The sequence below is a fragment of the Gavia stellata genome, chromosome 3 (assembly GCF_030936135.1).
Source record: "Gavia stellata isolate bGavSte3 chromosome 3, bGavSte3.hap2, whole genome shotgun sequence".
Taxonomy (NCBI): domain Eukaryota; kingdom Metazoa; phylum Chordata; class Aves; order Gaviiformes; family Gaviidae; genus Gavia; species Gavia stellata.
Window position 1 is genome coordinate 23,734,488 of NC_082596.1, and position 139,777 is coordinate 23,874,264.

The 139,777-nt window shown below is 45.3% G+C and overlaps 1 protein-coding gene across 1 annotated transcript; it reads left to right on the plus strand.

Moving 5' to 3' along the window:
* The first annotated feature begins 71,956 nt into the window (after window positions 1–71,956).
* YWHAZ (tyrosine 3-monooxygenase/tryptophan 5-monooxygenase activation protein zeta) lies at window positions 71,957–100,330 on the plus strand. Its single transcript, XM_059836112.1, has 6 exons — window positions 71,957–71,996; window positions 74,544–74,847; window positions 91,742–91,865; window positions 95,653–95,816; window positions 95,908–96,003; window positions 99,272–100,330. Exons 2-6 carry the CDS (start codon window positions 74,554–74,556, stop codon window positions 99,329–99,331), a joined length of 738 nt encoding a protein of 245 aa, XP_059692095.1. The 5' UTR covers window positions 71,957–71,996; window positions 74,544–74,553; the 3' UTR covers window positions 99,332–100,330.
* Window positions 100,331–139,777: the final 39,447 nt, after the last annotated feature.

Consider the following 139,777-nt stretch of genomic DNA (forward strand, 5'->3'; position numbering starts at 1 on the left):
AGAGCTCCTTTTTCTCTCTGCACAGAAACAGAGGGGAAAATAATTTACATTTGTGACTAGATTTCACTTGCTGTATTTTGAATTTAGAAAGTAAATTTAGATTGTTTGTGATTTTAGAAAAAATTGCTTAACCCTTAGATACATTTTCTAAAAGGCGCCTACTGCTGCTATTAGCTCTTACCAGATCAATTCTAAAAGATAATATTTTTCTTAATGAGGTCTAAGAAATACTGTTTATTAAGGACCATGTTAAGAAAGGTTAAGAAATAGTACACAGCTGCTTTTTGCTGCTGCAGTAAATCATTCAAAGAATTTGCTGTTATGCATCTGCAAGCATGAGCTGTTACGCAGCTGAAAGAATGTGACACTGTTTGGATCATAACTGCTACTAGCGAATGAGGACAACTTTTCAGCTTCTGGACTGCCTTCTAAATGGACAAAGCATGCCTGTATTTTTCTCAAGTAATAATTGAATACTACATCACTGAAGTCAGTAGGAACTTAAGTTTGTCATTTGCTAAATATTCAAGTGCATATGCAGAAAAGCTGCTATCTTGAACACCTTTGTAAAATCTATAAATCACGTATGTTACTAGAATCGGTTCAACTGACCTCTATCAATCAGAAGACAGTTCTGCATGTCTAGGACATGCACTACTCTGTCCTGGAAAACATACACAGTGCGTACCAAGACAGACTTCACAAACTGTAGTTGATAAAGTCATAAGATGTTTTTGGACTACAGTCACTGTCAATCCTCAAAATTTCTCCTGCTATTTTATCATAAGCCTTTTAACTGGAAACACTGACAATATGGCAATGACTCTGTGGAACTCACAGACACTAGTGCCCCATGGACAGAGATTTGGAAACCACTCTCAGACACTTCTGAAATTAATTGTCTCGCTTGCTTGCTCTGCGGCTCCAGGCATTTTCTCAGGACTCAAACATCTCTGTGTCACCCTCCCTTCCCCAGTTGGGGTGGGTGAATGGGTAGGAGCACAATCATGTAACAATAAAATTTTCCAGTGTAAAACTAACTGCTAATGCTGCCTTGATTGCATTGTCTATTTTTAGTCGGTGGTGACCGGACTTCACCTTTCACTCCTATGAAGGGATAGACGCAACCTGGCATTTGCAGAGGTGCTTTCTGGGGCTGCTACTCCCGGACACCAGCCTGCTTTCCTCTTGAAATGAGGTTCATGGAGCCACACAAGTGGTATAACTTGTCGTATCTAGCTGGCCCTAGGCTCAAACTTTTAAACTCTTTGGCTGAAGACAGCCAGATTTGCAGAAAGGGTGGGTATCTTAAAGGCAATCCTGTTGCTGTAAGCTTTGTGAGAATAGGCAGCTGGGCAGAGGAAAGGCTCTTTGTGTCATTACGGGGGAGCACGGTGGGTTAGAGCTGCAAAATAACCTCCTGCGATGCTGGACACCAGAGAAACACTCGAGAAATGCCCAAACCACAAGACAAATTTCCATTGGTGCTTGTATTTCTTTAGTCAGGAAGGAGAATTCAGGCTAAATCACCTGATGCTGAGTGCCTGCACCGAACTTGCTGAGTGTCAGAGCTTTGGCCATGGGTCTGTGGGCAGCAGACCTGTTTTTAGCACTTGCTGCCTGGGATGAGGTGGTCCTTCTGCCACCCTCTTCCCGTCCCTGCTCCCAGCTGTGTGCCCCAGCATCACCCACATTGGGTGCTTTTGGGCACTTTCATGAGCTCAGTCAACCCAGCAGCCCGACAGAAAACGAACCCTTTGACTTTTGCCGGGCAAGTGAGCAAAGTCGGCCCCTGAAAGAGTCTGAGAAACCATGGTGCCCGTGTGGGGGAACTTGTGGCTGGGAGCAGGGAAGTGGCAGGGAGTCTGTATTTCTGTACGAGATCAGCAAAGACAGTTTTCCCTTAGCTGTCCTGTGTGAGAGAAGGAGGAGAGGGAGAGGTGGGATCCCAATTAGAGACTGTAAGAACAATTCACTGTGCGTTTGCTTACATGAAATGTTTGCTTTTGAGCACTTGAGGCTGGCTGAGAATTGATTGATTGCTAATGATGGTCAAAGTCCATTTAAAGGCAGTAAACTAATAATGTCTCAAAGAGATTGTACTTTATATGGCACCCATGACAGAGATTTTGCAAGTACCGACACGCCATCCCTCTAACTAATGTGGTAATGAATGTGCTAAGTCCTTGGCTGATTTTTTTCCTCTCCCATGCCTCCTTGTTGTGGGTATGTCTATACCAGACCTCCACATGCTGTGTTGATACCCAGATACTCATCTCACCACATACTCGAACAGGCTTGTATATAATTGGTGTCTCGGGAAGAGAAAGACTGGATGGAAACTTAAACAGAGCTGATGCTGGGACTTCGTTGTCAGCAGGGATGTTTATGAGCTGCTTTTGACCAGAATTTGACTCCAGCAGATCACATGCTGTAGGGCTGACAGGGGGAGAAAGGAAGTCCTTCCGCTTCCAGGGAGCTCCACAGGAGGACGTGAACAGGAAAGCTCAACAAAGCAGTCACCGTTTGAAAGGAGAGTAGAACAGAGGAATGGGAACATTGAAAAGTGGCACCAAAAAACCAAAGGTCAGCCATGAACTCAACAGCCAAAAAGAGTGCTGTTTCCCGGAATGTCTTTGCAGATGGCTCTGGCTCTCAGGCAGGTATAAGCACTACCAAGAGCTCGTTGGCTTAGTTGCTAAAACTGATTACGAGAAAGTATTGAAATGTTATTTCTGCTGAAGGTTAGTTGTCCAGCTTCTTAAAACAAGTAAAGCTGTTAGTGTCCCCCTGGAGAGTGAATGGAAGCAGATTATAATGAAACAGATGGTGTGGAATTTAATTTAAAATCAAGATTCTTCATTATTGAGACTGGTCTGTCTCAAGCCATGCTTCAGGCAAATTGGTATGCAGAGACATTAAAGAAATAATCCCAATGGTTACCCTTGGTTCAACTTCTTAGTTGCCAGATTTCAGAGTGCTAGACACATCACTTATTTTTGAGATAGGCATCTCTTGCTTTTCCTAAGCTGTAGTAAACCCCACCTGTTTTAAGAGGTGGATCCCAATCTGTGGATTCATATTGTGTAGGAACAGCCCTTCTTTTAATTTAGGAAGGTACATCAAAACCAACATTAATATTTATATTCTTTTTGTCTTCCAATGGCTACCGTTTTCTAGTCTGTCCATTCTTACGGCAGACTTTTCCTCATCCCTATTTCCAGCCAGCTTTCTAGGAGAGCTGTATAAGTCTTTCCTCTTCAAAAACATGAGTCAGCTACCACTTTTACTAGCAGTAACTCCTCAATTTGCCTCTTTACTGTGGAATAAATCTCAGCCCCTTCTCTCTGACATTTCCACGTGAATGTCTAGCCAAAAGCTGTAGCTCCATACTGCTGACAGAAAACTCTTACCTTCTGCCAACAGCTCTTCACCCCTTACTGCTTTCTCCATTGCTACCGCTATCTTGTCTTTCCCTTTGGGCTGTACGTGAGCCCTTGGCTTGATTTGGGTCTCCATCTAGATCCCCTTGTCCAAGTTAGGAGTCTTGCTGCTTCTTATGAATGCTTATTTGCAGGTCTTTGACATCTCCTCTGTGCAGCATCTCTTCCTCTAGCGTATAGCCTTCACATACACTGTATGGCCCTGCTCATTGCTTAGAGAATGGCCATCCAGAGAGCTGCCCAAAAGATCATTCTCCTTGTCTGTTGCTTTTCCATGTTCACCTCCTCTTTATACCACTTTCACTCTCTCTAGACCTCACCGCCTTCCTTCAAAACCCTGCTTTACTAGGATATGTCCCAGAAGACAGTAGCAGCTGCCAGGCTGCTCCTGCTGTCCTCCGGTTACTGTCCTTGCTATTTCCTAGCACCTCCCCATCTGCCCATACCCCATTGCTGCCTTCGCAGCATCCACCGGCGGGGTCTCAGACAGCACCTGGCACAGCTGCCTCCTGCTCCACAGCCAGGGCTCTTTGGCACTTCCCAAATGCACGCTGGTCACAGCCACACTGTCCTTTCTCTCAGGTGACACTGACAAGCCTTTCCCTGCAGAATAGGTATCTTGCTTTGACAGAAGCTGTCACAGCTGCTAGATGCTGAAACAACTCTTTCTCTGCCTCTGTTTTCTTCACTGGATAAACAGTTCATGGGCAGCTGAGGGGCTGTCTTGCTCCTTCGCCGAGTTAATTGTTTACTGTGCAAGGTCTTTGCTTTTTAGACTTTAATTTAAATCCTTTAATTAGGATTTACTGCCTTGGCCCTTAGCATCCAAATTCATGCAAAGGCATCTTTTTAAGACCACATTTCTCTCTGCCATGCCTCCTTCTCCTGTTCTGTCCTCCATCACACACGTGGCCTTATTTAGTGACAGGGAACTGGACAGTCAGAGACGTAAGGGCAAGGCTTGGGACCAAACAGGGCGGAGAGCAGGACTGCACATCCACAGTCCCCCACCCGATGCCCTCTGCTCTCTACCTGCCATGCGATCTTCAGCACAGCCGTAGCCAAGTAGGTTTTTTACTGCACCGTGAATGTTCCGCTGGTAAAGCGTTGCCCCAGAGAGGAGGGCTTGGGAGCAGCCCTGACCTGCTCTCCCCACACTTAAAGCCACTGTGGTACTGAGCAGCCCTCTTTCTGAAGTGAGAAACCAGACAGCTCCTTAAAAACCTTGTGTGTGTTTCACCGCTATGTACTTAACATAGTTAGTTCCCAGGTCAAGGCTTAGCGCTCTGCGTTTTACCCGCAGTGAACACCTGGCAGATCACCTTTGCTGAATTTCCGGCACCTCCTACCCAACCTGTTTGCTTCTCCCCCTTTCTCGTGCTTCATCATCTCATTTATATTTCATTTAGTGTCCTTCTGTTTGGAAAGACAAGTCTTATGTGAGAGGACATGAACCCCCAGCACACCTGCCCTCCTCCTCGGCGCAGTGCAAAGTGAGAGCAGGCAGCACGAAATCCACGTGAGAGATCCCACCTACCCAGCTCCAGTGCTGAACAAATCAGAGGAGCAGGACTTGCTGGGTCCAGCCCTTAGGTTTTGGCCATCAGGGCAAGAAGCTGGTCTTTGTTTTGCAGCCATTACCTTTATCTTTAGAGTCATCACTCAGCCACCTCTCGGGATCATTTAATGTGCCTTAGACCTCTATAACTGTTATCATAACAGGAAAAATTTCCAAAGTGTTGCTTGCATGTATGTTCTGCTGTGTCCTGTATTTTCCAAAGCACAGTTTCTTTTTGGGCACTAACAGCTGGGTCCTGCACTTGCTCAAATTGACTGTGGCTCTGCATAAATACTATTCATGTATGTCTCGGTAAAGGGCAATGAATTCTCAAAAAAATACCCTACGTGCTGATTCAATTTCAGCTGGAGCAGGATTAGCCCAAAATTTCAAACTTCCTTTGCAGGTGGCATTTCCTCCTGCACATAAATATTCCCTTAAAAACAAATTACAAGCTGTTTATAATCACAATTTATAAAGCTATATTTTCAGCCTTAATCTCTTGCCGTTTCGGACAGAACTACAGGGATACTCCTTCAAGCAGCTACCAGTGTATTCCCCTTCCATGCTGATTTAAAATAGCAAAACAATAACCCTTTCAGTAATGAAAACACCCACAAAAATCAGAACAAAAAGCTTCCCATTTAAATCTGTGTTAAACTAATTCATGGGAGTGACACGATTAAAATCTTTGGGCCAAATCCTCCTTGTCCTCTTCATGTAAGCGGTGCTTTTGAGAGCAAAGGGATGAGTGAGAACAGCATTTAGTCCATACATTAATAATGTATATCTTTTGACTGACAGGGAATGGGCTGGCAGAACAAATGAAAGCGTCCTGGGGTAAGAGGAAGAAAGCGTCAGCTTGCTGCTACAAACTGCACAGGCATAAAAGTACATTTTGTTCCACTATTAAATAAGGAGATTTGGGATATAATACTGTCTCCTTCTGCAGCCCTTCCATTTTCTGCTCATGGCAAAGAGGATCAAACTGTCCGCAGCTGTAATTGTTCCGTCCAGCGCTCACACGCCCGGGAGAATTAATCATGATCTGCAAAATCTACTCCTCTTAGCTGCAAAGCAGCATGCTTTTGTACAGTAAACATCTACTGACCTTTGAGTCCAAGTACACCAAAGACTGACCTCTGTGTCCCAGCACTGCGACCTGTAAAGCTGGCGGCTTCATGGCTGGGATAGCTCACGGTGGACATCCAGAGCCTCCTTATTTCACCTGGCTTTTTCCTCGTCAGAAGGACATTACTGTCTTTCTTTTAATTAAGTCATTGGGGAATGGAAATACTGATCCATGGAGACAAGAGCTGCAATCCTACGTGAGCAGCCCCAAACCCCGTGGCTGCGAGGTGGGCAGGACGTGCCGGGTGCGTGCCTCCGGTCAGCGACGCGGGGTGCTGCTGCCCATGAGCGGACGGTGCCGGCATCCAGCCTTCGTGGCCGGGCGAGGAAACGTCCTCTGTGGCCTCCTTACAGGACCACCCTGGGGGAGCGGTGACAGCATTCATCTCTACGTCATGTCTTGGAGGGGTTTAATGTTCATTTGAGTTGGATTTACTGCTTTCCTTCATTTGTGGGTTGTTTATTTTTTTTTGCATGAGGAATTCTAGACAGGCATTATCTGGTGAATTCAATAATCTGAGGAAAACAAAGCAAATTCCAGGAACAAATTACCTCAAATTTTGCACAGTGTAATAACGCTGCTCTTCTACCATCCTTCCAGCCATTTCATAGTGATTGTTGTAGTTAAAATAAATTGATAATGTTCCTGTCTAGCTTCTGCCAAGCAACTCATTCCTATTTGTTACTCTGGATGATTTTTGAAATCTTATTGTACCTGTTACTTTTCGTGCCTCCAGAGCAAAGCCGGGAACTCCCGCACCAGTGCTGAAGGCAGTCAGGGAGGGTGAGTCAGCTTTTCACTTCCAATTGTAAAATTAAGGCTCAGCAACCAACGAAGAGCTGCTAATCAGGGCAAGCACCTTGTCTTTTCCTTGTTCTTGAGCACCTAATTTCTACCGTGATATAATTATTACACTAAAATATATTAAAAGAAGCTTGTTTGGATGTTTCACAGCCTGAAGGTAGGATGATGCCCTCACGCCTGGACTCCTCTTCTGCAGAGAAGCTGAGCAGACCTGCGCGCAACTGCATTTCTTCCCTGGCTTGCACCCACACATGGTCATTGCTGGGACACGTGCCCAAGGCCGGCTCGCAGGAATGCCTGCAGCCGTCAAGCCCCGTGAGTGGATTGGGGCTTCCACAGCTGGGCAAGCCCAGTGTTGAGACCCAAGAGGATGAGCGAGGACAGCAACATGTGCGGGGTAGAATGGGAGGTCCCAGCGGTGAGGTGGGCACTGTGAGGTGGTGAAAAAATGATACTCTGGGTGGTTATGGTTGAGCATGTAATATTGGGGAAGTATGTAACATTAGGAAAGTGATCATGCCACTGTACTTGGCGCTGGTGAGGCCGCACCTCGAATCCTGTGTTCAGTTTTGGGTCCCTCACTACAAGAAGGACATTGAGGTGCTGGAGTGTGTCCAGAGAAGGAAGACGAAGCTGGTGAGGGGTCCGGAGCACAAGTCTTATGAGGAGCGGCTGAGGGAACTGGGGTTGTTCAGTCTGGAGAAGAGGAGGCTGAGGGGAGACCTTATCGCTCTCTACAATTACCTGAAAGGGGGTTGTGGGGAGGTGGGTGTTGGTGTCTTCTCCCAAGTGATGAGTGACAGGACAAGAGGAAATGGCCTCAGGTTGTGCCAGGGGAGGTTTAGTCTGGTTATTAGGAAAAATTTCTTTACTGAGAGAGTGGTGAAGCATTGGAACAGGCTGCCCAGGGAGGTGGTGGAGTCACCATCCCTGGAGGTGTTCAAGGAACGTCTGGATGTGGCGTTGTGGGACATGGTTTAGTGGGAATGGTGGTGTTTGGTTGATGGTTGGACTTGATAATCTTACAGGTCTTTTCCAACCTTAATGATTCTGTGATTCTGTCATTGTAAATTCTTTATAACATGTAAAGAACCGCTAAGAAACATAAAAATGTGTAATCATCATGGGCATTAGTTTCCATCCTGCCATTTGAAAGCTTTCTTCTTTGGTGGTTGAAAAGCAAAGTGCCTGCGTTGAGCTCCTCTTCTGGGCAAACGAGAAAAGATACATCCCCAAAAGGCTCTGCTTCCCACCCGAGGTGGGGCTAGGGAGGGTGGGGGAGATGTCTCCTCATGGGGCTTTGGTCCGGTATTGCTTTTGACAATTAGTTTAGAAAAGACTTGACTTCTAGAAAATCAATGTACGTGAGGGCAGTCCCGCTCCTGAAGTTTGAATGGTTTTACAGCATGACCCAAACTCCTGGTCTTCATATATAGGCAAGTAAATTGTAGTTTAAAAATATGATTAATTTTAAAATATTATTTATCTTTCTGCAGTTTTGGGGTTTTTTTAAGACTTTTAAAATCCTAATCAGCTGTCTGGCTGAAGCTTCTGCAAAGCTTTTGTGCCACCCGAGCTGCTGTTCAGCAGAAGCAGGGAGACACTGCAGCTCAGCTCTGCAATCCCAGTGGGAGGCTGAAATCCAGGGTAGGTGACACCAGCAAGCTACTGGTGACCAGTGTGTGTCCCGGCCATCCTCAGGACAGTGCTGCCTGTTGCTTGGCCATGTGGAATAGTGTCTGGCCACGCAGTCCTTAGCCTGAGGTTTGAGGAGCCTGAGGCTGGTTGGCAGGAGGTGGGGAATGGCTGAGATATAGTGAAAAAAGTGGAGAGGGGACAAAACACCAGGGAAAACTGGGATGGCAGGTGAGGACAGGGGGTGACTGACCTACAGGAGAGCAGGGAAATGGGGACAGGTTGAATGACAAGAGACTGGCGTGAGTGGGGGGTTGAAGGAAACAAGGTGCCACTGGGGGATGGGTGGGAGCAGGTCCCGGCACCCCCCGGGGATGTCCCCTCCTGAGCACGAGATGGAGCCCCGGAGTCCTCTGCCATGAGCGAGCCGCTGTGGAACGGCAGTGGGGAGGTGCTGGGGCCACAGGCTGGGTGCTCCATCCACACCTGCACGTGGCCCCAACCAGCACTGGGGGGCTTACCGGGTTGGTTGTTTGGGGGTGGAGGGGTTAAGTCCACGTAGAAAACACTGTGGGAGGGTAGCAACACCAAACACCCGTGGCTGGGAAATGCTTACCACCTACACAAACCTAAATTCAGCCTCTGGAAACCAGTTACTGTGCTACAGTCTCTAACGGTAGCCCCAGAGGCATCCTTCCCAGCAATGCGGGGCCCCGGCACCCTTCCTATGCTCTGACAGCAAGAGAAGATGCGATCCCCTACTCCTAGTTTTGGGCTGTGGACACAAGTCCTCTAGCTCAAAGGAGGAGACAAACCCATTCTTTCATCGTTCATCTTTTCTTCATTAGAACCTGGTTTAAGTTCGAGCCTCGCAAGGTCAGGAGCAAAGATGAGGATGTCTAAAGGATGAGAGTAGGAGGCTGCAGATCCCAGAAGGAGGGAAAGTCTCATGCGTTTTCTTGCCTGATTCAGGATAGACTATAATGTCAAGCCCCTGCAAACTTCATATGTTGTGTTGGGCCCAGAAACGCTACTGGAGCTGTCAGTCTGGAGGCATTCAGCCCTGGAAAGTTCTGAAGCCTTGTATTTACCCTGAAAGCACACTGTTCAACACCCAAGAGTGGCTGTCAGAGAGCGGGAGATGTGTGGAGGCTTTCTTGACCAAACCAGGGTGGGAATGTGCTGTCAGTAGGGCTGTGAGAGCAGCCGCTGGTCCTACAATTTCTGCTTTCTAGCTCAAAAGCTTTTGCTGGCCTCCACTGCGCAGCAGGTGGTGAATGACTTGCTCTCCGCTCAGATGTGGTACCACCAGGATGTCATCGGTTGCTGGTCCATCAACAGGGGAAGGCACAAAGTCCCTCTGCAGATGCCGGTGCTTCTCCCTGCCCTGCTCACCGGTCGGCGGCAGAGCTCCTGCCAGCTTGGCAATGGTTAGTGCCTAATCCAGGCTTATGCCCACAAGGGATTTAAACCAGGGGAGCTCCCCTGAATCAGAGAGCCCATTTGCTGGTACCCATGTTACTGGTATAAAAATCAGGAAGGTCACAAGCTTCTCTTCCTGCAGAGCTTTTGGTAATGGACCAGTAGCAATGATCGTCAGGTGCTGTGTGTAAAGCGTATTTTTTTCAGCACAGGGCTAGTGTTGATTTGTGATGAGCTCCTTGCATATTACTCCAAGGCAGAAAAACCAGATTTGGCCATAAGGTGTGACGCACTGCTGGAGCCTGTGAAAAATCAAACCAGAAGCTTCTAGAGAGTTGCAAGATGCCTGAAAATGAGACTTTAAAATTTTATATTTGGGTATTTGACGTTATGAATCGGTTCATAATTCCCATGCTAGCAGCCCCACTGCCTTGGGCTCGCGTAGTTCGTATGCTCTATCTAACAATTCGAGGTAGCAAATAAGTGAGCTTGTGTCCTGGCCCCTGGCAGACCAACCCCTAAATGTTCATGTTGGGACCGAGGGCTGGTGCCTGCTTCCATGCTTCAGATCCTGCCAGGTTCTCCGAGCAAATTTACAGAGGTATAAATCCCACTGACCCTCCCGGGGGCTGGGAGCAAGGTCTGGCCTGTGCGACACGGCACTTTCAGGGTGAGCCGGGACCAGCACAGCCCGGCCAGGCACAGCTGTGAAACTGGGAAGCCCCCAGCACCATCGGCTGCTCGCACAGCAGAGAGCTTGAGTGGAAGCCGGTGGATGCCTCCGGGCTCCAAAGGATGTCCTCTTCTCACCAGGCACACAGGGCTCGGCAGGAGAGACAGATTGACCAGCTGGTCCTTCCGAACCGAGAGGAGAATTGTAGCCTCCTCTGGGAGATGGTAACCGTCCAAAAAAGAGGAATGTGGGTTTGATCAAAAAATCATGGCTTGACACCCCTTCCCTTATAACTCTGCTCCTTTACCTAGCCAAAGGAGCAGGAGAGGTGATGCTCTCTCCAAGGGCTCCTGTGGGCTGCACTGCTCCTCACAGTCACCCGAGACCTCCCATGGGAGCTGGCTGCTTGCCGTGCTTTGGGGGGGGCGGACGTTGTGCTCCCCAGACAACAGTCGGGAGGGGGGGATGTCGCGCTCGCGGCTGATTCACCGGCTGGCTCAGCTGAGTTCATTTGTTCCTGGTTTAATGTTTGTTTTTAGCGATACTGGATGTATTATACTCTGGAAAGATTAATTATCAGGGTGCCGAGAGCTTTGGGCTCTTTACTACTAACCAAAGCTAAATAAATAGAGAGTTCCTTTTCTGGACCTTACAACTCTAAGATCTGGCCAAATTCCCCAAGCGTTGCTGTGCTACAGTCAGCAGCGTTACGCTGGCCGGCGTTTTGGCATCCTTCCTTATCCTTCCTTCTTCCCAGCTCCCTCCTCTGCTTTGAAAACCCTCACGGCCCGACTCCCTCAGGCAAACTTGCCTTTTCGCCCATAACCTGCTCAGGTTTTTCTCTCTCTCCTCTCTTCTTCACACAGCTCCTGGGCCAGGGATCCTCCCTGAGCCACCCCAGCCCTCTCCTGTGCCATGCTGCCTTTCCCCCTTTCCCTCCATCCCTCGGGTGCCCAGGAAATCCCCCTTAATTAAGGCATGTCCAAATCCCTCCTCCTCTGACAACCATGGAGGACCTTACCTATCTTGTAAAGCACAGAGGCAAATCCTCGGGGCAAACCCTGGTGCTGGTTTTGGCTGGGACAGAGTTAATTTTCTTCAGAGTAGCTAATATGGGGCCATGTTTTGGATTTGTGCTGAAAACAATGTTGATAATACAGGGATGTTTTAGTTACTGCTGAGCAGTGCTCACACAGAGTCAAGGCCTTTTCTACTTCTCACCCCACCCCACCAGTCAGTGGGCTGGGGGTGCACAAGAAGTTGGGAGGGGACACAGCCGGGACAGCTGACCCCGACTGACCAAAGGGATATTCCATACCATATGACATCATGCTCAGTATATAAACTAGGGGGAAAGCTGGCCAGGGGACCGCTGCTTGGGCTGGGCATCGGTTGGAAAGTGGTGAGCAATTGTTTTCATTTGCATCACTTGTCTTTCTTGTTTGGTTGTTGTTATGGTTGTTATTTTCCTTTTCATTACAATTTTTATTATCATTATTATTATTATTATTTTATTTTATTTCATTTCACTTATTAAACTGTTCTTACCTCAACCCACGAGCTTTCTCACTTTTACTTTTCCGATTCTCTCCCCCATCCCACTGGGGCAGGGGCGGAGTGAGCGCGCGGCTGCGTGGTGCTTAGTTGCCAGCTGGGCTTAAACCACGACACTGCAAAAACCCACCTCTGTGAACCGGTGTCCGTGGCACACAGCAGCCTTTAGGAATAAAAGGCAGCATTTTGGCTGGCACCCCATGGTATTCCCCACCTTAGTGTGGGGCTGGGGCTTCTGCACCGCATGATGTGCTGGAAGGCAATGGGATTCGCGGCATCAGCATTAAACAGGGTTTTGATTAAAACATCCCTGTTTTATGGTGAAAACTCTGCTGGATGCTGCGATTTGCACCGTGGTGAGCGTGGACTGGATGCTGCAAATAAGCTTAAGCTATGTACATATTTCAGAATCAAGGCAATAAGGAGGAGGAGGCTGAAATCATCCCTCTATCCTTTGCCTTCATGCCGGAGAGCTTTCACATGGTGGCGTGCCGCTCTGGAGCTCATGTAGCAGTTGCTGCTGGAGCATCGGGGCAGGATCCCGGGATGCCAGTCTCTCCGCTGTGGTGGAGGAACCTCACCATGGATGCTCCTCTCCATGCAAAAAGAACAAAAACCCACTGAAATCTACCTTCCTGTGGCATTCCTGGGTCATGGCCAACCTAGTGTGGTACTGGCAGAGCAACCAGTAATACATAATGCTGCATGAATAGCTACCAAAAGACCAAGAAAAAAACAGTAGTGTTTGGCTAGATGTGTCAGAAGTGACACAGCCAGAGCTGATCCTGCCTTGCAGCAGCCTGATAAGCTGTAAGTTATTTCCAAGACTCTTCCAGCCCTGTTTTCTGTGGTTTCCATGAGTCAGTCCCTCCTGTAATTGTCCCATCTGCAGTCTGAGGCTCTGCCCACGGCTGGGGCTCATCCTCCTGCATGGCCAGCTCCTCAGAGAGCAGCTCCTCTGGCTTAACAGGGCTGGAAGGTGCTGGCAGGAGGTCCTGTCCTGCTGGAAGGTCCTAAGGGCAATCCTGGGTCTATCGCTGGCCTCCCGGAGCACAAATCCAGGCTCAGGGGAATGTACAGCGCATCTTTTCCTGCTAAATGTATTCCCAGGGGGGGTCAGCAGCAGTTTAGCGCACACTCCCTTAATAAGTGTCTGCAGAAGGAAATGCAGCTTCGGGCGAAAGGGCAGCATCAGCTTGTCACAGTCACAGGCTTTGATTAGCAGGCGAGGATAATGGTACTGGGCTGCTGTGTAAGCAGATGCTGAGGCAGAGCATCTTTCACCTCTGCAGCGAGGGTATGGGCTGCGATCCAGCCATTCCCTTGGCCAGCTGAGCCCATGGATTACTCAGAGAGCAGTGGCCCCAGCCCAAAAGCAGCCCGGATTGCTGCGGAGAGGCAGTGTGAGCCAGCGTTCGCAGCAAACGGCGACCAGCAGCACGCTCCAGAAAAGCAGCTTCATTCTCTTTGCATCCTGCGCTCAGAGAAGCCGAAAACACCTCTGCACCATGTGTTTGACAGCCAGGGCGTCACTTCTGAAGGCTGCCAAGCTGATAACATCAGCAAAACCCAAATAACCCCTGTTAGTTAGAGCTAGGCTCCCAACCCAAGTGCTGCTGAGACGCTTGCTGTTCTGACTCACAGAGTTTATCACAGGGTCTCTTCTCTAGCCCTGCGTTTCTGCAGAGCAAATACCTGCTCCTCACTCTCCCATCTCTTTACCTACCATATCTAATCCGTATTTTTCTAACAAGATTATTTTCATGTTGTCAAAAGTCTCTGGCTTAGGAAGGGCTGTATATCTACTGTAGCAGTTGTTCCTAACCTCACTTACTGGAGCTGCTTGTATAGCATACCCAGGGTTTCGGCAATATTAAGGCTTGTAAAAATTTGTTTTGCCACTGAGCTTTCGTAGCAGTAATTAGTTTAAAGAAACCAAAGGTGTATGAAGTGGCCCCATGAGATTAGAGGCAACTTGGCTTGGGCTATTGCCACAGCCTTTTGCAAACAGCTCCCCAGAGCATCTCTTCCAACAAGGCGCAAGGCCAGAAGACGGGGACTCCTCCAGACCTGCTTAACTGTCAGGTTTCACCATCCCCCTTGCTGCCCAGGATGATGTCTCTGATCAGAAGATGCCTCTTTCCTACAGAACAGTTGAGCGACATGCAGGCCATGGTGCTGGACAGCTGTGTGTCTCAGGAAACGATAAGCCGAGTTTTATAACCCATATTCAATAAGTGCCTTTACGTAAGGTGAGGTTGGTCACTCTGGGTCAGGCCACCTGGGCACGGGAGCTGCCTGCAGCAGAGCCCACGTGCTGATGGGAGCAGGGCGCACCCAGGAGGTATTTGCCCCAGAGCTCCTCCAATTTCCAGCCGCTCAGAGCTAAACCAGGTGAATAAGACAAGCCGCTGTTGGCTGACAAAGTCATTTTCTTTTCCATGTGCAAATTTCCCCTGATCTGTGCACAGTTGTTATTGTGCAAAAAATAGAGCAAGATAGTTATTAACTCTCAAAGGAAGGAAACTAGAAAAGCAAGCAGGAGCAGGGCACCCTCATTAACTCCTTCGGCTGAAAGTGGGGCACTCACCTGCGGCAGCGGCAGCCTCTGCCTGAGCTGTGGGGCTGGCGTGGGGGGGCAGCTCACCCACCACCCATGGGCAGCGGGTGGGCAAGGGGGGCTGAGTGCCCCACCAAGATGACAAGTCACAGCCCTGCTGCAATCCTGAAACGTGAGGGACCCTGAGGGGTTGTGGCCCAGCTGACAGTCCCATGAGGAGCCACGGAGGGCAAGTCCTGGGTCTTAGAGACAGGCAGGGATGGATGTCTAAAACCCCGTGATCACCCTGGCGCTGGAGGACGCGGTGCTTTCATCAAGTGCTTGAATAACCTCTTCTTACAGCTGAGCAAGAATAAGGGGATTTTAATGCAAAGATGGCCTCTGTTTTGCGCAGCCCCTCCATGCCACTGCCCACTGGCGAGGCGGCACCGAGTGTCCCCCTCCGCTTCTGGGGCAGGCTGAGCTGCGGCGGCTGCTGCCGCACTGCCGGCTGCAGAGCTTCGCTTGCCATTAACCAGCAACGGCGCTGCTGGCAAAGCACACTTTGGGGGCGTGTTACCAAAGATACACGCTTGGGCTGTAAGGCACAAGGCGGTTCTGCTGTTCCCTGAGACACCTTCAACACCCCGTGGCCGTCTGTCTGTTCCCTTGTCCCCCCCATAGAGCACACGCCAGGGCTAAATCAAGGCCAGGTACTCTCAGCTGGCTTCGTCTGACTTTCCCTATTTCCAACACAGTTACATATTATGAATATCCTAAAAGCCTTTTCTATCCTTGTTTCACATTGAGATTTGACAGGATGGTACTGCTGGAGAGCTGCAGCCCACACTTGAGCCAGCTCAGCTCAGAATTTGGAAATCGATACGGGGTCAAATTTTGTACAGGTCCGTTAGCAATTGCTCTGTTGGATTCTGTGATAGAAACAAGGCTGTGCACTCAGCTGGTGAGTCCTTTCTTTGTTTTGTGCTGGTTTTCCAGGATCAAAGTTATTGGTGGCTGCATTTACTCTTTTGCCTGATAATGGCAAATTGTTTAGCATATTTTATATATTCTGGGCTCAGCTTTAGCCTTTGGTGACAGGCAGCCCTTCCTGGAGAAGCAGCAGCCTTTGAGCAGCCCAGTGCGATGCATCACTGCAGTCTGAGATGGGACGCAGAGGAGAGCGCTCTGCTGAGCCGGAACAGCAAGAGAAGCCGTAACAGGAAAAATAATTAAGCTATAGCACAGTTCCTGGTTATTACCTGAGCAATATTTGGCTGGGGTACTGGAGCTACCATGTCTACCTCTGTTGAAAGAGCCACAGGAATTTTAGTTGTATGGAAATTGCCCATCACGTAAAAACCAGGAAAGCTCCGCTGGGGTATCACAAGGGAGTGGAAAAATGACTTTTAAACCAGCAGAAGGTAACGGAGCATCATATCCTCGTTTTCTGGTTTGCTGAGCCATCCCAGGGAAGAAATGGCTCAAAGACTCACGGGAGGGGCTTTAACCCCCTGCAGACCTCGGGAGTGGAGCCCAGAGACACTCAGTGCTGTCTGGTGGGGTGCAGGTCTCTAGCCGTGGGCACTGCAGCACAGGGAGACGCAGGAGGCGGGGACGTGGCTCAAGATGTGCTGGAAAGAGACATGGAAGCACCGCTCCGCTTTTACGTAGGATTTTGTGGCTTTCCCTGGCTTTAGCTACATCCACACAAACGTTTAAAGGGATTTGTGTTTACAGCTGCCAGGCGAGCAGAATACCACGTTGGGACCCCTCGAAATTCATCCCTTAGCTAAAGTACCTGGAAATCTTGCTCCTGGCCGCTGTCCCCCAGGCTACAAAGACAGCGCTGCTGGTGGCAGGGCCAGGGGCTAGCGGGGGCATGGGCTGGGGTTCATCAGCATCACGCCCCTGCCAAAAAATACAGCCTAAGAGCTTGCAGGGCTGAGGCTGCGGCACCCGCATGCGCCAGGGAAGCCATACATTTGTTTACTGCAAATGTCGCCATAGAAACTCCTTCTCCGGGGCTGAAGATGTGGTTGTAAGCTGCGGTGGATGCTTTCTGCCCCCAGCACACCTCCACGAGCAGCCTCTGTAGTTTTCATGGCAAAATTGTTTGGCAGGAAATAATTCAGACTAATGTATCCCCCTGTGCTCCTGAAATTGTGTGGAATTTAAAATGCTAAATTAACTAAATAATTTTAAACACGCAAGCACTGTAATTACAAAGGGAGGTAAAGTATAAAGCCTGCCTGTTCCGATGTTTTCAGGCTATAATTCTTGAAACCATCTAGTAAAACGGAGCGAGCTAAGAAGCAGAGAAACTGCACCAACAAAAAGCTGTTCCAGACTCTAAAATGGTGCTGCAAACGCTCAGGAGTTTCGGAGCACTGGGCTCCTCCAAAGCCGGAGGTAAACTCAGAAACAGCTGGAAGGCTTCAGTGCAAAGGGCGCAGCTCTGCCTCCGCCGGCCAGCCCCGCTCACAGGTGGATGGAGCAGCCGGGGCCCTGCAGCATCACCGCCACCCCAGCTGGGAGGTGGGGGTCCCAGGTGGCCAAGTGGGTTTGCCTTGCAGCAGCAAGCCTCCATCACACGCACCCTTGGAGGCTTTCCAAAAGGCACGGCACAGGCAAAGGCCAAAAGAAAAGTTGAGCGTGAGAGAGAGAGTGCCCATGTCCTACATGTCTGCAACTTAAATGCTTGAATTCCCAACCAGTCCTCGGGCAAACACAGTGTCCCACGCTACCAGAAAGGTCCCACTTGCTGGTGTGAGTGTGATAAAAGTGCCTTGCTGCCTCTTGGCCTGTGATTGACCCAACCGACAGGCAAGAGGATACATAAAGCAAAGGAAAACAGATGAAAATATCTAGAGAAGCAAAGCTGGTGACTGAACTGAGAAGTAGCTTTTGGCCAAGGGGCTGCACTGGGAAAGGGAAGATGAAATATAGGAAAGCAGGAAATTCAGTGATCAAGGCATGACCTTGGGCGTCAGAGGGTGTTAGAGGCTGTAATGTCACGAGGGGATGATGAGAGAGAAAATGTGAAAGCCGAGGGTGGGAGAGGGAGCCAGCCAGCATCCCAGATATTTAAGAAGCAGTAGGAGAAGGCACAGTCCATTTCTGCTTTGTACTAACTCCTTTAAAAGGAAAGAAAAATAATTATGGCCCTACAACAAAGCTTCTTTCTTCCCTGCCGTCCCAGGGGCAGGACAAGCCCTGGGGACAGGCAGGGTCCCCAGGGCAAGGGGCAAAGCCAAGGAAGCACATAACCCTATTCCCTGGGTTACATGGCCAGGTAGCTGCCGTGGCTCTCCATCCTCACCCTTTGCAGGGGCTTGCGTCTGAGAAACTGCTTTCCTGTTTTAGACCATTGCATTTCACTGTATGGAGAGAGAAAAAGCGGGAGCTTGTAATGCAATAGCCCATAATAGTGCTGCGGTCTTATACCAGGCTGCACTTGCATGATAGCTTTAAAGAAGCTACCACGTGGCAGCCCTGAAGTGACCCTTTAATTCTGCCTCCCTCTGTTTAATTACTTTTTTTTTTTATCTCTGGATTGTACCTGCTCTGAAGTCTCAGCTGCCATCCTCTCCCCTTCCAATCCTCCTCTGCCTGCTCCCCGCCTGCCCCCCGGTGCCATCTCTCCCGGAGCTGGGATTTCACCGTGCCACGCGTGCCTCCAGACCTCCCTGGGGAGCCAGAGCCACCCAGCGGGAGAGGTCACACAAACACAAGTGTTCAGTTAAAAATGAAGCAATAAATAATAACAATAACAAGTTTTGGCCTTGCACCAGTGCCTGCCGTAGATCACGAGCTTGTCTTTGCCACATCCTGGAGCGGGAGCTGGCCCAGGTCCTTCCCACCAAGCAGCATCTCCGGCTGAGCCTGACAGCCTTTCCACGGCGGTGGCAGTGCACAAGCCCCATCCTTCCACCCCAGCCGTTACCTCCGATGGACAAATCCTGCCTGCAAGTCCCTGGACTTGTTGCTGGCAGGCTGTGGACAGGAGGGAAGGGAAGAGGGTGAGAGCCGGGGAGAGGATTCTCCCTGCAGCCCCGCAGAGTGGCTTCACCGCCCTTGCTGCCACCACCCCCCACAGCAGCACCTGGGCCCCAAATGCCCCTTGCCCGAGGGGACAGCAGCCCCTCCAGTGCTGTGTCGGTGTGGGGATGCCAGGGGGAGGGAGCTGCAGCCCAGGCCCCTGCCAATTTTGGGGGAACAGCTAAAGTGACACCCCCTCTGCCAGCGTCAAGTCACTCCTTGCTCCTCGTGGTGCTGGGAGCGCTGCCGGCACAGCGGGGCCGGGTGCCACCCCTCGGGCACCAGTGACAAAGGTGGATTTTGCGGGACGTGTTGGGGCAATGGCAGACGCCACTGTGAGCAGCTCAGCGGTGTAGCACAGCCAGCCACCCCGTGTCCCCGTGTCCCCGGCAGCTGCCAGCCTGGGGCAGGGGAGATGGATGTGGCCGCTTTTATTTTGGTTCCTTGCAGTTCTCCTGCTTTTGGCTTTAGCCATGAACAACATGGGCCTACAGGGCAGAAATTAAGCCTAGGTGGGATTCATCTTCATCTGCTGTAGGTTATGTACCACCGGGCTTTCCCAGGCAGGTCCCTGGGGATGTCTAAGCGTGAGTCTGTGCACCCCAGGAGGTGCCACCCCTGCCCCTCCCCAGCTTTCCCGTGGGTCTCGCTAGGGCCAGCCCTGGCAGAGCTGCACCCCGGGACAAGTGTCCCCTCTTTGTGAGCCACATGGATGTTGACAGCATTACACATACCCTGTATTGCAAATATACTTATTTGTGGGCCCAGCCTCCCTCTCATCAGGTACTAATGAGGTTTTTGTATACAGCCGCAGTGCTTTGTGTGGCAGATGGTGTTGGGTTAGATTTGGATTATTCCTGTTCTGCTGGTTTGTCTCTCAAATGTGCTAACTCATGTATGACTTGGTTTGCTTATTGCAGGAGTCCCATCAAAGACCCTTTCAAAATACACCTGCCTGAATGTTTTCTGGGAGCTGCAGCTTTGTCTAAAATGGAGAGCAATGCCTTTTGCTAGGCCTGAAAATAATTATTCAGCCCAACTGCTCCTTGACTGATGAGGCACTTGGAAAATACTGATTTTCATTTCTGCCTAAATTAAACAGTTTTTATTGCACCTTGTGATTCCCTTGCCTGGAAATCAGTGTTATGGGTGGGCCACCAGCGCGGTGCCCACCACCAGGACCAGGGCAGTCAGTGCATGTCCACTCCCTTTGCTAGCAAACAGCACATGGGCAGAACACACAACTCTAGGTCCTATAGAAACACACTGTGACCTCTTGGTTTTGAGTTCAATACACATGCTAGGGAATTCTGACTCTTCTTTCTCTCTTCTCTTTAAAACCAAAAGAAAACATCATTCTGTAGCAGCCTGCTTGAAGTGTGGCTGAATGGTCCTTCAACGCAACCTTGCTTTGCTGCCTGATAGAAAACACCCAGAGCAGTCGACGAAGCTGTCCTGTCCACAATGGCATTGTGGCTGCTCCTCAGTTGTCTTCATCTCCAAATTCCATGGCACTTAAGCCTGGCATTGGAGAAAGCTGCGGAGGAGGCGCTGGGCTGCAACGGAGTGGGAGTGCAAAGGGTAGGAAACCCCCATGGTACCGGGCTGTCGGACAGCACGCTTGCTGTGGGTCCAGCTGCGCCGTGCCACAGGCTGCACCACAAAGGACGGGTTCCCACAAGCAGCTGGCTATAGCTGGCAGTGTTTTCCCAATCTAGCAAACAATGAGGATATTTGAACTATAAGCCCTGTTTTTCAGGGCCTATTAAAACTGTGCTGTAAACTGATGGGTACCCTTCAGGACCTGGGAACCCGTATAGACATGTCCTCCTCTGAAAGAGCTGTTTCTGTTGGAAGCCCATACTTATCCTTCCCTGAAGTATCCTTTGCTTTTTATTTTGCTTCCGGAGCGTATACTGATGGTTAAATACATGAGAGATTCAGAGCTTTGGCTTCTAAATGGTGCTATTCAAACAGCCTCAGCATGATGTGCAAGACATGGGTGCAGATTCTTGGGAGATCTAAGTCCCTCCAAAAATGCTTTAAATAGGCTGTCCCTCACCATCCTCTTTCCCTCCCTGTGTCCTCTAGTAATGATCTGTCTTGTACAAATACTAGCCTTGCTCTCCAGGCTCCCGGGCCTGTGTCTCTCTGCTGAGATGGCAGAAATGATGGGCAGGTCTTGTGCAGGTCCCTGGGAAGCCAGAGCACCGGTTTATTAAAATCCAAGCAACCAGACTCCCTGCAAATCATCGTTACTCCAAGATGCTAATGCCTGTACTAGGTTTGAAGTGGGGACCCAAGTACCCAAGGCCTCGGGACCACTGCTGATCTCTCAAGCTCACCCCCTCCCCTTTCCTCCATCCACCTCTCATTTAAAAGCCCCATTTTGTGTCCTGCCACCATAGCTAACAGTCACTTAAGGGTAAGCATCGATTCATTATCATTCATTCCAGGTTGGTCACTCTTAGAGGGAGGACAAACTTCTGCATCAGGAGATAGCTTGCTGCTTGGGTCACATGCCTTGCAAGGCAACTTCTCTTCTGTGGAAGGAACCAGAAAGTCACCTGAGACTGCTTGACTTTGATTGTGTAAGTCACCTCTACTTTAAAACCAAGCAAATAGGCCCATTTAAAATTAAACTTTTCCTAAAGACATTCATAAAGCAGCCTGTAGCTGGAATAAAGCAAGGTACAGATGCTCCAGGGCACTACAAAGTCTCCCTGGTCACTGTATTTGTATTATAATTGTTCCACCCAACTATTAGAAGTTTTGCAGGCTGAGTTGCAAGATAAGAGGTGCTCTTGATTGCGTGTGGAGGTGAACTTCAGACACACACCAAGCAATATCTCCACGGGAATTCTACAGCCTACACAGCAACAGCCTCTGCCTCCCACACAAGAGCCAGCCTGCTCCCCCAAACACTTCCTGCACCGGCACAGCCGCAAAAACCAGCAGGCAAATTCTGGAACAGGCCTGCAGGCTGCCCGTGCTGTACACTACAACATGGCTAGAGAGAGTCCGAACATGTAAAGCCATAAAATACTATTGTGAAAATAATCTGCTGGCCCCAAACTTAATCAAAGCTGAACCCGATTCACAGGGCTGCATTAGCCAGCCTGTGCAGATTAAATATATCGCATCACACTGCAGGCTCCACAGGAAAAAGTCAGGGGGCAATTTTCTTTAGTCCTACACAGGCGAAGTCAGAAGGACCTGCAGTAAAAGCAGCTGATTTGCTCCAGCATAAGTAAAACCAGCCTTGTACGTCCCATAGCTTGAGCATTAGGCAATATTTCAATGCTCAGAGGTTTTTTTCCGTTCATGGGAGAAATCAAGGCGTGGAGTTGGGTAGCTGTGATGCAGCGCTGTTTGCAGTGGCTGCTGGCACCGCTGCATCCCTGGCCATCACAGGAGCCCGCAGGAGAGAGCTGCTTCACTCAGCAGCACTGAGCAAGAGTCTCTGTGCCCCAGCTCCCTCAGTTCCTGTGGACCACTGCTCCTGCCTGCTTGTTCATCTTCTCTGCCTTGCCTTTCCAGTAGCAGCCTCTCCTGCTCCCCCAGTGGCATCCAATGCCCTCCCCAATGTATTAAAGAAAATCCCATGGACCATATGGCTCTGTTTCTCCACATTAGACTGAGTGTTGAGAAAAGCCTGTATTATCTTGCTATATGACATGGTATTTAATTGCTGTCCATCTAAGCTGAATAAAGGTGTCCTGTAGAGCTGCCAGCTTCAGCTCCAGCAGCGATGGCTACAACATATTGCTGTGGTGCAAACATGGACCAAAGGCTGAAGTCCTTATCCAGGTACAACCAGGGCTTTGATCCCAGCAGGAATTTTGCCCAAGTATCTACTAAGAGTTTCACTGATCATTCCCAGCAAAGCTCTGCAGGTATTTCACATCGCAATAAACCTAAATTGAAAACACAGGTAAAATTCAAACATTGAGACTGAAGAGAAAATGGAACTGGGAAGGGAAATGCAAAAGAGGGCAGACAGTAATAAGTGCAGGCAGCTGTTGTCGTGATGAATCCCACATGCCTGTAATGGTCTTAAGGTCATTGCCTGTTCGTGCTTTAATATAACAGGGGAGACAAGAGGAGGCTGAGCTTGAGGGGGTCTGGAGGAGGTTATGTTTTCTACTCCTGATCTACCTGGGAACACAGACAAAACTTCTTATTCAAACGATGAGAAATAACTTCACCCCAGTTGATTATGGAAAACTGTATCTCACCCTATGCCAAGGCCAGGCTAGCACAGTGTGTTACAAAACATCTGGCTACTGACCCAGACACTCCAGGAATTGAACTTGCCAATGTTCTGGAAAGCCAGATTGTGGGAAGCTCACACCCAGTCTTGAGAGACATGTATAAGACTCTGGGCTTGAACTTTCATATTTCGTTTCACTATTATCCAGACTGTTGCTGCAAGTAGATTACTTGTGCTTGTGACTGGCCACCATCCAGCAACTCTGGGGCACTATGAATGGGGACACAGGGCCATTAAAGTGATATTGCTAATTACAGCTCGTGGTTAATGCCCTGGCCTCAGAGTTACTTGTTTTAAACAACTGCTGAGTGCAAAAATTACAGCTCTGGCTATGAGAGGTCCATGAAGCCATACGTATCTCCTGTAAGAATCAGCTATGGAATTCAGAAAAGGTGGTTTTAAAGCAGCACAGTCGATCCAGGAGCCTTAGAGCTTCGTATCATTCTAGGAGCAGCTTCTGAGATAGACCAGGCCACTCTGGGGGAATCTCTGCCCTTTTCATGACCTTCCACTTGCTCTTGAGGCTCATTTAAAGAAAAAAGTATGGGAAAGCACCTTATGGTTGCAAAGATACCTTTAAAAAGCAGTGTGAACAAACACAGGGGTGCACATGTGGCAAATATTGGCTTGCATACCAGTGACCTGCCCAGTTGCCCTAATGCTGATCAACACTGTGTCCCTAGTTAATTATTTTTCCACCCTATTAGCAGGTAAGGAGGACAAGTGTTTTGACCTTGCTGTAAGTGGTATTTTGTTTCTCTCCTACAGCTTGATAGAGCTTGGGTCAATGCGATTCAAGTGTTGCTATCCAGGTCTGACTGTGGAGCTGGGGGACAGGATGCCGGGTGGCATGGAGCCGGAGCTGGTGCCCCAAAGCACAGCCTGGTGGCCACCCCAACACCCAGAGCCAGGGGTGCCCTAGGACATGACAGGAGCTGAGCTGCTGCAGCAACCTGCCTTACATTAGCAGTCACACTTCAGACTCTGGTTGGCAGCTGTGAGGAATAAAATCACTTAATTTTCCAGTGAAAGCGCCGATGCTGGTGATATCAGGAGCTAGGGTTAGCAATGCTGTACGCACGCATGTGTATACGTATGCATATTTACCACCAGCCTTCTCTTTTTTACAGTGTTATCCCACCTGTACAGCAAGGGAGAACTGCATGGGACATGCATGCCTGACCACCAGGCAAGCTAACCTGAGCCTCCAAGGTGTTAACCATAGCTTGACAACTCCCTTGAGGTTAATTCCCTCCCTTAATTCTGTATAGTCCCAATGGGGTTTGTTTTATAAAATAAAATTAAATGTTTTTCTTATTAAACTACAGATCTTGGATGCAGTAACTCTGCGCTTATTTTCTTCTTTTGTCTGTAACAATTCTGCTACTTAATGCTTCCAGCCTTCTTTCTCCCTCTCTGTTCCCTAGTGACTCATCTAGGCAGGTATTTTCTAACCATCCCATGCAGCCTCCTAAGAGACAATGTTCTTTCCAGGTACCAGCTGAAAAGTGCAACTGCTCAGAATAGAGCAGAAATGGTAAAGCAATATGTCAGTCTGGAATGAGTAATTCGGTTCTTTGCATAGCAGGGGTTGTTTTTGTTACAAGAAAAAAAGGAGGAAAAGAGCTTAAAGGCAGGATACCTTCACAGCAAGCTATACATTCCTCCATTTAATTCACTCTTCAGGTGGAGTCTCAAGCAGCTCTTAGTCTTCAATGCTCTACAATGGTAAAACAGTAAGTATCCTTAACTCCTGCGTCATTCTGCCTGCCATTAACATCCCAGGAATATTATTTTAAGGAGACAGGTTCTTCCTGGAAAGAAAAAAAAAAAACTTACAAAATTTGAAATTACATTTCCACATGGTTAAGACAACATTTGAGGTCATCTCCTCAAAGGATCACACAGATGAAGAGTACAACCTTCTGCCTTTACACATCATACTAGAAGAGGAACTCAAGTGCTTTGTTTTCTGGTGTTCTGGTCCCAGCGTGAGCACTGCCTCTCAGTGCCACCCACAGCACCAGGCACAGGGAGGACTCCTGCAGACTTCATCTTAGTTTTGAAGGTTTTTTCTGTAGGACAACATAATTCAAAGTAGCCTGATCCCAATTATTTCATAGCACATGCTAACCTAGAACAGGAAGGCCAGGCCAGCCTCAAGTCCAGACTTGCTTATCTCTGCTCAAGTGGAAATAAAAATTACTACTAAGCCATGAGGTTTTCTTGCACGGGTAAATTCTGATGGTGAACAACCACCAGTGATGAGGACCCAGCCAAAGATTGACCTCACACTTCTGATTTATGGCACATAAATCAAGATGACTTACATGATGAAAGCACTTGTATTATTTGCCTGACTGTGTGGTGCTGTCTTGCTTATTTTATTTCTTTATTATGGGGAAAGATTGTAAAGGCTCCCAAAGCAGAGAAAATTACATCTCTTATTTCCTGCTGGCATTCAGAATGAAGGAGATTTTCTCATAGTTTTTAGATTACAGTGTCTAAACCCTGAATTAAGACTACCCAAGGATGTTTCCAGTGTGGTAAAGGAAGGGTCTGCAAAAGGGATAATCCTACCTCACCTAGCCGTCTTGGTGGAGTTCAACACGTTTGCTCTGGAGGCGCCTGACAGCTGGATCCAGTCCATCCAGTTGTGGCCTGTCTTAAATACTCGGCAAGTTCCCCGCCTCGTTCACCATCCTGATAAACATCACGATTTCTGGGAGAAATTACTTCAGCTCTCTGAAGATGCAGGGGAGCCATGAAAAACTTGAATAAGGCTCTTACTTTCTTCAGAGCTCTGAAGAGGGGGAATGTTTCCAGCTCCCTGACTAGCAGCTCCGTTGCTGAGATGAGATTTGGCAGTTTCCTCTCCTCTTTCTGATGAGAGGCAGCCAAGGAGGAACCAGTCTGCTTCTGCTCGTGCACTGGAGATGCATTCACACACTCGCACATACACACACACGCACATTTGCACGCTCAGGCACGGCTTCCCTTCTCCCAGCTCCTCCTGGCAACTTCTCCATAAGTGGCAAACAAATAAAGCGAACAACTGCTGCTACTGTAGCTAAAATAAGGCAAGAGCATGGAGAGGGAAGGAGCAGCAAGAACAGAAGCATCGAAGGCACAGCAAACCTATGAAATCAGGCCAGGCGAGGGGATGGAGTGGGGCTAACCCAGTCAGATTAATCACTGCGGCTCCCAGCGCAGCAGCGTGCCCGTGCCAGGGGCTCAGTGGACATGCCAGAGGAAGATAAAAAACCTCACCCTGGAACAGGACAGTCCTGAGAGGGACATTAGGTTTGCAACGCCTGGCCACCACCACCACAACACGTCCAATTTTCAGCCATGTTACCCCAAAGCCAACCCACCAGTGATGCTTTCTGTGCAGCTCCTTGTCGGCCAGCCCCACGGTCACCTCCGCGCCACAGCCCGGCTCTGTCGGGTGGCCAAGGCCCCGCTGGGGTCAGCGTGACTTCCAGGTTTCCCATGGCTAGCACCCATCTACCAGTTCTGTGACTGCCTGTTCCCACACAGATGGAGAAACCAATTGGCTTAAATAGGACCACATGCCTCAGTGAGCCTCAGGCTTTCTGCATGAGTATGTTTCACCTAGAAATGGGTTGTGGCAGCTATTTTAGGTCAGAAGGAGCTTGATGTCAGAGCGCAGGCAGCGCTGGTGGCTCAGCCAGGCCAAGAACGGGGCACTAAGGGTGACACAAGGTAGGACAGTCCGCAGCCCCTGCGCAAGAGCTGAGCAGGGCCCTCGATTGTAGCCAGGGGCAGCCAAGGGACCAGGTCCTCAAAGTCTAAAGCTTCAGCCACCAAATCATAGTCATGTGTCTCGGGAACTTCAAATATGGCAAATTCAACTTCTGGCTCCGGCTGAGCAGCTGGACAGCCATCTTTGGTGCTCCTCACTGGGGAATGAGCAGCCAAGACAGCAGGGTCAGAATGACGACATGCAGCAATGACATCTGGGTCAGCCCAGCGTAGATGCCTTCAGAAGCAATCCACCTCCATTTCTTTCACAGGCAGGACTAATCAAGGAAACACAAAAGACACAGTTGGAAGGGACCTCAGGAGGTCTTTTGTCCAGCCACCTGTTCGAGCAGAACTGCCACTAAGTCTAGACCAGGTCAGCTATGGCTTTGCCTGGGCAAGTCCTGAAAACCTCCAAGGACAGACACTCCACAGCCTTGCTGGGTAAATCCTTCCAGTGCTGCACATCCTCCTCATTATTTTTTTCTTAAAGTCCAGCCCAAACCTCCCAGGCTACAGCTTGTGGCCATTGCCCCTTCTTTTACCTTCTGCCATTACAAAAAGAGTTCATCTCCCCTGCTGTTGTAACTGCCCTTCCAGTAGTTGTAGGTTACTATTACTTCCCCCATATGTCCTCTTAAAAACAAGCCCATATCCCTCAATCCCAGGCCCCTAACCATCTTAGTAACCCTCCACTGGCTCTTCTCCAGTTTCTCAATATCATTCTGGAACTGAAACAGTATTCCAGGAGTGTCTCACCAGTGCAGAGTAAAAGGAACAATAACTCCCTCTGATCTCCTGGCTCCATTCCTCCTACTTCAGTCCAGTATGCAGTTTGCATTATTTGCAATGAGAGCACACCATTGGCTTATATTCTTCTTCATCTTCACGAATGTCTGAACTTCTTTCTGAACTTCTCTTTGTTACTAGCATACTTCTCCCTACCCTTTATGTCCCTAGCTAGTTTTACCTCCAAAAGGACTCTGACCTTCCTGATTTAGTTCCTAGATCCCCAAGCAGTTCTTTTACACTTTTCATTTGCTGTCTGTCCTTGTTCGCACTTCTTCTTTGCACTCCCTTTTGGCAGTTTGGTTCATAGAGAAGCACCTTCCTTAGGCTAACAGGCCTTCTCCTGTAATTCCTGGTCTGACTGCCCAACACGACAGTTTGTTCCTCAGCTCTCAGTGTTTTCTTTAAAAATTAGCCAGCTTCTGGGCACCCTTTTTCCCTTGTGGTAGCTTCCAAGGCAACTCTTCCTAGCAATTCCCTAAACAAGCCCAAATCTGCTCTCCTGAAGTAGAGAGTCCTGATTCTGCAGCTTGCCTGCCCAGTCTTCCTCCAGACCCTGAACCCAGTTACCTCAGGATGAGGAGGTAGCCCCATGGTCTCAGCTGTCAGCTCACACACCATTAATGAGATTTCTTTCCTATTACCATTACTCATGGTGTTTAGATGCAGACCTGCATTAATGTTCGGCATTTCAGTGCCAAGAGAAGGGGTGCCTTTCTGGGCACTTCTCAATACACACTCACAAGTGGTTGTATAATGCTTTACGTCATCAGCGTACCAAACAAAGCCTAAGCAATCAGAGGTGTAACACTAGCAACTACTACAAAACGTTAAAGATTGGGCAAGAAAACACACTATCATTACAAAGGGTTTGAAAAAAGGTGCTTCAACACTCCTCACCAGGGTACCTGGTAGGGTCAGGGCCTGGGCACAACAGCAGCTCTGCTCTCCCCCAAGTGTGAAGGGGAAATAAAGTCCCAGCATATTTTTCTCACTTGACTTCCCTGCCCCAGAAAGAAGAAACGTTTATATGACAGCGTGGGCAGTTTTGCACCTTTTCTTTTGCTACCTGATTGTCACATTCAGTCCTTGAGGACCTCACTCTGATGGTTTCTCCTATCAGAGGGCTCCTGCTGGCAGAGGCTGCTGAGGGATACTCTGACTCAGAAGCCAGGTCCTGCATGGTCTCCTCTGCCTGATTTTTGAGTCAGCCCTGCACACCCTCCTCAGCCTTCTCCTTGCAAAGTGGAACAGAGCAGCGACTATGTACAACTCCAGTATCCTCCCATAGGGCTGCATCATCTTTGCTGCCTTCCCTGCCAGGGATTGCTGTTGCTGTAACTGCTTCCACCTGCTTTTATGCCAGAGTAAATCAGGGCCATAATTAACCTATTTTCTATTATGTAACTAGCTACACCCATGAATGAGAAATAAGCTGGGTTTTACCCAGACCTCCTGCTTAAGAGCTTGGCCTCAAACTGCTCTCACAGATCTCCAGGAAGAGTGCTTTTGGTGGTGCCACGCTCCAGAAGGCAGCTCCTGTCCCTGGCTCACAAGGTGCTGCTGCTGGAGACCCAAGCTACAGTTAGTAAACCCAACTCTGCAAGCTTTTGCAATCAACTGACCTAAATATCTACTGGCATTTGCTAAGGCAGGTGACTAAACCCGAGGGACTGCAGCCGACAACTCTTCACCCTAGAGACTAATAGTTGGGGACAGCATGTGTGGAAGCCCATGAGTCTTCCCCACGGACATCCACTGCAGCATAAATGGAAAGAGAGGAGAGGTGATGAGAGGTGTCAGAAAGACAGGCAGCCTTCTGCCTCCTGGGGAAAAGGTATCTGCTGGGAGGATGGCATTGCCTAGGGCAAGGGGAGGCAGCTTCTTTCAAGAAACCTTCCAAATGGCAGCAAGCAGGCTGGCCCCGTGAACCTGCCTCAAGGTGGGGAGGAACGTGCCTGAGCACCAGGCACAGCCATGTCCACTTTTCTTTTCATGCTTGTTAGACCAGTGGGTGCTTCATTTCACCATATAGAATGGGAGTTTGGGAGCACTGACTGTCCCTCACCAAAAGAGCTGATAGCCCAGTCAGCAAGGGGTCCTTGTAGGAACTGGGGATTCAGATCTCCTCCAAAAGGGGCTTGCACCCTGTTGGAAAAGGATTGGAGAGACACCCCTTCCCTTCTGAAAGGTATAGTACCTCCTCTTGTCTAGGTTTGGAAGAAAGGTTTTGGCACCTAACTTCAAGGGCAAAAGGGATCTAAGGGCAGCGAATCCTGAGTGCAGGCTCATCTCTCCCTGTGTGAGAGTCCTAAATCTTGATGACGGGCAGGATTCATTCCCAAGAGCTGTCTCGCACGTCTCCGGCTGGCCACCTTTGAGGGGTGCCTGCTCAGCACGCTTGTTCTGGGGATCCTGCTTGGGGGACCCTCCTTCCCTGCATGCCTCTGGGTGGTCTATAGTGCGTATGTTAGAGTCCTGTAAGAGGCAGTGCTCCGTGTTGATACGTTAGAGAGTCCTATAAGAGGCAGAGTGCTCAGCGTTGGCTGCAGCTGATGTTGGAGCTCCACGGCCTGGCACTGAGACTCTCCGTAGCTTCCCAGCTGGAGGGGTGGATGGAGTGAAGGGGCTGTTGGTGCTGCACCTTCAGCCAAGTGAGCACAGCCTGCCTCCAGCCAGACAAAGTAAATGCTGTTCCACTCAGCCTGCTGGGGTCCACTCCCCGTGCCCCACACAACCCTCACACAACACGTGGCCTGCTCAGAGGGTCGATGCTCCATGCTGGGCCCCTCAGAGGCAATCGCCCCAGCGCAGAAGCTGCTGTGCAGGCTGTGCCAGCACCGAAGAAGGTGAGCAGGAAAAACAGAGAATTGTAAAGAAGCGCTGTGAGTTCAGGATGTGGGATTTCAGCTTTTCCACCCAACTCCAGAATGGCAGCAGGGTGTTCATGATATTATGTGCCTCATTCACATTTCCTCCGTGTTTTTGACAGGGAGGTATGAACATCATATTTATCAACAATACTTGTTCACTATGCTGGAGTTATGTGAGCATGTTCAGTGTATAGCTCTGGGGACTCCATGTTTTCCATGCAGGACACCAAGCTCAGACCAGCTCAGATTTGTCAGGAAAGATGCCACATCCCTTTTTGCAGTCGTCATTCAGCTGAGCCTGCACCAACACCTCGAGGCCTTGAGCTGGGGTTCTGCATTGCTGCCAGGACTGCAGGGACCCCGTTTTCTCCTCCTTCGGAAGCAGCTTTTCAAGCCTGCTGACCACCTGGGGACTGAAATTTCACCATTTTTTCTCATGCTAATCCTGATGTCGGTACTGAATTTCAGCTGGATGATCAGCAGTCCTTCTGGAGTTCCACCGGCACAGCTCACTTTCACTCCCGAGCTGAGTCCTAGTACTGCTGGGATGCAAGAAGAGACTTGTGTCCCTTGGCTCTCAGCTAGGTTTCTGGAGATGTAGTTTTCCTTCCTATCTTTGCTGCACAACATTAAGCAAATGCTCTGCAGTCAGGTTTTTCAAGCACCCAGCATTCACTGGCAGAGCTTGGTCTTCAAGGCATGCAGGTCTTGCTAATGCACGATGATGGAGGGGCAGATTTTAGTAGGAGATTTTAGAATTTTTCTTTTTTGCCAGCCAGAGAACTGTTGTCTCAGAGCTAGGTCTCTGCTCTGCCCAAATGAAAATTACACTCTTCCGTCCCTGAGCTTGGCTTTCTTTACGTCTCAGTTCTCCATCAGTGAAGCTCCACTGCAAATTCTTCATTGGGGTATTTGTAAGAGAAAAACATGGGGTTTTGAGGCAGTGAGCCTTGTGAAGTAGTGTTAGGCAATGTCTTGGGCACTGGAACCGGAGAGTTGCTTCTGTTAAACTGCTTGAATGCTCCCTGGCATACAAAAAAATTTCCAGGTGTAGTTCAGGACCACCAGGGACCTTTCCTGACAATGTGCTCTGGTTTGGAGGCTGAGAGAGTTCAATGGGCGGGAGGTGGGTTGGCCTCAGTGCCTGAGGTTGGTTCAAAGCATCTCTGATGTACCCATATAAATGTCACCCCAGATTCTACAGTACAGGAGAACGAGAGAATTTAAAATGCGTAATATAAACACTGCTATTTGAGAGGCTGGTATTTTAATTTGTTTCACAAACGAGCAAAGAAGTCATACGGTTAATCCTGTACATAAACATGCACACATCACACTCAGAATATGAAATAGTACTGAGTCAAAAATACAAGTTTAGACTTTGTTGGTTTGACTCTCGGGCTTTCCTGAATGTAATTGTTATTTGTAAGAGTTCTCAAACACTTCAGAAAAAAAACGTTTTTATGCTGCTTGTCTGCAAATGTTCATTTTGACAAGTTGCTGTCTGTTACTGGTATTGGACTAGTCACACAGTGTATATTATGTTCCCTAACTGGATGACAAGCTTGTAAAACAGAAGAATAGAAGTGACAGATACTAGCATGATTTCTAGTTATTTTTTATAGTTCCTGATTTCATGGACACTGGAAGCTGTATGAATATCATGAACAGGATATTAGGAATGAGGAAGTTATTGGAAAACATGCCAACAGTGGCTAACCTTGTCAGAAAATGAAAGGCTTAATGATGAATCAGGTAGCTTCCCTTCATACAATTAGCGTTCAGTTGCTGAGATGTACAAGGGAAGGTTTATAGGAAATAATGGATAGGACACAGTAAGGTTTGAAATGTGAAAGACTGTGTCTCCTGGCACATCAGAGAAAATGTTTCACAGACGTTTCACTCGTATTTAAACACAGGGGAGAAAAAAGGGAAATAGCCTTAAAGCTCAAAACAACAACCTAGCAGCCCAGATGCTAATAATCTTCTTGCCCTCTCAAGATGTTCTCCACACTACTCTTTTTCCACTCTAATGAATTCAACATAGTTTCAAGCTAGAACAACAATCACACAGAAGCATCTTGTTCTCAGGAACTTCTACCTAACATGTACACAGCAAGCACCTGGTGTCCTAATTAATTCTCGCACAGAACTGCAATAACTAACCATCTGATTCCTGGATTACAGCTCAGTGCAAATTACTAGTCTAACAAACAAACATGCTATCCATCAACCAAACAAGCTATTTAAATTAACTGTAAGAATACAAACAGCTCAGAATTTTAACTGCTTTTTAAAAATATGTTTCTGAATAAAAATTGTGATTAGAATATTAATTTTTAGCTAAAAGGATTATAATTTCTTCCAAAGAGAAACTGCAATATGGGGTATGTGGCTTTGGTAGCACTCTTAGCCACAAGAGGAGGCACAAGAGGAGCCAAGAAATTCAGCAGGGTATTTAAAAGATGGTAGGATATTCCTCTGGAGTGTCCTTTGCAGTTATTCCCCAGACTCAGTTCTTCTCTGCTCAAGACTTCATGTTCTAACCTGGCACAATTATGGAAAGGGATTTTGAAGGTGAAACATGACCTTCAAGTCAACGTAGGAGTGTGTCCAAGTTGAGAAGTGGATGCTAAAGGAAAATGTTCATTTTAGTCCCCTTTCCCTTAAAGCTCCTTAAAAAGAAAATAGGCCTCCTTAAGAGGCTTTGGACTATGGCATCAGCACAAAGTGATGTGAACCTCCAGTTGGTATCAGTTGTTCCAAAAGGTATAATGTTGTGCACAAGCCCTTATAACCTATATGGTAGCAATGTATTTGGCCTGAATTAGGGGATCAGAATAAGAAAACTAGTACCACAGTTGAAAGACAATATCCATATTATCCACACAGAATAAGAAGCATTCTTCTTATCATCTGTGCAACCAGGTTTCCTGGAACTCAGACTTTATGCCTTTTGGTGGTTTATGGGAGATGAAGGTCAGGTAAGAATATCCACAGATGTCAAAAAGGTATTCAAATAAGTAAATTTGTGACCATAGTGGTGAAGAGCTTTGAAGAACCTAAACCAATCTAGCTGAAGGGCAACACAAAGCACAGGAAATGCAATGCAGATAAATGCAAGAAAGTACCTGCTAAACAATCACTGCCTGCTACACATTCCAGAGTCCTAAATGAACCCATTGACTCTGTAAAGACATGTGGATATAATGCTAGCTTTAGGCAGGGGCTGTAGCACAGAAATGAAAAGAGAAAGTCTGCATAGAAACAGAACACAGTTCACATACCACATCTCCCCTGCCAGAACCACTGAGTGTGATGGGAACCAAGATGAAGAAAGCACCAGGGGCCCAGCAACAAGGCCACCCTCCCTCTACTTGGCAGACATCAGCAATTTAGAATGGACTTATGAGGCCCCAGTAAAGAGCAGGTCTCTCCTGTAAATGCTTTCAGTTCAACAAACACTTCCACAGGCAGCTCTCAAAGATGAACAGCACAGGCTTAACGAAGTGAAGGGATTCAAATTTGTATATAAATTGTGAACAGAAGTCAAATGGAAAAAGAGGTTCCCCAAGGAACTGTTTCAGCCTCAGTACTATCATTAAATTGAAATCTCATTAATCACTATGCCAACCATCCAGGTTTAAAGGCAGAATGACCCATTTCTGATGGGGGTAGTAACTGAGGGACTGCAAGTGTCATGCCCTTTCTGCAAAGGAAAGACAGAAAGGCCTGAAAAGTACAAAATTTGCTTAAGTTAAGGTGGTTCTGGACCTTGTTTCAGCAACCAGTGCTACCTTTATCATCAGCTCACAAAAATTTGCTTAAGTTAATGTGGTTCTGGACCTCGTTTCAGCAACCAGTGCTACCTTTATCATCAGCTCACACACTCAACAGGGAAGGAAGAGATGCTATTCCTCCCTTGCCACCACCACAGACAAGGTGGAGTCAAACATCCATCAGCTGAGGCAGAATTCACCTTAACACCAATCACGGAGAAGCTGGGCAGCTGCTGTGTGTTGGCTGTCTCCATCTCCTCCGCAATCAATGGCGAGAGATAGGCACTCTCATGGATGACTCACCACCTCCTAAGCGAGGTGTCTAGAGTAGGTGGGATGACTCATCCTTGGGGTGGTCCTCTCCATGAATGTTCACAGGATCCTTAGATCATAGCTTAAATTATATGCCTGCCTTTCAGATGGGAGGCAAAATGAATTCCTGTCTTGCATGGCAAGACATTACTTTCTCTGTTTTCTTGCACATACTTAAGACCTAGGACTTTTGGAGGAATGCACAACCTTGTCTGAGACCTGATGCATTTAGTTAAGGCCTTATGTATGCAGGAGGCTAAAACTATAAAATAGTTTTCAAAACTTTACACAATTTGTGATCCAATTATATTACATCTCAGGCCCTTTCTTCCGTGTGGTGGCAGTACCATAAAGGCCAGTGTGAGAGTAAGATCCACATTCTGGCAGGTGACCAGCATAGGCAGTACTACACTGGTTGTCATGTTCTAACCAGCAATGCAGAACATTTTATCACTAAGGTGGTAAAACATACGGGACATTAAACACAGAACATTTTGACATCCTGTTCTGTGTTTGCCATCTTCCCATGAACCCATAGCATCGTTAGCAGACATGCTGAGGAGTGGATTGTCAGAAAGTCTGTAGTCTTATTTAAGAGCTCATTATGTGAAGACTGAAATTGAATAAATTAGAATATCTTAATAAGTAGCCATAGTGTAAGGATTTTGTTTTTCTTGTAATATTAGAACCAAGGAAAAAGTTCTTACCGTGGGTCAGATGCAGAGAGAAAACCAGTAATTATCTGGAACCTGCACCAATTCCTCAGTATGCCTGGGCGCCTGTCAGGCAGGTGTCTCCTCTCTGCTGGGAGACTGACTGAACTGCCTGCACAGGACCCAGAAAACAAAAAGCAGGACTCAGAAACAGTATTAGGATTTCCTTGCAGGGAAATCCAGAGATCTGCCAGTGGGCCATCTGGGATGCCACCTTTACCCTCTGATTTTTGTCAACACATCTCTGGATTAAAAGTGTAAAGTCCTCCTGAAGGCAACGAAAGTTTGACTTCATTGTTTACAGAGTCAGGCCACAAGGACGGATCCAAAAGCTTTGCTTTGCATCCTGATGCGCTTTTGTTGATATCTTCCCTAAACGGATGAACATCTTCCTGTCTGTCAGACTGCAGTTATGTTAAATGCTTTAAAACCATGTCTTATAATGAACATCACCGAGAGTGTCACCTCTGTACAGCAGATGGCTGCAGAACATGAGCGCCCTGAGAAATCCAGGGGACAGTCCTGAGCTGCGCTTTTACATTATCTGCCTTCAGCTGACCCTGGAAAACCCAATACATCACTTTGAGACTGAGGGTGCTAAGCCTCCACCAGCATAACACCCTAGCAGAGGTCCTGCCTTCTTGAGATGTAAAGTTTGGAAGCGTGATTTCACTTATACCTACATACAGTAGCCATTTTACACCTGTAAGAATACCTTTTGCTCCTCTCATGACTAGCTGTTTTTTTCTTGGCACAATTCGAAATGACACCTTTCTGGGCATCTTGGAAATCTAAAGGAGTGGATAAAATTGCCTGTCTTTCAGTAGAGGAACACAAAATGAGCACTGTATTTCAAAACTGGTTAATAATGTTCATGGAGGGCTTGATTCCACCACGGTTAGTCATGCTGAGTAGTTTCTTATTCCACAAGTAGCCTATTCATCTCAATTAGATTAGTCACAGCACAAGGAGAGCAGAATTGGACTCTGAATAATTTCAATTAATTTTCTGCTGTAAAAAAGCATTATTAATTAATACTTCCTCTGTTTCCTCAGCATTTGGCAAATATGTTTTAACTATGCATAAATATTACTCATTTTATACATTTTCTTCCCATAAAACATATCTTGATGGTTTGTCAAGTTCCACTTAGCTTTTTAATACAGTTTTTGTCTAAGCATAATTCACTGCATAACCTAAACAGAAGTGTCCGCCCAGAGCAGACATAGCTTTACTCTGCTAAAGTTTAGAGTACTTGCTATTAGGGCCACATTTTTAATGTACAGAATTAGGAGAGTTATATGACTGATCTAATGAAATTACTAACATTTAATATTATCTTTTCTATGTAGGGAAGTGCTTAGTCCTTTAATATTATTTTAGCTACGTAGCAAAGTGCTGACTTCTGCGTTTACTCCTCGTGGTTGAACACAATGCAATTTTGCAATTGGTAAATCAAAACTCTCCTCCACTCTTTCATGCTGTGTTGGTTCTACTTTTTTGTAGGATAAGATGTCCTCTTCTGATAACTACAGCGTTGGTAAATACATTGCAGAGTATCAGTATGCATGTATCTCTAAATACAGGTGAGGGGGACCTTATGGAGCATCTAAGGCATACCTATGGCCTCAGGATCGAGCTGATGACTTTGCTCCAAAGCATAACTGAAGGAAGGAGCTGTGCTTCTAGAAAGAGGTGCTACAGCTAGGTGAATTCCATCCATCGGAGGGTAGTACTTCCCCTGCACCCAGGCAGGAGGGCAGGGAGCATTGGCCTCCAAAAGCAGGGGTGGGAGGTTGTTCCTGAGTTTAGCCCTGCTGGTCCCATGTGCTAAGGACTCAGTTTCTGTATCAGTGCTGATCACAAGCAAGGCTCAATGAAAGGTTCAGCGTAAGCTTCCAGAGGGAAATGGAGGGACATTCATCTGCTGCCGACAGCACTAGAGGGAGATTGAAGAGGCCAGGGCAGCCAGGTGAACTTTGGGTTTGAGGTTCACCAGCTCCAGTCTGACAGAGACGTTCCTGAACCGTTTCTACAGACAGAACTGTTCTGCAACTCGGTACCACAGGGAAGGGGAGGGGGTACTGTTTGTTTGCCTGACCTGCTGCCGGATAAATGCCAGTACTTACTGGCACTTAGACAGGTTTCCATCAGAAGTACAAAAATTAGCTGACGAAAATATCTGGCTAGCTCTGCCCAGGGGAGGCTTCTGCGAGAGCCTCTGGAAACATCTGAACAACATGTTCCATCTGCTGGCCCCCGTATCCACAGTGTTTGTAGGTGGCATTTGATGAGGTCCAAGTCTGTGCTCATGTCTAAGAGCTTGTCTTTGACGCGCTACAAGTGAGCTATAAAGGTTAGAGGAAAATCTGAAAAAGCGAGCATCTGTATCTGGTTTCGCTGGATGCTTAGACATTTCTCTTTTTTACTTCTCCTGTGAAACTGATACCTGCCAGAAGTTTCACTCTGTCATCTTACATAACTACACCAATTCTCTCCCCTGTATCACTGCTCCTGACAGATACATAGTTGTCTCCTCCCGTACAAGCAGCTGATCTCTATGAGGCTAACCTGAAAATTAAGGAACCAGATCGAGAACAACAAAGCAGACAGATGCCTCACTTCCATTAATTTCTATAGGTATTAGGCTGTGTTATAGATCAGGACCTTAGTCATTCTGAGCACAGAACGCAAGCAAAAGAAAAAGTCATGTTATGAATGCAAAAGAGGTACGTTTGTTTCATGATGCTGCACTGGGTTATACAGATGACATTACAGAGGAGTAGCTTTGGGGAAAATAATGTTTGTCAACAGCCTTCAATACTGAAAATTTAAAATCCATGAGCAGAGAAACTAAAGAGATGATCAGACCTCTTCAACCAGTCATCCAGAATGCAGCATTAATTTGCTGCTCTACCAAACCCTGAAATGCCATCCTTAATAGATAGGAACTGATTTGCTAAGTTCAGTGTTATTTGCCCCTGGGATTTATAGGGATAACAGCAAGATCAGACAGAATTAACACTTTATCCTATAATATCTCATTTCTATGACAGCATCAGAAAACACTTTACAAATAGCAGTGATCCTTCACCAATGCACAGTACGCCAAGTACACTATCATCTCAGAAGAACGGACGAAGCACCACAGTGGCTTTCCTCCTTAGAAAATTTAATAATAGGGGAGAAGCAAGGACAACTTTCTACGATTGCTTTGCTTCATGGACATTTCTTTTAGAGCATTCCTTGTAAAATATTTAAAAATAAGTAGTGCACATAGGTAATATTTTTCCTTACCATAGAGAAGATGTTCCCATCAGACCAGTAATGGCATATTACAGCAGCAATACTGGTTTCCATAACCTCAAAAGCTACATTTTCTAGTTGCTGCCACTGAACAGCTGGTCTGATTTGTTTCACATAACAAAGACAGTATAAATTAAGTTGCCATGTGAATCAAGAATGAATCCCACACACAGAGAGATATGCAATACCTTTTATTTAGCTTTGTGCACTAGAAGTGTTCACATTACTGAAACCTACCATCCTGCAGCGAGGGAAAGATACATATTGTGCCATTTCTTTGAACACCAAAGACATTCCTTCAAGCTTTGATTTTAAGAGTAGGTGAATCCGTATAAAATACATATTTTTATTTTTACAGTTTTAAAGAAAATTTCTGCAGTGTGGCTGTGTTTTTCTTCAACAGTTTAGGTCTTTTATCCTATTTGGCATTCACACAAGTGCAGCTATATACAGGGGTTAATGAAGATCCAGTTTGCTGATGGTACCCCAGGGAGCTGTGTTTTATCGTAGTGATGGAACTTTAACAGATATCTCACTTACCTGTCAACCTGGAGGTGTAAGACTGAGGTTTTCTATATTCTCTCTTCACTCCTACAAGTACTGCCTTTAAAAGAAATTGTTTCTGGCAGTGGTCAGCTGGCATTTCTGAATTACCTAGTTCCCTCTTGAGGGATGATTCCTAAAATCACTTAATTCAAAGGCCTTACTTCTTTAAAAACACTTTGGAGGAAAAAAAAAGAATACCAAATTCAGTGTTGTGTTTTTCTGGCCAGCTCTTCTGTGCTGGCTCAGAAATACCATACTTTCAGAGAAAGTTAATTTTTGGTATATCCAATCAAGTAAGGGTTAGTGCCTGTCATTTGGGAAAAAATATCAAATAGGCAGCTTCAAAGAGTCATCCCACCACCTTGCTCCTTGCCCATTTTTGCTTTAGAAATATTGGCCTTCGCCTGCCCTTCCAACTCCCAGCAAGGGGAGGCAACTGGGAACCTCGCAACAAGGACAAATTCAGCCTGGTTGGGCCACCTTCTCCTTTCTCTTCTTTGAGCAAAACCCATTCTGAACCCATCGGAGGGACAGGCCCTTTTCCTCAGACATTTAAGCGTATCTCTACATCATTTCCTCTTCTGGAATAGTGCCATCATGCTTCCCTTTTTGGAAGAGGATTCTCAGTGTGCAAAGGCCCTACCAATGTGCAGCCCTCAGTGAAGGATGTGCTGATGGCTGTACTTTTTGAGCAACAGCACCACTGCAGTCCTGCCCACAGCCACATCCTGATGCACGGGTGCCCCAGCACCCTGCAGGATCTTGGGGAGCTTTCATGGGGTGAAAATGCTCTCTAAATCCTGCTTATCTAGCAAGAAAATTTGCAAAGAAGGAGCCCTCTGCCCCCTCATCTTGCACAGACGGTCTGACTCACTGGACTCAGGATTCCCATCTGGATGTCTCTTTGAAAGGCGGGTGCAAGCCAAGGAGTTTGTCTATTCTTAGCCCTATCTGTTATAAAGATAGTTTTCTCCATAAAAATCTACTTTTGTTCAGCCAACTCAGAGAACACCTGCCTCTAAGCAAACACAGCAGCCGTAGCAGTGTGAATCCTGTTCCCTGCTCATTTTAATGAGGTGTTAATATCAGAGCCTGCTAGAGATTATAGAAGTGCTAACATTGCTAAGCAAAACCGCGAAAGAAACAAAAATAAACCGAAGTCAAATAATTTGAACCCTGTCACCATGCGGTGCCAGTTGCAGGAATGTGAACTGCATGTTGAGGCAGAAAAACCTTCTTACGTCTCCTGTGCTCCAGAAATGACACCACTTGTTTGCCAGCTTCTCTGACCAGCATCTTACCACTTTCTCCCATGCTGCCTGAGGACATGGCGTGTCCTAGCTGACGTGATCCATAAAATGACAGCACTCTCCCGTTCTTTGCACCCCTGCACCCCTCCCGCTTGCACTCCCAATTCCTGCAAGAGATTGACACATGGCAGCAAAGCAACAGCAAAGAGGAAAGCCAGAGGGGGCAGTGTATATTTAAAAACAACCGCACAGGCTCTTAAACCATCTGGAACAAAATTGTGCAATAACTGGCTTGTGCACTCATGTGATCTTATCGCTGTGAGCCAGGGTTTTCAGAGGGAACTGAAAGGAGTGAAACACCCACTAGATTCTGCTTCAGATCGTCTGAAAAGCTCAGCTGTTTCCTTCACCCTCCTCTCTTCACATTTTACATTTGCTTATCGTGGTATTTCTCCCTGGGAGCTCCTGGGAGCCCAGGCTCATTGCCAGATTTGTTTGTACACAGTCCCAGGGTAGGTTTGGGTTGCTGGCCAGTTTCCCTCATGTCCTGGCTTTCCCTGCAGCTTGGAGCTGGGGCAGCCCCGGTCATCTTCCAGCAAAAGACTGGTATGGCCAGGCAGGGTCAACCAAGTGTGGGGTGGGATTGTACCCAGCTGTAAATGGCTCTGCAGGCTGCCACCCTAACAAGGGCTAGGGGTGCATGGAGGACCTTGAAAGGTGGTGTCTTGGGATAGACAAGATGTGGAGCCTGAAAGGCCTGAAGAGAATGAGGAAAGAGAAATCTTCCTCACCAAACAGTTAAGACAAAAGAAAAAGAGTCTGTAAAAAATCGGAAGAAATCATAGCAAAGCTATGAAAACTATGCTAAGCCACATGGAAAACAAGGAGGTGATTGGTGACAGCCAACATGGCTTCACTAAGGGCAAATCATGCCTGACAAATTTGGTGGCCTTCTATGACGGGGTTACAGAGTTGGTGGATATGGGAAGAGCAACTGACATCATCTAACTGGACTTGTGCAAAGCATTTGACACTGTCCCACATGACATCCTTGTTAAATTGAAGAGACATGAATTTGACAGATGGACCACCTGGTGGATAAGGCTGGATGGTCGCACTCAAAGAGTTGCGGTCAGCGGCTCGATGTCCAAGTGGAGACCAGTGATGAGTGGTGTTCCTCAGGGGTCAGTATTGGGGCTGGCACTGTTTAACATCTTTCTCAGTGACACGGACAGTGGGATTGAGTGCACCCTCAGCAAGTCTGCTGACGACACCAAGCTGTGTGGTGCAGTCAACACGCTGGAGGGAAGGGATGCCATCCAGAGGGAACTCGACAGGCTTGAGAGGTGGGCCCCTGCAAACCTCATGAAGTTCAACAGGGCCAAGTGCAAGGTCCTGCACATGGGTCGGGGCAATCCCAAGCACAAATACAGGCTGGGCGGAGAATGGATTGAGAGCAGCCCTGAGGAGAAGGACTTGGGCATGTTGGTTGATGAGAAGCTCAACATGAACTGGCAGTGCGTGCTTGCAGCCCAGAAAGCCAACCGTATCCTGGGCTGCGTCAAAAGAAGCGTGACCAGCAGGTCGACGGAGGTGATCCTCCCCCTCTACTCTGCTCTCGTGAGACCCCACCTGGAGTACTGCGTCCAGCTCTGGGGCCCCCAACATAAGAAGGGCATGGACCTGTTGGAGTGAGTCCAGAGGAGGGCCACGAAGAGGACCAGAGGGCCAGAGCACCTCTCCTGTGAAGACAGGCTGAGAGAGTTGGGGTTGTTCAGCCTGGAGAAGAGAAGGCACCGAGGAGACTTTAGAGCAGCCTTCCAGTACCTGAAGGGGGCCTACAAGGAAGCTGGAGAGTGACTTCTTACAAGGGCATGTAGTGATAGGACAAGGGGGAATGGCTTTAAGCTGAAAGAGGGTAGATTTAGATTAGATAGAAAGAAGAAGTTCTTCCCCATGAGGGTAGTGAGGCACTGGAACAGGTTGCCCAGAGAAGTTGTGGATGCCCCAACCCTGGAAGTGTTCAAGGCCAGGTTGGATGGGGCTTGGAGCAACCTGGCCTAGCGGAACGTGTCCCTGCCCATGGCAGGGGGGTTGGAACTAGATGGTCTTTAAGGTCATTTCCAACCCAAACCATTCTATGATTCTATGAAAGCATACTAGTTTGTTGGGTCGTTCCTGTGCTGTGTTTATGAAGAACATTCAGGGTCATTGAGTTTCTGGTCTCTTGGCTGTCCATGACAAATACCTGAGCCTTTTCCTTTCCCACAGATATACCTTGCAGCTTACCCAACCTTCAGATGGGATCTCTGGTTGCAGCACTCTGTGTATCAGCCAGGATTGCACTATGGAGCTCACTGTGTTTGCTGCTCACATGTGCTTCCTGTGGAGGCTATGACCAGTCAAGGATGCAGGGAGACATGAGTGACACAGCGAGAAGAAGGCTGGGGTGTTGGGACAGCAGCTCCAAAGCAAAAGCACTGGACTCCTCTGATAGTCAGTGGAGAGAAATCAACATGTCCAGAACCTGATTCCTCTCATCCTCGTGCAGATGTCCCAAAGAGATTGGACAAAACACCTTTTAAGTTTCTCTCTGGCTACAAAGGGAGCCCAGTTGCCTAACTGAGACAAGAGACATGGTAAGCACTGAAGTCAGGTGAAATCAATCCCATCATATCTTTGGAAACCATGGCAATTTCACACAAGGCCTTGACATATGGCACTTATTTGTGGAGTCAATTATGTGTGGAGACACTTGCGTGTGTAACATTATACCAATGTGCATGAGAAAGTATCATCCTTAAGTTTATATAAAACATACCCTTAATCCTACAGTCAGATAGCTGTAACACCCTAGAGCCTTTTAGTACTTAAAACTGTGTAAAATACTAGAGTGACCTTAAATAGTCACCAGGTTAATGCCCAGAACTAGTTTGAGACCAGACTGACCTCAGAGCTGCTGAGCCTCACATTGGCAGAGTGTGTGACACTGCGCCTCATCTAGAAGTCACGCATGTGCCACAATTGTTTTTTTCTTTTTAGTACAAACTGCCCTTGATTAGTCATCGACCTGGTTTAGAATTTGCACCGCTACCACTCAAGCTGTGAGTGGAGTACCTATTTAAATATAATAGGCTCTGCGATCATTTTAAAACTGTCCTAGATCTAAGCCCATGGGGGGCTATAACTAATTTGATAGAAACTGTAGCTTCTAAATAGAACCACCTGAGACCTCTCCAGAGTTTGGCTATGGGGTTCACTGTTCCAGCACCACATCTCAGCTGAGGTCCCCTGACTGCTTCGCAGCCCTTCTCAGCAAACTGAGGCCAATCTAGGGGTGCAGCAGGACCGAGTTTCCTGATGGGTATCCTTTCCCAATTATGAAGCAGATCATGGGAGGGGGGAATTATGGTTTCAACTCCCAAAACCATTGAAAGGCTGCATTTTTGCACAGTTTTGAGTCAAAACCATATGCAGCTCCACGGTTTTGGCTGTGTTTTGCCTTGGGTTTTTTCCAGCTAACTGCAATAGTCACTGATCCAAAAGGTAGGAGTAACTAAAGTCACCGTATGTTTTAAACCTTCCATACTGGAATGTTTCGTGCAGTATGCAAGTCTTGTTTTTAATGTCAGAAGCACCTCCCACCTCAGCTTTTCACTTCTTCAGCTTTCACTAAGTACCTCTGCGAACTCAGGACTAAATATCTGCCTTTTATCAGGACGCACAACACTGTCAAGCAAATAGGTGTGCGTACCTGAGGCGCATTTGTTTGCATCAGCAGGTGCTACCTTTTTGCCTTAGCTAGTATTCCTGCAGCCTCCAGACCAGAACATCACAAGTGCTGGCTCTATATAAATATGCACAAAACTTTGGCTGATGGTGTATGGCACTTAGGTGTTACTGAACTAAAAGCATCAGCCTTCAGATACCATAGCTGAGATTCCCTTGCCCACCTCTGATACGTGCTATTGCCCCAGGCTTTTTTTTCAAATTTCACCTCTTTCAAATTTCATCCCTTCCCTCTTTGAAAAATGTTTTAATGGAAGCTTCAAGTGAGAGTGTTATACCTGCTGTATTTGCCTCCAAAATCACTTTGCTGCTTCTGTATTGCAGTATAAGTGCCATGAAACCACGATGAAAGGGACAGTAAAGCAAGTGTTAGTGGTACTGATTTCTAGGATCATCTTAATTCATCATAGACAATAGTACAACATGCATTCTGAATCCAGTGCTACACAACTGACCAAATATTCCGGTGTAGGTAAGGTTCACCTGTAAAAATGTAATAAATATCAAGTGCAACTTATTTGCTAACTAGCTTTCTTGCATCAAATGAAAGCAAAGGTTCCTCAAATGTTTATTATGCCTCCTCCACACCAGCACAATCAGTATTGCAAAGTCTGCGATATTCATAATGAACTCCACATCCTCCTAGATCCCAGTCATTAGAAATGTATTGTGCCCTTTCTTGTCTGGGGCACAGGAATAATGTTCAAATCTTGAACGTGCAAAGGGAGTCTTTCCCCCAGGATTTCAGCGAGGGAGGGACGTGTTTCACTTTGCATGCAGACAGGGTTAATTTTTTCTTCTTCCTGCATTCTTTCGCACAGCCATCTCCTGGGGAAGTGTCATGTTACCTCACCTCTCAATCCTAGGTTTCTAAATTGGACCTGGATTTGAATTTCCCTGGCATTAGAGAGGAGTGGCATTCAGTGTTCTGGTTCGGATCTATCTTACAATGGTAGGTGGGACCTTCACATGAAGGGAGTTTGATTTGCTTATTCTGGTTCCAGCCCACCTCATTTTGCACAAATCCTGGTGTCTAGTCTCCCCCCTTTTGTGAAGATACTGGGACAGATCACTGCTTTAAAGAGGAAATAAAGCATTCCCTTCCCATGGGAGAATTCCTGAAGACAGAAAGACAGGGTTATTAGCACTGCAGCCTTGTCCTGGCTCGTCTACACACGAAAGTTATTCTAGAATAAACTAGGGGTTGAATGTAAAGCAGGATAGGCATTCCACAACTGCTGCATGTGTTGCTGAGAAGCCCGCAGAAGCAATGGGTCAAGGTAGCTGCGTGTTGATTCATTGGGACTGCCCTGTGTCTTCTTTAGCTATATCCACTAGAAAGAAAACAGGGAAGGATTTTGAGGACTTTGTATGCAGGATAATACATAGAAAATCAGCAGTAAACTATTGCAGAATAGTCAGAATTAAATAAAGAATTCTTATTTTCATGGCTTCATAAAATGCAATCAATGAGATATCTCCAGGACTTCTTTTCTTTACCTTTCATGTCCTTGGCTCAGAGTCAGATGAGAGAGCAAGGAGAAGGTGCATGAAAAGGTGGCTTCACACCATTTTATTCCCCCCTGGGTCTCACACCAAACAGAGCGCAGTCCTCCCTGCATCCCCTTTAGCTGCATGCACCATGCCCAGCTTCCAGCATGGCGTCTGGGAAGCTCACAGGTGCTCTTCACCACCTGAAAGGCACACCATGGTACAGGATAGTTCAAAGGAGCAGGTTCCCAGTCTGGAAACCTCCACTTCAATTTCCACACCAGCACAGATGCAGTCTGATGACAAACACTACCTGGCATCAGCTTAGCCAGATTTCACCCAAGTATTCTACATTAACCCTAAGCACCAGGGGTATGAAGAAAGGTTATTATCTCTGGTCTTTTATTGAAAATTCATATCTACCATTTCCTTGTACACCCTGGCAGTATACCTTTGGCTTCATTTTCCCTCCTCTGCCTCCATCCCTCCCTGTCGTCCACTGCAGGACAGAGGCAAGGCAGTCAAACTGATACAAACCCTACCTTGATGGCATTGGCTGCCCACCTTTTTCCAGTGCCATGTGTATCTTCTGCAGTGGTGGCATCAGATCTTATCTGAAACTAGATTCTGGTGACAGTTACACTGTCTAGACTGTTAGACACTCACTAATACACCTAGTCTGACGATGATAGCACCCAAGCGTAATGATCATGCTCTTTATTAGACTCCTGTTTGCTTACTTTGGATAAAATTATCCTCAGCGCTCATGTCACCCTTCTGCTGCATGTTCACGGAGTTCCCCACGGAAGTGACACCTGCTGACATTGCCTGGCATTAAACCGATGCTGTAGGTGCCAAATGTGCCTTAGGGGCAGGAACACGTGAGGGGCAGAGGTGACGGGAATAGTGGGTGGATTTGTTACGGCCTCTGCATGTTCCCACCATGTAAACAAAAAGCCAGCCTCCCCGCAGCATCGCGGCAGACGTTGTATGGGCGGGTGGCAAGGGTGACTTGGATTTGCCACTGTCACTTGTTCTATGGATGCTGTAGTTTTCCCCAGCTACCTATGCCCAGGATTTGCTAGAAAACTCCATATACTTCCATAGGGAGAGGGCAACACCAGTAATACCTCACAAGAGATGAAAGGAGAAGGAAGAAGCATCCGTCTAGCATTCTAACTGATTTTCTTTGCGTGCATGACAGCAATTTGAAAACAGTCGCTTTACTTCTTGCTCCCACACATATGACGAGTTGCAAGGGACAGGTCCTCGCACATGTGCCGAGGCCATTTAAACAAGTGAGGCACAGGCTTTCCTCTGCTCCCTAGAAGCCTCTGACCCCCGCAGCCTCTTGTTCCTCATCGCCAGGTCCTTCCTGTCTCCGCTAAAACCTCCCCCCCGGGGCTTCTCACCTTAGCCCCACTGCATTGATCCACTCTGCTCAGTGCCCTTCTCCCAGAAACAGGATGACCACCACTTCCTCCCCCTCCGGGAGCTTCTTCCCCTGCCAAGCGGAGCTGCTTCAGTCACCGGCCCAGCCTGCCATGTCCTGGTGCCCACTGGTGTTGCCCTAAGATGGCGGTGGGGCCCTGCCCTCCCCCCTACCCCGGGGTGGCAATGGCAGCCGGACCTGCCTGTGCCCCGCCAGGCCTCAGTCTCAGGGCCGGCCCTGACAAGGGCGCTATGCTTCGAGGCTGACATTGCCAATTAACCCAATTAACCAGCACCCAGCTGAGGTGCTAATTAGGGCTCCTTGAGCCCTCCCCTGACAGCATGCCCTCCACTCCAGGAGGTGGCCCAGTGAGGGCAGCCGTGCTGCCAGGCCGGTGCAGGCGAAACGCCTGCGTTTTGCTCAACTTCACAAATTACCAATATTTTGTGTTCACCCGATGAAATAAAGATCCGTAAGGTCTGTGGGTGGTCTGGATCAGAGCTTGTTGACCCTTTGGCTGAAGTGGAAACCAGCAAAGAAACAAAATGGGGGAACCGGGCACGAGGGCAAAAGGTGTTGGGTTTTATTTGGGGAGATAGGCTGACTTTTACTAAATTAAATGTACGTAAAGCTTGAAAAGGCTTTTTGATGTGAAAAAACAAAGGTTTCATTTTGAACATGTTGGAATAAAATATTTTCAGAAGGGTGACTGCTGAAACTAACACAATTCAGTGCATTCAGCATAGACTTAAATATGTTTTTAATATCCTCTCCTCCCCCCAGTGTGGTGGACTCCAAACTCCGCAGGTGGCTGAAGCAGAAACACTTTATGCCCTCCAAATTTAGGAAATATTGCCCTTGGATTTAAGAGGATGCACTGCTTTGTCTTCCCTAATGTGATCAGAGACTAATGAACAAAAATTACTTTAGCAGTGGTTTCAATACTTTCTTTTTTTTTTTCTGAGAAGCCATAGTCCTAAGCTATGTCTTTACTGTGAAAAAAATGTATTTTAATGTAGCTATAAAGTCCAGGTTGAGACAAGCTTTCCTACTGTTCTGCCACAAACTGACAGATGAAGCAGGGGTTGGGTTCAATTTTTAGAGGGTCTTTGCAAAAAAGCACTTTAGCATTATTTTGAGCTTCCATGGAGAAATCTGAGAAACTGCATTATATTACCTGGGCCTCACTGTGTGAAACATCTCCAACTGTGAGCAATAAAGTAAAAAATGTATTTAAATAGACATAACATCTTTGGAGGGGGATGAAGAAAAAGCACAATAAATCACACCGATTTGGTAAAGCTGAACAATGCTCCCCAACACCTTTCACTCAGTACGTTGGCAGTAGTCCTGACATTTTCTCCTCTAGCTGGGAATGCTCTCTGCAGTGAGCAGCTCCTACCCTCTCCCCTCCCTCCTTTCCTTAGTACTTTTTCCCCAGCACAGAGGAATGCAGTTGGGGAACATGCTGATGTCTTGCTCCCGTTTTCTGCAGCAAGGATATAATCCTTTAGTCAAACACATCAATTCTATAGAGGTAAAGCTTCAAAAACAGACATACGCACAGTGCTCCAGTGAAGAGTTACCATCTGCCTTCCCCTCTCCTCCTCCTCCTCAAAGGAAGGAAGAAAGAAATTTAGCAGGGGCTTAGCTCTTCATTACCTGCTTGCACTGACATTCATGAGATTCCCTGCAGGATTTTTCTTGCTACCCAGGCAGGATGAACACCCACAAAAATTGGCAAGGACATGACTTTTAACTCATTTTCAAAAGCTGGCTCTATTTCAAGTAGACAGCGTCTCTCTGGTATCAAACCAGGAAGAATTTCGTTTTGCTTTCCTCTGAAAAATAGAAAAGGCAAGTAGCCATCCTACTGGTTGCCTTGAATGCTAACAGAGAAATATGATGTTTCAAGGATTAAAAGGAACACATTTTCACCTGTCAAAGCCTGAGGATGAAGTTCCATGTTTGCCTGATAATATCTTTTAGCTGAGCATCCTAAAAACCTAAAGCAGAGTTTGCTTTCTGCATAGTCTGTTCCCCTGACACTACTCTAGAGATGCAGGTGCTACTGCCTACAGCAGGGAACACTCAAATGTCAAATTCAGAGCTCAGCCATTGTGTTACTCAGCTGTTACTGCTACACCAATTGTTAGTGTGCACATTAGACATCCGAATGATATTTGTACCCTGGAAAAAATGGACTCTTGGTACAGATGCAAAAAAGTCATTTTGTTGTTTTTAGATTGAGAAAAGCTAAACCAGCTCTCTCAGAAAAAAAACCCCAAACAAACAAAAAAAAAAAAACCACCAAACTTCCTTAGCCAATGTACCTTGAGTATGGAAATATACTCTCTTGGCAGAACTGTACAAGGCTTGACAAGGCTTGAAATAGAGTTGACAGATGACTGAGAGTTTAACAGAAACACAGAGAAGCAGTGGGTAAGAAAGGACTGTTGTAGAAGTGTGGCTGCAGAGTTACTCAGCATAGGAAGGCATATGCATTCTCAGACAGTATTAATCTTAATAAGCTTTAATTTAAGTCAATTTACTGGATGCTACCAAGAAGCATTATCCCTAACAGGCACAATTTTGGAACAGTTACTTCCATGCTTTGAGTTACAACTCAGCTGATTTGAGGTTCTCAGGGCAGTGAGGTTCTGCAATTGCACATAGGAAGTGGTATGTTTGAGAAACATCAGCCAAGCTCTGCTTGAGCCACATGGAAAAAGACAAACTTGCTGTACAGTTCATATGCTGCAGATAGGGAATGTGTTTCTTTTGTATGGCCGCTGTTGCAAGCTCAGCAAGCAAAGCACTGTGAGGAACTAGCACCCAACAGAATTACATGACTGAGGCTTTTATCACTTACTGGAAGTCTTCCACAGCCTGAAGAAACAGTTGCAGTTTATTGCATCAATAAGAGTGCAATTTACATTAGAAAGTAAGAGTACAGTGTTTATTCCAGGAAATTATTGCCATAGTTTGATGCCACTTATTATGTTGAAGGTGAAAAGCAATATCACTACCTTGTAGTCATTAGCAATAACTATGAACAGCTCATCAACCTTAATACCTTCTGTGGCAGACAGGGAAACTTTAACTGAAATGTCTACCATCTACAGGGACAGAAAGCAAGTAAACTCCTGACTATTTGCAACAGTGGGATGGATGACACTCTCATGTTGCCACAAATACATGCTTTCCAATGCAGCAGTCAGTTACCGTCCACCACTTTGTCTTGATCAAGATTTCTTATAGGCCAAGCATGAGATTTTTACTTACCTTAGGAACTTAATGTTTTCCTTTCACCTACATTTTTCAAATATATTATAAGAAATATTGATTTATTCTGTTTTCTGCCTTATGTTCCTCCGATGCTATGCCAGGTATGGGGTCTTGCTGCGTGTTAACACCAATTGGATCAACTTATCTTGAATGTGCTTAAGTCTAGATGGTCCCGTCATTGCATCTTGCTAATCTTCACTTCAGATTAAAGATGGATTCAAGAGTGGCTTCTCACAACTACTGGACGGGACACAGTCTAACAGCGAGAAGAGAATCCTTCTCTTTCATTTACCTGTAATGAAGGGTCTGACCCAAACTCCAAATCCACACACGCCAGTCCTTGTAAAAATTTGCATTTAGATCCTTATTGAGAGCTCATCTACATTACAGAAGTTTTGCTAATAGCTATACACACAAATCCCCTGCTGGGTGGAGAAACACTTTATGCTAGCGATGGAGACCTGTTGCTGATACAGTTAAACCACCGCCCTGAAAAATTGAAACTATCCAGCCAAAAGGCTCTTTCGCCTGTATGTGTTGTGTCTGCTTTGGCTGCGGGTTCCAGAAGAGGTGCCGGCAAATCTTGGTCAGTGAGAATATTGGTTTTCCTACTCCTGAGCCAGCGGAGCTGTGCCAGGAAAACTTGGTATCCAGAACCTGCCTAGCGTGACTCCAGTCCACTTCCACCTCTCTCTGAGCAGACTTTACAATGAATGATGTGCAATATCTCACTTCAGGCAACTCACCAAGAATCCCTCCCCAGATTGCCGTAGCTGCTAGGAAAACCAGTATCCCTCAAATTAGACACCTACTTTAAAGAACAGTGTGCCTCGCAGTAACAGACATGATAAATGCTATGAGTAATGACAGATCCATGTGTTAACAGTACTCTCTATCAGCCACCTACTGGCTCATTTCTTCTTTTGATAAAGGCTTTTCTCCTCTGGTTATGTATGAAATGCATACTTCTCATGTGAAGGTGGATGTCTCTGCAAAAGCAGTGGGAGCAGAAGGCAGAATATCTTGAGTCCTGACTGCGGCTGTGAAACAGACTCAGTGCTGATCAAACAACTGGCGCTCTTTGCCTCAGTTTCCCCACTTGTAATATGAATAATGCCTATCTTGTAATCACACTGCAAGGTGTAGTTAATATTTGCACAGCGGTGCTTTGGAGATGCCAAGCAGCAGATAATCCCAGGAGATACCAGTATCATCGTATATCAATTGTATCTACACAGTGAACAAAAGCAGGCACAGATGCTAGCATAATGTTATGTATTCTGGTACAAAATGAAATAAAAATCTTGCCTTCTGTCCTCAGATTTCTTGTCAAACATTCATTGCTTCACATACTGAAGCAGTTAGTAATACAAAGCATATTTCTATGCTACTTGATTTTATTCTTTGAACAGAACTCTACATAAAAAAGTGAAGAACCATGATTGGAGGATCTTAATATAAAAAAGGGCTTAAGTTACATTCTCCTGGGATCATCTGTAGCAAAGCGTAATAAGTTTCTCAATATCTGACCTAATTATATCTGTCCTTCTAAGTTTTGTTTCCCATAAGAGCTAAATGTCTATGGTTAAAAATAACATTTGAAACTCCTCCAACAGAACTTTTTCAGCCTCTCAAATTTAATATCTATTTTTAATTTGTTTTAATTTTTCACCCAACTTTAAAAGTTATGATTTTGAGGCTAGCATTCTGCTGTGTTATCCAGATCCTAAAAATGTTTGGGCTAGACAAACTCGAGAGCTGGGGGAAAAAAATTATATTATGTGTGCTTATTTCATGTTGGAAAAATACCACAGCTATCGAAACAAGTAACACAGAGGCGTGGGGAAGGAAGGATACCTCTGTGGTTGAAAAGCAATTGGCTGTGTTAGAAATGTGTCTTCTGGGTCATGTCGAGGTCTCTGACAGGCAACAGTGGGCAATTCTGTGTGGCTGTTTGTATCATCAGTCCCTATCTCAGCACGCAGCTCTGCCCGCAGTCACTGCCCCAGAGCAACAGTGATGGAAGGTGATACAGGCTCAAGCCCATCAGTCCTGCTTTGAGCTTCCCATATTAGTGGAAAAGCTGGCAATTTGTGCTAATATTGGGATGGCAGAATCCTTCGTACTCATCTCTTCCTGCTGGCCCTGTTATTAGAGGCCTGGCACAGACCTGAGGCTGGGACTGCCTTGCATCTAGATCCACTTCACATGACAGTCAGAGATCCCAGTGGCCATTTAAAACTTTTGTGCCTCAGTTTCCCACCCATAACCCACGGATAACAGTGCTTATCTTCCTGATCAGACACTGCAAGGCTGAAGTCCTATCGTTTGCCAAGGGCTAGGAAACCAGATATAAGGTGTTTAAGAAATACAACTGGTCACACTCCATTCCCAGGGAGGTTGATAACAAATAACGTATATACAGCACCCTCCATTGTGAAGAGGCCAAGAAGAAAGGGAGTCTGCAAACAGATCCAAGCAGTATTTTTGGATGGGGAAATTCAGCTCAGCCCTTTTCTGTTGAGAGGCTTTTTTGGAGTTGTGGAAGGAAGAATCTGGAGATCAGATTGACTATTTGAGTATCAAGCCTTGTCCACCTGCAGGAGTTCTGCATCTGTCATTGTGGACAGGCCATAAAGCCTCATCCTGGAGCTTTATAAATGGTGCTGCCTGGTCACAAGTGCAGAGCCAGCACGAGCTCCGCTTTCACGGTTCAGTTCACGAGAGGGGGGTGCAAGCTGAACAACAAGTGCAGTTTATAATTGCCCAGCCGTTCTGCTTCAAGGGTCTGGAGACTTAAATGTCACAGTATACAAATGGGAATTGTTGGGAGAAATAGAGCAATGTAAGGCTCAAAGTGATTTCAAAGGCATCCGAGTCCAGTGCTCTCTCTAGTTCATAGCAGAAGTTCAAGGCTGGAGAAGATTGCCTAAATTCCCTCAGAAAGAGGCAGTGAAGGGCCGTGAGGACGAGGCAGCAGCTCCTCAGTGGGTCCTGCAATGAAGAGGCCCCGTTTTGTTAGACAGACAGCAGCACAGTTTGGTGGTTACGACATTCCCAAAGGATGTGTGCATTCACATCCCTGCAGGCTGAGGCAGGCAAGCTCTCCGGTTTCACTGACTTGCCTTAACCGTCAGGCTATTCTGCTGGTGCAAAACCTGATTGCAAGCTCTGAATCCTAATTTAGCTGAAGCATCTGACTTTTTCCTAAGAACTCACATGAGGGACATGTTCACACCTTTCCTGTGGACTGCCTTAGAACCACAGGCTGCTCTGAGTCCCCAGCTTCAAACGTAGCCCTCTGCTATGGGGAATTCAAGACACAGCCAGCCGAAGGCTCCTCAGAAGAGCCGGTGGCACTGAATATTGCCACCGTGAGGACAAGGGGCCAGGGCTGGGTTGCTCCTGCCACAGGAAAGAGGAAGGAAGGGCAGCACTGTGACAGAAAACCAGGCTTGTTACCGCTGCCTCCAGTGCAGAGATAGGAAGGGTGAAGACAGAAGTGCTGTTGCAGGATGGGGCCCTCCCTTTACCCCTAACAGCAACTGCCGCCCTGGCTATCTGCACTCCTCCGCCAGCCATTGCAGCTGCGAGCCTGCTTTCCCAGGGCTGATGCATCGTGTTGCTGTGACAGCCTGCAGTCCTGTGCCTGTGCCGCCCATGCCCAGTACTCACCCTGCGTGGGGTGCATGCGGCAGTGGACCTTCCCCTGCTGCATCTGCAGCACATCTTTTCTCTCTGGCAAAACGCCATCCTGTCCCTGCAAAAGTCTTGGCTAATATCTAATATCTAGTTGGACTAGATGATCATTGTACGTCCCTTCCAACTGAACTATTCTATTCTATTCTATTCTATTCTATTCTATTCTATTCTATCCTATATCACAGAGCCACCATCCCAGTGGTGGCATCCCATATAGCAGGCATTTTGCAAGATGTCTGGAGTTAAGGCCTCTGCTCCAGAAAAAGGAACCATCACAGGGTGGCTGGGGTTGGGCAGCAAGCAGAGCATCTTGGTTCATCCCCAGAACAACAGAACCACTGACAAAGGAGGAAAGAAGACACGACAGCAGAGATGGGCTTTACCTACATGGGATTCCAGCTACTTTAGTTGGGGACTGGAATATAGCAGTGGAACCCTGGCTCACTTGTAATGCAAAGGGAGAATTTTACATGTGAATTAAATGCAGTGTTCTCCATTTTCTAGGTATTCTCCCCTGGATAATGCATTGAACTGAGGTTTTTTCTTTTACCTATCTCTTTTTTTAAGACTAAGGTAGAAATTAAGGATCCTAGACAATTCTGAAAGTTTAAATAGCCATAATTTTGGAAAATGGTTATTTTTTCACTAAGACGTTTTCTAATAAAAAGATTGTTTGCAAGCACTGGGCACATGATACTCTTTGATGATCTATCACAGCTCTACCACAACCATTTTGGGAAGCAGTAGATGGGAAAACTGCTATTACAGAAAAGCCAGTGTAGATCTATCTTGAAATAAAAGGTCTACAATTTTACCATTAGGCATCCTATTTTGGGAAGAAACTGAAGAGAGGACTTTTTTTTTTTCCCCAGAAAATATTGACATTTCCAAAAGCAAGATATTCATAGGTGATGAGACTGATTTACAGCAATAGGTGCACACAAACATCCACTTGCTCCTAGACTGTGAGCAGTAATGTCAGAGACTCATTTCTAAATTGGGCACTTGCACCTGCATGTGTAATATTCCAAACATAGTAGGTGCTTCTGACTGTTTTCGTATGCCTGATTTTGAAAAATCTGTTCCTTGCTAGATTGAACTCATTACTTCCCAAATATCTTCTTAAATACAACTTTGGATGTGATATTCATCCTGGAGTTCTCTGCAGGATCAGTTCCACTGTTATGTTTTCCAATGTTATTTGTTTTCATTGTTCCATAACATTTTTCTGTCCTCCCTTTCATTTCTATCTGATCTTCCAGTAAACCTTTATAATCCTGATATGTTGTTTTCATAGTTTCTCCAATAATCTCTTTGAAGAGACAGGACAAGCTAGACTATTCCTCAAATGATGTAAAACATTTCCCTAATGTGGACATTATGTGTGCCAAGAAATTCCTGACTTGGTTTGAGTGTTTCCATACTGCATTCATGTATGCCAGCAGCAGTCACGGAAGCCACCTGTCCTTGCTGGAGACAGCTCATTCCCAGAGAGGCTATTCTGCACATCTAGGTCACTACATCTGCCTCCGCCAGTTCCAATAAAGGGCTCCCCGTCCCTCACTGGGAAATATCTATCCCCAGCTATCACCTGCCAAAAGCCCATCATGACAGATTCTTTTCAACATCCTACGAAACAATTCAGATAGCCAGTGTTGGTTTGTGGCTAAATACTGTCCAGAGGCCTCTTTTTAAAGAATGAGCTTTTTTTTTTTCCTTCTTTTTTGGTGTCTACAGCAAGTTCTGGTCACCCAAGCAAGGCCAAAGCAAAGACACTTTAAGCAGGGAGAGACGCAAAAATAGGATCCTCTCCCATGGCAATTGTGGATTTCCAGCAGAGCTGCTCCTCCGTTGTTGCAACAGCCTTTACACAATCGCTGCTCCTTTGCTCCCCCCGAAGGGAGATTTCAACCAATCGAGCTCAGCACCTTGCCTCCTTTAAACATAAAGGCAGCGCACAGACTGATGGGCTGGTGCGACATGCAGCCAAGGTGCAAAGGCAGACCCGGGGGCCTTGCAGCTCAGTTGCGCGGCTTGCTGGGAGGTCAGACCCTGCCCACAGTACCCCTTTGCAGTCTGCTGACCCCTGTGTAGAAGAACAGGGGTCCTCTTGTTTCTAGCTGCTGCAGGCTTGCTAAAGGGAATGAGGGTTTGTTCTTCTACCTCTATTTGTGAGAGCGTTCAAATACCAAAGTTAAATCCAGGCTTATCCTCTCTTTTCTTTACATAAAAGCTCCCACTCAAAGCAGACGTGTTCTCAAATCTATTATCCTCTATATTGTTCATAGTGGTTCTAATTTTTCCCACATTGCTCAAAGCTCTATCCTTAGGTGACTGTTCTCCGAGCTTTCGAAGCTCAGCTTTACCTTTCAAATAAGATTTATCCATTAAAAAACAATTCCACTGCTTTTTGCCACTATCATTTTGTCACATATGGATTTATTCAATAAATGCTTTTAATAGCAACATTTCTAGGCTTTGTTTGTCAAGAGCTGCCAGGCTTTTACAAGCCAGGGTTGGCATAGACATTGAATTGCCTCTCTGTACCCAGGGGAGAGTTCCCTGCTGGTCATGACAGAGGTCCTGCACACACAACTAAATGAAAGGAAATTAAAAATATGAGTATCTACATAATTCACAGCCAGTAAATGGTGGAGAATATCAGGCTTCCAGCAACTTCCGGACCTCAGCAAAGCTTCTAATAAAAGCAGGGATATGTGATTTTAATCTGCAATTCCAAGATCTACCCAAAGACCTAAAAGCCCAGCTTCAACACAAGTACCACGGCAAGAAACTATGTAAAGGCATCAGCAAGAGCAAATTCAGCCAGCCCCAGGGTACTGGGAAGTAACAGCTGACAGGACAGAAGAGAGAGGTCAAGATCAGTATGCCAAAAATCTTTCATTCCTGGGTCAGCCTGAAATTAAGCAGCATTGCTGTTGTCTATCTGCTGCCTGCTGTGGAGCAATGGGTGTCTAGCATTTGCGTCTCGGTGTGCGTGGCATCTACCCATGCGGGACTTCACATCTGTCTCCCAAAGAACTGTAAAAGGTGGTGGTTGTTGAAAAAGAGAGTGAGTCTTTTCTTTCGTTCTGTTTCCCCAGTCCCTTGCTTTTTCTGAGGTCTTCAGATGTCTATTGCTAAATCCTTGGGCCAAATTCTCCTCTATGAGAGTGGCACAGTACTAAGTTTGTCTAAAGCAAAATCAAAAGAGAAAAGATAATACATTGCCTAATATTCTTTTTTAGATTTTCCAAGAATTATAAACTTTTGGTGCCTCTTTTGCTTTCTTTAAATGAGATATTTAATACATTCAGACATTAAGAGGATTTGTTTTTGCTCATCTTCCTCCATTTTTTCCATAGTTACCCACAGTCCCACAAGGACTTATTAATTAAATTCTCTCGGTACAGTGTTATCTCTCTCTGACTATCTCTATTTTCCGTACTGCAGCTTGTGTACATTGTCGAGAGGAATGAGAGAGAGCAAAGAACCAAATAAAAAGATCCCTCCAGGAATACAGTGTTCGATTATACAAAGCAAATCCACAGTTTAGATTGCTCATCCTTATTTCCCAGAGGAGGCCTCAAATGTCTTTGTTCTTTGGCTTTATAAAAAGAATTTCCTTTTCTGGTAAAATCATTTTACCTGTGAACTGCAGGCCAGGCTTTTGGTCACGTTTACCTGCTTTTCCTTTATCAGCTGTTACATACTGTTCTTCCCCATGCTCTGCCTCCAACAAACAGCTTCAGGGTGTTTTGCAGCACTCCCTCCCCATGGCTTTTTGTGCCTGGGCTCCAGGACCTTCCACCAGCTCTGCGGGGGAGCCTGGCTTCATGAGAACAACACAGCAGTTTCTTCTCACAAATGACAAAGTGTCATAAATGCATTACTGTCGATAACAGTGATGGTGAGGTCCCTCGAGAGGCCAGAGGAAAGGAATAAGCGTGGGGCCCAAAGCCCCCTCTCATCTTCTGAAGTGCTGTACCTGTTTTATGGACAAAGAACAACTGCTCCCAGAGTTGTCAGTCAAAGCCAGCTTCCTCAGTGCTAAAGTTACTATAAATAACAGAATAACTCTTAAAAACGTAAATGGGAAGTACAGTAGTATATATAATTCACCAAGCATTTCAAGCTGTGAAATCCCTGCCTCCTTGAAGTCCACAAATTTGTATGACTCATAGGCATCACACCTATGTTATACGCACACGCATATACATGTTTTGATATGTTCAGTAGTTTGCTCATCCAAAAAATAAAGCTGTAAAATGGAAGGGGAAAATCCATTTACTCCCTTACACTTTATGCTGGGAACCTGATACTACCTCCAGTTTGCCGTCTTCCCAGCTGGCTAGACGTTGTATCGTTTATGTTGGACTTCCTCCAAGATTAATGGCATCATCTGTACAGTTTTAACAGTCTAATCTTGCTAAATCTCTTTGTTTTGAAATTTGATTGTGCCTGATCTTCATTATTTTAATTGTTTAATGTATTATAATTAAGGCTCAATTAGATCTAACAGATCCCAGTTCAGCCCAACATACTCACATCCGCCTGCAAGCTGCAGGAAGCACAAGACAAACCAGGCTCATTCCAAGCTGGTTTTTCAGTTCAGAGACCAGGTACTATTTTTGCCACTGACTTATGTTTGACTGCAGGCAAGTCGTCTATCTTTCCTTCTCCAAAGGCTTCCAGCTTGCTGCGTTTTATAGCCTAACTGGGTCTCAGCACAGGTTGACATCTCTACATGCAAGTGTTATGGAAATAACAATAACAACTCACAGCCCATCCCATACGCAGCTGCCTTCTAACTGGGACTGACTCCTCTTTATAGGGAGCACAGGAAGAAAGACTGTGAACACAGGGGCTTGTAAATATGCATGTCATTTCAGCGTAAAACACGGAAACCTCCCTTTCCTCCCCACCCACCTCATATCAAGTTCTGGCAAGATTTTGGTACTTCCCAGAGGACAGCCTCTCTGCCTACATAGAGGGATACCTTCCACTTGCTGCGTGTGATGCAGCCCCATCGGAGCCATGCCAGTCATCTCCTGAAAATGCGGCTGCTTCAGTGTTCACAGGCCTGGCCTCCAGATCCCCTGCACCATCTCTCCAATGGTGCATCTTCATTCTGCCTGCATCCAGGTTGCAGGGAAGGATCTGTCTCTGCCAGGGTTTAAGAGCCAGTTGATTCTTCTGAAAATGGAGCTGGGAGAAGAGCAAGCAGGTATCATATTTTCCTTTCAACCAGTGAATGAAGTTGCCTACCTTCTCTTCCCCATCACCTTAACCCAGCACTTCAGTGGGAAGGGCATTCACCCAGGACACAGGGGACCCAAATTCAATTCACTCCTCCACCCGAGAGAAGACAAACCCATTTCTTCAGGACACACACTGGCTATCAGGATCCACAAGGGGACCTTTAGCTCCTGCTAAAAATTTGTCATATTTGTCCAAAAATTAATGACAGAACATTGATCCTGAGAGCAATCGCAGCCTGCTGGTCTGCTGGCCAGAGCTCGCAGCCAAGCGCGAGGAGATCTGGTTCTGCTCTGTGTCCTAAGGACTGCTTTTGTGTCTTATCATCTGGTGATCATTACTGTGTAAAATAAATAAACTCAGATTACCTTTCTGAGGAGTATCAAGGTTCCCTAGCACCTTGCTTGCAGCAGTAAGCAGTATAGTGAAAGACTGAAAACACCCTGTAGATAACAAATCAGACCTTGACTTTCTTAATCTTAAAAACAAGATGGAAAGAAACAAACATGTGCAGAAACCTGCCATTTTCATCTCCACAAGGAAACTATGTGTTAATGCCCCCCAACCTGATAAAAGGCATTCCCTTCGGCATTGCAGGCAGCCAATTGCGCAGGGTTGTTAACTTGACAGTAATGAACATATGGTCCAAGGAAGACGCAACAGGTGTGACACGAAAAGAGCACATGCACTTGGTCCAGCAAAGATGCCCCCCACTAGGTCACAGAACAAGCCCTCACTAATGCTGCACTCCTTACAAACACTGATACTGCAGTATCAATGGTTTTGTGAGTTCAGCAGCCAGTCTCCTCTGAAAGTGTTTCACTCAGATTCATTAAGACCATCCCCCCAAAAAAACCAAGAAAAACCGTCTCTTACTTAGGAAGCTCATATAAAAGAAGCAGAGAAAAGGATCTCTAGCAAACATGGAGATAGAATTTAGATTTTAAAGCTCTAGGAGCAAAAAACCCATGTGCCTCCTTTATTTTTAAATCCCTTTGAACATTTTCAGATCTGTAAAAATATTCAGTTAGAACAACTGTAATCAAAATAATATACTGTGTATTTTTATAATCTAGTTTGGGGATTCTTTTCCACTCCCAAAACACAACACAGGCTCATTTTTCGGTAAAGAAACATTTTTATTTTTGCAATTTATTTTTTCTCTGAAGAAAATGCACTTTTAAATTACATGCAGGATGGATTCATAAATTTGAAGCAGTTTCCAGGCTGCTAGAGACAAAAAATAATTTGAGAGTTTGCAGTGTTCGGGTCAGGTATTCTCACATCCAGCCCTTTCTGCTGAGACAGTCCCAATGGCTGGGTACAATTCAGCTGATAACTTGCTCTTTGTTACACTGTCAGCAGAGCCGAACATTTCTGACTCAGGTGGGCAGAACGCTTCACACCCCAGTAGCCATGACCACAGACTGGGAGGAACCCAGCAGGAGCTATTGTTGCCAAGGGAGAATTTGTCAGAGCAAGAAGCTCATTGGGGAGTGCTCGAGAAGGGAGAAGCAGGCCAAAATCACCAGTAAGGCGGGTCTGTGGGAGGAAGATCATGGCAAGGGGGGGGGAATTTTGGTTGGTGGCAAAGCACTAAGGCATAGAAAAAGAGCACTTTAGTGCCATGTATATCCAAAAGAATGTATTGAAGAGCCCTCTGAACATCCCTTGAGCTGCTATGCCTTATTTACTTGGAGAGGTGGTATGCCAGAGACATAAATTGTTCTGTGAATGTCGGAGTGGTGCCAGGGACCGCATAAGCCAGGGGCAGGACATGCCCAGCAAACTCCCAAATCTTCCTGGGAGTGGCATACTGCACAAGTGCCAGGAGAGGCTTCTCAATTTACAGTGGAGGTACACGTATGTCAGTCTAGCTTGTTGCCCAAGAATCTGCAGGGAAAGTCTTCCCCGAGTTTGCGTCCAGCTGTTTGAGGGGTAGGTGCAAGCTCTACCTGTGCACCAAGAGCTTAAAAGTGTCATCAGAAAGAGAGCTCCTAACCAAGTTTGCCTCATCACCAGCTATCTGTAGGAGATGCAGAAAATAAATAGTTTGGAGAGCTTCTTGTTCAGTGCTGAGTAGCTGTAGCACATACAGCACTGCCTCGTGGATTTAAGCATGCCTCGTGGAGCTCAGGACATTTCGAGAACTTCCTGCCTGAACATCAACCATAGCTCTAGCTGGACACTTCTGAATCTCTACCTTGTCTTATAATCTGCTTATTAACATCCCAGCCCCATTGCTTTTCCGATAGTTGCAGGATGCAGTACAGATCTTTCCATCATTTAAGACCATCTATGGATTTCATCTATAGTAGTTATTTTTATTGCTTCTTTTTCTTCAGCCAAATTCTGAAACTAGATATGCCTCAGACTTCTTTTAATACCCTCCTTGCTTTTTATTTTCACAACAGGTGGAACATTTTCTACACTAGCTTTTTTGGGTTTAGGTTTTTTCCCCAAATCTTGTCCCTCCACCTGTTTTCCTTAGAAGAGCACCCAATCTCTGCTTTTGAGTTCTGATCTTTCCTTGTGCAAACCATCGTCTCCGAAAATTGGCATTGGCACCCATCTTAATCCATGGCCTAGCAAGTCTTCCTGTGCGCTGTTGTCTCCATACAACTTTTTGCATTTGCAGGCGTGAGCTGTAACCAGCTCTGGTGACAGTTTTTCTGTTGAAAAAGAAGAAAAATGACATTGTAAAATCTGGAGCTGATCAACAAATCTGTTGGTGAAGCTCAGAGGAACTCACAGCATTCTGAAGTTAGTCTACTGCTATTACTGCTGCTCACATGCTGCTTATCATATCATAGAGAGAGATCATTTGGTTACAGCCTAGTTGCACTCTTAATTAGCCTAGCCAGAAGCCTGCCAAGTTTGAAAAAAAAAATGTTTAACTGAGAAGTGAGACATTAACTATTGGAGAGATAATAACATCCATAAATTTGGTAGTCTCCTTCAGCAGTTTAACTTTCTTCTCACCAAACCCTCATTTTCAAGTTAAGTAATAAGAAAAAGAGAGTCCAGAAGCTGGGGAAAAAAAGAGTACCTGCCCTGTGAGACCTTAGGCCTGGAGTTTTTGCTTCAAAAACCTTTCCTTGAGGCTTAGGTTTCAATGTCTGCCCTAGATAAATGGTGAGAAAGATTGGCTTGGTAACTCTGGCCCTGGCTTGTAAGTGACAGCATGGGATCTCAGCCCCTTATTCGGCTTCAGGTTTTCCATATGGCCACAAGGCAGATCATGCGGACATTTGCCCGAGAGCTTTGTCCCTACAGAGCCTTATCCTGCAGGACTGGGTGAGATGTCAGTTTGCTGCTGACCTTTAAACGACTGTAAAACTGTAACTTGGCCACACTGCAAGCACTCCCACTAATTTTATACTTCCTGGGGCTTACCTATTATGCAAAACCAGACAGGTTTCACAAGCTGGGAAGTTGTACAGAAGAGCAGCTTTTATCACAGCCCAGTACTATGTATGTGTCTATTCTTTGTTTTGACATCAGCTCAATTTGAGTCCTGTTTAGATAATTGACCAGAGAAGAGCTACAAAAACTTTCCATGCTAGATAAGGTATCCATCTTGAGGAAGAACCTGACAGAAAAGACAAAAAGGAGAAAAGGCATTTTTCTTTGTTTCTCCAACCAAGCTAATTTGTAAAATACAGAACTCTCACATTTTTTTAACAGCACTACAGACCCTGTGGGACAGTCGTAAGCCTCCACACGTTAGAGGAATATTCTAAAAACATTGTAATGTTGGGTTGGATATACTATTTGAAATGTGTGCATAGATTTAAAAAAAAAATAAATTGTTTGCTTAATTCTAGTTAGCTTCTTTTAAACTAGATTCACTAGTCCCACCACACAACAGCTGGATCTTTACAATGTCAGCTAGCTGGCAGGAGGGCACAATAAGAATCCACAAATGCTTGATAAGTATAAGTACCAAAGCAGGAGATTCTCTAGTCAGAATAGAAAGGGGTTAGTACCAATTAGTTTTGTTACAGCTATTGATATGAGCACATCCTAACAGCCCGGTTGAACTTTTTGGATGAAGAAACAGCCATTAACTGGCTCCCACCAGGATATATCTGAGACCTGATTACTAAATCAGACAGAATTGTTAGGCCGGTTAAGTTACAGGAATTGATGCTGAGCCAGGAGAGCAAGGGGAATACAAAGATAGTAAGAGACTGGAGATTCTGGGAGGAAAAAAGGTGTTCAGAGTGGGAAGGAGGAAGAAGAGGCAGGGCAAGAGAATCAAGTTGCTCTGCAAGAAATAAAACAAACAAGGCAGGGTTTGATTGATTGTTTTCATGAACTTGTGTTCTTTATCTCCTAAAATCTCCTCTGCCATAACAACTTCAGGTTCTCTTCTGAAACCCACTCTCCATATAGGGCACATGCTATGCTCAATCAAAAATCTTTGAGCATACTCTGGCAGGCTGGCGGCTCTCAACCGCTATATAAAGGCTGGCTTCCACCTGCCTTTTCCACAGCGCAGGCATTTAATTACGCACTTTGTCCTCTGTACAGCTGCAGTTTTTCACAGACTTATTTATCTTGAGATTTCAGCTTATCTTTCAAATTTGGTTGAAATTGGGTCCCAAAGTTTTTTAAGGGGAATTGCTGAATGTACAGAGAGATAAACAACACAATCTCATAAACCTCGTTTCAAAGGCAACCATGCTAAAAAATGCCAGTTTTTAATTTCTGATCCTGTTCATGCCAAATGTTGTCTAACATTTCAGCAGCAATCTGTGGCCCTGAGAGCCTCTTTCAATATCCTATCAAGAATATAAAATAAATTGTGATAAATGTAGTCAGTATAAAATAAAATTAGTTGAAATTGGTTGCTGGGATGCAAAACTGAAGTTGACAGGCAGTTGAAAGGAAACTTGCAAGAAAATGCTTCTTTTATGTATTTCTTTGGGGCTCAGCAGCCTGGAGCTGTAAAGATGGTTTTGCACATGCTCAGGAGCAAAAACAAGGGAACTGAGCAATTTTACCAGTGGAAAATATAAGTTCCTACCGCATTAAGAAAACCTTCAAGGTTAGAAATGCTATTAATGCCTATAACTTGAATAAAGTTACTTAAATAAGTATTTAGGGGCCTAACTTTCCCTTGTAAAACGACATCCTGCATTTCTTTAATAGCCTGTTGTGATAATTTTAAGAAGGGCTTGTGAAAATCTAATAGAATATGTTAGTAAATTCACCTTCATCCATACCGCTATTGAAACATTCAGATACCAGTAAGAGATTAGTGAGACAGATTTTTCTACTCTAGAAATTGTCATTTCTTACACCATCTCATAAAATGAGCTTTGAGGTGATGTATCATTCCATTTTTAAGTAGAACTTCAAATGATGATCTAATACACAGTTCACTGTATTAGCAATTTCTTGGATTACCTTTTAAAAATACGGGTTCAATACATTACCCATTGATCCTTTTAATGGCAAATGTTTATAGCAAGAGTTTGCATGTGTCCTATAGCAGCTATGCTATTTCATTTTTGAGGTCCTCCAGAAATCCTCAGGGTGTACCCTATGAGACTGGTAATTTGCACCTTGGCATTTTTTCTGATGCCTTCAACTCTAACACCTATGGTATATTTCTAAAGAATGTAAAGAAAGTAAATAATTTATTATCTAAAAAATAAGAGACAAACTCAGGATAAATGCATACAAGACAAGAAGCTCTGAAATTAAGTGGCAGAACTGATTTAAAACGACATTATGGAGCCTTTTTCCTGACAATCAACATTAAAATAACATTAGCTAGTAAGCATTAATAAATAAAAATAAGTCCAAAAATAAATCAAAGTAGGTATAATAGAATGAGGTTAGTCTCAAGTTTGCTTCAAGACATCCTGTCTCTTCTGGTAACACTTTCTAAGTATTACCTTGCTCACTCAAGAGCAGTTACACATAACGGAAACGAATACAAGCTAAAAAGAGTTCCAAGTTCCCAAATCCCAATGGCTATTGTTTGCAAAAAGAAAAGAACTGTTTTCATCTATAAACCAACAGAATTAGTCAGGATTTAATAATTCAGGGTGCAATTCAGTCCTGTGTGGAGGACGAGGATAAGACCGATGCAGTTAATTTATCAACACCATATTAAATTCACTTGAACTCACACTTCCAGCCCCGGAGGACCCACATTCAGTCAGTGCCCCAGGCGGAGCGGGTGGCCAACTGCCTTCATGCATCCCAGGGCAAAGCACGCCCATTTCGGCACCATCCATCTTGCTTCCTGTAAGGAGAAAGGGAGAAGAAAACATACGTAGTACGCTCTTTCAATGTATCCTTGGAAGACACACAAATACCTCAACATTGGGCAATCGGTTAGGAATGAGAATATAATAAAAACATAATATATAAACCATATATATTCCACTTGCAGGCCTCTGTCTAGCCAAGTGTTTTCAAACACCGGTGTTAAATCTCCTTTTTGTTGCTGATGGTTGGGGATATTTCATTTGATTTCTTCACGGTTCTGATGACTGCAGCAGCATCCCTAAAACGCTCCTTAGCTGCATCTTAAAATAGTCGAATTAATCAATCTTATTCAAGAGTGATGAACTTTGTTCTTCCATGCAGCTTTTGAGTTTGCATCTAATATTGTAAAATCAACTCAGGTATAACACAGAAACAAACTGAATTTTCCATGGGAAATGAATTTTCCACCCAAAGCAATGCCAAGTTTCCCATTTTCAAAATGAGCTCTCAGCAATTCAAGAATTTGCACACTTTTACATTCATTATGTAGGTGCTCAGATGTCAGCGATGCACTGAAACACTACAATAAAAGGAACTAAATGAGATCCATATACGGGCCTACATTTTATACATAACAGCCTTGCCACCCAGACCTCTCAAACCCTCCTTCCAGCTAACTAGTTACTGAAAGTTATTGCAGCCCTTCAAGTGCGGCCAGGTCCTGATGTTCTCCCCCATCTCATACACCAAATGCCAGAAATAAAAGTTATTTAGATTAAATTCAGCTTTTTAATGACACCTGTGCAAACTTAAGTCTTTCATACCTTTCTGGAGCTTTCTGTAAACAAGAAATAACAGCATCTAGCTTCCTTTCTCAGAAAGGTCAGTAGGAGGTAAAGAGCAGTGTTGATTTATCTTCATCATTTGGTGGCAAGTTCTGTGAAGGAAGTTGCCATTTTACATCTTTTTTTTTGGAAAGAAGGAATGTGCTAACTTACAATTCATCACTTGTACGCCATTTATTTGGTGGGTATCCTGACATCCTTCTTGGATACTTGTCACTTTGGTGACAAGATGTTTGGAAACATTTTAAAATTATTTTTGTGAAAATGACCTTCGCATTTTATTGACAGATGAATCTGAGGAATCATCCTTGGGGACATTTCCAATCATGCACTAACTCTCTAATAATATATATTTAAACTAGTCCACATCCGAAATAATTTCAGGATTTTAATCCAAGGTACAGGATTACTTAAGCAGGACTCACTGGTACTTTGATTCTTGAGCTAAATGTGTCATTTTTTGTAAAACTAGACTATGGACAGACAGGTGAGGAGGTCAGAGAAGGTTCTCAGGACATCTTTGGTGAGGCAGAGGGAAAAGCCATGTTGAGATCCAGCAGCTCTAACTACTTTCCACTCAGTGATGGAAAATAGCGGCCTTATCCACAATTTATATGTTTTATCACTGGCACCTGACACAGAGTCAGAATCTGACTCATTTTAGACCACAGGGCCAGGGCTGGGGTGGGGAGGGGAGGAACAGAAAGAAAAGTCTAAAATGCATCCATCCTTCACTAAAGTCTCTCAGTTGGGTCAACCTACAAGACTGTTCTGAGGATGAAGAATGTCAGTTGATCCAAAAGCACAATCAGACTACAAAGGAGCGGGATGAAACATCTCATTCCCTTGTGCAAAGCTTGAAGTTTGGCTTGTAAATCACAGGCTGTGGCCAAGGAAAGAAATAAAGATAGCTAGGACAGATTCCTAAATATGTTAATAAATGTTTTATTCTAGAAAGGTGGTAATACTCTGACGATCTTGCTTCTGCTAAGTGGGAGGCAAGAAGCTCAAAGCCCTAGAGAAGCACACAAAGGCTGCATAAGAATACTACTATATACAGTATAATCATGTAGCCTGAGAATCAGCACAGAAAGGTATGTATGTAACAAAGTCACAACAGTCAGCATTTTGAGCAAGCAGCTTCCAGAAAAGTAGCTTCTGACAGCAGGAGAGCACACGACACAGCTGCCAACTCTTCTCCCGCCCCCCCTCCGCAGGCTGTAGATTTGCAGTATCATATCCTGGTCTCCGGAGAAATGCCCTTTGCAAGGCTGCCTTTCCTCATTTTCCTGTTCCCAGGAAAAAACAGTCAATCAGAACATCTCCATTTTCTAGCAGTAGCCTGGTTAGCACTGAGAGCAACCACCGCTACGCCTTCCAGTCCTGATAGCATTCACCAACTTTTAAGAGCTATTCCTACAGAGTTCCTGGACTGCCTTCCTTGGCCTGTGTGAGGGTAACCCCCCCAAAATCCTGTCATCCTCTTCTAGTGCGTGGATAACCCTGCCTTGCTACCTGTCCACTTTTTATTAAATATGGTTAAGCACAGGGAAGAATAACTAAACGCTTACAGGAGAAAGGATGAGAGGGAAGAAGAAAGAACTAAATGCTGTGCTAGAGGGAGAATAAAAGGTATCTGGGGTCATTTTCACCCCCCACCCCCATCCCTCAATTTCTTCCTCTCATATAAGAAGGAGAGAAGCAATGTAAATAAACAGACATATATATATATACTTTTATATGCAAATGTGTCTAACTCTACAAATGAGTTTTTGCTCCTAGCTGCCGACAAGTACGCCTGACAGTCTGAGATAGTGAAAGTGCAAGTCATCGAACAAAAAACTGCGTGGAGAGCAGCAGGGAAAATGCATTTGAAGAAAAGGGAAACTGCTTAAAGCCTATCTTTTTAAGAGACAAGGTTCCCTGGTCAAAACTGCAATAAGCAAGACAAAATAAAACATTCCACACTGGGGGAAAAGTGCAGGAAATGTAAGAATAGAAGACAGCAGGAGAGTATCTGTTCAAGAGACAGCATATGCAAAGGTGAGTAATGTCTAATTCCTTGGATCTGTTTCAAATGGCAGCGTTCATGAAATCCAGAGGAGTGGAAATGGTGTTTGGCAAAAATAGCCGACTTGAAGGGGAAAGAGTGCAGAGTCTATTGACATATGGGGCTGTTAGCAAACAAAAACTATGGTTAGTGGCAATTAGGGTTGTTGCAGGAGACGTTCCATTCACTCCAAAAACAGAAATAATGGAAAGGAGTGAATGGAAAGGCTGATGTTTTCCTTCCACAAAACTATTAACACTGCCTACAGTATTGCAGCCTACTTCACAAGGGGTTCCCCTATATTTCCTGGAGATATCAAGAAGCAATACATACCTGTGCTTCATCTAATATATGCTCCAGCCTGGATTCTTTATGCACTTTTAAGGATTATTATTTTTCCTGTATCAGTTAATTTTTCATCATGTTACCACAAAATATTCAAGTGCCTCCGAAAAATGTATAGTCTATATTTGGGTGGTTGCCATTTCAATGAGACTTTTCTACAAAATAAAGGTTTAAAGCTTATGTTAAAAATGAACTCTGTAACATAACTTGAAGCAAGTTGCAGCAAATGCTGTGCCATCTTACCATCTGTGTTCAAGTACAGCTCTCAAGCTCTCCTCCTATTGCTTCCTAAAGTGGAAAATAATGATAAAAAATAAAAGCAGATAAGATGAAGCAGCATTGTGTATTGGAATACATTATGAACCTCAGCCTTAACGATGCTTGTTTGAAAAACGAACTCCTCTGTATTGTATACCCCAAGAAAGCATCATTGGGGAAGTAAAAAGGAAGGTTATATTCTTCTTCACATTTAAATTAAGCAACAGTGATGTTCTCACCTGACACAGCTAGTAAATTTTGGTGAGCTTTGCTCTACCCAATATTGCCCACTTTGCTTTTTTTTTTTAGCTCTCTTCATGAGCGTTCCACCAATATTCCAGAGGAACATCAGCGAAATTCATTAAACCTAATGAAAGTAAATGGAAGGCACTAGAACTGATGAGAAATCAAAAAAAAAAAAATACCCTACTGTTAAATCAATGTCTAATATAACAGAAGCTGCTGGATGAAACTTACACAGAGAAAAATGTACATTATAACAAACCCCGACATACATCTTAGGCAATGAGAATGGGTAGTGAGAGATCCATAAACAAACCCCAATGCCACCACAGAAAACCTAACTGTTCTTTATATGATACAATTTTAAGGGTAAATGAAAAAGTCCTATTCTTAAAAAGTCAACCTTGTCACGCAGAGCTTAAAATAGCACCTTTCTGATACTCAGTCAAAACACAGGATCGTTGTTTTGATGATTTAGAAATAAAACCCCCATTCTGGTCACTTTATCGCACTCTCAGGTCTACAGTCACTTCATCATTGCAGGGTGGAAGGAAGACAAGGAACACGCCAAGAAGCTACCCCAGAAGTGCCTGGAAAAGACAGAGGGAGGCATGCAGGCAAGACTAGGAGGCACGAGGCAGAAGGCAGCGCATCTGCAGGAGAACCTGTTGATGCTGCTTTCTCTGGTGCTGTACCAACCTGGTCCTGGCCAGTCACTAGTCAAGAACACAAATACATTCGTAACTTCCTCTTGCCTTCCAAGAAGCAAGCACCTCACTCTTCCTATGCTATTCCCAGACACTGCCCTACGAACAGATTCTTATGACTCTGTCTACATAAACCCATGTCCATCCTGTCCTGTGGCTACTTCTGTGTGAGTTGTTTTGAACAATTAGTCAAGCAAGTATTTGTGATCCGAGCAGGAATCGCTCAGAAAGCTGCTGCTGCTTGATTTCCAGTTACGGCTCCACAGTTGGGATACAGTAACCGACCACGTGACCAGAGCCTGAGGTTTTATATGAAACCTGCATTGAAAAGGGATCAGGCAGAATGCTCACCAGGGTCTCCCATAGGCACTAGAGCCTGGAGCAAGCCCCTGGGGGGGAATCTCCCTCTCCCACTAGAGATGCTCCTGTTCTGTGGCATTGCCTGATACGTGAGTCTGGAAGAGAAAATCTCCCTACCCCCTCTATCCTACCTGACCCTTTTCAAAAACAGATCGAGGTGCTTTCTCCATCTTATTTCTAATTCTGTGAGATAGTGCTGATCCCAGAGCCCAGAAGAAAGCATACGAGAGGTCAGGACACCGCATACTTGAGACAGGGAATCAAGCTGGGGCAAGCTCTTCAAAAAGGGGACAAGTGAATGCAGGCTTTGAACACCTTTGGGAAACACTTTTTTCAAAAGAACATTTCCAACAACAGCAATGCTTATTATTTTAATACTCTTCCTACTCCTGTCAGCACATTCTCATCAACGTTTGCGTTTGCGTGGTGCTGGCCGAAATTCCCGTTTGCCTTTCCAAGGGAGAGGCTTGCAAAAAGACTGCTCTGCATCTGCAAAGCCCGGCACAGTGTCCACCCCACCAGTCCCAGGCAGGGTCTCCCAGAGCTCTGCCGCCACTCCCCGGGGCTCCTGCCCAGGCTCCGTGTGCTGTCCTCTTCTGGGTCTTTCCTTTCCAACCCACAACCTCCTTCCCACTCCCGGGCCGGGATTTGGTTCCTGGCACACGGCTCCATGCCCAGCTCAGCACAGGCAGGACGTCAGACAGATCCACGCGCACCGGGACTGCCCCCCTCAGTACACCGGAGCTCCACCACCAACCCACCCTCCATCACAGGCGCCCACGTTGCGGCCCTGCAACGGGAACGGGTCCGGATGCCCAGCCAGGCCCCGCGGGGGCTTGGCAAGGGGGTTAGTTCTTAAAACTCGGCCCTCGTGGAAAACACAAAGCCAGGAGAGGTCGCTTGGGCTGTGCGGTAAATGGGGGGCGGGGAGGACACCCACACACAACCCACGGCCACATTAGGCGGTGCCGGACCCCCCCCCGCTCCCCGTTTCCACACGGCGCCCTGTGCCCAGGCCCGGGGACAGCTCCGCCACCGCCGATCTCCTCAGCCGAACAGCGGCGAAGGCGAGGAAGGGGATGTGGGCTCCCCGCCGGGCAGCGGCCGGGCCGGGCCGGGCGAGACGGCTGGCGGTGCGTCAAGAGGACAGGGCTGAGGGGGCGGGACGCCGCCTCGCCCGGCCCGGCCCGGCCCGGCCCGGCCCGGCCCTGCGGCAGCCCCGCAGCGCGGACAACACCCCCGCTCGGCTCCGCAGTCGGGCGGGGGGAGACGCGCGCGGCCGCGGGCGGGGCCGCCGGTTCTAGGCGTATCCCGCCTTCCCGCGCGCCGCCGGCGCCCGCGGCGGTTGGCGAGGCCTCCACCCTGTGGCGCGCCGGGGGAGGCGCGGGCTCGTGCTCGCGCCTTCGCCGTTGCCATGGCCCCGCTTGACGTCACGGGCGGTGCGCTGCCCGTGCGTTGCGGCGCGGTGATTGGCGGAGACGCCGTGTGTGGCGCTGGGAGAGAGGCTGCAGCGCAGCGAGCCGCGAGACAGGCACAGTCCGCGCCGGCCGCCCGCCCCGAGACACCCGCCGCCGCGCTCTCGCCGCGCACAGGTAACGGGGCCTGCCGCGCCGCCCCGCCTCCGGCCCCTGCGCTGGGCGACCGCCCCGGGACGCTGCCCCCCGCCCCTGGGGTTTGGGGGGGGGGCCCCGAGCGAGGCGGCTGGCGGGCAGCGCCGAGCCCTCCCTAACTCCCTCCCCCCCTCCGGCTTCGGCGGCGGCGGCGGCAGGGCGGCTCCGCGGGGAGGGAGCGGGGCGGCGGGAGCAGCCTGTCCCGCGGGGGCCGCTGCGGAGGGCGGCGGGGGCCGCGCAGGTGAGGCCGCGGCTGCCCCTCCCCGCCGGTGAGGGGGGGAGGGGAAGAGCCACAGGGGGCGGCGAGGCGGGGGAGGGGGCGGCAGGTGAGGGCCCCGCCCGTGGCGCGGCGGGTGGGGGCGACCCGGCGCCCGTGGGCGCGTGGCGGGGGGGTGGGGGGCGCCGCCTCCGCCGGGCGGGGGCGGGGGGCCGGCGCGCGGGGCGCGGGCGGCCGCCGCTGGGTGTGGTCTCCCGCCGGGAGCGCTGCCCGGGCGCGGAAGAGCCGCAGCGGCCGCCCCTCGGTCGGGCTCGCTTCCCTCCCCTCTGCCCAGCCCCCCTCCCCCCCGCCTCCGCCCATCTTTTCCTTTTCCCTCCGCCCCCACCCCCCCGGCCGAGGGGTCCGGGCGGTAGCGGCGGCTCTCCCGGGACGGTGCGGGGGGCGCCGCCGCCGCCCCCTTTCCCCCCCCCCCTCCCCGTCCCCCGGGGCTGAGCCCGCGGCCTTCCCCTCGTCCGGCTGCTGCCGCGGCGGGAACGCGGCATCCTCCTCCGCTGCCGCCCCCGGCGCTGGGCGGAGGTGAGCGGGATTAACGCGCGCTGAAGTGGGCTGGGCTCCGGCGCCGATCCGCCATGACAAAGGCGGCCGGCGAGGCGCTGGGTGTCCCCGCGGCGGTCGGATGCGGCCGCAAGCGCGGGGAGGGGCGGCCCGGAGCGTGCCTCCTCGCCCCGGGGGGCCGCGCGCCCGCTCCTCCCCCGGGCCGCTCCATTTTCTGCTGTCACCTCGTGTGCGGGGAACCGCGGGCAGCGCCCTGCCCTCGCCGTGCCTGCGGGCGGTCGCCCTCGGCCGCCGGGAAGGGCGGGCGGCCTGGCCGCCTGGGGAGGATGCTGCCGTAGCAGCCTGCGGGCAGCCTGGGGGCCCGGTAGACGGGCGTTGGGGCCGGCGTTTTAACCACGCTCGTCCTGATCACACCGGCTGGTAAATAACCGTAGCCAAAACCTTGCCTTAAAATGGCTCCTTAACCCGCTGTTCGCGGTGCGGTCAAGTTTTCAACGCATGTTTGCAAACGCTGCGGAACAGCTGCTGAGTTTGTGCCCCGGTGTTGGGGGTAGGAGCTATTAAAACTTTCCCTTTCAGGTGACTGGAATGCTAAACCGTGCTTAATTTATTCATAAGTGGAAGATAGTGCTACTGTTGTTTGTGGTAACTAAATGAAAAATGACAAAAAGATTAGTGGTTAAAGATTAAGATGCTGGATTGTTGTGTATGGAACATACAGAAATACATGAAGCATACGTGACCAAAATTGGTTCTTGCTTTAATAAGCTAGTCAAACTTTAAAGGATGGTGTATCCCAAAGCACATTGCCAGGGCCTCAAAATGATCAAGTCAAGATACAGAAAAAGATGGGGGGTAAGGGAGGAGTATTCTTTCCTGATGTACCGAACACCCCCCCACACACACACCACCCTCCCCGTTATCTCTGTTCAGCAGAGCTTGATTTTTTTATTCTTATTTTTTTTTTAAAGTGCTCATAAGATGCAGGTAATGAAGCATCTCAGCCAGGTTGTGCTATCTCAAATACTGATGCTGAAGTAATATTTTTAAATAGTAAAATTTCCTTTTGTCTCTGAAAGCATAGTCTCTCAGGCTGAGAAGCAGTACCTTGCTCAGAATGTCTACCGTATCCTATTTTGGGAAAGGAAGTTAATATTGTTCAAGGGTGTACACCTTGAAATTTAGATATTTTGTGGATTGTGACTTTAACATCCAGTGTGGGATTTGATTTGCAGATCACTGTGCCAAGTCTTTCTGCATGTAACTGTAAGATTCTGTTAAGACACAGAGAGTTGCCTGGTACTGTTTGTCTAGCCTTTATTTGGTCTGTTCCTGTGAAGAACTTACTGTTAGATATTTTCTTTGTCAATTCTGTTATATTGATAATTGGATGCAGTTGATGCTGCAGCTTGAATGTAGCCTTATGAGAGAGTGATGGCAAAGAACTGCATTGTTTATGTGCATAAGATTGGAATGATTTGCTTTTATTTCACTTTTGGATGCTTTTGTTTGCATTTATTAAAATAATAACATATTTTTAAAAGTTAACAATTTTTCAGGAGGATGCTGTGACTTTTAAGTCTTCGATCCACATATCCGTGTGTTAGAGCATTGAGTGTTTGTACTTGTGTTCTGGATTTCAGTTGTACCTCTCACAGTTCTAAACTGCTTAGAGAATGGTTGCTCTGCATATGAAGTTAAAACACCTTTGTCCTTGGTCAATGTCTGAATAACGCCTCACTATTTTTCCTCTTTAGAAATATCAGCATGGATAAAAATGAGCTGGTGCAGAAGGCCAAACTGGCTGAGCAGGCTGAAAGATATGATGACATGGCAAGTTGCATGAAGTCTGTGACTGAGCAAGGAGCTGAGTTGTCCAACGAAGAGAGGAATCTTCTCTCTGTTGCCTATAAAAATGTTGTAGGAGCCCGTAGGTCATCTTGGAGAGTCGTCTCAAGTATTGAACAAAAGACGGAAGGTGCTGAGAAAAAACAGCAGATGGCTCGAGAATACAGAGAGAAAATTGAGACTGAGCTAAGGGACATCTGCAATGATGTGCTGGTGAGAAATAATGAAACTGTTGATCCATTTTTACTTAGAGTTACAGGGTAAATGGTGCTGGGCCCTCTGGGACTACTTCTAGTCTGTCAGTAAAGCTGTGGTCTCCTATGATATTTCTGAAGAACAAGATGTTAAAGTCTGACTTTTCTTTCCTTCTAATGTGTTCATTATTTATATACAAATCATCATAGTTATGAATGCTTGTGAATTTGGAGATGTGTTGAAGCATTATTGTATATAAAGTAATAGGTATGCAAAGTCAACATACTTTGAGACTGAGCTAGATGCAAGTTTAGTTTGGGGTTTTCTCCTCTCCCCGCCCCACCCCCCCCCCCCCCCCCCCCCCCCCGGTGCAGTATTTGTATCCTAGATTGCTTTGATTTCTGCAACTTTAATAAGCTCCTCTAGTTGTAAGAGGTAGTTCTTACTGTACGGAAATTGTGCCCCTCCCTGGGTAAGATGATGTAATGTTAGTTATGACTCAGCCATGCAGAAAATTGTCTGCAGGAAGAGGCAGTAGAAATGCTGTGATACCCTCTTAAACTTAAAATTTCTAGTAGCGAACTAAAAGCGTGTTCAAGTTAGACGTTTTTTGTGGCTTGTAGTTATGTTAAAATGTGCATGTACCCAGCAAACAACCCTATATTTTCGTTAGGAGACTGATTGATGAAATCCGAACCTCTTCCAAATGCTTATTCCGGATTGTCAGGTTTTTTCAACTGCATACGCCTGTGGTGCTTCAGCAAGCACATGATGAACGGATGTCTGGTCCTGCGACCACTTGTGAGGTAGATGTTACTGTCAGCAATAGAATTGTCCACTGGATTGTGGACCCTGGTGGTGTGTCATCCCATATGTGACAAGGGATCACGTACCTGGAGGTGACAGCATAACGCGTGATATGAGAGAAGTGTTAAATAGCTAAGTATGTGCTTGAAGATCTGATGTCAAACAAAAATTAAGATCAATGAGTAGCATAAATTTTGCTTGCTGTGTAAGATAACTAAATGACATGGGCGGTGATCGCTTCTAGAAGACTGGTTCTCCAAGGGTGTGTAAAAGTCGGCATGGATAACTCTGTGTCTTGGCTTCCAGTTTAGGCTGGCTTCCATGGTTATTGTAACACACCCAGTTTTGTATGTTTTGTTATCTTGTGTAAGGATAACTCTTAAACTGCTATGAAAATGGAAATGCCAGACTTAACACATAGCAAAGAACTGATTTACTAGTGTTGATAAGTGGTGGCTCATCTATTTAAGCCAGGGAAATAAGGATCCAAATCTGGCATTCTAATTTCTTGTTACTTATTTTAAAAATTAATTATTTTATTAATGGGGAAAGCCCTCAGGCGTGGATGCTTTCAGTTCAGACCGATCTGAAATTCCTTTGTAAACTATGTTTGGGATTAAGAAATCATTTTAATTATGTCATTGGGCTTAGAAACCCCCTTTTAGAAGAACTTAGTGTTTGCAATTAATTTTTTTTCTGATAATGGAAACCAGATTGAGGTGAAACTAGCTTTTATTGTGCATGCTAAATAGAAAAACTAAAACAAAAAACGAGCTTTCAAGTTTGCTGCAGCAGCTGAACTATCTGGGGGGGGGGCACACGGGTGGAGAATCTTCTTAAATCTTCTGAACCTCAAAATGGACTTGAATTTCTCTTTGTGTTTAATGAGAGATACATGCATTATTCAAGTAAATTATTATTCTTTGACATGTTACTACTTTTAGGCAGGTAATGTCTTACTAATTTTTAGTGTTGCCAGTCCAATTTTTCTTAATAGGTTAAGGAAAAATTACCATCCAGAAGAAACAATGCCTCAGGCAGTGATTAGCAGTAATAAAACTACTTTTTTAGATATATGTTTAAAAAGAAAAACTTTTTTTTTATTCAAGGGATAGGATTTAAAAACGCTTTCAAATGGCATACACTACATTTGACATTGCTAATTGCATTGAAGAATTAGCTTTATATTTAAAGACATATTCTTGTTTCTTTGTTGGAATATCCTGTTCACATACATTCTTACTTACCTAGAAAGATGACTGACTGTATTGCTTTATTTGACATCCACTTTGCTTTAACAGCGAAAAAATAATTCTGGTAACATATTTAGGTTTTTTTATGAACAGGAGTCTGCACAATGCTACATGCAAACGTAGAACTTAATTTTTTTTTTTTTTTTTTTTTTTTTTTTCAGAAGAGCCTCTGTAATTTTTTTACAGCATAATCTGGTCTGTAACTGTTCACAGAAGTGAAAAACAGGGCTTACCAAATCTTGATTGGTGTGAAGTATGCCATTAATAGGACCGGAAGTGTTTAACAAACTTTCAAAGCTTTCAGTTATGAGCCTTATCAATTACCGTACAAAAGCAGATCGGAAACTTTTGTATCTTTTATTAAGACTGTGAATCTGTTTGAGCTGTTGTTGTGTCTTCAATTGCCTGCTAGGCTCTTGAGTAATATTTAATACCCTGGGGTGTTACATCACAGCTGAGTGTGGAAGTGACTGGTGTCCTAACTTCAGTGTTGAAGGGAGGAAACCAATTAAGAGAATGTGTTTGTGACTAGCAGAATGTAGCCAAAGCTGGCTCCTCTGCAGCCTCTCACTCTCTTCTGTCATTTGTTGGAATCAAATTACTAGTGGATTGGAAGAAATAGCTCCTCTAATCCAGTAGTCGCAGAGTATACTACACTGTGCCTGGGTTCTGTTCCCAGCTCTTCCACTAACTTCTGGAGTGAGTAAGAGCAATTAATGCTGGACTTTTCTGGCTTCGTAACTATCAGTGATAAAAATTTTAGTGATTACATGGGTCGGGTCCAACCATTTATTTTTCTTCTTTACACTGACCTTGCAGCAGGAAAAGCCAGCATCTACATCCTTACCACTTCCGAAATCCTCTCTCATTTGAACTTGCTGTGGAGTGCCTCTACAGCTCTACAAACAGCTGAACTTGTCCTGTTGTTTGCTGCAGCCTCTGAATGCTGCTGTACAAAGAAGAGACACCTAAAATCTCTTGGTCCAGCGTCATTTCTGTCAGATATCCACTGGAGTATTTTCAGGTGTAGTATAACCAACTCTATTTTGGAGTTGGTCTGGTAGTGCTGATAAACTGCAAATAATTGTGACACGTTGTGCATAGTACAAGTTCCTTGCACTGTAACTATAAAGAGTGAACTTCCAAATTCTTCAAGAATAATATAGTGTATGTGGGGAAGGAAGTACATTGCCATACTCGAGCATCTTAAATGTACTTGAGTATTACAGAAAATTTCCAGCCTCAGACATTTCATACTGATACAAGAAATTAAGCTTTTTGTTAAGTACTTTTCATCATGTTAGCTAAGTGTGTGCTTCACATCCTGTTTCCCTTTCTATAGTAGAAGAGAGGATCTGTCTAAAATACCAGTATAATGATCTTTTATTTGTCATTTCCATAATAAAAATTGTTATTAATCTAACAGGTGTGGATTTTCTTCAAAATGCTTTTTGCAGTTGGTGAGAAACAGAGATGTAGCTGAAATGGTTCAAATTAAATCTGTAGTAAGATGAATTTTTCAGCTAATGAGGATTTTGAAGTACAGAGAAGAATGTATGTAGAGGTCTTTGAATAGCTAAAATCTGATACTGCTTGCATGTTAGAAGTTCTCAGGAGCTCTAAACTACTAGTAGGTTTCAGGCAGTCTCTGATGTGAGCTAAATGTAAACTAATTGTTTAAAACATGACTGACTGTTTTCACTGTAGTATGAATGTAATTCTAGACAGTTACGGTCTCTTCCCTAGGCTGTGGCACATATAGCAGTAGTCCCCTGCGTGTGCTTCGAAGTATACCATGTGTGACAGTTCCCATGTTCTTCCCTCATGCCCAGTCTTCTGGGTGATGTCTCTTCCTCCCCCAAGTTCCCCCACATTCACACCTTAAGTAAATATCTTTGCTTGCAGTGCCAAAGCGCTGTTTCACTGTTTCTTTTCCCTTTTGGTTGTTCCCCTTAAGGTTTAGAGAGCTTCTGAAACCTTGGCTCCCCTTCAGTGTTCTACAGTTACTGTTGCACATAAGTGCAGCTCTTCCCTACTCCCTCCCTGCCAGAAAAGCTGGAGGTTAGTGGGGCTATTCACGATCCTCTCAGTAAGATGAATTGTTTGCTTTCTTTGACAGCTTGTTATTTCTTCCTAACTTCATGCTCAAACATGTAAAATGGTCCTCCTTGTGTGTACCATTATACTACATTGTACTCCTTATACTATTTAGATTTCTTTGCCCTTGTTATGGATGCTTCACTTTTAAAAACTGGTAATTGTTGTGAGAAGAGAAGGTGGAGTTAAATGTCAGCTAAGTGACTTCAGGTTTGTGATTCTTTCGTACGTATATTGTTTGGGGGGAAGTAGGAGCAGGTTTAGTAACCTGTCACGGGGCTGCAGTTCACTGTGGGGAAGGGACCGTAATTCCATTCAGAATGCATCTAAATGGCTTTTTAAAGAACATACCACAGAACTAATGCGTATTGCCGTCATACTCAAATTACTGTGGGACTATTTTCTAGTTGCCTACAAACATCTAATAGGTTACTGTGTTAACATCTATAAAATCTGTTTCTGCACTAATTCTTGATGACAGGATTAGGAAATTTAGTCCTCTCTCCTATAGGAAGCCACATGCTTTTTGACATGCACATCTGAGTGTTTTTTAAAAGTCAACCGTTGTATGCTCAGTATGTCCTCCTGATGGTCAAAGAGCACAACTAACCTATAGAGTGGCGCTAACAAGCAAATGAGTAGATTGCTTATGAGCTCAAGTGACTGATTATACCATATAACCTTCTGTGCTATGAAAATATCTGATACTAACAAAAAATTCAATGTTCTGACTGAAAATTGCTACCTTTAGTTCTGTGACTCCTACAGGCTGCACTTTCTGTCCTGTGTCCTTTACTTAATGTTTTCAGAGAAGAAGGGGAGGTGTTTGTAGAAGCTTCTATTTGCAGAATGTCAATCACAGAAATGGGGTGGTTAATTTGTTGAAATCCAGGAGTGAGTAATTCAGGTTGGAAGGGAGGTCATTTCATTCAACTTTGCTCAGAACAGACCCAGTTAGATCACGTTGCTCAAGGCCTTGTCAGTCAAATTTTGAGTATATTCAAAGGTGGATATTCCACAACCTCTCTGTCCAGCCTGTCATGATATTTGGTCATACTTACGGTTAAAAGAAAAAAAAAAAATAATCCTTGTATGTAATCAGAACTTCGCATGTTCCAATTTGTCTGCTGCCCAGTGTCATTTCACTGTAGACCTCCAGGAAGAGTCTGTCTCCATCTTCTCTAGGCAGCTGTACAGAGCAGGAAGATGGCTGGTCTTCTCCAGGCTGAAGAAACCCAGCTTTCTCAGCCTTGCTTTGTACATCATGCGCTCCAGCCCCATCCATAATCATGCTGGTGGCCTCCACTGGACTCGCTTCAGCATATCCATGTCTGTCTTGTACTGTGGAGCCCAAATGTGGACATAGAACTCCAGATGTTATCTCAAGTTGTTAAAACTTGTATTAAAAGATGGTAATTGGTCACATGCTAGTGGTGTATGTGAAAATATGTGAGTACCTCTGGTTCACAAATGCTTCTCTGAACTTCTATATATCGCAGAGCAAAATGTAGCCAGGGTTTACTAACCTCCCAGGATGGTTGCAATTTAAGCTTTTGATTAACCCTCCAAGTCTAGTTTTTTCAGTTAGGGTTTGGCTGGTATAATTGCTCACATATATTGAAGGTAGGAGGCTGAGGCAATTTGCATCAACCTCATGATTTCACTTTGTTAATCCTTCAATCACTTCCCTGGTTGTAGCTACGTCCCTTCAGGGTTTTTCTTCTGGCTGTTGGATTTTTAGTTTGTGGGGTTTTTTTCTTTTTCCTGCAGTGAAAGCACTGCCTAAACTAGAGCAATTTCCTTTATTTTTTTAAGCAAATCCATTTTTTTTTTTAAGAAAATTAAACTGTTGAAAAACTGTTGAATCTTGGATAATTAAAACAACATTCATGGACCAGTTCAAATATGAGATGGCTTGTGTTGGTTTTTATTTATTCAACATTGTTTGTGTAATTCCTCGTAAACATGAAACTTCAGCTTGTGTTTGCAAGGATTTTAGATTCCAGCGTATATAAGTAATTTACTGGTCGTTGGGCTGCATGAGCAAAAGTGAGCTAGTATTTATTAATCTTAGCAAGAAATGCATCTATAAAGATACATGTGTTTAATGCACCCATTTATCATGGAATCAGCTAAGGTGCCCTGCACAAATGCAAAAAAATATTTAAACATGCAGTTACCTCTGATACTTCATTAGCTATGCACACACATTGTATACGCATATATAGATGTATCTATATCATCTTGCATTTATTGGAAGTAGAACAAATCTTTAACCAATAGTCTACTGTATTAATTTCACTTTGCATTAATGTTTAATAATTGGCTTTGATTTAAAAAAAAAAGTACATGGATGCTTTTGAACAGTATAAGCACTAAGTAACAACTTGCTTTATTTGACAGCAACCTTCAGTGTTCAAGTACTTTATGCACTTACTGCTTATATGCAGTTCTAAGCAGCAAAACAAAAGTTGATCACTTCAGTCACCGATGACAGGTACTCTCCTCCTTCTTCCGTGCTGTTGAAGCAAGAACTTCATTGCGTGTACTTGTAATCTGGTGAAGCTGCTAAGTGTGTGTGTTTCACTGTTTGTTACTTAGAAGGCTAAGAGTAGAAATGCTGCATTGTTAAGATAATGGCTTTTACTGTGCCTGTGAAAGCTGTAAGTGGTAGAAATACAAAATTTAGAATGTGAGCAGAGTTAGTGTATTATCTCTGTACATCTGTATAAACAGATGCCACGCTATCTCTGGTTTCATCTGGAAACTTCTGTCTTGTTACCCTGCACTTGACAGAAGTCCGTGTTTCTGAAACAGGTTCTCAAACGCTTTACTTGCTCTTTGCTATATGCAGACACAGTGGCTCCTGGCTCTGAACCTGAAGTTGATTGTCTGTTGAGGCAGTAGTTGACTGCCATTTTGAAATAGTTTGAGAAAGCTTGTGCTGTTAAAGTTGATCGAAGAGCATTCAGATTGTGATTATTTCTTAAACTTTTTTTACTGGATGTCAGCTCTTGGGTAGTTGCTTATTTTTCTTGAAATCTGACAGAAGATTGGCAATGCCTCTTCTAGTGAGAAGTAATAATAAGTTGTGCTGCTGCTGAGATGAACAGTAAATTCTTCATTTTTTTTTTAATTAGATATAATGCAGCTCAAGTGAGGTAGGGAGCAGTTGTGGGGTTTTTTTTCTGGATGTTGTTACCCTTTGTGATTATGCAGGTAATAAATATTTAACAATGCGAATATGATCTCTAACTGATAAGATTATCCTTGTGCAGAGTAGGCTTACATTGTTAAAATGGCATTTTTGCTAATAAAATGCCTTTATTAACATCGTATGCTATAATGAACTCCCAGTAGATACATAGTCTACTCCAGGACGTTTCGGATCCACTCAGAGTACAAGCTGCTGAAGATAAATGGTTCCTATTTCTGTTTCTTATCAAGGATAAAAAGTGTTACGTCATGTTTATGGGGGGGGGTTAGTAGTATTTCTTCAGAGACCAAAACTGTGGAGTCTTAAGCCAGCTAGAACGTGTTCTGGTTCAGAATACAGCCACAGTAACTATTGCTTAGACCTACCTGTCTAGCAGAAATTCTCATCCAACTCAATTGGTTTCAATTTTGTATTATCTCAAGTTTCTGAGAAGATGTTCTGTTTCTTCAAAGAATAATGGTCGATGTATTTGGCACCATTCTGTTTTCTTGCAAGTCCCCAATAATCAAGAAAGAAATTAATGAGGTGATGCAAAACAAAAAAGGTAAAAATTGCGTATTGGCTATGATCCTCAGCAGAAACTGGTTTGTGTATTAATGTCTAAAAGCAATGCCTCAACAAATTAAATACTTTAATCCTAATTATTTTTCTATTAAATGTCTTATTGGCTGCTGCCTTTTGCATGAATTTTCTCAGAGTTGGTTACTAAACTGGAAAGGTATTTTTGCCAATGCATCAGAATTTGATTCCTTCGCTGTCATGTGTTGTTAAGCATGTTGTTAAGCATACTTTGATAAAAACCTGTAATGATTGGCATGAAGGACTTAAAAGTCTTTTGAGGGATGACGTCATTGCAGTCTACAACTTCCTCAGGGGGCTGGGGGGGCAGTGGAGGGAAAGGTGCTGATCTCCTCTCTCTGTTGACCAGCGATAGGACACAAGGAAACGGAATGAAGCTGTGTCAGGGGAAGTTCAGACTGGACATTAGGAAAAGGTTCTTCACTGAGAGGGTAGCACCAGAACAGGCTCCCCAGGGAAGTGGTCACGGCACCAACCCTGCCAGAGTTCAAGGAGCGTCTGGATGTCGCTCTTAGTCATATGGTTTAGTTTTAGGTAGTCCTGTGAGGAGCAGGGAGCTGAACTCAGTGATCCTTATGGGTCCCTTTCAACTTCAGATATTCTATGAATAATCTCAAAGATTGAAACCTGATATTAAGCTTCCCTTACTAATTGGAAAGCAAAGTGGTAGAAGGAACAAGGTAGTGAAAGGCTTGGTAGTCTTAAGTTTGGGAGGGTAGATCTGCAAGGAGAGCTATGTATGTGACTGCAAAAGTGTGGAATGAGAGATGCTGCTCCCCATTGCCTCACTTCCCATCCTTTTCTTTTTATGCAGACCGGTGGTGTCTCCGTCTGTATGTGCTGTATTTTACCTCTAAGCACCCTGTAGGTGTTTTAGTGCATACACCTACCTATTGACTTAGTTGTATCCCCCAGCGTACGTGTCAGCATGAAGATGATATTTGTGGGTGTCCTATTTCTTTCTCCAATGTTTTCCCCCACCTGCCCATATGTGTGATACTGCTTTTGTTCTCTTTTCTAAAGAAACACATATAGACTGTTCTAGTAGTATTTTTTTAATAAGCTAAAATTTCTTGCCATTCTTTCTGTTTTACAGGGTTCCCTTTTCTGTGTAAGTCCTTTAGTTGTTTTTTTTCAGTTATCCTCTTATTACTTAGGCCTCATTTCCTCCATGTTTTCCCTTTCTAGATCTTCACCAGATTGACTACAGCAAAGCTGCTAACCAAATGTACCTTTTCCTTGCTCTTAATCAATCCCAGGTGTCCCTATGCATGTCATGGCTCCCGCTGTTGCATGAACTCCGCAATTGAATTCCTCCATGCCCCCTGAAGGTCCTTTGTCCCAAATTCTGAATTTCTCCTCTGCTCAGGCTCGTCATTCTCACCTCGTCTCTTTCAGCCAGGCTTCTCTTCTCACCTTTTTCAAACTTCTGCTACTGTATGTTTGTGTGGGCAGCCAGCTTGATGGGAAGAGAGAATAACTGGTCATGAGAACAGGCAGGCAGCTTGTTCCCTTCTTCAGCAGTTGTTTTACCAGAGATATTTCCAGTGCCACAGCAGCCACTAGTATTTGACAGATTTTCTTGTATTCCTGTTACAGTGAGCAAATGAGTATGTAGAAATCTGTAGCTAACATTAAACAAGAGCCTTTGCTTTTGGCCAGAGCAGAAGGCTGACAGGAGAACAGTCCTTTTGGTTTTCCCCCAAGAGTGTTGGAGGTCACCCGTGAGGCAGCAGTTGCACAGCCCTGATCCTGAGCTCTGGGTAGAACTGTAATCGGAGGCAGCAGAATGAGCCTGTCTCAAAACAACCTGGGTTTGGGAAGGGATTGTCTAAAAATATCCCCCTTAAAAATACAAATATTTGTCATTTTCCTCCAACAATTCAGATAGATGTGTGTAAATAGAATTTCTAATGGCCACAAATAACTTGGTTAAACCATTTGTTTTGTGTGTGCCGATCTGTGCAGCACAGCTAATTGCACGTGTTGTTTTACAGCCTGAGTAACTTTCCTAACTGTGGTGCTGAGGCAGAAAACACATGCATGGAAAATCACACGCTAGCTTTTTATGGGAATGACAGGTGTCTTGAACTTGTCCAACACAGGTGGCCTACTTGAATAACTTTGTCATCAAAATAGGAGTCTGTAAAATAATAGCTTAACAAAGGTGTAATACAGTGACTGTGCTGGTTGGTTAGTGGGTTCCACTTGATGAAACCAAATACATAGAGCTCTTCCTGCATAGTGTGTACCTGGAAACATTGATATGAATCAATATTTTTGAATGCCTACAAAAATACACCTGACACTTTATATATGTAATTCTTTAAAATACACGTGCTCAGCTGTGCAGGTAGTCAGAAAACAGCAAGTCAACATTGTAACGGTAGTCTGGATAGTTTTATGTCTCCTGCCACAAAGGAAGGGTTGTTGCCCTAGGAGTGTTGGGACACGAGGAGCGTGGTGCTCTCTGGATTGCAGTTGGTAAGTGTATCCTGATGCATCTGGAAAGCTGAATCGTAAGATCCAATAGACTGTAGTTTTTTTGCTTGTTCTAACACGGTGCTTCAGCTGGATATCCCTTTTCTTAATATCCATCACATCTTTCTTACTTTTCTTTCCCTCCTCCCCTGCTCACCTTCTGCCTTTGTAGAGAATAAAGTAAATAGCTACCTGGATGGTGTGAAAGTGCAACGGGGGCTTTTGTTTCCTGTTTGGAAATGGTGTTGAAACTCTTCAAATAGTCTGAAGTTATCTGGTAGTTTTCTAAAAGAAATGCAGACTTGAGTACCAGTGCTTTTATAAGCTAAGATTCTCGTAATGAAACTGGGAAGTAGGTTTAAGACAAACACTTTCTCATGTGCAGGTAGTCAAGTATGTCCAGCTTCTTCTCCATAGTGTATTGTGGGTATTAAGGTTATGTTGATGTAAGGGGAGTTTGGACAATGTGTGGAATGTGGATGAGAGGCCTGTTTGAAAGTTACTACATTCAGAGAAACCACATCTGACTTGGGAAGTCCTTAGGCACTGATGGAGGTTAAGGGAAGCATGACATTTTCTTGCTTTCTTTATGTATTTTTCTAATGGCATTCTCTTTTGGGCAGTGTTGCAGGTAGATTAATTAGTAGACAGAAGAGTTGAGTCCTGTCACCCAGTACAGTCCCTCCTGTGTTTTTGTAATGACTTTGAGAAAGATAGTGGCATCATGCTTACATCATGAAAATATTAGGCCATTGTCAGTTAGTGTGAAATAGGTTTCAGGTTGAGCTTACAAAAAGATACGATGTTTCTTTCCTGTCTTCCATGAATTTAAAAGACAAAGAGTTCTTCCATGTCGTCTTCATCCCTATGCCATATGCCACAGATGGCTGACAAATGAATTAAAGTTCAGCTAATACTCCTGTGTAATTTATCATCAAAACTAGAAATAATGTCATAGCTATGTCGGGTGGCTTTTGATACTGTATGAAAACAAAAGGCCTGCCTGGTTAGCTCTGAGCAAACCTGATACTGTTTAAATTACCTAATGTTTATCAGTGTATTCTTCTGGATTTTTGCCATTCTGCAGCTTGGTTCTTTTGTGTGAGAGCAGTGTCTTTTTGGTTCTCCAATAGTTCTAGAGTTTTAAACTCAACGGTGTATTTTAATAATTTTGGTATTTAAAAACAAAGTTTCTTGCTCTCAGTACTTTAACTATATATTACCTGCTCATTTACAACTATATTTTTCTAGGATCTGGTGATTTTATTCTTATTCTCCTGTTTGTCAGAAGGGAAATACGTTAAATAGAAAATTGAGCTGTTGATGCAATCCTCAAGTGCATTAATAATTATCTAAAGTTCCCAGGCAATAACATGTACTGAGACTGAGCCTTTATTAAAGGGAAATATGCACAGAACAGTAAGAAACAAGGCAAAACTGAGGCATTGATTTTAATGCTCTTATGATGAATTTGGGAATAGTCTTCTGGCCCACACAAGTCATTTGACAAAGATGTAAGCAATTGCTTTTAAAAGAAGGGTAGTTTTAGGCTTCAAGTGTCAGGAAAGGACTATTCAAGTCTTTATGGGTTGGCTTCCTGTTCTCACCACAACTTGACAAACTGAAGTATGTCTACTTGCAGTAAGGAGCAGGCAAGCTTTTTGTAGAGGGTTGGGTGTTTTTTGGGTTTTTTGTTACACGGAATTACTACTCGTTACGCTTCCTTCACACACCTAACTGAGTCTGATAACTCTTACCTATCTGGCAAAACCACAGGAACAAGTCCATAGAGCCTTTCATCAAAATAGGCTCAAAACACATTATGCTTAATGTTGCCATCTGTTGATTGTGTCCTGCTCTGGCAAAAGAACATGTGTAAGAATGAAGAAAGTTAAACGCTAAACTGGAAAGAGATTCAAATAAGCCAGGATTGAAGTTTGCCAGTAGAATAATAAAGCTGTGTGCATCCAGCCTCTGTCATGTCTTTGGAGACAAAGATTTTTCTCCAGTGCATACTTGCTGGGGGTGGGGGAATGTACCAAATTTATGTGATTTCTTATCTATGGTATGTGTGAGCATAGCTGACATCTCTTGAGTTCGAATGTGTTGTCTGTCCCAGTCTAGAGTATCAGAAAGCTGTTAACTTAGTCATAATCACAATTGCAAATGTGAAGTGTTGAAGCCTGATCTTTTAATGGCCAGCATATTAGTAAGAGTTGATACTCAAATTCAGTTACATGCATGTGTTTTTTTAAAAAAAAAAAAAGGTAATAATTTTCCATTAAGTCTTTCTGGAAAGATTGTGTATGATTTTGCTTTGAAAAGTATTAGAAGCAGTTGTACAAGCTGTTACAGGTTTTGGCTGAAAAGTGCTCTAAGATCCTGGTTGCATCTGCCTATTGACTACAATGCTATGGTTTGTTTCACAGCAGTTAGATTCTTGCTGTCAGATGCAAAGCTCTGACAATTAAGGATGAGTGGTTGTGGGGTTTGGGGGGCAGGGAGTGGTGTTTTGGTTTTGTTTAAAAAGCTGTTTCTACCAGATTCTGATTGAGGCACTGTAATTAACTGCCCATGGAGTTGGAGTTAGTGCATGTTAGTATGTATCAAAAATGGATGGGAATTTTGGCATGATAGCAGGAATGTCATGAATGAGCATGAGGGCTTAGCTACATACCATGTAGCTATAATATACCCATGCCGTATGGACTTCAGTTGTCAGGGTGTTGTATGCATTGCAGTGATGCAGATCATCTCACAAACTTAGTAATTACAGATCAGCGTACTGGTCCAGTCTTAGACTAGCTGTTAGCCCATACGGTGATCAGCTCTGTACTGATAAACACTGTCATGTCAACTGGTAAAGGAGAGAGCATATATTGGTGGTACTATTGAAACAGTTCTTGTTTCTGTTTCTTCTGCTTTGGACAAACAGAACCCATCAATAGGACTTAAATATAAAGATACTGCTCCTTGTTGAAAAAATTGTATCTGCCAGAGAAACCTTGCAGTTAACCATATTTAAAAAAAAAAAAGATGATAAACAGTATTCCCTATAAGCAGATGTGTTGGCAGATAACAAAGTGTTAGCTTGGTTATGCCTTTTGTTACACCTGACATTTTATGTTATCTTCTGTAATTGAACTCTAAAAGGTCAGTAGTTTTACTGGTCTCATCTGTATGGCTTTTTGTAGCCACACCACCTCCATGCAGACTGCAGCTTTCACAGTCGCTCTCTAGGATAAATCGGTGTACACTTGAATCCTCAGGCTAACTTCAAAGAAGTGTTTTATGTTTACTTATGCCAGTAAAAGAAAATATATCCTGAAATAAAGACTGGTACAAACAGGAGAAACTGAATATATAGTACTAGATAAATAATAGGGGAGGGATCTCCTTTCAGTAATTTATCATGCTAGCATTTACATCTGCTTTCAGGTTTTGTTGCTGTTTATGACGTATTTGGCATAAATAATTCTCAGAAAGATATGTGGCCTACCAGTCCTACATGTTGTTTGTGCAGAATAGTCTTTCATCCAGATACGAGCAAGCTACCAGTGCAGTGTCAGAGCCACTTTGCATAGGCTGTATTCTATGAATAGCTGTTCAAAGGGATTTTCTTAGTTCATCAGTCTTCTAAATTCAACTTGGGTTTAAAACTTTTTTCAGTACAAGGTTTACACACTGTCCGAGCTGCTGTTGCCCTGCTAGTATCTGTCGGACTAGGAAGACTTTCTCAATTGGTAGTCTTTCCTCTTCTCTGTCTGCTGGTCCAATTCACCCATTCAATTAGGTGTTTGCAAGCAATTTTACCTCATTTACCTCATTTACCTCATTTGTTGCCTAAGTGAAGTTTAAGTCTGGAAGTTCTGTTGCTGCTATGGGAGTGAGCAGAGCTGTACTTTTTAACAGAAAAACCTTCTCTATGGATGATGAATAATTTCTGTTTCTAGAATCACTGACAATATTTTGGTCTGACCAATTAATGGAGGGTACAGAAGGAGGGCAACTCCCCATGGTGCCAGAAGGGTAGGTGCAGACTGACACACCTGACTTGATTGCAGTCCTACAGAGAAAAACTAATAAGGAGCCTTATTCTCAGTAGCTGGGAACCTTCATTTGTCATTGAAGTCAGAGCTTCTTGGCACTGATGAAAAATGTCATAGCTGTGAATCTCTAATGGTGGGAACAGAGTGCATAAGTAGTTACAGAAAGCTGAAGCGCATGACTTGTGCACCTTACAGCCTTCTGCTTTGTTCCGGCCGCCCTGGGGCAGAGGTGGCTCTGAACCCTTCCCCTTGCATAGTGGTACGCCCTCCAGAAGGGTGCCCTTAGCATGAGCCAGCTCAGCAGCCCATTTGACTGGCTGCATAAAAATACTGCTGCTGCCGACTCGTTTGTGTTGTGTTTCCTCTGTTGCTAAAGGGTTGCCTCTCCTATCGTTCAGACAGGAAGCAAGGACAAGTGACAGGACAAGAGGAAACGGCCTCAAGTTGCACCAGGGGAGGTTTAGGCTGGATATTAGGAAAAATTTCTTTACTGAGAGAGTGGTGAAACACTGGAATAAGCTGCCCAGGGAAGTGGTGGAGTCACCATCACTGGAGGTGTTCAAGGAACATGTGGACGTGACATTGTGGGACATGGCTTAATGGGCGTGGTGGTGTTGGGTTGATGGTTGGACTTGATGATCTTACAGGTCTTTTCCAACCTTAGTGATTCTGTGACACACAGTATTTTTCGATGTCTCCCTGCATGGTTATAAAATGAAGCTATATACCAACTCCCACAATACCAGAAATATTAAAGAAATATAAAGGCAATATTAAAGATGATTGAACAAATACCTTCCATTATGTTGAAACTAACAAAGTCCATTAACAGGTTTTTTTAATCTCATTGGAGCGTAGGCATAGATAAACCTTGTCTGATTTTGCTTTCTGTTAGCCTGACTTCTTCATTACCCTATCGGCTGAGATAGTAATGAGCGTGAGCCGCCATAATAGGTCACTTCATTTTGAAGGGTTTCACACATGGCTACCATGCTAAATACTCATGATTTGTATAAATGAATTAGCAGTATTTTAATTAAAAAAAAAAAAAACAAACAAAAAAAAAACCAACCAACCAAACTTGTTCACTCTTCTTGCTCGTTCTGTGAATTACAAACAGTTTCCTGTAGCTTTGTCAGTTGGCCTATTAAGCAGAGCAGGTACCACAGGTACCTGTGTCACAGTACAGTAGTTACCTACCTATTCAGGGTATGCCTAACCCAGCATCATGTAAGATACTCACTTAACCTGCAGGGTGCTATCTAGAGGAAAGCACTGTAAAGCAGCCATAGTTCTGTGGGTTGAAACTGAATTAGATTGTCCATTTCTGTGGTGTCATTGGAAGTATGAGCTAAAAACAGTGAGGCAAAACTGAAATGTCAGTCATCTAATTTACAGGGGAAAAAAGACACCAAAAAATTCTCTTTTAAAAAATTGTTTGCTCTATAGCCTTAGCAAAGTACATGCAACAGCTTCTGATTTAATTTTGAATATTCAGGAGCACTTCCACACTTTTTCTGGCTTTTAAATAACTGGCTTTTCTTTCAAACTTTAAGCACTCAATATCAACAAGTTTGACAAGCTTGCACCTTAATTTGACTAAATGTGTTGGAGCTAGTGATTTTTTTTTTCTTTTTTTCTTTTCATCATAATAGAACTCTTGCTAAATTACATGACTGCCTCAGCTGGGAACTTGCTATGTTAATTTAATAAGCAGTTAGAATAATCGAGAAAAACCTGGTCTTAACTGGCAGCCCACAGGGAAGATTTGGTGGAGTGACTCCAGAGAGCTACCTTTGCTTTGGAAGATATAGGAAACACCTGTTAGAGCAGCACTTAAATAGATGATCCTTTTCAGTGCTACATAGCTAACTGTGTCAGATTGTCAGCTGTCTGGAAATGTAAGAATCCAGGTTCACCTTGCAGTTTCTTGCTGCTGAGGCCAGTACAGCATTCCAGTTAATGGGAACTAGGTTAACAAGGCTTATTTATTGCTTGTGTATGTACGAGATTTGGGTCTCTGATTTAGCAGCTGATACTTCAAATACTTTTATTATCTTCTGTGGATGCCGACTTTCTTCCATTATATACCCTCTGCTCAGACTCTTTGGATTACCTTATTTTTGTCAGGGTACTGTTTAACGGCTTATAGAAACCCTTCCTTTGGTCATACAAGGCTCATCTGCTAAATTAACACAGCCACCTTTCTTCCCATCGAGTCACAGCATGCGGCATTCCTTTTTGTACCTCGAATTGTGGTCCAGAACACATTCTCCTTGGCTGAATATGCTATGTAGGATGTGAAGAAAATAGGCAAAAAATAAAGCTGTCTTGACTTTGAAATAGATTGTGGTATAATTGCATTGTTGGTTCAACACGCTGTAAAAGTATATATGTTCAAAACACTATGTTCTTTGTTTCTCTTTTAGTCTCTGTTGGAAAAGTTCTTGATCCCTAATGCTTCACAAGCAGAAAGTAAAGTTTTCTATTTGAAAATGAAAGGAGACTACTACCGTTACTTGGCTGAGGTTGCTGCTGGAGATGACAAGAAAGGTATTGTATGTCAGCTTGTGGCTAAATATTGTCAAATTAGATAGCGTTTGGTGGGGCAGTGACATGACTAATTTTAAAATAATTCTGATTTGTATGTAAATTTCTTTGGTAATAGACTTCCTGTTTTCTGAAGAAAAATCATAGGTCATTGGCTTTCAAATGAGTTATGAAAGTTTCCATGTACCTCTGCCGTTGTAAGCAGGGAACAGATGTTCAGTCACGAAATCTTGAAATCAACTCCAACTTAATGCATGCATGCATCTGGTTTATCACTGAAGTACAGGTTTATGCATCTTCTGCCTGGCTGAGTATTGTTTTTTTACCTCTTTGTAGAGGGACAAAGTCTTGTAGCTTTTTGAAGTCTTATTCATGCTATTTCTCCTGCATTTCTACAGAATACAAAAAGTCTGCATAGGCTCAGTGAGCAAAAAGACTAGAAACCACCTGGAGAAGAAAAGGATTAATAAAACTAATCTTACTGTTAGGAAAATTTCTTCCATAACCATGGTGGTTTAATGTCCAAATGTTTTTTTATTTCTTCAAGTTTCTTGTATCTTCATGTAAGCAGCTTGTCATAATTGCAGGTAAGTTGCCTTCACCTGAATTCAGTTACAAAAGTTAATATAAGGCACTTACTGTATTAGGTGGCTTAACTGCTGCAGTTGAAGAGGCACCTTAACAACATGCTGACTCCATGTAGAGCCACCCTCAATTCGGAACGATACATTATGTTTAGATACAGCTCATTGCGAACAGTGCTAAGCTGTTTCCGGGACCCAGTTCAGGACTGGTGGCAGCGTGCCCTGAAGAGCAGCGTGCTTCAGTACAGAGCCCGATCTGGTAACTTCTGCTAGCCCTGAGCTGTTTTCTTGCAGGCTCAGTTTAGTCTGCACTCAGTCTGCAGAAATACAGGATGCTTCGAAGTGTGCAGACAATCTGAATGCATGGATTTGGGACCCTCGGGGATTATTGGAGAACCATTCAGCTGTGTGGCTGATGCTCAGTAGCACCTTGTCCTTTTGTAGGACTTACTAGGTTCCTTGCAGTGCTGTTGAATGAGTGGGGCCTCTGTGGCGTTGTGCTGCTCTCAAGCTAATAAGCTCTCCCAGTGTGAGATAGAAAGATGTCTGCGTGACTTAGCAGAAACTAGGTTGAGTTTGGTATAGAGGTGAAATAGACTTTGAAAAATTTCAAGGGGATAGAAGTGTCTGCTTTAGCTTTGTGGCATGTGTGTTATAGCCACATTATGTAGGGTAGCCCACTTTCCCCTGTATGCTGGATAATAGTTGCATAAAGATACTAAGACTTGGTATAATAGGGCTTGATTTGACTTCTGATGCTTTACTGCATGCAAACTGACCCAGTCTTGGCAGTGGCAGAATTGCATGTGTAACCAGTACTTTAGATCTGTTACTGTACAGAGAGTAACTATATTTTCCTTTTAGTAATTTCTATTCACATGCAAATGAGGTACAATATTTTGAGTCCCAAAGTTTCTTTTTCTGTTGAGGATTAAGTTGCGGACTCTAAAATCAGATTGTGAAAATCTTTGTTTAAAGTGGTTTTTAAATAAGTTCATTTTTATTTATCCCAGTCTCCTGGCTGAGCAGTTTTTAGTGGGTTTCCAGATGATGAAAATTTTTTTGAAAGCCCATCTAGCTTGTAGTTGCTATGGCTCCTAAACTGAAGATTTCTGCGCCCCCCCCCCCCCCCCCCCGAAGTGTTTCATCTCACAGGCTTTTACTGTGTGCTGCCTGTGACCTTGAAGAAGAGCAGCTGATAATTATTGTTTAGGAAATAATGGCCATTTAGTTGGACAGCATTTCTTCAGCCTTTTGCAGTAAATACAGCAACAGTATAAAGCTCTCAACTCTAGGAGTTAGATTTTTATCTTCATAAACCAAATTGTTTATTTTATCGACTGGAGTTTTCTTACAGCAATCTAGCGGACAGGAATGTCAAGCAGGTACCTCACCCTACTATTTTAGCCTTGAACTTGGGAAGTGTACAACACTTTCTAAAGAATTCAAGGTTAAAAGTCTTGCAACTTTTTTTAAACTGGGTGACTGATTTAAAAATTAACAGAATACATCAAATTTTGCACTAAGTTCCCTGAATCACTGCTCAAAAGGTAGCTGCATTTTCTCAAATAAGGAGGAAAAAATAGGCCTTTTTTGAAGTTATTTATGTTAAAGAAAAATTATTAGAAAATAAAATGCTCAGCTTCATTCCTGGAAGTTACTTGTTTTTCATGCTGCTTGTTTTGCCTTTCATAAACAGTGCCATTTTCTAAGGCTTTTCCATTATGAGAAGAGTAAAACACTTCTCACTATTTCTAAATTTAACTTAAAGTAAACCTGGTTCTTCTCAACCATAATAAACCAACTTTTGGTCACTTTCAAGGTATTATGGCAGTTGTCTGATTTTTCTAAAGCACTCCATTATTAGTGATGAGTGCAGAGACGACAAAGTGTTGAATAATTGTGCAGTGAGTGACCTCCCTCTTCCATGTTGAAGAGGACAATATGATGCTTTAGTTTTTGTGAATACATAGAGAAGGTGAACAAATAGAGATTGCACAAACATCCTGAGTATTGGTGTTCAGTTACTCTCAAACTTTGAATACTTCTGACTTAAATACTGATGTATTTTTGAGTCCTTAGCCTAAAATTCCTTTCTTTATTTTTGAATACATGGGACTGGTGCTCTTGCAGAGATCATGCTGGATGCATTTCTGGTTTGATCCAGAAATGTTAGGATTGGAATCCTTTTGCATCTGAATTGAATTGCTTCCTGCCCACCTTTTTCTCAGATGCCATTAACAATCTTGGAGAGTGCAGGAACAGTGGTCCCTTTGTGCTCAGTGTCTAGCGTCTCTTGCCTCCTGCTGTCATCAAAGGCATAGTCCAGCTTGTGGGCTGTGTTGGGCCATGATCTCTGACTTGTGCAGGCATAGTCTGCTCATAAGTTCAAGTGCGGTCAGTGAGAATGGAAACTTTTGAGCTCTTCAATCTTAATCTACACAATATAGTTGTTTTTTCCACCAAGCTTTTATAATTTGTACAACTGAAGCAATTAAGAAAATGGCAAAAGATTAATCTCTAAAAAAAGAGACCAATTGTTAATTTTACTCCCTTACTTCAATGTTTATAGGTGCTGGAACGTTTAAGTTAGGTAAAAATGCTTTCCATATCTGCATTGGAAGTGGAACTATGTTGGAAGCTTTTAAAAATATATATTTAATTTGGGTTGAGGTATACCACACTATCTTTGCCAAGCAATTTGAATGGGAATTCATAGATGACTGTTATTGAAAGGGTTCAGCATAATAGGCAAAGGTTATCAGTGTTTTCTGTGACTAAAATGTGGATCTGTAATGCTTTGCAGCATTTAAAGACATTGAAATTGTGGTACTATATCAAATGGGTGTGTAGTTAAAACTTCAATTTTGTACCTTTTCACATGGGTGGTGGGTTTTATATTCCGGAAGTGCTACAAAACTGCTGCAAACATTTGTAAAGAAAGGTAGTCACAGGGTGACAGGGAGAAACTCAAACCTGTGATTTGGTCAATGACAACTTCCTTTATTTGAATAATTTAAAAATGTAATTTGGTAAAATCTTCATAAAATAGTGACGTTTTAGGTAAAGTGCTTATTCACAGGCATTCACTCTTAACATGCTTTGTTCATGCAAGCGTGAACACAGTCCTGATTGTATGTCTGAATACAGTATGTGAATTACTTACTTGTTACGGTTTTTGTGTGTGTTTTGTTTTTTCCCCAAAGGGATAGTGGAGCAATCACAACAAGCATATCAAGAAGCTTTTGAAATCAGTAAAAAGGAGATGCAGCCAACACATCCTATAAGATTAGGTCTGGCTCTAAACTTCTCTGTGTTTTATTACGAGATTCTTAATTCCCCGGAGAAAGCCTGTTCCCTTGCAAAAACGGTAAGTCTAAGGGGGGAGAAAATTCCATTTATATTATTTGCATAACCTTTTGTCGCATGGCCAATGGAGTTGTTTGTTTTTATAATACTAGGCTTTTGATGAAGCAATTGCTGAACTTGATACATTAAGCGAAGAGTCATACAAAGACAGCACGCTAATAATGCAGTTACTGAGAGACAACTTGACAGTGAGTATCGTTAAAGTTTGCATATTGTTGATAATGGGATTGGTCTTTGTGGCACTCAGAGTTGTCCTGTTCATTCTTAGCCGTGGAGCTTTGTCTGTCATTTACTTACAGATGAGTTTACAGTACATCATGTTTCTGAGCTACATATTTTTCTCCCGCCTAGTCTGTTTTTGTTTGCATGCTAATTAACACTGTTTTCTGACATGACAAATTGACCAAATTTTTCATTTTTTTTATTCGAGGAATTTAGCATGCTAAAGTGACGTAGTTTGGACTGTGACTAGCAAAGCTATTATCTTTTGTTAAACAGCATTTGAGAATACAGTCATATTTGCCTCTTCAAAACTTACGGCAAATTTCATATAGCTTATTCTGTGTGTTTGCATGTGCAAGGAATAGATCCTACATGAAAACTACAAACAAAACTAGCAAGTCCATTTAAGGGCCTGTTGTTTGGGGTTTTTTTGTTTGGTTTTAATTTTGGTAAAACTGAAATTGGAATCAGTGCTAGCCAGGCTATTTCCATGGCAGTCATAAAACAACTGTCTTAATTCTTTTTTAACTTGGACACATAGCTATCTGTGGTGTAAGTTATGGATCAAGACTGTGTTGCTTTGTCAGAGTAATCAAAATCTTCATCTTGTGTGTGGGGTTTTTTTAACCTACTTTGAACTTTAAAACTGGCAAAGATAAACATCTAAAGCAAATGAAACAATAAATGTAAGCAAACATGCAATAGTGTAATTAATGGCATAGTTCACTCCCCAGTCTCCATGGCGGGGGGGGGGGGGGGGGGGGGGTGAGAGCTGCAAGCCAGAACTGAAAAAATAAGAAGCACCTCTTGTCGCCACATGTAACCCAACCCCTTGTTCATGTTCTGTGCATCTGATATCAGAGACGTTTACAAAATAGCTGGACTTCTTTTAATATAACTAGAAGTAAAGTTGTACAGTTGCATAAAATTGGAGTTGCCATTATTTTCTGCTTTTGTTTCTAACACTTTATTTTCCTATTCCTTGGAACCTTTTCCACTAGAATGGCAACTTAACACTACTGAAAAAGCTACTTGTGATTGTTCCAGCTGTTGCTTACAAAACAAATGAAAGATTTCTCAACCTCTGTAATGGAGACAGATACAGGGTTGGCATCGCTGTCAGTGTCTGTGTGTACTGTCCCCTTGAAGTGAGATTGCTCAAGAGCTGTCCTCTTAATGAGTGGTATTGAAATAGAGAATAGAAGCTCACTTTAATTGCTAGCTTCATGGTAAAAATAATGTAAAGCTTGTCATAGCAGTTGGAAAGCAAATTGTTTCATACAAGAGCAAAAGTTGGACTGAGCTACCATAGTGTGTGAATTACGGTAGTAGGCCTGATAATTGATGTGAGCTTTCCATTATAAGGGAGAAAGCTGTAGGCAGCTGCAGGATTCCATATTCTTGAATGGATGATACGTCTTGCCTTAAATGCTTAGCGTGATCTGTACGAGTGCATTGATTCCATGTTTTTCCACAACTTCTTGAGGTAGAAAATAAGTTTTGATGTATGTGCGACTCTCAAAGACTGCAATGAATTTCATAAATGTAAAAAAGGTCTGTTTTGCTAGTTATGCAAGTCTGTTTCAAAGGCTTTTGACAAGGATTCAGCGTTGTTGAATCTTCATGTTGAGTCTTGTATGGCGGAAGAAGACTCGGTGTTCATTCTCATCGGGGACTGGAGGCAGAGAAGTGTTCAGAGCATTGTTTAATACATCAAGTCAAAATCTGTTTTACTGGATTGCCAGATAATTCCTTCTTTGCTCTCTTATGAAATTGATTTTTCTTTAAAAAACAAAACAAAAGGCATCCCTTCCCCCTAAGGGTTTTTTTCCCAGCAGATTCGTTAATTGGTAATCCTCCTTTCATACTGGTCAGACCCTTTTTATTTAATGAATAAAGGTGTATATATATGTACATATCTGTAGATACTCTAGAGGTGAGGATTTAGGATAGAAGCCTCTGACAAAATTCTAATAAAACTGTTCTCACTAACTGTTCCTTAGAAGAATAGCACTGAGGTTGAGAATAACATAGTGTTCTGATAATGTAGTATAGAATGTAGTGCAGGGGCTAGAAACTGACAAGTATGCTTTTGTCACAAGTAAACTCACTTGTTGCTTAAAGCCTTCAGCAAGGAACACTTAGTGCAGATATCATGTATTATGTTCAGAGCAAGATCAAGGCTACTGGTCTTGTACAAGAGAAACTTGCACTTGTCATGTACTCCTGGAAAGGATAAGTTGTTTCTGATGATGGAAACTTTTTGATATTTATTTTAGCATCTTGTGAGTTCTTAGTGTAGGTAGAGAGTAGACTGTAGGTAGAGAGAGAATTAGTTGTTCACAGGTTTTATCACCTTTATGCTATAGAGCGTGAAGGATTCGGTTAATGCTGCTGTAACTCCATAAAGCAAGAGATTACAAATCATACTGGGCTGGTAATAGTTTGGAAGCAGACAGCATAGCGAAATACTTGGTTCACAAAATAATTTCTTTGCCCTGGGTGTTGCTCTGGAACTGATGCTTAGTTTCCTTAGGTGGTACTTAATCTTGATATATGGCTCCTTAGTATGATTTTATGGAGCTGAAAATAAGATTCTGTGTGTACTGCATGTTTAGCCTGCTTTTCTTCCCTCCTTGCCCTGCCCTCCAAGTTTGGAAGCTCTGTGTTCCAAAAGTTGCTGAAGGGGGGCAGGACTGACTGAATAGAGCCAAGGGATAGAGATTTCGGTGAAACATTTTTGGTTTTTAAAAACAAAAAAACATCAGATGCCTGTGTTGAAGAAAAGGTAGCATTCAGTTTAATGTTGGATGTGGAGAGAGACTTCTACTGAAGCTCTTCCTTTAGAAAGATACGTAAAGCTCACTTGAGGACAAGGTACAAATCCACAGGAAACCAAGTATTCTTGGTTCCTGATTCTCATGTGTCTCTTGCAATCGAATTTTAGTGAGCCTTGTGGATATGAGACTTTGGTTTTGACTGTTGATGAACTTCCTCATGAAATGCAGTGTAGAGTTGGGGCACCCAGGACTAGATTTCCATTTTGTCTCGTGTAGAAGTAACAGCCAAGACAGACATTCATGTTAATGCGTGCTTTTTTTCCATGGTGCTTAGTAGGACCTCCTACAAAATTATTACTTAAGTAGTAGGCTTTCTTTCTAATAATTCCTTATTAATTCTTAGTCATAAATGTTAATATCTTAGGTATTTTACTGTGTTTTCTTTCCCGAACAGTTGTGGACATCGGATACCCAAGGAGATGAAGCTGAAGCAGGAGAAGGAGGGGAGAATTAACCAGCCTTCCAACTTCCATCTGCCTCATTCTGAAATTTACACAGTAGACCATTTGTCATCCATGCTGTCCCACAAATAGTTTTTGTTTACGATTTGACAGGTTTATGTTACTTCTATTTGGATTTCTATATTTCCCATGTGGTTTTGTTTAATATTAGGGGAATAGAGCCAGTTAACATTTGGGGAACTTACCTGTTTTCATCTGAGGTGGCCAATATAGAGTTGTGAAATTTTTATACAAGTTTTACATGTTTGGCATAGTACTTTTGGTACATTGTGGCTTCCCACAAGGCCAGTGTTAAAACAGCTTTCTATGTCAAGCAAAGACGACTGCTTGCATATTGGTCTGTCATGATGGAAAAAAGGGATAATCAGTTGCAGCCACAGGTGTAGTTAGCATGAATATTCAAGCTGGAGCACACATAGCTGTGAATAAACTGATGTCCCACAGATATTTCATGTCAAATCAACATGTGAAATCTGTGGAATATATCAATCAAGTGTACATCTTTGATTGCAGCTGAAGTGTTCCTTAAGACAGTTTGATAACCCAGTCAACTTTCTCTAGAGAAGGACAGAGAAACGGTTCACATTCCATTATTTGTAAAGTTACCTGCTGTTGCTTTCATTATTTTTGCTACACATTTTATTTGTATTTAAATGGTTTAAGCAACCTAAGAACAAATGTACAAGTAAAGATGCAGTAAAAAATGAATTGCTTGATATCCATAATGACACTGTATATCGAGCACAGCAGTAAAACAAAAACCCATGTATTTAACTTTTTTAGGTTTTTTGCTTTTGTGATTTTTTTTTTTGATACTTGCCTAACATGCATGTGCTGTAAAAATAGTTAACAGGGAAATAACTTGAGATGATGGCTAGCTTTGTTTAATGTCTTATGAAATTTTCATGAACAATCCAAGCATAACTGTTCAGAACATGTGTATTAAGTTGATGTAAGTGGAATAAAAGTTTTATGAATGGACTTTTCAACTACCTTTGGTGTAGATTTCATGTCATCTGTCTTCCCACACCTTTTAGAGTCACGGCAGCATTATACACAAATTCAACATGGAATTATTTTTATTATGGAAAATCTTAATCCACGTTTAGGCATTTAGTTAATTTCAGGGAATTCAAGATTGAATATTTCATATCTGATTTTATGATTGCTCTAATTTACAAATTTTAGATGCCTACAGCTTTCTGACTGTCTGGCTGGTACTCTGGAGATACCTTAACATATGGTCCCCAGACTTACGGCAAAAGGCTTACGAAGTGCTTTAAGAGCTGACCTTTGGAATAGGTCTAGTTATATGGAAACCTGTAGCTTGCTGCTGTTAGCTCTTTAAAGGAGAACTGAGCAGGAGCCTCCATAGAGTTCAGAGAGTTCAGACACTACAGCGCAGTTTGTGGAAAGGCTCCCCAGAATAATGATGGTCTTCCTTTCCTCATCCCCAGTGAGATCTGCACTGAGAGTATTCACAGAATAACTATGGCATTTGTAGATACTTGGTTTGAAACTGAAATAATTACAGGGAAACTGAGACTAATTTTCAAACAGTGTCACATCTCTGTCAAGAACTGAAAATAATTGAACTGTATTAAAATATTCTTGTATTTATGTAGTCAGTATAAGGGAAGGTTGAGTGGCCTTTTTCTTGATTGAGCTGCACCTGTAAGCACAGTGTAAGTATTTCCTAGTTTTACATACCTTTTATTTGGGTGAAAAATTATCTTGGTGTCACCAGGTTAAGCTGATACCTGGAATAATAAGATGAACTAAGTCACTGAATGTGAACTCTGTTGCCTTACCCTTTTGCATATGCACTGGACTTAAGCAAGTTACAGGTCTGACTTTTTAGAAGTTCAGTATAGGCTTTTTCTTGTAGTTAAAAAAAACAAACCTAAAATACATGTGATCATTGCATTTGGAATGTGACGCTCCATTTCTAGAAGCAGCTGAGCCCTTTGTCCCAGAATTTAAGGATTGAGGTTGGTAAAAAAAAAAAAAGGTGGATAGGATAATCTTAAACCTTAAAAAAAGTAGTTAGGGACACTAGTTGCCATTTCCTGAACTGAAAGTTAATAATCTGTTATAATAGGTAATAAAAATCAGAATCTGATTAAGAACAGGAAGAAGAGAAGGATATGGAGCGCAAAGGCTAATGAGGCTTTCTGAGGGACAACTTAATATATGTCTGTTACCACTGAAGAAAAGTAACAATGACTTCTTTAATACATGAAAGCACTTGTCAAAAGGAAAAAGCAGTAATCAAATACATTTACAAAACAAAGGGCTACATTCCAGTCTGGAACATGCAACTTGGCAGACCATGACTAAAAAATTCCTTTGGGGATATGGGATCCACTTTTAGAAAGGAAAGACCATCGTTCACTCCATAGCAAATGTGAGTTCTGCTTCTTAGAAAGGCTTTAATGAAGATGTTGCCTGCCTCCCTTAGTGAAAGGATTTGACTTTCAACTTGCATGGTAAACTGCTTTACTCTAAACATTTTAATTTAAGCTATATGAAATAATGTGACCTGAAAATGCCTTTTTTTTTAACCTTTATCCAACAGTTTAAGAAAGTTTTGCATTAATAGGGTTCTGTAAAGTTATTCCATGTACTTGGAGAAATCAAGGTATTACTGAAAATTTAAAAGCATGTAAGTGAGGACCAGTGGAATATAGCAGAAGAAATATTTTACTCTTGTGCCTTTAAACACAAAATAGGATGGTATCTTTACATAGGAGGTCATGGGATTTTTTTTTTTTTGCGCTGTGGTGGTTTTTGGTTTTTTTAAGAAAGCCGGTACCTAAGCTGATCTTTTAAATATCACAGAAGGTTCACCTCTGAGTCTTAATTTCCTCCGTTCCTCCACTAGAGTGATCTACAGTATTTGATCATGAAAAAAATTCCTGTATTGAATGATCAGCCTCCTCTTACTACAAGCATGTTGTCATGTATTTTTAGTCTATTCTGACACCAAAGACCCTCCTAAAATGTGGCAGTGTTTCTTCACGCACAGTGCATGTCCTGTTCTGTGGTGTAGTCTCCTGCTTTGTTGAGCAGAAATGGCTGACGGGTCTTGAATTCTTTAAGCCTTTAGTGCAGTAGTAGCACTGCACGTATTTGCACACATTTGCAATACAGAACACTATTTCTGCGGGAACCGCATAGTGCTTACAAACTATGGCCTAGACAAGCACAGGTTGAAGGGGCAAAACAATGAGATAGGTTGGCGGTGTTTAAACACTTGTGCTCCTGAAGGGGAAGGCTTCCAGAATGACAACATGGGCATGCAGAAACTTTAAAGATGCACGTTCAAGGTGCTGCAGAAGCAGTCTCTGACAGCCCAGTTAGCACCTACCTTTTATTCCCCTTGCCTTTTGCTTCAGGTCCTTTTGGAAGGCAGGTAGCTAAACTAGCTACACCTTCTGTTGGTAAGGTGTCCGTGCAGCTGGCAGTGCGTGACTGGGTGTGCTTCCTTATTTCCAGTCCTTGACATCTGAGCAAGATCCTGGCAGGCTGATACTTCCAGATTCTGAATGGAGGAGGGCAGGAAGGACAGCCCTATGGATAAGAAAACATATTGGAGGGCAAGATTTAGCCTCTGTTCCCAACTCTCTCTTGGGATTTTTTTTATGGTAAGTAGCTTTATTTTCTTCCAAGGTGCATTAAAAGTTTTTGGAAGATAGGTAATCCCAGCCTTTCTGAAAATGGTTACTCAAAGCGTACCCTTCCAAAGAGGGGAAATCGCTTGCTACTGAGGGGGTGGTAAGGTACCTCAAAACTCATGTAAGGAACCTGTTGAAAGTGAGAACTATTCTAAACAATTGCTGTAGCCTTTCAGCTGTATTCAAAGGCCCTGCATTAATCTTGCGGATATAATTGAAAATAGTTTTTTGCCTGCCCCACCCTTAGAACAATCAGTATTACCTGTCAGCTGTAGGAGGAGGAGCTGCTAGTTGTGATGAGTAAGACCCAAGCATGCTTTTCCACTCTCGAGGTTATGAGTTATATAGTAAAGGTTGCTTGATTCGTTTGTTCTTCTATTTTAATGTAAGAAAATCATTTGCCTTAAGGATTCTTCTCCTTTTTTTCTATCCTCTTGTAGCCTAGCCTGGAATAACTGAAAAAACCCCTCATTTTAAACCTGCCAAGTGCTAATTGCCGTAACAACTACCTGCTTTTTAAATAATTCAGAAACATTCGTGACAAGAGACAACTTCAATATGAATCCAGAAAACGAAGCTCAACTCTATGTTCTTTACTTTGTGCCTCGCTGTCCCCAAACTCTGCTTTTGACAGACGGGTGACAGGAAAGTACTCCAAAGACTTCCTATCCCGTGTAATTCAGTTTCCAGCCAAAAGCAGAAAAGCTGAGGCTGCTCACCTGGTATGTTCTCAGGGTGAGAGATCCCCCTCGGGTTGGTGTGATTTTACTGGAGTCAGCACTTTTGTGCTGGTTTTGACTGGGATAGAGTTAATTTTTTCCATAGTAGCTTGTATAGGGCTGTGTTTTGGATTTGTGCTGAAAACAGCGTTGATAACACAGGGATGTTTTAGTTACTGCTGAGCAGTGCTCACGCAGAGTCAAGGCCTTTTCTGCTCCTCACCCCACCCCACCAGCGAGTAGGCTGGGGGTGCACAAGAAGTCGGGAGGGGACACAGCCGGGACAGCTGACCCCAACTGACCAAAGGGATATTCCAGACCATATGACGTCGTGCTCAGCAATAAAAAGCTGGGGGAAGGAGGAGGAAGGGGAGGGGGTGTTTAGGGTGATTGCATTTGTCTTCCTAAGTAACTGTTACGTGTGATGGAGCCCTGCTTTCCTGGAGATGGCTGAACACCTGCCTGCCGATGGGAAGTGGTGAATGAATTCCTTGTTTTGCTTTGCTTGCGTGCGTGGCTTTTGCTTTACCCATTAAACTGCCTTTATCTCAACCCACGAGTTTTCTCACTTTTACCCTTCTGATTCTCTCCCCCATCCCACCTGGGGGGAGTGAGCGAGCGGCTGTGTGGTGCTTAGTTGCCGGCTGGGCTTAAACCATGACAACTTTGGATTATCATTAGTTGTTTGAGTTGTGGGTTAAGTTATCTTCTACCCTCTCCTCAGCAAGGCTGACATGGAGCTTCAGTAGATGCAAAGCACAGCAGTCTAAATGGGTGCTTGAAGCAGAATGAACTGTTTCAGAGGTGTAGATTTGCTTTGCAGATGAAAAGGGACATTAGGGGTATTAGTCACCCCATCAGCACTGGCTGGTGCAGGATGACTTGGATTATGGGGTGAGGCTGTAGTTATGCATCCTTTACCTCCACCATTTAGATAAGGGATGCATCTGCTGGTTTTCCAGTGGGCTAACAGTTATTAGCAGTGAAATAGGTACAGGGTAGAGCCAAGTCACTCATGCTACGTACCAAATTGCTTTTTTAGAACTAGAGAGAAAATGGCAATTTTGGATTCTGTTCCTAGGCAAAATACAGCAACAATTATGGCTTGGAAGTAGGAGTTTCTAAGGGCTTCAGAGGTTCACTGTGCAACCCATGCAGTTTTGCTTGGCCTCTCAGGAACCCACATTTTTGGAACATCCGAGGTTCCTGCAGTGAGCAGGGCAGTTTTAGACATGTATGGAGAACTTTCTGGTAAAGCTGTTCTGCAGAAAATTATTTTCTTTAAGGAAACTTTTTCTAACGCAGCAACTTAGATGGGTGCTTAGCCCTACTGGTAAAACTTCCAGGCATTACCCGACTGTAGTGGCTGAAAGTAGCCTTGAAGGAAGCTGAAACATACGGGGCCCCAAAACTCAACTACTAGATGCAGATCTGGAATGCTGTAATTCATGGCAGACCCCTTTATGTGGCTCCTGACTGGGAGGAAGAGGTCAAAAAGAAAGGGTTTCAAGGATAGAACTTCAAATATGTCATGCCCTGGATTACATCTTTGAAAGGGCTTGGAAAATAGTCAAAGAAAATAAGTACTTTTAACCGTAGGCTACCTTTCTTTTGGTTTGTTTTTTTTTCTTTCTTGGGGTGGGTGATTTTTATGTTTTCTTTCTTACTAGAGATGTGCTTCCCTGAAGCAACTTAGCAAATGATTTCTGTTGACCAGCCATTTCTTGCCTGACAAGAAACATTGGTTTTGGTGGGAGGAATTTCTCCCTTACTGCCTCTGCTTGCTCCATGTTCGTTCTTCTCCTTGCTTTTAATCCTGATCCATTGTATAAGCTGTGCTGTAGTGCTTTAAAACTGGAGCATTTCATCAGGAATCTACATATTTGTGGTGAGTAAAGTGATAGCTGCATATTGGAAGCATTCATTTACAATGCCATTATTGCTGTAGATTAGTGCCATCTGCATAAAATCGAAATATCATACACTTGAGCTGCCATCACAGCAGACCATCCCAGGCAGACTGGCAAGCATGCGTGGACCCCAGGTGGCTTGTAGGGCAGACCTAACAGCTTGTCAACACGTGTGAATTTGCAAAGGCAAGTCCCAAGCTGCTGAATTTTTTAAGATCCTTAAAGAGGAAAGAATTACTTAAATATAAATCCTTATCATAGTAAAATATCCTTATGCATAGGTGAATGTCAAGTTTAATTCCATCGGGTTATTTCTTTACATTTCAAAAGTGATACTTAGAAATGTTCTGGTCTGCACTGACTCTTTCTGCTGGCCATATAGCCACACACCGAGTGGAGAGGAAGACTGATCCCCAACCTTGTGCCGCAAAGCCTAGTGCTTGTCCACTGCACTGAGCATTTTTTAAGAGGCTTATTATAGTTTAACCTTCTGGGACAGGGTATTTAAGCTGTTTTGCCATTAATTCTAAGCCGTTTAGCATCAGCATATCTAATTCCAACTCCTACTGCCAAAAGGAACTGGATAACCCTTCTAGGTCAGTGAGGTTGTCTCTGGATTGCCAGCAAGTGGCATTTCATGAATGAGAATTTTTCTGATCAAAGAAAAGGATGTACTGTTGCCTCTGTTCATTGCTTAACGTGTCCTGGGATGACCAGAGGTGACAGGCTGTAGGCTTTGGGGAGAAAACACTAAACTTCAGCAAAACATCTGTGTGCGTGTTTTGGGACCTGAGAGCGTTTCTGTACTTGGTTTCACAATTCTGTTCAAAGTAGAGAAAGGTTAACTCCTTAATGCTTATAGCTGAGGTTTCACCCAAGCTAGATGACATAAGGCATTTCAGTGTGAATCCAGACCATTCACCTCCTACGTTCTCGTCCTGCCATGTGTCCATGAGCAATGGCCATGAAGGGGTGATGGGCTCTTATACTAGAGTGAAAAATTACTCAGTTACTGAAGCAAAGTGCTTACCTTTTAATAGTAGGAAAACAGAAGTGTAAGTCTATTACCTAAAGCAGCGAACATCAGCAATGCGTGATTTCCTCCAAGATGAAGCAGGTTGACGGTCAGTCTGCAATTCTAGCATAGCTTGAACTTTAGTCCCGACCTGCCAAGGCATAAGGATGGGTTTTACTTCCTGCTGCCCATCAGTAGTATTAAAGAAGTCTAACTTTTGCATAGCAAATTTTGTGTACTATCCATCTTTTCCCAGTCCGTTTGTCAGGCTTGAAATTCATTGTGTGCTAAATCCCCAACAAAACAGGAGGTTGCACAGCTACTTTGAAATGTTAGGGGAGATAAGTCTGTGGCATTACGTATTCTGGAAGATAAATAATTATCTTACAAAGAATGCAAACAGATACTTTGGTGAGGTGAGCAAAGAAAATGCTAATAACAAGACTACAACACAAGGAAGTAAGAAGACGTGCTGAGAGAGATAGGGAAGTGAGGCAGCAAGAATCTAAACTCAAAGCACATAGGAGATTACACGACCCAACTTCCGAGCCAGCCCTCTGAGCATTTCAGTGAGGACGATTAGAGTAGCAGGTTCCGTGGAACCCTGCCATTTTGTAGGACTGAGAGGTGTTTCACAAACTATTCACACATGGACTTGATAAATGAGAGTTTTTAGACAGAACATGACCTAGAAAAATGGGACCTTTTGCAAAATGGGATCAGGTTCATTAAACATGACCTTCAGAGAGAAGCAGAGTTAGACTTGTATCTTCTTTTCTTTTTCCCCTGCCTTTTTCTAAACTAAGAATTTATAAGTTAAGCATATGTCAGGCCTATGTTACTTACAAACCTGTGATGAGATTTTGATGAAAATTTTGTTTTGGTTGTACTGCTATCCCCAGTAGAAATTCAGGTCACAATTAAGGTCATTGGGGAACCTGTAAAATGATATCATCATCAGAGTGAAGATACTGAATGCTGCACAGATAAGGGGTTTAAAGGAAGTGCCTAATTGATTTTGATTTTTCTTAACTAAAAAATCTGCCAGTGCCTGATGAGCACTGGGGCATGTCATCACAGACTCGACAGTCTCTCCTTTTCTGTTACTGCAGGAGCTCAAAATTATTATCCTGAGAGGTTGGTCATCAAAGGGAGTTTTTGCTTCAGTGACTGTTACAGTGATATAATACGCACCAGAAATAATACTTCCCTGCTCGTGAAACTGCCGTATATACAAGGCCCAAGGTTTTGAATACGGTTGCAAAGTAAAATCAAAATCAGACTTGACGTTCCCGATTGCAGTGTATACAAGCCAAGGACAATCTCCAGCCACCATGCCGGAGCTACCTGCCTGCCACCCACCCCACTGCATCCTGGCTGCAGAGTGGAGGCAATTCGCTGCCTTCCACAGCTCCTGCTGTCAGGAGCAACTGCCAGGATAGACAAACTGCCTAAGGAAGCCCTGGGGCTTCCTGCGGCATTAAGCAGATTGGGAGAGAGCTGTGGAATTAGGCAAGCAGAAAGTGAAAGGACTGATGGATTTTTGAGAAGGGGAAGGAAATAGCACTGATGGTTGGGATGCAGTGGAGAGTCTTTCTATGGTGGGATAACCATAGTAATAATGGGGAAAAAAATCTCCAGAGAAGTCCCTTGTTAAATATTTTTATAGTACCTCATGTTACAAATCCATGGAAATGTAAAGGATGGATCCAAGATGCCTTCCAGTCAAAATGGGCTTAATTAGGGATATCACCTGAAAATCAAGTGAAAGGCTAAGACTGATGCCTATAGGAACATTTGGCAGTGACAGAAAATGTATGTGTGGAAGGGGAGGGTGGCTTTCAGTGATCACCGTGATGAAGTTTCTCATGAGTTTGCAGCCTCACCAGGTTGTGCCTCATACATCTAAAGAGCCATAGTGATTCATGAGTCACCTCTTCCCTTATGCTACTAATACCTTGGGATTGATAACAAAGGGAAGTGAAAAAAAAGTTGCTGTGCTGGTTTCAGCCAAGAATTTTTCTTAAGAAGAAACTTTACTCAGACTAAAAAAAACTGGATTTTCTGTCTCTGAAATTCAAGATTTTTCTTTTTTTCCTTTTCCCCATCAAATGGATGAAACAAGGTAACCAATTACTAAATTGTCTGTTCACTTTCTTCTGGTAATACAGTATATATGGTATTTTGTTGCAAAATGAAAAGGAATCTTCTTCCCCACAGAAGTTCACGTGCTCGGTGTCTCTGTCCTGTGCTGCACCTGACTCTCAAGCCTTGCTGCTTTCCTGTGTCTACGAGCATCTTGACTGGGCAATACACGTGTTTAGCAACTGTTGCTGAACACAGGAGTGCTCTAAGGGCTGAATCCCCATCTATGACTTGCTTCTCTGAAACACTGAAGAAACTAATTTCTGAGACAAAGCCATGAAGATCTCCTCCCCACATGCTGATACAATGGACGCCTGAGTCATTTTTGCTGATTAGTCAGTTAACGCATTATGGTTATTAAAGCTTTGGAACATGAAAATCCTGTCCGAGGCTGACAGTATGAATGACAAGTCAACCAGTGAAACGGAGAGCTAATTCTGAGCCATCGGGAGAGCATGTGTTTATGGCCATCATCACTGATGCAATATTCTAAAATAATTCCCCAGAAATTCAGTTCATTTGAACCTGAGAGATGATGTGACCAACTTCCTTCACCTGCCTGTCAGCTCCTCCTCCACTTGAGAAGGCACTGCGAGTGATAAACCTCCAAGGAGTTGGACGAATTCGCTGCGGTCATCCAGTGCAGACTGGTGATGACAAAGTCCATCCATCAAAGGCCAACCAAACAGGCCAGCTCTTTCTCTGCTGCAATCACACCATCTGTCATTGCTGCTCTCTAGGTTTTGTGGTGTGATAATAGGAAATTACATTTTCTTGGAAGGATAATGAGGAAGCGTAAACTCTTCGCTGTCCCTAAAAGCTGTCCCTAAAGGTCACAGATGAGACATTGGCGGAGAAATTCAAGGTGGCTGCCTGTCTCGCTCCTGCTCCTATTCCCTGGCTAAAGAATGGACTTCAGTCTGCAGGGCTGCCAGGTTTGACTTAAATTCGTATAAGATCTTTTAATTGAAATGTTTGATTAAAGCATTTATTATTCAAACAAGAAATTTCAAGATGTAATTTAAGCCTCATAGAAAGTCACAGGTATTTTTTAGGAAATGTAAGCTGAATTTGGAGCAGACTTCATGACACATACTGAGAAAAAGCTACATCACACTCTCCCTAACAAGGTTCCTGGGACAAATTAAAGAATCAATTAAGTATCTTTCATGAGGAAATAAGGTGTCCAAGAGGGATGAGCCAGATGACCTTTTCTTGATTCAAGAAATGTCTGTTACAGTCTGATGATACATTTTTCTTCTAGTTGTTAGCCCTACAGAATGGACTGTAATACTATTTTTTGTGACATTAGATCCTCTTTAATTATGTCTTTTCTTTCATATGGCATGTGCTAAGGTTTCCGGTTGTGTCATAGACTTAAACTCCTTATGCTAAGGCCATATGCAGCTGAAGATAAAACTCAATTTAAAAAAAAAATATTGAGAAGCTATCAGATACTCTAATGCAATTTCAGTGGCATATTACAGCAAGAAGTAAAATCTACCTTTCAAAAAATGAAAATGTTGCTTATGTTGTTGATGGAAAGTATTTTTGTAGTTACTTAAGAGCTACTGCTGAAACTATCTGACACCCACCTTCGGCTGCATCTCTGACGGAGAGCCTGAGGATGCTGGGTAGAAGTCTGGCTATTCTGTAGCTGAGGAAGGAGCACCGAGACAAGGGTTTGTTGCTTCTCAGAATTGCCAGAAGATGCAGAATTATCTGAGAGAAGAGGGAAATCTCTTAGGAGATGCTTGTGCTGTTGGTAATGGCAGCAAATGCTGTGCTGGGCTCTAGAGAGGCAAACAAAACACATGCCCTGAGGGGGCTTATGCTCTCAGCTGTTGTTAGTGCATCTGCAGAATTCCTCCAGGGGCTGGACGCAATGCTGGAGTTCTGTCCGTGACTGCCTGGCAGCTCCGTCTGCTATGTAACCTCAGTGGAGAATTGTCCAGAGACCTAAGTACTAAAGCCTTGGCGCCTGCAAGTAAGTGCTGTTGGCAATCCACACTGAAACTCCATTTTCTGTAGTAAATAATGAACTCCAGCTTTTTTAGTAGCGCAGCAACATGTGTGTTTTCTGTCCAGAGATACCTGTAGTCTTTCTTTTTGCCTAGCCTGTAGGCGACACGGGTGACCAACCCTCTCTGTAACAGACACAGGGTAAACTGGATCTCCTGGAGATGCCCCTCTCTCCTTTGATGGGTAAGGGCACCCCAGTTTTTGATGGCTGAAGTCAGAGGAGCTGCCCCTCCGTGTCCTGACTTGTGCCCGCTCTGTTTCATGTATGCAGCCTCGTCCACTGCCTTTTCCCCCCACGTCAATGCCAGGCTGCATATGTTTAAAAGACTATGTCTCTGGGAGTGGGCAGCGCTGGCAGCACTCCTGAGCTGACGTGCATGAGCAGCTCTCAGAAAGGGCACCCTCTGCATGGTTGGCGATGGCGATTTGAGGAGCAGGGAGATTCCTAACCTTGTTTTTATAACCCGTTCCCTCACTGCCAAGCAGCAGGGAAAGCAGTGGGCAGCTCCTGCAAAACTCTCCGGGTTTCTCTTGCTTCTGTGCTTGTGTGGCTGGGGCAGGAGGGCAGCGGAGCGGGGCAGCCACCCCTCGGCGGGGCTGGTGCCTCTCCGTGGGCCCTGCCTGCAGTCAGCCCTGTGCCTGCAGGCACCCTGGGGCCTCAAGAAGCTATTTCTTGCCGAAATCATAATCTCTGAATAAACAGAGAAGCTGTGCAGATAATAAACCCTTGATGTTTCAACCTGTCATACACGTGAAGCAGAACACTAAAGCAAAATGACATGCAAAGCTGCCGAGAGTAAGTATTCAAGCAGAAAAAGCATTCAGAAAACCTGCAAATGGGACGTGGGCATGTTTTTCTTATCATTAATTCAAAGCTGTCTGCAGCGTGTTGATGCTATCTGCACGGAGTGGTGCACGTCAGGACACTGACCTCATCTTCACTGCAAAGCGAAGGAAAGGAGCCACCGTTCCCACATGCAGCCGCCCGTCAGAATGAGTCTCTTCAGTTTCAGAGGCTAGTCCTTGCTGCTGTGCTGCGCCCCATACCCGATGGGGAATTAGCTGTTCCTGAAATCAGTAGGGGTCTTGCTGTTGCCTTTCAGAGAAACTGAATGGGAAGCCCAAGAAGGCAGAAAGCACGTGTTGCAATTAAAAAGCAAAAGCATCGTGGCAAAAGTTGAAGTTTACACTGGAGGAAAAGATTTACAGTTCTGCTGTATTTCTTTCCCAGGAGGACTGGGCTATTCTACGCATCTCTTCGTGTGGTTTCACAATCAGAAAACTGATGCAGCTGAAAACTATTCTTTATTTACTATTAGATGGGGTCCTTGATTGCAAGGGCCCAAAGACGCCAGTGTCAGCACCGGGAGAGTGCGGGACCACCCTTTCTGATCACAGCCCGTTAGGAAACGGCAGCCTGCATGTAGAGCTTGAGCCTGTAGACTTGCAAGAGCTGCATGCAGTACTTGGCTTTTCCATCCTGTGGAGCAAAGGTGTGGTTTTTGTGAGCATCTATGACCTGAACTGGGCTGATTCATCCATGAGCTCTCCTGCGTGAAACAAAGGTCATGCAGTGCTGAACCCTGCACTGCATGCTCTCTACTCCTGTGTAAGTATTTATATAAATAGTTATTGAGCCTAAATTAAAATTGAATTAAATAAATAACATGTTAATTAAAAATTTAAATAAAAATAAGTAAAATTAAATAAAATAAATAGTTATTGAGCCAAAAAATATTTACAATTTTTTCTATACCTGAAAAGAAACTAGGCTAGGCAATAGAAAAGCAGATTGGTTCAACTTTTTCTCCCCTAAGGAGAGAGGAAGGTGACCTTTCTGTTTATAGACAATACGTGTGAAGGGTTTTCGTCAGTCATTTTCTCTCATCCTTGTGTTGCGTTGTTACTTGACAGTAAAAAACATGCTGATGAGATCTCTTAACATTAACATTCACTTTGGTCACAACAACCCCAGGCAACACTACAGGCTTGGGGACGAGTGGCTGGAAAGCTGCCCTGCAGAAAAGGACCTGGGGGTGTTGATCGACAGCCGGCTGAAGATGAGCCAGCAGTGTGCCCAGGTGGCCAAGAAGGCCAACGCCATCCTGGCCTGTATCAGAAATGGTGTGGCCAGCAGGAGTAGGGAGGTGATCGTGCCCCTGTACTCGGCGCTGGTGAGGCCACACCTCGAATCCTGTGTTCAGTTTTGGGCCCCTCACTACAAGAAGGACATTGAGGTGCTGGAGTGTGTCCAGAGAAGGGCGACGAAGCTGGTGAGGGGTCTGGAGCACAAGTCTTGTGAGGAGCGGCTGAGGGAACTGGGGTTGTTCAGTCTGGAGAAGAGGAGGCTCAGGGGAGACCTTATCGCTCTCTACAGTTACCTGAAAGGGGTTTGTGGTGAGGTGGGTGTTGGTCTCTTCTCCCAAGTGACTAGTGACAGGACTAGAGGAAATGGCCTCAAGTTGCGCCAGGGGAGGTTCAGGCTGGATATTAGGAAAAATTTCATTACTGAGAGAGTGGTGAAACACTGGAATAAGCTGCCCAGGGAGGTGGTGGAGTCACCATCACTGGAGGTGTTCAAGGAACGTGTGGATGTGACATTGTGGGACATGGTTTAATGGGCATGGTGGTGTTGGTTGATGGTTGGACTTGATGATCTTACAGGTCTTTTCCAACCTTAGTGATTCTGTGATTCTGTGATTTGCCACAAGATTATGGTTTTAGTAGCATGCTGCTGTAACCATGATGAGCTGGAGATAGAAGCTAAGCAAGATTTGTAGGGAGATACCAATATGTCGTATTAGACCAAGTTTAGATCGTAAATGTTGGGCACAGCATTTCTCAGTGCATTTTCAGTTGAGAATCTCTCCATCACACATGGCCAGGATCCAGGGTGAATAAACTCAATTTTGCAGTTTCTAGCACTTGCTGTCTCCTACCAGCTCAGTTGGAGAAGAGGGAATGGGAAAAGGAGAGGGGGGAGTTAAGTCGATTTCCATTGCCCTGTGATGTTTTTTCTTAAAACACTTCACCTACCACAACCCCATTGCGGTGCCAACTCCAGCACCTCTTCCAGAAACAACACAGGACTGTTCCCGCTTGCCCTAATTGCTCCCCAAAGCTTGTGGCATTGCCAGCGGCTGCCTGCAAGCAGGGGTTTCACAGCTTGTCAAGATGAACCATGGTAACTGGAGAGAAGAATGGAGTCTCTGGGGGTTCTTAATATTCCAAAATTCCTGAAGTACATCTGCAGTAAGAGAAGAAAAGCCTAATTCATTTTGCATTTGAATAAGTCCTTTGGCGAAGAACTTTGGTTTCCTGAATCAAGAAGACTTACAACAACTGCTGAACCAATGTAAGTACGGCAAATTTAGTGGCCCCACTCACCTGAGATCAAAAGACAGCCTGAGAAATTGCCTTTGAAAACATGGTGCTGGAGGGAAAGGTACAATCTAGACACTATTTTCCATTCTTTATAAACATGACCATATAGCAGAATCACAGAATCATTAAGGTTGGAAAAGACCTGTAAGATCATCAGGTCCAACCATCAACCAACACCACCATGCCCACTAAACCATGTCCCACAATGCCACGTCCACACTTTCCTTGAACACCTCCAGTGATGGTGACTCCACCACTTCCCTGGGCAGCCTGTTCCAATGTTTCACCACTCCCTCAGTAAAGAAATTTTTCCTAATATCCAGCCTGAACCTCCCCTGGCGCAACTGGAGGTCATTTCCTCTTGTCCTGTCGCTAGTCACTTGGGAGAAGAGACCAACACCCACCTCACCACAAACCCCTTTCAGGTAACTGTAGAGAGCGATGAGGTCTCCCCTCAGCCCCCTCTTCTCCAGACTGAACAACCCCAGTTCCCTCAGCCGCTCCTCATAAGACTTGTGCTCCAGACCCCTCACCAGCTTCGTCGCCCTTCTCTGGACACGCTCCAGCACCTCAATGTCCTTCTTGTAGTGAGGGGCCCAAAACTGAACACAGGATTCGAGGTGCGGCCTCACCAGAGCCGAGTACAGGGGCACTTCAACAGTTGATGTCCTGATTGCAGCTGCCATGCTAAGCTGCTGTGGCTTTGGGCAAGAACTGCTTTAAGGAGTGCTGTTGTGACCAGTACCTGCGGGAGGCACGAGGAGGGGCCACACCTTCTCGCCAGCTGTTTGCCTGGCAGAGGTGAATGGCCTGGCTCCTGCAGCCCCTCCTCTCCTCTTAACAGTTGTCAGCCACCGGACCTTCTCTGAGACACCGGTGGTGAGGATGCTCTGCATCCTGAGACTGCAGAGGACTGGGGAGGCTGCCGGGATGTGCCGGCACCGCAGGGCGCTCCTTCACCGGCGAGAGCAGCAGTTGTCTTCCCGCACCGAGGTTTACCGAACTGGATGTGCTCGTACTGGAAATTAAAACCAAAGTGCCTTTAGGGTGTTAGTGATAACTTACACTGCTGAAAAAGACACCATGAGGTCATCTGAAGTTGTCTTTTGTGCGGGCTTAAAACTACACCATTTGGGATGTGATGAATACTGTTCACAAAGATTCAGGCAATCACCCAGGAGTTAATATGATTAAGATCATTTACTCCTTTTGTAATTCTAAGAAAGCTTTCAGGTTCATCAAGCGAGTTGCTTCTGTTCCTTTTCTCCTGAAATGAGTACACCTACTAGAGCTCGGTGCATGTCACTTTTTGACAAAATACATTTTCTGAGCCTTATCTACATGAAAAAAATCCAGTTATTATAAACATTTCTATTCACATCAAAAGCATTTTTATTTTGCAAGCATTTCTTTATTATTTCCTGCTTAGTCTTCACTGCTAAATCACAGCTGCTGAGAGGGGAGCAGGCACCGCTGCTCAGCCTTCCCACCTACTGCTGCTGACCCAGTGAGGTTTCCATTCCTGCACAGGGATGTCAGGTCTGTTGTTGCTGGACCGCAGACACGCACATGCCCAAAATAACCCCTGGACCGCCCAAGCTCGGAGCTCCTGCCCCAGGAGTGTCGGGAAGTGCTGCGGGCTCTGGTGTCCCGGCATTGCTCTGCCCAGGTTTGCCCATGTGTGCGTGGGGAGACCGTCCCTCCTGCTCCACCACAAGTGCCAATGAGCGGAGGTGAGAGACGGCCACCAACATCTCTACAGGGATGCAGGAGGAAAGCAAGAGCAGGCAGCACCCAGCTCCTGCTGGAACACGAGCTGGCCTGGCAACACCCAGCCTCCTGCATCTGCTGGGCATCGATCATCAACGCACCCAGGCAGAGGCTGCAGGAGAGGTGCTGCTAGCAGTGGCAGGCGATGCCAGTGTGAACGGTCCCTGGGTGAGAAAACATCTTGGTGCTGAGCGCTGTGCTGCTGGGACAGGGCGCGACCTGACGCCTGCAGAAATAGGGGAGACCAGAAGCTCCTTTTCAAGGAGGGAGCTTGCTCAGGCCCTGGGAAGGACGAGCTAACATGGCAGCTGGGGCCTCACCTGCAGAGCTGAGCTGTGGTGAAACGGGGCACGGCCACGGCGCGCAGGTACGGACCCCACTGCGAGCTGGCAGAGCAGCGCCTGGCCTGGCAACGTGATTCCCACTGTTAACCGTGGGGTAGGTTTTTGGCAAGTAGGTCTTTTCTCATTCTGCCAGTAGCGTACTTGTTCGCAGTTGCATCTCTGTGAAGACCCTGCAGTCACATGAGATGTTATAGAAATCAGTTACTGATCTCTTCAGCGACGGAAAAGTCAGACAGCCTCTGGAATGGCTCAGCTAAAGAAGCAAACCTGGCGGGGGTGAGAGGGAGGATGAGAGACCCCCCCCGTGCCTGGCAGAGTGTGGGGTGCAGGCAGTGATGGAGGCTAAGCCGAGAACAGGGTTTCCACCTGTCCAGGGCTTGTCAGCAGAAGGAAAAATTAACCCATCCAGCATGTTTTAAGCCCAGCTCTGAGCCCGCAGGGCACGGGGCCACCAGGCTGACGCCAAGCTGCTCCCTGCACCAATGCACCATTCTCCTCCCTCATGCCCAGTGAATCCCCGTTTGGCTCTCACTGCAGTGACCACATAAACTCTTTAGTCCTTCACATCTGAGTGAGGCAGGCGGGGCTGTGACCGGCCTGGGCAGAGGCAATGCCACCTCCCGCCCCTGGGGAAGAACAACCCCATGCACCAGCACGGGCTGGGGCTGGGTGGCTGAGGAGCACAGGGCTGCTGACAGCAGCCTTCTGCACTCCTCCACTCCTTCCTTCTTAAATAATTTCTTTAAAACACATTCATTTCTTGGCTGATGCTCCTCATCAGTTTGCATGTTGCTGTGCACCGCAATGCTCAGCAATGCCCTACGGCATGAGGCTGCTCCTGGCTAGCGTGGGGCATCAGCGCGGTCAGCGCTCCGAGCTGGCAGACCCAGCCCGTGCCTGTGCGGGTGAAGGCAGCCAGGCTGGGTGCGCTGGGGACGCGGGATGGCGAGGCCTCAGCAGCCCACAGAAGCTGAGACAAAGGCTCCCGGAAGGCTGCGCCTGACTGCCAGAGGTTGTCTGCTCATGCTTGGAGCCTCATGCTGTACTCGTCCCTGCAGGGTCTGCGTGTGGTCTGGGTAAGAGGAGAGGATGGTTTTGCAGGGGTCCTGTCCAGCCCACGTAGCCCCATGACAGCCTGCCAAGGGCTCTCCTGAGTGTCTGCAAGCGTCAGAGACGGGCTAATAGCTGAGTAATCATACAAGGTAATTACAGGGTTACTTTTGTCCTCTAAAATAAAGTGCTACCTCATAATTAAAAATATAGAGAATGGCAATCCTAATTATTAGGCTTTAACTAGGTTGACAGAGGCACGTACAGCACTGCAAGGACTGTTCTTGCGACGTGCTCTCAGTCCCCACACTTCCCCACGACGCTCCCAGGGAAGCCCAGGGCAAACTCTCCTGCTGAAAACGGAGGGTGAGATGTTCATCCCCACGTAAACCTCACCAAATGCTGTACAGATCTAAGGAACAAGAGGAACCTGCCCTTGAGCATCCCTCCAACTCTGACGCCTGCTGCAATATGACCTGCAGGCTGCTGCTGTCGCTCGATCCTCAACCACCTTAGCACCTCACGCATTGCAATTTTAATGTAAGAAACATAAATTACACCGTGTTTCATCTGTTCACATCCTCATGGAAGATAAACATAGCCTGGTATCTCTTTGGGCTTAAAATACTACAGCAAATACACTGTGTTGTTCTTCCCAGCTTTCCCCGAGCAGCCTCACCCCGGTGTGCTGGGGAAGGAAGGGCTAAGCAGGGCCATCTCAGGCTGCCTCTGCTGAGGTGCAGGTACAGGTGGCTTCTGCTGGAGGTAGGAGGGCTTCAAAGTCTCTCCAAGTTCAAGAGTAGCTGTAAGTCTTGCTCCCACTAATAACGAAGTGGATCATAGAATCACAGAATACCAGGTTGGAAGGGACCTTAAGGATCATCTGGTCCAACCTTTCTTGGCAAAAGCACGGTCTAGAGAAGATGGCCCAGCACCCTGTCCAGCCAAATCTTAAAAGTGTCTCATGTTGGAGAATCCACCACTTCCCTGGAGAGATTATTACAATGGCTTATATCTCTCCTTGTGAAAAATTTTCCCAATCGCGTGCTTCATTTGACTTGTGATAGCCCCCAGGAGGAGTCACTCCATAACTTTCCCAGGGACTGAAGAAAGACTGATGGGCCTATAATGTCCTGGATCCTCCTTTAAGCCCTTCTTGTAGATGGGGGTGACATTAGCCTTCTGGTTTTCTGGGATGTCCCCTGATCGCCACGATTTCACAAAGATTACGGAGCGCGGCCTCGCAATGACATCAGCCAGCTCTCTTAACACCCTCGGGTGGATATTGTCAGGGCCCATCGATTTCACAGAATCACAGAATCATTAAGGTTGGAAAAGACCTGTAAGATCATCAAGTTCAACCACCAAACCAACACCACCATGCCCACTAAACCACGTCCCACAATGCCACATCCACACGTTCCTTGAACACCTCCAGGGATGGTGACTCCACCGCCTCCCTGGGCAGCCTGTTCCAATGCTTCACCACTCTCTCAGTAAAGAAATTTTTCCTAATATCCAGTCTAAACCTCCCCTGGCACAACTTGAGGCCATTTCCTCTCGTTCTATTGCTAGTTACATGGGAGAAGAGACTGACACCCACCTCACCACAACCCCCTTTCAGGTAATTGTAGAAAGCAATTTGTAGGGGTCAAGCGCCTGTAATAGTTCACATACCAACTCTTCTTTCACGGACGATAGGTCTGTATTTACATCAACCTGGATTTTTATTCCAAGGCCTGGGGCCCAACAGTGCTGGCACAGACAGAGGTGAAGAAAGTGTTGAGAACCTCTGCCTTTTCAGCATTCTTCGTGACTAATTCACCTCTCGTGTTTAACGGTGGGCCAGTATTTTCCTTCTGTTTCTGCTCGTTGTTTACATACCTGAAGAACCATTTCTTGTCCTTTTTGACATCTCTAGCCAATTTCAATTTGAGCTGAGCTTTTGCTTTTCTAACTGCATCTCTGCACGCCCTGACAATGCCTTTGTAGTTCTCAATGGATATTCATCTGCTGACAAAATATTGTATTAAAAACTCCAACCCTGGAACCAAAAAAAGAGTGAAAATCAGGCTCTCAGAGGCCTCTGTTTGGGCAGACAGTGGATTTGCCCATATTCCTCCGTGAGTCTCTTCAGGAGTGTGCACGGGTCCTGTTCACCCACGCTGCTGGTGCTTTCCACCAGCAACGCCATCGATTTCAACTGGACAAAACACACCAGAGCTTTCTGCTGAATAAAACTGCATCCCCAGCCCTTAGTCTATCACAGATCAGATCCCATGCCTCTCAACAGATGGGGCTGGACCGGCAGCGGCAACTCTGATTCCTCGGAGATGGGCTGAGCACTTGTGGTCGGAGGAGCCCCCGTGGTTTCGCACTGCAGCCAGGCACCTCTGGGGTCTGTTTGCAATGCTGTATTGAAAACAACCAAGCAAACCTCGGGCTGCTGCAGTGCTGCCTTTGCCGCTGCACAGGTCGGATTGCTGAAAACCAGGAAACAAGGAATTAAAGTGATAAAGTGCAAACGTCTGAGAACCAGGAAGCGCTGAGATAAGGTAAGTTCCAAAGGCAGCCCTGCGAGCCAGCTCCCTGTAGGGTGACTGTGCCTCACCGACCCTGTCCCACTGCCCAACCCTGTCCCCCCACTCCTCCTCCCCATCCCTTCCTCCCCCAGGGCACCCCCTGCCCAGCCCTGATGCTCCTACTTAAAAGCAGCCAGGAACAGCTTTACTCCATGCATCTAAGGCTGTGATCAAGGAGCGCCGTGACCTGAAGCACTCTGCTCCAGTACTCAGGGAACAGGGCTATGTTACCTGAGCCAGATTTCCTCTTCCTCCTGGTTAATCAGTGCTAATTGTTTGACCAGGGCTCACTCCCTGCTCTGAAGAAGAGAGGCAGCACCACTCTGTCTCGATGGAGTACATGTAACTTATTTGCTTTCAGAAAGCTGTTAGCATCCTTTCAAAAGCAGCTGGGCATGCTCGCCAGTATAAAAAGAAATCATCATTTAAGTGAGATGGAGGGTGGCCGTGTGCCTACCAATTTCTCTGACATGTCTGCCCGGAGCGGGACCAAGAGTGACAGTGCCCAAGTGCCGCTCAGGTGTGATGGCCATGTGCTGTCAAGAGCCTTGAAATCCCCTTCCCCAACCTTGTGCTGCACTGAGGCCCCTCGGTGCATTTAGCACATGCCATCTGGGACAGCTTTTTCCATCATCCTTCCCCTGGGGATGCAAGGGATCGAGAGCACAAAAATGGTATGGGGACCTGGTATTTCTACCAGGGGCTGGAGGGGCACTGGGGAGGATGGCAGGCGCCCAGCTGCCCCAGGGAAACGGGGCAAGGAGGGGGGCGGAGGCACCCACCCACTGCCAGGGAAGGAAACAGTGGTTTTCGTCAGCGGCAGGAGGGGAAATCCAGCAAGACGGCTGCTTCGTCAGTGCCTGAGCCTCCCAGGGGGCCACGTCATCTTGCTGAAAAAGGAGCTCATGTGCTGGGAAAGTTAAAAATTGACTTGAGGTTATGTAGTCACTGGCCACAAGCTGGTAGCGGGATTACGGGCATGAACGTAATGCCCCCGCCAGCACACGCCGCATGGCACCCAAGGGGACAGGCTGCCTTGGCTCCCACATGCCCTGTCCCCTCTCGTCCCTGGCGTTGCGGTACAGGGGACATGCAGCTGGCAGCCCTCGAGAGGCGGCTCTAGCCAGGCAGAAACCCTGCTGGCTGCGTTCCCCTCACCTGCCACAGCAGCAGCAATACAGCCTCTCCTCTGCCTGCACACAGCCCAGCTCCGGCTCTCGGGCACGGCCACCCTGTGTGCCACTGGCAGCCTGTGGAAAGAGGGGCCATGCCTGGGGGACATGCCTCGAGGACATACCTTGGGGACATGCCTGGGGGATGAACAACTGGGCTGGTGGGAGCAGGCTGAGGCTTTTTAATTCAGTTATTCCCATCCAACTGGGAGCAATCTTGGACATCCCTCCAGGGCACCGCGTGGTTTAGTGGTGAGGCTGTCCTCAAGTGCCATCGTTTTGCACATTTTAACACAGAAAGAAAAGCACCCCCCCCACTCTGTGCCACAAGAAAGGGGATGGCAGGACCCCAAGAGACCTCAGCCCTGCTGGGCAGAGGGGCAGTGCTGACAGGAAAATAAAGTGACTTAAAAGGTGCAGTGACATCCTCCCTTGCTCCATGAGGGTTAGAAGACACGACCATATGGGGGTCAGGAAAAGGAGAACTGTCCAGAACTGTCCAGCAGTTCTGGACAGCCTTCCCTGTTCTGCTGTTACCTTCTTTTTAAAACCTCCGAAGGGTGCGAAGCAGCAGGGAGGAAGCCAGGGAAGTGGTAGAGGCTGTGATCTGAGATCTGTGTGCCATCAATTCATTGCTTACAGAATGGGCATGGCAACTGTCTAAAAAGTGGAGCATGAAGGGGAGCTCAAGGAAGAAGCAATCAGCTTTTTCACATAAAATAAGCTGTTCTGGATTGCTGTGGTCACCTACATGGTACAAGATAACAAGGGACAAAAAGTTGGGAGAGACAACTTTCTTAAACTCCCTTTTAAGTCACATACCCCAAATGTGACTTTCCACGCCACGTTGTTTTAGGGAGGCAAGCTGCCCAGGTCTGTAGGGAGGATTCTGCAGCCTCCAGGAGAAAGGACCTCTCAGGTTGTAGGCTTGTAACCAGCAGCTTGAATTCAGCCTGTCAAATAAACTTAGAGTCAGGCTAAAGTAGTAGTTGTACAGGTGAGATAAGAGGTCTCCAGATCCACAAAGCTTGAACTCCAGGGGAAGCTGAGCCCATCCTCACACGTTCAGTCCTGAGATGTAGTGAAGTGGAGACCAGCAGCAAATTTTGGACATGAATCAGATGTTTCCAGAAACATATGTGATTTTTGAGATCCCAGCTTCTGGTTCGAGCCCACGTGTAATTCGTAGTTCTGCTTTTCAAAAGAGAAGACAGTGGTTTTGGGCAGAGCGCTGGACTGGAACAGCTTCAGGCTCAGCAACAGACCTTGCATGAATGTAGGCATGTTTCCAGTGACCTCATTTTTTGGAGGGGCTGCCCTCTCTCCTTGTCCTCAGTAGATGGTCGTCTTTTGAATATCCATTGGCTCCCTGTTTGCATCTCTATTCTTAAGATTTTGAATCTGAAGCTCTGGTTAGGACATAGACCACCTGCAAGAACATATTGCTGTGGGAAAGCCCATGAAACTGCAGGGAGTGTTAATTAGCTATAAAGCTTTTGAGCCAACCTCCTGTAATGATGTCATAGGGCTATAATTCTCCACTCAGTTCTCCAGGCAGGCTCCTGCAGACAGGCTCTCATTCCCTTCTGAATTGTTACTGGATTTTAGAGAGATGCTTTGATGGTTGCTGCTGCCAGAGAAACTAATGACTAGACAGGTCTACCTGGCAGGCTCTGTCCTACAGTGCACTGAGCGCTCCAGCCTCAGTCCAGCAAAGTGATGATGTGCCCCATATAAAGCACATGAAGATTCCCGCAGAAGTCAGTGTAAGGGGCCAGCACCCTCCGGATCAGGCCGCCAGGAACCCATGAAGAAGGAGCCATCAAGGCTCCTGTATTAATTCAGTTATTCCCATCCAACTGGGAGCAATCTTGGACATCCCTCCAGGGCACCGCGTGGTTTAGTGGTGAGGCTCCTCAATACATCAAGGAGCCATCAAATACTGCCATCGCTGGATATGGTTCTTCAAAGTGATAAAGTGGTAAGTCATGGTCCAAGAGGTCAGCTCCCAGTCCATACACCTCTGGTCTCTAACACTGGTTTTCACTCCAAACATTTTAAGTTGCTCCAGTATGTGCCTCACCCTTCTTGGGTGGCATGAATTTGATGAATGGACCACCTGGTGGATAAGGAAGTGGCTGGATGGTCGCACTCAAAGAGTTGCGGTCAGCGGCTCGATGTCCAAGTGGAGACCAGTGATGAGTGGTGTTCCTCAGGGGTCAGTATTGGGGCTGGCGCTGTTTAACATCTTTCTCAGCGACACGGACAGTGGGATTGAGTGCACCCTCAGCAAGTCTGCTGACGACACCAAGCTGTGTGGTGCAGTCAACACGCTGGAGGGAAGGGATGCCATCCAGAGGGAACTCGACAGGCTTGAGAGGTGGGCCCCTGCAAACCTCATGAAGTTCAACAGGGCCAAGTGCAAGGTCCTGCACATGGGTCGGGGCAATCCCAAGCACAAATACAGGCTGGGCGGAGAATGGATTGAGAGCAGCCCTGAGGAGAAGGACTTGGGCATGTTGGTTGATGAGAAGCTCAACATGAACTGGCAGTGCGTGCTTGCAGCCCAGAAAGCCAACCGTATCCTGGGCTGCGTCACAAGAAGCGTGACCAGCAGGTCGACGGAGGTGATCCTCCCCCTCTACTCTGCTCTCGTGAGACCCCACCTGGAGTACTGCGTCCAGCTCTGGGGCCCCCAACATAAGAAGGGCATGGACCTGTTGGAGTGAGTCCAGAGGAGGGCCACGAAGAGGACCAGAGGGCCAGAGCACCTCTCCTGTGAAGACAGGCTGAGAGAGTTGGGGTTGTTCAGCCTGGAGAAGAAAGGCACCGAGGAGACCTTAGAGCAGCCTTCCAGTACCTGAAGGGGGCCTACAAGAAAGCTGGAGAGGGACTTTTTACAAGGGCATGTAGTGATAGGACAAGGGGGAATGGCTTTAAGCTGAAAGAGGGTAGATTTAGATTAGATAGAAAGAAGAAGTTCTTCCCCATGAAGGTAGTGAGGCACTGGAACAGGTTGCCCAGAGAAGTTGTGGATGCCCCAACCCTGGAAGCATTCAAGGTGTGCTGGTTTTGGCTGGGATGGGGTTAACTTTCTTCATAGCAGCTAGTATGGGGCTGTGTTTTGGATTGTATGGGGCTGTGTTTTGGATTTGGGCTGGAAACAATGTTGATAAAGCAGGAATGTTTTAGTTACTGCTGAGCAGGGCTCACACAGCACCAAGGCCTTTTCTGCTCCTCACCCCACCCCACCAGCGAGTGGGCTGGGGGTGGACGGGAAGTTGGGAGGGAACACAGCCGGGACAGCTGACCCCAACTGACCAAAGGGATATTCCATACCATATGACATCATGCTCAGTATATAAAGCCGGGGGAGGAAGAAGGAAGGTGGGGACATTCGGAGTAATGGCGTTTGTCTTCCCGAGCAACCGCTACGCGTGATAGAGCCCTGCTTCCCTGCAGATAGCTGAACACCTGCCTGCCGACGGGAAGTGGTGAATTAATTCCTTCTTTCGCTTTGCTTCTCCGCGCAGTGTTCTTTTGCTCTACCTATTAAACTGTTTTTATCTCAGCCCACGAGTTTTCTCACTTTTACTCTTCTGGTTCTCTCCCCCACCCCACCTGGGGGGAGTGAGTGAGCGGCTGTGTGGTGCTTAGTTGCCAGCTGGGCTTAAACCGCGACAGTCCTTTTTGGCGCCCAACGTGGGGCTCGTAGGGTTTGAGATAATAACAGATTCAACAGAACTTCTATCTTTTAAAAGTTATAGGTCAACATTAGTCTGTTTAATTTGCACCATGATCTTCTTTTTGCTATATCTGTTAAAGATTGGCCTGCGCTTTTTCAGTATGCTCTGCTCTGCAGTAATTAGTGACATTTTGCCTGGAAGATTTGTTTTCAAAACGCTGACCTTGAGCTGGATAATCTGGTGTTTGGTCTCTGGGCTGAAGCCATTACTGTATTTTGGGTACCATCTCGTGGAGATACTTAACAATTATACTCCTTCTTCTGAGAGTTTTTTTTTGGAGGAAATACAGAACAGCACCCTATTGTGACTGGTCCAGAGGCTCCATGCATCCTTGGCATAGACTATCTCAGGAGAGGGTACTTCAGAGACCCAAAAGGGTATCGATGGGCTTTTGGTATAGCTGCTTTGAATACGGAGGAAATTAAACAGCTGTCTAGCTTGCCTGGTCTCTCAGAGGATCCTTCTGTGGTGGGGTTGCTGCAAGTTAAAGAACAGCAGGTGCCAATTGCTACCATGACAGTGCATCGGCGACAATATCGCACCAATCGAGACTCCCTGGTTCCCATCCACAACTTGATCCGTCAACTGGAAAGTCAAGGAGTGATCAGTAAGACTCATTCACCCTTTAATAGTCCCATATGGCCCGTGCAAAAATCTAACGGAGAGTGGCGGTTAACAGTGGACTATCGAGGCCTGAACGAAGTCACACCGCCGCTGAGTGCTGCCGTACCAGACATGCTAGAACTTCAGTATGAACTGGAGTCAAAGGCTGCCAAATGGTATGCAACAATAGATATCGCCAATGCGTTTTTCTCGATCCCTCTGGCAGCAGAGTGCAGGCCACAGTTTGCTTTCACATGGCGGGGTATCCAGTACACCTGGAATCGACTGCCCCAGGGGTGGAAACATAGTCCTACCATTTGTCATGGGCTGATACAGAGTGCACTGGAACAAGGCGAAGCTCCTGAACACCTGCAGTATATTGATGACATCATTGTGTGGGGCAACACAGCGGAGGAAGTGTTTGAGAAGGGGAGAAGAATAATCCAGATTCTCCTGAAAGCTGGTTTTGCTATAAAACAAAGTAAGGTCAAAGGGCCTGCACAGGAAATTCAGTTTTTAGGAATAAAATGGCAGGATGGGCGTCGTCATATCCCAATGGATGTGATCAATAAAATAACAGCCATGTCTCCACCAACTAACAAAAAGGAAACACAAGCTTTCTTAGGTGTTGTGGGTTTCTGGAGAATGCATATTCCAAGTTATAGTCTGATCGTAAGCCCTCTCTATCGAGTGACCCGGAAGAAGAACGACTTTGAATGGGGCCCTGAACAGCAGCAAGCCTTTGAACAAATTAAACAGGAGATAGTTCGTGCAGTAGCGCTTGGGCCAGTCCGGACAGGACAAGATGTGAAAAATGTACTTTACACCTCAGCCGGGGATAACGGCCCCACCTGGAGCCTCTGGCAGAAAGCACCTGGGGAGACTCGAGGTAGACCTCTAGGGTTTTGGAGCCGGGGATATAGGGGATCTGAAGCCCGTTACACTCCAACTGAAAAAGAAATATTAGCAGCATATGAAGGAATTCGAGCTGCTTCGGAAGTCGTTGGTACTGAAGCACAGCTCCTTTTGGCCCCTCGATTGCCTGTGCTGGGCTGGATGTTCAAAGGGAAGATCCCCTCTACGCATCACGCAACTGATGCTACATGGAGTAAGTGGGTTGCACTGATAACGCAACGAGCCCGGATGGGAAACCCCGACCGCCCGGGAATCCTGGAAGTGATCATGGACTGGCCAGAGGGCCGAAACTTCGGACTGTCACCAGAGGAGGTGACTCGTGCTGAAGAGGCCCCTCTGTATAATGAATTATCAGAGACTGAGAAGCAATATGCCCTGTTTACAGATGGATCCTGTCGTATTGTGGGAAAACATCGAAGGTGGAAAGCTGCTGTGTGGAGTCCTACGCGACAAGTTGCAGAAACTGCTGAAGGACAAGGTGAATCAAGTCAGTTTGCAGAGGTGAAAGCCATTCAGCTGGCTTTAGATATTGATGAACGAGGGAAATGGCCAGTACTTTATCTCTATACGGACTCATGGATGGTGGCAAATGCCCTGTGGGGGTGGCTACAGCAATGGAAGCAGAGCAACTGGCAGCGCAGAGGTAAGCCCATCTGGGCTGCTGAATTATGGCAAGATATTGCTGCTCGGGTAGAGAACCTGGTTGTAAAAGTACGTCATGTAGATGCTCATATACCCAAGAGTCGTGCCACTGAAGAACATCGAAACAATGAGCGGGTGGACCAAGCTGCTAGAATTGAAGTGGCTCAGGTGGATCTGGATTGGGAACATAAGGGTGAGCTATTTATAGCTCGATGGGCCCATGACACATCAGGACATTTAGGAAGGGATGCAACATACAAATGGGCTCGTGATCGAGGGGTGGACTTGACTATTGATGCCATTGCACAGGTTATCCATGAATGTGAAACATGTGCCATAATCAAACAAGCTAAGCGGCTGAAGCCTTTTTGGTATAGAGGACGATGGCTGAAATATCAATACGGGGAAGCCTGGCAGGTTGATTATATCACACTACCACGAACCCGCCACGGGAAGCAGCATGTGCTTACAATGGTGGAAGCAACTACCGGATGGATGGAAACATACCCCGTGACCCATGCCACTGCCCGGAACACTATCTTGGGCCTTGAAAAGCAAATTTTATGGCGACACAGCACCCCTGAAAGAATTGAATCAGACAACGGGACTCATTTCCGAAACAACCTCATTAACACCTGGGCCAAGGAGCATGGCATTGACTGGGTGTATCACATCCCCTACCATGCACCAGCCTCCGGGAAAATTGAACGATACAACGCAATATTAAAAACTACACTGAAAGCAATGGGTGCTGGGACATTTAAGCATTGGGATACACATTTAGCAGAAGCCACTTGGCTAGTTAACACTAGAGGCTCTGCCAGTCGACCTGGCCCTGCCCAATCAAAACCCCTGCGCACTGTGGAAGGAGATAAGATTCCCGTAGTACATATAAGGAACTTGCTGGGAAAAACAGTCTGGGTTATTCCTTCCTCAGGAAAAGGTAAACCTATTCGCGGGGTTGTTTTTGCTCAAGGACCTGGGTGTACTTGGTGGGTAATGCAGAAGAATGGGGAAGTCCAGTGTGTACCTCAAGGTAATTTAATTCTGGGTGAAACTAATCCATGATTTGAGTTATATGTTACAGGAACTACTATAGCAGGAACCACCTGAACCAACTGAGGACAAGCCTTACAAGAAGCAGTGCAAGTGCAGCAGTGACCCGACCTGAGCTAGCTGTGGTGCCCAATAACTCCATGCAATACAACACCTCTTCTCTCCTGAGTGACCACCATAACAGATGGAGCCCAAAGTTATGGACTACATGAACTCAATGGACATTTATGGACATTTTACAAATATTTCACCGGGGTGGTCCATAGACTAAGGGAAGGATATCTGTGTACTATATCAAAGGATGGGAAGGGCGATGATAGGGAATGAGAACGTTTTGGATGGTGTGAGACCTGAGCATGATGTAAATGGTATGGAATAAGGGGTGGAGAATGTGCTGGTTTTGGCTGGGATGGGGTTAACTTTCTTCATAGCAGCTAGTATGGGGCTGTGTTTTGGATTGTATGGGGCTGTGTTTTGGATTTGGGCTGGAAACAATGTTGATAAAGCAGGAATGTTTTAGTTACTGCTGAGCAGGGCTCACACAGCACCAAGGCCTTTTCTGCTCCTCACCCCACCCCACCAGCGAGTGGGCTGGGGGTGGACGGGAAGTTGGGAGGGAACACAGCCGGGACAGCTGACCCCAACTGACCAAAGGGATATTCCATACCATATGACATCATGCTCAGTATATAAAGCTGGGGGAGGAAGAAGGAAGGTGGGGACATTCGGAGTAATGGCGTTTGTCTTCCCGAGCAACCGCTACGCGTGATAGAGCCCTGCTTCCCTGCAGATAGCTGAACACCTGCCTGCCGACGGGAAGTGGTGAATTAATTCCTTCTTTCGCTTTGCTTCTCCGCGCAGTGTTCTTTTGCTCTACCTATTAAACTGTTTTTATCTCAGCCCACGAGTTTTCTCACTTTTACTCTTCTGGTTCTCTCCCCCACCCCACCTGGGGGGAGTGAGTGAGCGGCTGTGTGGTGCTTAGTTGCCAGCTGGGCTTAAACCGCGACAAAGGCCAGGTTGGATGGGGCTTGGAGCAACCTGGCCTAGTGGAAGGTGTCCCTGCCCATAGCAGGGGGGGTGGAACTAGATGATCTTTAAGGTCGCTTCCAACCTAAACCATTCTATGATTCTATGATTCTTATTTATAGGAGTTAGTGAGGCATTTCATAAAAAAAAGGGGCTTCCTTTAAAGCAAGGAAATGATGACAAAGCAAGAGATATCTTGGTAAAAAAAAATACAGCTTGCCTAGCAAAACAGCTATCCTATTATCTCATCAACATGGCACAGACAGGAGAAATTATAAATAGCAGCAGTGGTGATGCCTGGGAGTTGCATCTTGGCACCGCTGCCTCTGGCCACCTCTTTCTGGCTTCCGTTCACAGTGACGTACGAGGGCAGGGATAGCAGCTAGACGGAAAATCCCCATCAGCTCTCTGACCCCACGGTCCGGCAGGTCAAGCCCTGAGCCGAGCACACACGGGGGATGCAGCAGGCAGACGTACCACTGACACTCAATCCTAGCTGAAACAGCAGTGGAAAACAAGGCTCTTTTGTTAGAAAACACAGATTTTCTTGGTGCAACTAGCTGAAAGGCACAATGGGAAGAGCCAGGAGATGGAGAAGGTGATTGTTTTTAACTGGTTGTCTGGATACGTGAGATGACGGTGTATAATGCAGCCTTGGCTACAATAATCCCTGTTCACAGCAGGGAAAAAGGCTTTGTGCCGTGACTATGATATTGGACTAAAGAAAGGCAGGAGGAGAGCCAGGAGAGCCTCTGTGGGCTGGCTCTCACACCAAAGCTGGGAATGGGGGGGGAGGGGGTATCATTTATTCATTTCTATTGGGAAGGCTTCATTAAGAGTTTAACTATGTTTCTGGTGAAGGAAACAGCCTGTGCACCATGCTGCTGCTTGCATATTTTTTCTAAGATGTTGGAGACATGGATGTATAGGAGCACTTCATTGCAAGACCCTCAAGATATGGGACAGACACGGACACCCAGACACAGTCAGGTATTCCAGAGTGGTTGCAACAGGCTCCCACTTTCTTTTGGGTTTCAGACAATCACACATCTCTGGGGTCATGCGCCACAGACCAGTCCCAACCAATGGTTCAGCTGATGGACAGTAACTTGGGAGCTTTGGCAATCTAAAACATGTTACCTTGTTCAGGGTCAGGCCAAGCTCAGCAGATGGATAGGAACTTGGTAGCTTAACTTGATTGATTGCTCCAAATTCTGTGTCTCTAGTCTAAGATCTGTGTTTTGCCAAGATACTCACTCCTGGCTCCAAAACCAAGGCAAACTTCCCTGCCCGCCACCTATGCAAAGGTCGTCTACACAGGGCGTAAGGACCTTATCTCGTTGATCAAGTGAAAAGTGCTGAGCACATCTCCTCTGGCCCACTACAGCCATGGACATACAGAGCGGTCGCACACCCCAGAAGGGTTCCAACAGTGTCCCCCCACTTGCAGCAGAGTCTGGCCATCACAGCAGTTGCCTGACACTCTGGAAAAAAAAGGGTATCATCTGGGCCAAAAATATAGGCACAGCTTATTTCCAACAGATGCCCTTGCTGATACGTTACTTGTGACACTTACTGATGTTCAGTGTGGAAATCATCCTTGGGTGTGGATACATGGCACTCTCCATTTCATGACTGGCACAAGGAGGCAGCGTGTTCTCCAGCCCCTTGGTGGGACGTGGGACATTCTGCACCAAATATAAGACCAAGATCGGACCCCTCTGCTCCCATTTTGTCTTCAGAGCTGATTTCCTCAGTGACTGAGAAAGAAATCACGCAGAATCTCCACAAAGACAATAGGAAACATGTAAAAAACAGGCTGTGGCTCAAAGCCACTGGCCCGGTAGCTGACTGCAGGTGGAGGGCTGGGGCACGGGAAGCCGTGCCGGGCTCTGAGAGCTGGTGGTTCACGTTCTGCAATCAAGTCCTGGCCACAAACCTCCACGTGAGCAGAGAGTGGGGCAGCAACCAAGGGACTCCGAACAGCCTGAGCAAACAGCCAGGGATCTAGCAGGAAGCTGAGCAAGAGACAATCCAATAATGAAATTAAAAAACCAAAAAAGGTAACTTGGAGAACAGGAAACTCTTGGGTGGGGCTTTTCTTCTGACCATCTTGCAAAGGCAAAAAGGAGAATGAAGGGAAGTGATTTGTAGATGCCGGTGGTGTGAGCAGTGCAAGGGGAGGAAAGGAGGCTGCAGAGAACCCCACCACCAGGAGCAGTGCTGGCAGTGAGCTGAGCGAGGGCTTTCACCCACCCGGGTAGCTGGGTTCAGCTCTCCCCATGGCCCTTTGGCTGACATCAAGTACTTTCTGCAGGTTGCTCAGAGGTGCTCAGAGATGGCCTGAGACTGTGCCCTGCCTACACTACGTGCCAGCAGCCTGTTGCCTTAGCCAGGTCTCAGTATCTCCAAGAAATCTCCTTCCACCATGCTTTCTTCCCCCGTGGTGCAACTGCGGGATAGCAGTGTGGAAGGAGTGCAGGGTGCCTGGCTGCTCTGACTTGCTCTGTTTACGGTAACGGCAAACTCTTTCCTTCAGGGAAGGGAGTTGCACAACCGGTTGTGTATTCCTGCCTTCTGCGGTATCTCACCATACAACCCTGCGTTCCGATAAACCAAGTGATACGTGTCAGGGCCCCTGTTTGCTCCCCAGCAGCGAGAATTAGTGGGTAAATCCCGGCTATAAAAATGCTGGCTTTCATGGGGGCCCTGCGCTAAGAACAAAGGTGGAAAAGGGACAGGCAGGAAAATCGAAGTGCTGAGATGGGCGACAGGTACAGGTAATGGACATAGGGTACAGCATGGAGGTAAATCCCTTTCCAAGATAACAAAATGCAGAAAGAAAGCCTTTCATCAGGGTGCTCCAGCCCCAAATAGCCACCTTTGGCTACTGTGGCAGAAGGCTTTATCTATCACAAAGAAGTGAAGGTGGGGCAAGCATGTAGAATTATACAGAAAATAAGGAAAGCCAAAGCTAATCAGTAGCAGAGCTTCCTGTGGAGTAGTCTGTGTTGGGACACTTGTGCCTTACTGGGACTGGTCCTTCTGGAGCAGAATACAGGATTGTTTTCACTCTCAAAATCGATAGGATTACTCAGAAAAGTGAGAATGAAGAGCCCTGGGAAGCCAGCCCTGGTTTTCAGCTCCACATTCCCATAGCCCAAGAGTAGCTGTGGATACTTCTCCTAAGGAGCTGTTCTCCTTAGTTTCTGCGGTGATTTTTGCGATGACTTCCACCTGCATTTGGGAAATTTTTGGATTATAATCAGGCAACATCCTGGCTGTGTCCCTCTGGAGAAATCGAGCTGTTAAGTCTGAGCTGCCCAGCCAGGTCTTACGAAGATGGGCAAGGGGATTGCTTTTATGCAAAACAGCTAAGCCAGCAATAACTTGGTTTTGAAGATCAGTAACCTGATTGCAGTGGCACTGTTGCAGGAGGTGGAGGTTGTTATTATCTTCCTTTTCACTCCACGGAGGCTGTGCTGCAGCCACGCAAAGTCAGCTGCAGCACTAGGGAGCACAGGGACTGCTGAACAAAACCTGGCATGAGCCCCACGGGGCCGCGCTGTCAGAAAAGACATGGAGGAGTTAGAGCTCGCCCAGTCCTCCCTGTTCAGCTATGCTAGCATCAGCACCCTCGGGCTTTGTACTTTGCTAACATGATATGGAAGATGATTTTGGATCACTGTGCTTACTGTTTACTGCAGATCCCTTGGGAGTCTGCCATTGCACTGTACTGATACCTGCTTATTCATGCCCATGCAGCATGCATCATAGACAAAGAGCATGAAAACAGCAGCAGCAGAGCTGGAAGGTGCAGCTGGATGAAACAGGCTTGTTCTTATGGAAAAAAATACCTGGCACAAAAAAACCCCCAAACCTAGTAGAAACCAGTCTATGGCCATGTGTAAGCCAGATGCTTGTGAATATGAAAGACCTGTTGGTTGCCTTTGCATTTCTGCCTATCCAAATCAAAGTGCATGTTCCCAAAGACTTTCACACTCGAGTCCTCTGAAGTACCTGAGCATCCCTGCTTTCAGCACTGGGGCATCTGAGCAGTGGGAGACCTTCACACCTTGCAAGAGCCACAGCCCAGGCTGAGAGCAGGGGAAGATGGCAGCAGCAGATTCCCACCAGCTGAAGATCTGCACTGGGGCGGCCGTCCCCATGCTGGCTGGGCCTCCCTCCGGTGCTGCATGCCCAGCTGTGTCATGTTTGGCAAAGGTGCCGGATGCCTCTGTGCCACAGAGTGCATCTACGTGGCTCAGTCTCTGGCACCCTGCAACAGCCAGAACCATTCGCCACTCTTCTGAGCTCTGGATTAATTTCTTAATTTCATTTCATAAAGGCAAGACACTTGTATAATTCCAAGGCCTGTCTGCCTGTTTTTTCCCAGTGTCCCCAGGTAACCTCGATCAAATTTAGCCGAGATATCTCAGCTATACTGGGGTATAGCTCTGGAGTATACTGGAGTATAGCAGAGAAAGAGAGACCTGTATCAGTGACCCTGTCTGGAAAGGGAGGCCAAGCTCACCTGGTAGGAGCTTGGTTTGATGGCAGCCCAGCCCATTTCCAGCCCAGCTCTCCTCTTCCTCTGCTCACTGACTTTGTTTCTTTGCAGACTTGTACAAAGCCCAAGCGGAAAGAAGCTAACCTGGCAAGAGGGACGGGGGCAGCTCTAGGAGTCTAAATTGATGCCCTTACAAGACACAAAAATGAAGTGCATTTTATCTAATGCTGATAATGTCGATTTGGGCCTTCAGCAAGACTGAGGTGCTTAGCCAGAGACCCACCATCTATTTTCCACACTAGTTGGGCCCTGCCCTTTTGCTGGGAGAAATGGGACAGAAGCCAAACATGTTAGGTGTTAAATTCTGCCCCAGGCACCTCTTAGGGCTCTCAGTCAAATCCCTCTTGCTCTGGAGGAGGGTCTGCTCCCCCCCCTCCTGGCAGTCATTGAAATCCTCTTCCCATCAGATCACTTCCCCAGCCCTGGGGCCTGAAGTCCCTCTTGACACATCATCTCTTTCTTCAGTCCTTTTGCCAACAATCAGCCCTTTCGTCTCTCTCCTTCCCTTCCACTCGCCCCCTTCTTTGGGTAAAACAGGGTGACCAAACAATTAGTGCTAATTATTCCTCCAGAATTGTGCTGCAAAGGACATAGTTTCACAGGAGGCCAGAAGGCCAATTAACATTTTATCAGCACTGGAACAGTCTCCCTTTGTCCCTGGGCACAAACCCTGCTGCTTATCTTGTGTCAGCTCTGACTCTGCAAGCAGATTTTAGTCACTAAAACATCTGAAACTAACTCATTGCAAAAGAAAACCCAAACCCCCCAGCCCCACAACCAACCAACCCTTAAAAGAGAAGCAGTCAGGACTGCATGGGCTGGAGAAGGGGAGAAAGCCATGAGGACAAAGGAAGAAGGGAGCAGGAAAGGGGAATGATCCTTCTCTCAGTGGCAGCAAGTCACTGGGTATGTTCAGTTGCCAGTGGAACCACAAACGGTCAGTCAGTGCCCTCTAAAGGATGGCCAGGCAGGGCCACGCTCACAGTCTTCTCCAAAAACACTAGGTTTGGCCATGTTGGGTCCCGACTGTAACCCAAAATGCACCTGAACAGTTATTACAATATCTAGAATCATTTAGGTTGGAAAAGACCTTTAAGATCATCGAGTCCAACCTAACAATGGCAGTACCTTACTTTCCACCTCCTACAGGTAAGAGCATTATTATAAGGCAGTTATTAATTGACAGTACAATCCCCTTCAACTGAGAGAAAAACTCTGCTGTGGCATCAGTGGTAGAGATATAGGTAGGAAATAGGGTCAGCTTTGGCCAGAAAGCCCACGTCATGCTGCAGGCAAGCTGGCTGGATCCTTTCACAAGTAAGGGCCACAGTTTGATGATACAATAAATTGAGCTGTAATGTCCTAAAATTGGGTTAAAAGCAGTGTGTTACATGAAGCATTCAGTGATATAAACTCCTCACGGTGTATTAAATTTGTCCAAACAATCATGATGATTTTACTTCATACTAGCAAGTTTTATGCAGGTTCTGTCATCACGTGTCCAGGCCAGGGTTTCATAGCACGTTGTACAGCTATCATCTGTTCTTTCTTGCCCTCCACCTGCCCCTTTATTCTCAGTGTCACCAGCTTCCTTCAAATGCAGAGCCTTTCAATCCTGTTTGCACCTTCTCTCTGGGCACCTACTATATGCAGGTCTTTTCCTGCCTCAGGTCTTGTGTCCAACTCCTCCAGAAGGTGTTTGCCCAGATCCTCCTGCAACCAATGCAATGGTTTCAAGTCACCCTGGAAGGGTGAGCGCAGGAGAGGAATTGCGCTGGCAGTGGGAGAGGGGAGCCTGGCAAGCGGATCTGCAAGGTCCTGAGGCGGGTGCAGCATTGCAGAGCCGACGATAGGCGTAGACCAAGGTGAAAAGTGAGAGTTCAATCAAGGCAACACAGACTCAACAGGAGTTCATTCGAGTATGACCCTCATTTTGAGGGTCACATAAGGGCATGAGAGTGTCTCCAACCCCTGCATACTCCTTCCTCAGCAGGCATCCTTCCATGCCACGCTGCTGCTGCAGACCCACCCCCAGTGCAGCAGCACCAGGCTGCAGGAGGCACTGCGAGGCCACGCACAGAGCCTCGTCCAGCCCTGCCACCCTGGCTGCCACCCCAGCAGCCACCCCCTCTCTCTCTGTCCTCTCCCTGCCTCAGTTTCATGCAGGTCTGTGAATCATACTCTACTTCAGTTTCGTTTTGCCTTTTGTTTTTCCTCTTTGCACTTCGTTTTCAAACAGTCCTTCCACTTTTCTTTGGCTCACCGTGTGAATTGAGATCATTAGTCACGGGCTGCCAGGGCCTGCAGGGCTGCGCTAGAGGAGCTGCAGGCTGACATTTCAGGGCCAGCACGGTTTTGGCACTGGGTTAGAAGATGCCAGGCTAGTGATTCAAAGCTGGCAGGACTACAATAAAATGATTGAAGGCCCTGGACTGAGACCTGTGAGAAAGGTTTAGGGGAAAGCATCATCCACAGAGTAAGAAACACAGAAATATGTACTACATATGGGCAATGTCAAGTCATAGTGAACAGCTAAAGGACTTTATGTCGAGAAATTGTCCAAAACATCCTTTGCGATTTCATCCTTCCAGTTCTCATGGCAAATGAATGAACTGCAGCTGGTCCAGTGAAGGTCCATGTTTTCTCCCAGTCAACACACTCTTACACTACTACCATCAGCCTTTTGCAAAGGGAATATACACACAAGAGAGACATGGCTTTGTTAGGAGGAAAGTAGTTGCGGGGCGGGGGTGGGGGGTGGGAAGTTCTGCACTTCCACTGGGGATAGAACGAGAAGGAACAGGAAAAATGGGAACTTGGGTCAGACATTAGGAAAATAATTTCCACGTTAAGGAGAGTAAGTCCCCAGAATAGACTGCTTTAGAGATTACTGAACTACCATCCTTGGAGGATTTCTGTGAAAAAGCTTGAAAAATCTCGGTCAGGATGATACAGTGTTCTCACTTGGGGAGAGAATGGACTAGGACACTTACCAATGCTTCCTTCCCATCTCTTTTTTTCTGCCCACAATCCTGCATCTTTAACAGTCTACTATCCATCATAATCCAGGTGTTTGCATAGAAATATGGCAATAACTGTTTCCCCAAGTATACAACACTTATCAGTCAGTGTGTGGCACTTCGAGGACACTCTGGATCAGCAGCGTGATACTCCAATGTTTTTACTTCAAGTACTTTGGCTCTTAAGGAAGAAATACTGTAGCTACTGATGAAGGGAGCAAGCCTCAGAGCTAAGCAATTCTGATTCTAGCTAATACAGGGCAGAGGGAGAGAGAAACACTAATCTGTTTTTCACAATACCTTAATTCGGTAGTTTCTAAGCAAGGGGGGGGACCTGTATCTTGCAAAGGACAGGGAAACAGAGCAGAGGATGTGGCTGAGGGGAGGTGGCTGTATTAGGGACAGGATGGAGCAGGGAAGGAAGAAGGGGTGAGAGATGAGAACCAGCAGGAGACCCGGAGCAGCTGATCCTGTCCCGCAGGGCAGCCGGTGACAGCCAGGTACAGACTCCCCCTGTACCTGCACTGCACTGTCCCTCCCCCCCAAACAAAGCCTTCCCAGAACAGCTCCATGCCCAGTCCCAACTCTAGGACCAATTCCTTTGCCCATCCATCTTTCCAACCCTGATAGTATCTCCCAAGGCTTAATACTTAACCAGTTCTTAGAGTGAGGAGGGGGAGACAGAGCATACACTTGGGGAGATACAAGGGGAAAAATGCTGCAATATTCCTGAACAAACTCAGCTCAGTACCTTCCCATTCCCCCAGCTGCACTTGGCATCAGAGACAACAATCCCATTGCACAAACCTGTTGCTTTGTTTCCTCCAGGCACATTAGAAAGTAATTAACTATTAACTTTCCCATGTCATGACTGCATGAGAATTCTTTCCCTGTTCGTTGCCAAAATGACTTCTCCTTCAAAGGTTCAGTAAAGGAAACAGATGTATGGTTCTTTGTATAAATAGCCCCAAAAATAAGAAAACAAACCTGCTTTTTCCCACATTCAAGAAGATTCAAAATACGGAGCTCTGAGGTCTTGATGCAGGTCTTCTCCTTATTTTTATTTTTTATTAAACAAATTACTCAGAATTTGGGATTGGCTCTGTTCAAAAGATTATCTAGCACTGAAAAGCCTATCTGGACTAAGTAGGCTACCAAAAGCAAAGAGCGTTATCAGCTAAGCACTCAGTTTAAAGAAACCGGCACTCCCCTTCAAAAGGTACATGTTCTTCCTTATCTCTTTACACAGACCATCAAAGTTTTAGCTTTCACAATGCACTTTTAGCACATGGCATTGCTCTGTAGCTAAACAGCAAAGGAAAACGCTGAGATGTGAAAAAGATCATGCAGCTTCTGAACTCAGATACACAGCATGTGTATTCTGAACAATAAAGCTTTCTTTTTTAAATCAACTATCAGTTGTGTTAATTTAAAAAAAATTATCTTCAATATTACCACTTTCCAGATATAATTTAAAAATGCTTCCTGTGGCTAACTACAAAGCTGGGTTTACATCATTTCCAACAGTTTTGTGCAATCTGTCGTGTATCAAAAAGTCGTAATTCCTATGCAACAGAGAGGAAATTTAGTGAAGTCTCAACACATTTCAATAACTTCCCTATTTCCATGATAGCCTAGAATAAAAAAATAATTGCATTCACAAATCATAATACCATTGGCACAAAAGAAAAATGTTGTATATCTGTTTAGAGTTTTAAGTTACAAAAGATCTTTATTTAACTTTGGTAGAACTTTTATTTAGAAAACACGTATCTGTGTAGTCTAAAATATTAATCAATTGCTGTGAGTGAAAAACACTGTGTAAACTTTGCCGTTTTTCCTATTTGGTAGTTCTACTAACATTTAGCTGAAAGGAGGCAATGTGTCCATCAGGTAAGTTGTCTTATCTGGATCGTGAAATACTTCAAGCATTTATAATTAAAGAATTATTATCCCTCATGCAATTCCTGTTTGGCTTAGAGTCTCTGACGCTGACAAAGGAAACACTGAGTTACGTCTTCCAGCTAAATCTCAAGCCTGGGGTTTCAAAAAAAGCAGTTTCTGTTAGGAGGACCAACTTCTAGGCCCAACCACAGACATGTAACACTTGTAATGACAGGGCACACACTAGGTCTAGGCAATAAGCCCTGCTCACAAGACAAGCGTGCTGCAGCAACTTTTATCAGCCACCATGTAGAACTTGAGAGCAGCAGAGCTAAAACGGATCTTGGAGAAACACAGATGAAAATATCCTGTAACACTCAACAAGGGCTCTCCTGCCAGGATCACTTCTGGACCCCAAACTTCACTCGGGGCTCCGGACTGCAGTTCTGGGTGGGCAATCAACAAAACCAAGCATGCAAGCATTTAAGTAAGTCCTTTATGAGATTTAATCCTAAACAACTAGCAGAATTTGCCAGCACCAGAATCCAAAGCTTAATGTAAATCTTGTGTCTCAACCATAAACCCATCCTTTCTTGTTGCCTTGAAACACTTAGGCCACATCTTGAAAAATAAGTTTAATATGTTTGTTATAGGAGAACAAGGTAATTGGTTTGGGCACCATCAGCTAACTATACTTACCTCCTGCTGTGAAGGTTTTTTCTCTCATAAAGGATATCCAAATTTCTAGTTTAACACTTTGTAACAGTATGGAGGTGTGGGGGGAGTAGACAGCAAAACTTTTACTAACTGTTACATCTTTGCTTCAAGTCAAAGCAAAATGAGTGCAATCTATGAGCACATTCTATGAGGACAAGACGAAAGCAGCATATTATTTTGCTGAAAGAAGAAACACTAAAAACATTTAATTAGAAAGTTCCAGTGCTTTTAAACAATAATTTGAACTTTGCCGGATATACATCTAAGGTTAAGAGTGCATTTTTACCACCCCAATAGCATTTAGTGTTAGAAAACTGCGTAGTCACACGTTGTTAAAAGGCTAAGAGCAAGATCACTGAAAAGTCTCTCTCTGCTGAACAAAACCTGCAATCTTATTTTTTTTTTTTAAATTGGGCAAGAGAGAAGAAATGCCCTACCACCATGCTCTGGGCTCTTTCTTGCCATCA

Excerpts from the sequence above, each read along its gene's own strand:
- YWHAZ (XM_059836112.1), top strand. The coding sequence starts at position 74,554 with ATGGATAAAAATGAGCTGGTGCAGAAGGCCAAACTGGCTGAGCAGGCT. Across the intron at positions 74,848-91,741 it reads ACATCTGCAATGATGTGCTG|TCTCTGTTGGAAAAGTTCTT; the intron begins GTGAGAAATAAT and ends TTTCTCTTTTAG. Across the intron at positions 91,866-95,652 it reads TGCTGGAGATGACAAGAAAG|GGATAGTGGAGCAATCACAA; the intron begins GTATTGTATGTC and ends TTTTCCCCAAAG.